Below are 144,179 nucleotides of genomic sequence, written 5' to 3'. Positions count from 1 at the left end.
ACCATAACAGTATGAAAGATAGAAAGATGTCTCTATTGGATTTCATATCGAACTAGAATCGATTGATTCTAACATATGACAGTGATGAGGTTTGACGAGTTAATCTTGACCTCGATTCTATCGAGACTCATGATAGAAGAATTGAATCATACGATAACTGCACCTAGAGGTTCATCTTCAATTCTAATGGTTTACCACTACATACTGCTAGGTGTCACTAGTGGATTATGAGATCAATTAGAATTATTTCGATGAATAATAATTCTAACTGACTGAATTAAAAAGAGTTTCGATCCATCAAAAAAAATTTCGATGATATTGATGATAGAGATCATAACATATCCCATTATCATATAGAATTAAACCTATAGGATCACACAACAAAGGACATTGGTATAGGATTGCTTAATTAAACTCAATTGGTCCAATTGGATCTAAGACAATCATGCTAGCACATGATTAGACTCAGGTTTCTTTTGGATTAGATTTTCTATCAGAGAGGGTTCAGCCTAATCTAGTTGGACTCTTACTTAAGCACCAATTGTTGGTTGTAATTGACTTCCTTCAATTGAATTTGAATTTGATTCAAATTCAAAATATAGTTTACAAGAGGTTGGATGGGATGAAAAAGAAGGGGCGCCAAGTGTTGGCGTGCCTCTTAATTCTCTGTGGTGCATCTCTTAATTCTCCGTGTGTTATCGACATGCATGCCCCTTCTAGATGAGATCCAGGGGCGTGCACCCCATGTGGATAAAGATAAAGGTTGGTTCCCTTTTGAGTTTGAATTTGTTCAAATTCAAATAAGCTGGTTGCCTATTTAAATCCAAGTTTGAATTTGAAATGTTCAAATTTAAACTAGGTTGTTATGATAAGATCTACTTAAAATTTGAATGTGCTTAATCTCTCAACACCTATCTTAAATTTCTCGTGCAATTGTTACACAAAGAAATGAGAAGAGGGGATTCGGTCCTCTTCTTTTGCATGGAGAAAGTAAGGGCCGACGCCCTTATGGATAAGAGGGGAAAGGGGATGGCCCCATTTGAATTGAGAATTCAAATGGGAGCCATTTCATGGTAGTTGGATTAGGGTTTGGGTCAATAAAAGACCCCTTGCAAAAAGGGTTCAGCACTTTTTATGAAAAGCCATTAAGCCTTGAAACCGTGGTGCTCCTCCATCTCGAATTCTCTCCAATCCCATATGCTTAAAGTGTTAAGTTGCTTCTCTCCATCAATTCTCTCCTCTCCTCACATGCCTAAGAGTAGGCTGCTGCCATATGTCACACCCAAAGGAGTTGGGCTGATTTTGAGTGTGCTTGAAGGAGTTCAGGCATCATCCAATTGAAGAAAGAAGAGAGGCTATAGCGAGTGTCGATCAGACAGCCTCGGAGATCAATCCATTGCTGATCAAGAGCCCTCATATCTACCTTGGAGAAGCAGATTAGATCTAGAGAATGAGTCTTAAATGAAGGTCTGAGTGGAAACCAATAGAGGCCTGGCATGTGCGCGGCTCAACTGTGGACCTCAACTTTATCACGATCATCGAACTACGAAGATCGCCTACCCGTGCAATGTGATGTGATCACCCTTTCATTATTTGCATGCTGATTAATGTTATGTTTATAATGCTAATTTTTTATTTAGATCTATGCTTGGCATGCCAAATTAGTGAAAAAAATTTTGAATTCCACTGCCTCTGATCCGAACCAATCCAGTGCGCCTATCCGATCCTTCACCTTTCTCCTTCCAAAGCTGATTATGCCCTTGGAGAAGTTCACGAAGAAATATGTGGCAATCACTTAGGGGGTAAATTTTTATCTTACAAAATTCTTCGACAAGACTATTTTGACTGACTATGCAGAAAGACGCTGCTGACTTGGTGTAAAAATACGACTAGTGTCAAAGATTTGCCAACATACAATGACTACCATGAAGTCATCTTACGTCTATTTTGGTTCCATGGTATTTTGATTAGTGGGGAGTCGACATACTTTGTTCATTTCCTCCCATAAGTAGACAAAGAAGATTCATCATAGTCGCTATAGACTACTTTACGAAGTCGATGGAGGTAGAACTTTTAGCATAGATAACCGAACAAAAGATGACAGACTTCTTATGGAAATCGATAATCTGTCACTTTGGACTTTTTCAAATAATCATCATAGATAACGGTCAACAATTTAACAATGCTAAATTTGAAGAATTCTACTCCAAGTTTTATATCACTTACTGACTAACTTCAGTCGGACATCCACAATCAAATAAAGAAGTTGAGGTAACCAACAGGACTATACTCCAAGGCCTAAAAACAAGATTGAATCAAGCTAAAGGATTATGAGTTGATGAACTGTACAGTGTTTTATGATCCTACCAAACTACCTCTCGAATTTCGATTGGAGAAACTATATTTAATTTAGCCTTCGAAACTGAAGCAGTGATCTCTATTGAAATCGGTCTACCATCCATGAGGATAGAATACTATGATGAAGCAATGAATGCTGATCAACGATGAACCAACTTAGACTTGCTCGAAGAAACGAGAATGCAAGCTCAACGAAGGATGGCGGCATACCAATAACGAGTCGCTCAATACTACAACTCTTGTGTCAAGCCAAAAATTTTTCGACTAAAAGATTTAGTCCTCTGAAAAGCTAAAGTATCTAAGCCTACTGAGTAAGAAAATTTATCCCCCAACTGGGAGGGACCCTATAGAATTTTGGAGGTTCTCCGACCAGAGGCTTATAGAATTACAACCTTGGATGACACAAAAAATCCTCGAACTTGAAATGCCGAGAATCTACGAATGTACTATTAGTGAGTCATAACAAATTTTGATTCCTCTCTTCTATTCAATATCTACTTTTTTGTGCCAAAATATTTATTTGGTAAATAACCAAAATTCACAATCGATTAACCTTCGATCGCACTGACATGATCGATTGATACTCGATCATAGAATGAAGGGTCAGTTTGCATCCAACATTTATGTTAACTGACTAATACTTGGTTAACTAAACGGTCGAATATGCCCCATTACGACATGATGACGATTATTTGTCATCTGCAAAGGAAACTTAGAGAAATTTTCTTCATGTTCCATCATGGTCAGAAGTTTTTAGAGAATGTGACTTAACGAAATACTCCATCAAGAATGGACGACTTCTCAATGAATATTTCAACTATTACATATTATCTTCCGAGGAAGATACATAGAATATTTTCATCACTCAATAGATCCTTTTTTCTCTAGATGATAATCGGCTGTTTATCGAGAAAATTCTATCCCCAATGACTATTACGTCAATTGTCCTAATTTATTAAAGGAAGACAACTATCTATTAACGACAATATTATTTAGAGATTTCAAAAGCAAATACAGAAAGTCAGGATATGAAGTGAAAGAGGAAGTTCATTTCATTATTAAAAAAATATTTACATTTTCGATTGTAAATTGAATACAAAAGTTAGCAGGAAATAAAAACCTAAGGGTCTACATCAGGAGCTACAGTAGCCTCTCCTTCAGTGATTGTTGGAAATAGTGTCCCAAAGTCAATCGTCAGCCTATTGACGGTTGTGCTCTTTCTTATATTAGTATATGAATTATAAATTAAATAAAAGTTATTTTAGTATTTTTCATCCCAAATTGTTTCATCTTCTAATGAACTCATGTGTTGTGGTGAAGTCCTTAGGATTATTTAGACTCGACAAAGGAAGATTTGTCGTTTAGTCCTTAAACCTATTCGCGATCAAATGATACGTTGTTATCAAGGACAACAACATTTATCAAGCATAGGTCGTTGTCTGCTATATGGATTGGTTATCCTCTTAACCAAGGAGTGTGGAGACACTGGTATGGCATACAGATGAGATGTAAGGATACATCTACACTGAACGTGACCGACTCTGGAGCTTTTTCTGCTGTCAAGATTTGCTCCGATGGGATATGGGTATAACTTCTTTAGGAGGCTATACCCCACTCAAATCTATGTTGGGGGTATTTAAGAAATGATATCCTTGTAGTCCCCGAAGCCGACTTCGTATGCCATGGTCGACCCGTTTGCAAGGTCTTCTTCATAAGCTTGAAAAGTCTTATACTTAGCCAGTGCTTGAGTAGCTGCTTCTCGGGCCTGAGTCTCTGTCACTGTAGCTTTCTCTTCTGCCTCCCAAGCAACCTGCTCAGCCTCCTTTTGTTTCTCCCTGGCCTTAGTCATGGTTATTTTGGCCAGGTCTATGTCTTTCTTTAGATCAGCAATCAACCCCATGAGGTTGCTGATCTCGTCATTAGATTTTACTTTCTTGGCCTTCAATCGAGAAAGGTCTTCTTGGTACTTCTTCCCCTACTCTTCGACGGCCTGAAGAAGTTCCTCAGTGACCTCTATCCGAGCATTGGCAGTCTGGGCCACGTCTTATAAAGATCAACTAAGCTGGCCAAAGTTGGACAGCCCGTTGTAAAAAATTGAGGTGTCATGAATCAGCTACAAAAGAAGATGAAAATTTTGCTAAGTACAAAAGTCGTGTTGGTGCAAGATATCGGCCGACATCAAAAGAGGTGGAGATGGCTGAGATCGATCCATCCGGAGGAAAACCTACAAGAAAAATCCTGACTGGAGGCAGTTCCGGCATGAATCCTCTGACGCTCAAGTCAGTATATCTTCAACAGAAGGAGGAGCATGAGAGACAGAGTGATGGCTTACCTTAGGATCCTTTTTTTTACCTTCTCATATAGCTAAAGCCTGGAAGTTGTTAGGTTTCGGTCTGTAGGCTACCAAGCTAGGCCTCCTGCCACCTGTCCATCATTCAGATTGTTAGTCGTGGGTGTCTGCCATGATGCATGGCCACATCTTAACAGCCTGTCAAGGTATCCTGTTCGTCACATTTCGAAAGTTTGTTGGGATTCCGTCAAGGGATTCTACCCGTCACATTTCAGAAGTTTGTTAGGATCTCATTAGGTCGTGTGCAAGTGATTCAAATGATCTGCACACTTGGGTCATCGAGATGAGTCTGAGGTTATGTCGGTGCTGTCAGGTGGGCCATCAGGAGCGATTTGTAAGTAGTCTTTCGGAAGAGAGGACACAAGGTGTGGGATCTGGTTGCCATTGAGGACTGCTCGATAAGAGACTTCAGCTCAAGAAGGGATGTTTTGTCAGTTTGCCCTTTGGAAGACATCCCTAGAAGTCAGATTACGGTAGATCGGGTGCCTCAAGGCCTACTATGACTCTGAAAAGAATCCATCAAGTTCTGTCGATGGGTCCTCGATGTTCGCCTCCTCTCAGACCTGGCCATCTGGGAGTCAGGCATGGGAATAGGGATCAATTATGGTCAGGCCTGGTTCTACGCTCTCCAAAATTGGGCCTGACCATTATGGGCCTTGGGCCTCTTCACATCCGTGGGCTGCGCAGATTTTCTACCAACACATGCCTCCTACTCTTAAGTTTGAGCTCTAATCGGACGATAGGAGTATTATCTATTCCTAGCACTGAGGATGTGGAGAATCCAAGGTAGGGTTGCATATAGTTTCAGAGATAGATATGTGGGACCTCGGTAGGCAGCTATGGTTAAACTATGGAGCTTCAATTTTAAATTTTGGAGGGTGTATTTCTAGGTTGGGTGCATTAATTTTATGCAACTGGCAGTGGGAAGCCAATTGATGGGGACAAGCCATGTGTAGGTTGTCTGTTCGAAGACCATGATTCATGATCTTCTGGATCTGTCTTTTCTCAGCTATAATGGGGTGTCAACTTTCCTTCCTTTTTACACTATCTAGCGATGTTCCTTTTTCTTTCGGCTCCTTTCAATTCATCATTACATTGAGTTCGCTCCACTGACGATTTTTTTTTCTTTTGGTGGTGTTCTTAAAAGTTGCATAGGAGTCACTCTCGTTGTTTCCTCCTTCCCTTCAGGTGGGTTTTATTTGACTACCCTCGTTCGCCTCTCTGGTCGAGGTATATTTAGACCTTTTTTGCTCCCCTAGATTTTATCTTTTCTTCTTGATTTCTTTGATGGCAGGGTCTGCTGGTTCGATCGAAGAGTGGTCCACCTCTTTAGGAGCAGCTCCTATGAATCCTGCCAAAAAATGCAAGGGTTTCGAAGTCGATTCGACTTCTGGACCTGGCAATTTTGGTTTTGTACTAGGGCTGGAAGATTTGAATCGAATTCAGACCCCATATAGAGTTCCATCGAAGTTCAATCTGGAGCTTCCTAGAACTACGGATAGGGCAAACAATCCGCCATCTGATCGAATGGCTATGTACGAGGAGGTGTTTAATGCCGGCTTTTGGCTTCCTATCTCTCCCTTCATCCTTGACTTCTTTCACTTTTACCGTATCTCCCTCTGCATCCTTGTTCCAAATTCTTTTTGCTTTATCATCGGGTTCTTGGTTGCTTGTGCCATAGCGAATGTGTGGTCTTCCGTCTCCCTTTTTTGAGGTTGTTTCACCATCAAGAGGCACCTACATGTCAGGGACTAATGGTTCCTTTCGACTTAGAGGGATATTTCTCCTTTGATTAAAGTCACCCCCACCTCTGTTCACACATGAAAGAAGCATTTTTTTATTTCTTGATCATCGCTCGATAGTTGGGACTTACCGAATTGGGGTTGATCGGGGGACTCGACAGGCAACATCCCAAGGCTAAAGGCCAAGGAAGAAGGCTACTTTAAAATACTCAGGGACTTCAAGATTCTCCCTTTAGGGAAACTACTGTCCGAGGAGGCCCTAGTTAATGCAGGACTTAGCCGATCGTCTCTGAAAGTGAGTAGGAAATAGTGGCCTTTTCTTCATTCTCCCCTCGCACTTATAATTCTTGCCATATTATTGCAGACATGGAGTCTGATGTCTTAGTAAGGCTAAAGAAGAATGTTTCCAAGAGAAGGACAGCTTCGGCTGCTGAGGGTCCCTCAAAGAAAGTGAGGGCCATTAAATCTAGTCGATGAGGGGCACCTGCAGGGCAATTTCTTCTAGCTAAGGATGCCATCGAGGGTGCGACTCTTGATCGACCAAATGGGCTCTATTCAGATAAGATTCCTATGACTTTCCCTTCAAGTTCTCCTCACGTGGCACCTTCCTCTCTTGCACAGGAGGAGGAGAGACCTCCATCCCCGATGACCAGGCCCGTCACGCTGGCCTCCATGGAAGGGCTGACCGATGGTGGGGGCCAACCACCCAGTAATTCTGAGGGCACTGCTTTTGATGACTAGAAGCTTGTTCGGCGTCTGATGGAAGGGATACTTATTCCTTCGAATGAAGGGAGGTTTAGGAGGCAAAGCTTTGTCAGCCTGCGGAAGTGCATCATGACCTCCCTCCATGAGGTACTGTGATGATACTTTAGTTTTCTAATTCTTCTCTCCTCCTCTTTCTTACATAATTTCTAGGCAGATATTTCACCTTCTTATCGAGCTATCGAATCGTATGGACGAAACAGAACAAATCCACACCTTGGCAGAGGCCACGGAGGTGGAAGTTGGGTGCCTCAAGGAGTCGTTAGGTAGATCAGACTCTGCTCTCACTCGTAAAGAAAAGGAGCTACAGAAGGCCGAATCTCAGGCTATCGAGGTAGAGAAAAAGGCGAAAGGAGGCCCTGAGAAAGACGGAGACCATCGTGCAAGAGTTACGATGGGAGATGGCCTCGAGGGTAACTGAGGTTGAGAAGAAGGCTGACAAGTGCATCACGGAAGCCGGATATTTGGCTGTAGCAGCATTTAAAACCTTCGACGAATTCAAGGACATGAAGGTTGCCTTCAGGCAAGCATCTTTTAATGCTGGTTGGGAGGTGGGATTGGAGGAATATTGACGTTTGGTCACTGCTCAACTGCCTATGGTAGATCTCTCCTTTTTGGATGGGAATGAGGAAGGGGCTGCACAAGAGCTCGTTCCTCCTAAACTCAAGGTCATACAGAGACGGTCGGGAGGGGAACAAACAGTTATTGAGGTTTCTTCATCCCCAAATATTGACGTCACTACCCCAATGTTGACTTCTCTAGTGACAGCACCTGTAGGCCTGTCGGAAGCCGCTCCGAGTCAGTAGCCCCTTCCAGTGAGGTCCACAGCTAGAATCTCTTGTAAATTTGTTTTGCCTTTTGCCATTTTCTATGTAAAAAAAAAATTATTAATGAAATGAGCTCCTGCTCCTTTTTAAAATCATGCTGCTCTTTGTATATTCATCTAGTCTCAACAAGTCATCAAAAGGAGCAGCTTTTCCATCCTTAACGTCGAGCCCTTGTCGACACCTATTGTGGTGCCATTCAGGACCCGCATTGGCGAACTGGAGAAGAAGGTGAGAGCATAGAGAAAAAGGGCTTTGAGTCGGAAGACGGAGCTTATCGAAGTCAGGGAGGCACTAAGGGAGGCTTCAGCAGAGGTCGAGCATCGTCAGGTGGCTATTTGGCCAAGGGATAAGACTCACATCGAGAAAAAGAATAAATTGGCCATCAAGTGCTGGGGATTATCGAAGATCATTGAGGAGGCAAGATGGGATGTGGCAGCTAGGGTCCTCTGATATAGTCGTTAGCTCCAATGGGCCCCAGAAGAGGATTTTGACATGAGAGTTATCGAAAGTGGCCAAAGAGGATAAGTGGAAATCAACAGTATGCATCGTGCAGCTCAAACACGAGCTACGTGACATCAGAGAGAAGATCTCGAGCCTTGAGCGAGCTTCGGAGAGAGTTGAGTTTAATACTCAGGTGGGGCCCAGTGATATGGTGGCTCTGGTATTCATGCCATAGGGGAATCATCCTGTGATGACAGGATCTTTGACTGTAATTGGACCTAAGCTGAAGGCTGGTCATCAGCAAATTTTAGTCAAGCCCTCATCGAGGGAAAATTTGCTTATTCCGATGAGACCTTGGGCTGGCAAGGAACTCGACGATTCTTCTTCTGAACATTCTGATAATGGAATTTGGTGCATATTCGATTATGGCTTTAAGACTGGCTTTGCGAGGTACCAAAATCGAATCAGGATGTTGTTCCTTAAGCTCAACCTCTCCAATCTTTCAAGAGATAGGCCTTAGCTTGTAGTGTCCTATAGTCTATCGAGCAAGGTGGTGACCTGAGAGGTCATCTCAGAAGAATTTTGACAAATAATCCGAGCAGAGCCGGTCCTCTCATAGTTGTTTGCATACTTTTTTTCTTCTTGTATGGTGACTGTGTCAATACCAAGCTTCTGCACTTGAGCAACTTTGAGGAAATAGTCCTCGACAAATGAGCAATTTTCAGAGTTTCTTTGGATTCTTGATCCCATGCAATCATTATGGATAACCTAGTGCTTTGGAAAATGGTGCTTCAAAAATCTTTACAAAGCGACGAGCCCATTAATTGGTGCTTTGAGTATTAGATATGGCGGCTGTTGCTCCCCTAAATGGAATCAGACTGAAGGAATGCCCCATGCCAACGGATAGCCTCCATGTGGCAATGGGTGGGTTTGTGAAGAGTCACTCTGAATTAATTTTTTGGGACTGTAAAGGATGTGCTTCCCGCCATCTGGCTCAGGTGGATCGTTGAGGCCTTTTCGGTGATTGGGTTCTTAAGAACTGAAGTCTATATAAGAAAAATTTAATGATTTTTAAGCATTGTCAACCATGCCTTTTTGAAGCGTCTGTGATTCTCCACTGCCTCAATCATGATGAAGCCCTCCAAGAGAGAAGTGAAGCTAGCCATTAAGGAGAAGCAGCTTACAGTGAAGAAAGGGCCCTGTTACGTCATCTTCCGCTCCTGCCCCCCAATCCTGTCGGATGCAACCCGAATAAGCTCCAGTCGAGAGGGGGCGACTGCAGCCTGTAGGAGGGGTTTGCACCTCAGGCGACCCTTGCGGATTCTGACGGCCGTTCGAGATCGATGTGTTGAGAAATTTCGGACCTCAATTGTATTTGAGGAGGAGGTCATCAATGTCGCTGCCGCTATCTTTATCCAGAGCTTTGAGGATTGTAAAGTCTGACTTTGGAAGATGATGCCGCAGCTGGACCTTCATTATCTCCTGTTGGACAACAGCGATAAAATGTTGTTTGACTCTTCTTCTTCTAATGAGGTGTAAATCCTCGATTTTGTACTTACCTTCTCCCCCCTCTTTTTTTCCACTATAAAAGCCATCATCTTTAATGAGAAAGACAAGTTTATTTTGAATGCATATTCCTTGTATGTGTGTCCATGTCTGAATTTATGCTCTTGATCGATTGAACGCCATCCAACATAGGGTTATGCCTAACCATGCGAGGCTGATTAGAAGTCAGGGCATCGATGGTTGTCCTTAATAATTGGGACTCATCCATGGTCGCACCGAACAGAGGTCGTCTAGCATAGAACCGATCAAAAGCCGTCAGGCTGACATTGCTCGCTACCTTTATGCTGACTATTTGAGGTCCCACCGATCATTCACAATACGGCCCTCAGCATGCAGTTCCACATAGTCAAATGAGAATAGGTAGAAAGTCTCTTAAACGGTTTCACTCTAGGTGACTAACTCACTATTGGCCTGCAAAAGGGTTCTTGCCTAGTCAAACAAGTGAGCTCATGGGTCAACTAAGGAAGTCTCTAAAACTCGACTAACAATATTTCAACTGTTCAATGAGTCATATTCTTGTTATGTGACAGTTGTATAATCATCAGTCGAGAGTGATCGATGATAAATCGGGAGTAACGTGAAGCCATAGCATGCGGTGCCTTAGACTCAACACATCATGACTCCAGGTGGGACTTCCTCGATATATGCCCCCTGCTCCAAGGTTTGAGGTTAGGTCAGGCGGAGTGAGTAGTCCCACCTATATGGACAAGAAATATGAAAGGGCGGTGTACTCATGGTGCGTGCGTGCGATTTTCAGAAAGCATTTGTGCTTCTGTGCCCATATTAAATGTGATCTACCATTACAGTCTAGTGGAGGAAAATGATGCGATGCAGCTTTTCCACTGGTGCCCGAATTAAATGCACACCAGGCAAGAGCGGTGCCCGTGGCCAATCTCTGTTGACATTTATTGAACGTAACTAGGACTTGTTCCTTTTATAGAGGAAACTTCTTCCCACTCTACCTTCCAACTCGCTGTACCCCATCCCAGATCTACCCTCTCTGATTCTGGGCAAAAGTTCGCCTTCCAGTGGCCATGGCATGGTAGAACAGCTTCTTTAGAGAAAGTAGAAGCTGTTTTTTTTTATCAGGACTGTCGGGGCTCAATGCGTAGGCTTCAGCTTGGCTTGGGAGGTTTTAGAAATAGCTATCCTACTTCACGATGGTAAGGATCCACTGCCTCAAAGGTCCCCTCAACTACAACACCTAGAACTGGTGTGACTTCGACCATATCCTTTGGCGAGGGCTCCGTGGAGGCTGTGCTTCCAAGAGAGATGGACACTGCACCACGCATCCGATTGTGATGGAAGCCGTGGCCTTCACCATCGGGAGGCAGCCTCTATGTGGCTCTCAGTGGCTTGTTGATGTGATTCAGATGCATCCTCCATCCATCGGCACTGACTTTCCATCAAATTTTCGATAGAATTGGAATTTCATATCAGGATGGTGGAGGATAGCAGTTGTCTTAAATCGTTGGGTGTGAGAGAGCCTCTCTCTTTCATGCCTCTGCTGAATGATCGATCTGTCCCTCATGCTCCTACCATGGTAGAGGCAGTAGGCAGCCAGCATCCTCCAACAGGAGAGTGCAGGGATCTCATCTGGGGAGCGATGAGGGACTCCCCTCGGAATCCAGGGTCGTAATTTTTTTCAACATAAAAGCTCAGGATGTCGAGGTCAAATTAGGGAAAGAGCCCTCTAGCCCAACTCTGACAGTTAATGGGTTTTGAATTCAAAGAAATGCTCCCATGGTCTCCAAATCATCCGTATCTGAGTGTGGGAGACTTTCCTTGGGCAAAGCATTATATTCATTCTGTCATGTATCATTGTTTCATTATCATCTATGTAATGCTTGACATGTTGTCTTTATGAAAACTTCATCTTTGATTGAAAAAATAATTTTTTTCTTATGCGTGCTTTGGTGTGCTCGATCGACTAAAGATCGTTAGTTCAATTAGGGCCCATAAGTTAGACATCCGTAGCCTATGTTAAGGGCCGATCATAGGGTGCATCGGACAATAGCCATCCCGCATCGAGATCGACGATTGGTCACACCAAATGGAAGCCAAGCAAAGGCTCCTTCGATGTTGGGCCGATCAAAAGCTAGGCCGATCAAAGATCGCTGATTATTGAAGCCGATCAAAGGCTTCTTCAAACGTTGGGCTGATCAAAGGCCAGATCGATCAAAGACCGTCAATTATTAAAATTGTTCAAAGGCTCCTTCAAATATTGGGCTGATCAAAGGTTAAGCTGATCAAAGGCTATTGATTGTTAAAGCCAATCAAAGGCTCCTTCAAATGTTGGGCTGATCAAAGATCATTGATTGTTAAAGCTGATTTAAGTTTTCTTCAAATGTTGGGCCGATCAAAGGCCATTGATTGTTAAAGCCAATCAAAGGCTCCTTTAAACTTTGGGCCGATCAAAGACCAAGCTGATCAAAGGCCGTTGGTGACAAGCAGATAAGAAAATAAAAGGCAAGGCAAATAGTAAGAAGAGTTTTATTAAAAATAGTAGAAGTAGCACTATACATTACTGGTAGTATATTCGAAGATTTTCTGAATTCCATGATCAGAAAGTAGAGCTCCGTCCAGCTACTTCAGATGGTAGGTTCCCGGCTTGACAATTTCATCCATCTGATAGGGATCTTTCCAATTCGATGCTAGCTTGCCCCACTCGCCTAGCTGGAAAACTTTCGCTCTGCATAGGATTAGATCACCAACCCTGAAAAACTTGCTCTTAATCTGGGAGTTATAAAACTGAGCTATCCAATGTTGATAAGCAGCCATTCTGGCATGAGCCCTTTCTCAGACTTCCTCCAATAAATCCAAATCTACATGGAGTATTTTTATATTTGTCTGCTCGTCATAATTCTTGACTCACATTGATGAGACTCTGACCTCAACGGAGACCACTGCTTCAACCCCAAAGGCAAGGCAAAAAGGGGTTTCCCTGATTGGGATCCTGGGTGCCGTCCAATATATCCAAAGAACATGATAGAATTCATCGGCCCACACTCTTTGAGCTCCATCTAGCCTTTATTTCAAACCCTGCAGTATAGTTCGATGGGTTACTTCCGCCTCTTCATTTGCCTAAGGGTATGCCACTGAGGTAAAATGATGCAAGATCCCATATTCTTCACAGAGTTGATCCAATTTGGATCCTGTGAACTAGCATCTATTGTCGATTATTAATATCTGAGGAAGTCTAAAATGGCATATTATGCTCTTCCAGATAAAATTCATAATTTTCACCTCAGTGATATAGGCCAATGATTCCACCTCCATCCACTTGGTGAAGTAGTCTACTACAATAAGTAAAAAAATTTTCTGAGCTGATGCTGGGGAAAAAGGGCCGAGGATGTCTATTTTTCACTATGCAAATGGCCAAGGTGCACATATGGAGGTGATCGAGAGAGCCAATAAATGCTATTTGTTGGAACACTGTTGGCATCGATTACATCGCGCAACTAGGCTCTGAGCATCCCACTACGTGGTCGGCCAGTAATAATCTTGTTGGAGGAGCTTGTAAGCCAATATCTTCTTTCCGACATGACTTCCACACGTGCCTTCGTACACCTCCTTCAGAGTGTACTCGGCCTCCACCAGCCATAGATATTTTAAGAGTGGCAGGGAGAATGATCTCTTGTAGAGTTTTTTCTCATGAAGCAGGTAACGGGGCAATTGGTACCTTATTTTTTGAGTTTCCTTTTGATCGGCTGGCAAAGTCCCATCTTTGAGATAGCTGATCAGAAGGTCCATCTAACAGGACTCTTCTTCCACCTACATCACCATCGTAGGCTCCTCTATGCATGGCTTGCTCACTACCTCAAAAAAGGCATATCGTGGCAACTCCGATGGTGCTGATGTCGTTAATTTAGGCAACAGGTCCGCACAAGAGTTTTTTGATCTAAAAATCTGTTGAATCTCGAAGTTTGCAAATTGAGAGATAAAATCTCTAATCTTCTAGAGGTACTTCACCATATTCTCTTTGCAGACTTCAAATTGGCCTTGGATGTGGCTGACAACTAATTGAGAATCACTGCAGGCTTTTAGACCTCAAATCCCCAGCTCCTTGGCAACCCTGAGGCCAGTAGCTAGAGCTTCATATTCTGCCTCATTGTTGGTTGCTAGAAACTTGAAGTGGAGGGCATATTCGATGACCGTCCCGTCCAGACTTAAGAGAATTAACCCCGCTCTCGATCCCGCAAAACTGGATGATCCATCGACATATAGCTCCCAGGCCCCCAAGCTGAACTCGAGTTGGCCCTTGCGGGTCTGTTCCTGGGATTCAGCTTCTTCAATCACTTTGGACTCATCTGAGATGGTGCACTTTACTACAAAATTGGCTAAAAGGTAAGCCTTGATCGATGGTCAAGGTTGAAATTGAATATCAAACTCGGAGAACTCTATTAGCCATTTTACGAGTCGTCCTAATGTGTCAGGGCGGTAAAAGATGCTCCTCAAAGGTTTGTCTGTCAAGAGTATGATTGAATGGGCTTGGAAATATGGGTGGAGCTTTCGGACAATGATAAGGAGAGCGTAGGCTAGCTTCTCGAGCCTCGAATATTGGATCTCTGCATCCCTCAAAGTCTGGCTGACATAATATATCGGCCTTTGGACTTTATCCCACTCTTGGACCAGCATTACGCTCATTGCTATAGAAGAGACGAATAAATACAAAAATAATTCTTCATTTGAAATAGGCTTACTGAGCAATGGAGTGAAATTGAGGTAACTCTTTAAGTCAACAAAGGCGCTATGACACTCATCCATCCATTGTAAGTCCTTTGGCCATCTCAGGATCTGGTAGAAGGGCAGACAGCATTCAACGGACCTTGAAATGAAACAGTTCAAGGCAGCAATCCTTCCCATTAGACTTTATACCTCCTTTACCATTCTTGGAGAAGCCATCTCTTGGACAGCTCTAATTTTTTCTGGATTGGCTCCAATTTCTCAATTGAAAACCATAAATCTCATAAACTTACCAGCAGCTACCTTAAAAGCACACTTTGTAGGATTGAGTTTCATCTGGTACTTCCAAAGGCTGGTAAAGGTCTCTCTGAGATCTTCAATGTGGGCTCTTGGGGACTTGCTCTTGACAAGCATGTCGTCCACATACACTTCTATATTCTACCTAATTTGGTTCTTGAATATTTTATTCATGAGGTGCTGATAAGTCGCACTTGTATTCTTTAGACCAAAGGGCATAACTCTATAACAGAAAAGTCCCTTGTCAGTAATGAAAGCTATTTTTTTCTCATCCTCTGATGCCATCCAGATTTGATTGTAATCGAAGAAGGCATCCATGAAGGTGAGGAGCTCATGCCTCGACATGGCATCGACCAACTGACCAATTTTCAACAAGGGATAGCTATTCTTCGGGCAGACCTTGTTTAGATTGATAAAGTCAATACAAATGCACCACTTTTCACTTGCCTTCTTTGCTAAGACTACATTTTCAATCCACTTAGGATAAATTGTTTCTTTGATAAAACCTGCTTGCAACAGTTTATCCACTTCCTTGATGATCGTCCTTGGCCTCTTAGGGGCAAAATTATGCTTTTTCTGCTTAAATGGATAATGCCATGGGTTGACATTAAGTTGGTGCACCATCACTGAGGGATCAATGTCTGGCATATCCACTGGTGCCTAGGCGAAAACATCTGCATTCTCCTACAAAAAGAAAATTAATAGAGATCTCAATACTTGGTTGAGGCTGGATTTGATCTAAACAGTGTGCTCTAGATTTCTGTCTGCCAAGGGGACGGATATGAGGTCCTCAATCAATGTCTTGCGCTCCTCAGTTAATTCATCATGAGTGTCCAGTCCTTCAATGGGATAGGACTCGATAGGTTTGCCTCCTCGAAGGGCAATATTGTAGTAGCGACATGCTAGGTCTTGGTCCCGACAAACTTCTCCAACTCCCTCCGTCGTTGGAAACTTTTTTCCAAATAATACGTGGATACAACAACTCAAAGCGCATTAAGGCTTGATCACCCGAGAATCGCATTATATGTTGAAGGCGCTCAAATGATCAGAAAATCAATCGAGATGATGGATTGGTGTGGGTATCGACCAGCCTTTACTATCAAGGTGATGACCCCTTCCATCAGGATAGTGGCCTTGATAAATCTAACAAGTGGAGAGTTTGTTCTCCCCAGTCGAGCAGCAGACAATCCCAAGTTTACAAAAGCAACATAAAATAAGATGTCGAGGAACTTCTATTATTGATCAAGATGCGGTGCACATCATAATTTTTGAGATTAAGCATTACAACCACCGCATCATTGTGTGGGTACTGGATCCCTCAAGCATCCTTCTTGATAAAGATTATGAGGTACTTAGTCTGCTGTCTCTTCCCCATCTCTCTTTCTCCACCGTCGCCACCACTGCTCTATCCCCCCGTGATGGTACTTATAACATCGAGCGGGTGTCGATCCTCCTGTTGTTCTGCCCGTGGAGGTCACCCCACTGGCCAAGGCGATCTCGATCGTTCATCACGTCGCTCCCCCTGGTGTCGGATAAATCAGTTAAGGTAGCCATGCCTGATGAGATTCTCAATTTTATCACAGAGTTGGATACAGTCCTTTATATCATGGCCGTGATTCTGATGGTATCAACAGTACTTGTTTTGATCTCTCTGGGCCAGGTTCGTTCGTAGCTTCTTCACCTCCGATAGTTGCCTCCTAATTTCTATGAGCACTTGAGTTCTTGGTGCATTCAGTGGGGTATAGTTGTTGTATCTCCTCAGTGGTGATAAGGCTCGTCGATTCCTCCTTTGGGGGCTTTTGGGCTGATGGTTCCTCGGGTCCCCGTTCTTCTGGCAGTGAAAAGGTGATCTTGAACGTCGATGTACTCCTACCTCCTTTGCGGGCGATGATTCTTTGCTCTGCATCCTATCTCTGCCTCCATCCATGAGATTGGTGGGAGTCTCGTCCTCTGTGAAGGCCTCTTCCAAGTGGGTGTATTTCTCTGTCCTTGCCGCTAGATCGAAAAAATCCCAAGGGTAAGTTTTAGTTAATGATTTTTTTAAATCATTCTTCTATAGTTCGCTCATCATCACGAACATAGCGACCAAATGATCCAAATCGTGCACCTTAAGCATAGCCACATTAAAGCAATCGATAAATGATCGGAGGGTCTCCCCAACCTTTTGCTTGATGGTGTGGAGATAGTCCGACCATTTCTATTACTGATGACTGCTAACAAAATATCCGACCAAAAATCGGCTCAACTGCTCTAAGGAGTGGATCGAGTTTGGCTTCAAACTTGAATACCAGTGCCTAGCCGTCCCCTTTAGAGTTGAGGGAAACGTCGAGCATAAAATCTCATCGGTCGCTTGTTGAAGAAGCATCACCGCTTTGAAACTTTCCAAGTGGTCGATAGGGTCTACCGCTCCGTCATAGCTCTCAAGTTAAGGAACCTTGAAATGGCGAGGCAAAGGTTCCTACATGATTCAAGGGTCGAAAGGGACTACCACCAAATCCATCATACGGCACCAGCTCCTAAGGATAGATCGCATCGATCTATTGATACAAATCCTGAAAATGCCAATCATCATCAGGAACCCAGCTTGTGTAGGCTCCCGACTGATGAGGAGATTGTCGATCGGGGGTTGAGTCATGCCCCGATCGGGGACTATGAGATCATCGCCGTCCAGATTTTAGGTGCCGGGGATGGCTTTGGTGGGTCTATCATCCCCCAGGGCCCTGAGGAACATCTTCTGGTTTATCCGATAATGGAGCTGCTATCTGTGGTGCTGGGCTCGATGGTGGTGCCACTGGTGGCGAGGCTGAAGCGGCTTGATGAGTTGGTGGTGCCGTCGATACGGGTGCCGAGGCAGTCTGAATCAACTGGACAATGACCGTCAGAGTCTGGACCTATCAAAAAAGTAGGTCGAACTGCTCCACCATCACCACCATCGGTTGTGGGGGTGGAGGGTTTTTCATAGCTATCGATGGAGCAGTATGGTTAACTTGACTTTCAACCGACTATGCAGTAGCATTGGTGTGGCGGGATGATGTTCTTCTTGGTGCCATAGTGACCCTGCTTCAATCTGCACTCTTCCAAATTAAGGCAAAAAATCAGCCCTTCCTCTAGCGCCAAATCTATTGGTACGAGATATCGACCGACGTCAAAAGAGGTGGAGATGGCGGAGATCGATCTGTCCAAAGAAAAATCTGCAAGAAAAGCCTCGATCAGAGGTGGCTCCGATGGAGACCCTCCGATGCTCAAGTTAGTATCTTGTTCAATAGAAAAAAGAGCGTGAGAGGCAGAGAGATGGCTTACCTTAGGATCCCCTTTTTCATCTTTTCTTATAGCTAGAGCCTGGAGGTTATTAGGTTCCGATCCATAGACTGCCGGACTAGGCCTCCTGCCGCCTATCCATCATTCAGGTTGTTAGTCATGGGTGTCTATAATGATGCATGGCCACATCCTAAAGGTATGTCAAGGTATCCTATCTGCTATGTTTTGGGAGTTTGTTGAGATTCCGTTAGGAGATCCTGTTCGTCACGTTTTGAGAGTTTATTGGGATCCCATCAGGTCATGTATGGGTGATTCAAATGATCTACATGCTTGGATCGTCGAGATGAGTGGTGTCAAGTAGGCCATCAGGAGCGATCTGTAGGTAGTCTTTCGGAAAGGAGGACACAAGGTGTGGGATCTGGTTGCCATCGAGGATTGCTCGGTAAGAGACTTCAGCTCAGAAAGAGATGCTTCGTCAGCCTGCACTTCGGCAGACATCTATGGAAGTCAAATTACTGCAAATCAGGTGTCTGTGGGCCTGTTATGACTCCGAAGAGAATCCATCAAGTTCTACCGATGGATCCTCGATGTCTGCCTCCCCTCAAACCTGTCCATCTGCGAGTCAGGCATGGGCACAAGGACCGATTATGAGCTGGGCCTGATTCTACGGTCTCCAAAATTGGGTCTAGCCATTATGGGTTTTGGGCCTCTTCATATCCGTGGGCTGTTGATAAGTACAATAAATATCCCATAAAAAGTATCAAAACACATATCAATTGATCTTCATTCTTTAAGAATTGACACTTTTGCTTATGTTTTATAGGAAAAAAGATTGTTAATGCAAAGAGCCTAATTTGTTGGATAAAAAGAAAAAAATTGGAAATAAATCGGACTCAAAATGGATTCTGAGAGAAGCTCAAAAGCCAAAAAGAAAAAGAAAAAAAAAGCCGCATGATCCACACGCGGTGCATGAAAACCGACCGCGCAGTCCATGCGTAGCTTACCAGAACAGAAGGTGTGGCTCACGCGCGGTCCATAGACCAGTGTATGCCAGGTCTACACACAATCCATCGACACAGTACCAGTGGTCTTTATTGCGGCGCATGGGGGAGCGGGTGCATTTTTGCACCATCGAATGGTGGACGGCAGTTTTCTCATGAGATCGGATGGTGGAACTCGTTGTCGGCTTGGAGGATTGAACCAGAACTCTAATTTTCACGATTCGACGATCTAGAAGGAAGATCCAACTTGATCCGATGGTTGATAAGGTTTTTTGGTTGATTTAAGGTTGTTTTTGGTGAGATTTGGACTGTTTGATTTCAATCCAATGGCCAGAAACTGTCTTGTTTGCCTAGAATGCTTGGGACTCAGTTTAAATGCACCTGAGATACGAATTTGAGATGGATCAGGAGTCTGTAGCTTGCCAGGATAAGAGATGCTGAGGCTCTATAAAAAGAAACCTACAGGAATAAAGAAAAGGGCATCCATTAAAGGAGCGAGTAGCCACCTAAAAAAAAATAGATTTCTTTTATTTTAGAATTTGAGAGGCAGAGAAAGCAGATGTATGGCTAAGGCTTCTCCATCTCTGGGAGGAGATGAAGTTCTTCATGTTACAGATTTATTTTTTTTTCTCCATCTTATATATTTATTTTATGCAATGATAATAATTTTTCCCTTAATTATGTCTGTATTGTATTTCCTTGAATAAATTAAATTTTTAACAATTTATTCTTATAAGAAGACGCACCGTGATCCTAACAAGATACGGTTCGTACTTGAATAGGGGATAGATTGTCTTAAAGTTAATTTATTTTCTTTTATATGGATTTGGAATAGTCTATTCTCATAAAGGGACGGATCGTGATCTTGATAAGATATGTTTCGTACTCAGATAGAGATAGGTTATACTTTAAAACCAATTAATCACAAGCCTTTGCATAAATAAATACCAAAATCTGTTAACCAGAAGAATAGATTCTTAAACCCTGAGATGTGTTAAGTTTAATTATTTTTTTAATTAAATTATCCTATTGATTAGTTTTTAGAAGTCTTCAATCAAAATATTTCTAAATTCTTTTATTTTTTTCATAAAACAATCACCCTAGATCCTTGAGGATTCGACCCGACTCACCCTGATCTACGGAATAGTCGGTTAATTTTTATCTTTGATCGTTCTCACAATAAGAGTGCATCAGCCATGCAGATTTTTCATCAACAAGTCGGATATCAAAATTCAAATAGAGATAGCCGGGAAAGTACTTACTAAAAGAAGTGATCGATAGTATCCTGAGACGATCTCATCCAAGGGGCACGATTTCCTCTCCTTCTAGTCGGCTGGGAGCATTACTATCTTCATCAACTCCCGAACGAGCTAACGATCTTCCAACACCTTCGCATTACTGAGGATGTGTATCCCCAATGCGATGAATCCCTCGAGCACAGGAGGGGCTTGATCTTCGGCCCAATATTTCTAGAGTTTTTCCTCGGTCAGCCGCCACCGACAAAATTCTTGATGACCTAGCTTTGACGGACACCGACTAACCAAGCAGAGTATGAACAGTAATAGGAATGGCCCTAGTCGGTGCATTCTTGATGATGATGAGATTGTCATCACCCTCTGATAGACCATCCAGGGGTTCCCTGACTGTGGAAGTAGGTGGAGGTGAAGAAGATGCTGGTAGTGGAGTTAGCCTTGGTGGAGGACGAACGTCTCGATGCTCTGTCGATGACAATGGATCACGCTTCTTTTTTTAGGGTTCCTGAGAAGGCTGGCCTTGAGCATCTAGTCGATCAGGTTTCTTTCGAATAGTGATTCAGATAGATTCGGCCATAAGCTGCATTTCTGCAAAACCAAATAAGTACATGGTTAGTCTTAATAGGAATAAACATAAAAAAGATATTCAGTATATTGATAAAGAAAGAAATCCAACCGAAGGTGTTCACCGGACTCAATTCGATGCTGTACAGGTACTGCTCCGAAAGTAGGTGCTGTTGCTTCAGGACTTTGACATCGAGCAACATTTGATAATGTTCTTTGTCGCTCTCAAGCACAACGTCATTTTTATTCGAAGAGATATTGGGAGAACCCCAGATGATGTGAAACCCCCACAAATGATCGATAGAGACAAAGAAAAATCGACTCTTCCATCCGTGGATAGAAGAGGAAAGTCCGATGATAAACTGATGTTTATATCGAGGATCGAAGAACCACCATCTTCATTCTCGAGGATGTTTTTTCAAACAAAACAAGGCCCAAAAAAGAGAAGGCCTTGGGGAAATTTGGAGGAGATTACAAGGATGACAAATGAGCAAAAAATCCGAATAGAATTCGGTGCCAATTGCATCGAAACTATTTGGTATAAGTCGAATATGTTCATGATAAAAGGGTGGAGAGGAAATCGAAGGCTAGATTTTAGAAATTCTTTGTAAATGGCAATGTGACCATCTAGAGGAAGGGTCACACGACCATTTTGGCCAATGGCCAAAAATTTGTATTGCATCGAAACTCGGTAACATTCCGACAAACGATGGATTTCTATTTTAGTTAATTCAGATCGCTCATGAAGAGGACCTGACAGAGGTTGACTATCGGATTGCTCGAAAATAGACCGAGCTCTACGGGATGTAGAACCCTCTTTAGGATTATCCCGAGAGAAACTACTCTATCTACTGGTTGTGGATCCCGAGAATCTTAGTCTCTGACCAAGTTCTCACCACCTGATTCTATCCCAGACATCCTATGGTTAAGATCGACAACAACAAGGATAGAAAGAGGGTCCTAAAGCCTATCGGAAGAACCAAACACTAAGAAAAACAAAGGCAAAACTAGCTATGAGGGAAAATGTCTACTAGCTACAAGAAGAAAGAAAGGAACGAAATCTCTTGGCTATTGTAGAACTCCCTCCAACCAACGATAGAGAGTGACGAAGCAACAGGACCAGAGCGCTAGAGAGATGAAAAAAAAAACAGAAGTCCTATCAATGAAGGCCTTCTTATTTATAGGGATGAGTAATGACCCAAATCAACGCTCAATAACTCGAGAAACGTAGAGATGTTAACAAGTGTCCACTATCTCAACCAACTATTTTTTTGGCTGTTCGATGCACCACGAGTGAGATTCTACCACGTAAGCTCAATCCGCGAATGTGTTGCTCCTTAGATTGATTTTGATGATTACAAAGTAGTTGAAGGGGTACCAATGATTTTCACTTGAGAAAGACTTATTGCTCGTCAGGGGCAAAATTATAATTTTACCAAAATTCTGATTTGATAGTATCAAATGATAGAACAAAAGATTTATGATCCAATGATAAAAATTTTATTAATTTTAGACTTGTATTTTGAAAGATATGCATGATTGAAAATCATAAGTCGACCCATGAGTCGACTCATGGCACATGAGATGACTGGCACGCTGATTTTTCTGACTGGCACAGACTTGGTAAAACCTGTGAGTCGACCCATGAGTCGACCCCCAAGACATGAGTCGACCCATGAGTCGACCCCTGCTGTTTTTAGGTCAAAAATTACAGAACCTTATTTTCTGGTGTTCTTCCACAGAGGTCGACCCATGAGTCGACCCCCAGGCATGAGTCGACCCATGAGTCGACCCCTGTGACAGGATTTTTCTGCAACGGCTAGTTTTTAACCTGTTTTAAATACTTTTAATGCTCATTTAATGTGGTCTAACGGCTCTTTTTCAGCCTAGAATATTTTTCACTATTTCTTAAAGCTATAAAAGGGACAAAAAGGTGGAAATCAATAAGAAAAAAATAAGAAGAAAAAGAGAGAAGATTCAAGAAGAGAGATTTTGAAAAAGAGATTTCAAGCCAATTTTTCAGCCCTAAGTAAGAGCTCATTCAAAGCTTTCAAGAAGCCTTTAATCCAAGCTCACCAACTCCTCAAGTGCACATTCAAGTCTCCATCCATCTTGAGAAAATCCAAAAAGGATCTTCTTCTCTTGAGTAAAGTGTATTTAAAGTTATATTCGCTCATTGAAGGAGCTTTCTTTGTACTTATTTGTGCTATAAATTGTTATACTCAGTTTGAGTGATTGATTTTGTTTTGGAGGGGTTCCAAAATAAGGGAAGGATGATCCGAACCTAGAATCGGAGTGTATTGGGTTGGTTTGTACCCGAGAAATAAGTGGACTAACTTGGAATAGCTAGAGTCGGAGTTTCCGACGTTTGTATTCGGGTTGAATACCAGATTAGTGGATTGAAATTTCCAAGTAGGAGCTTGGAGAGTGGATGTAGGTGCAAGGTTGGCACCGAACCACTATAAATCCTTTTGTTTGGTGTGTGTCTAATTGCTCTTCTTTATCTCTTCATTATTCTCTTGCATTCTTGCTCTTGCTATTAGCCTTGAATTAATTCTACTCACTCTATCTATTTAGCTTTGTCAAATATTTCTCATAAGTCATAAGTTAAGCTTAAAATTTTTAGAAACTCAATTCACCCCCCCTCTTGGGTTGCATAGCTGGGCAACAAGTGGTATTAGAACCCGGTGCTCTAGCCCTTCTTTGATCTAAACAATCAAAGAGCCAAAGATCTATGGCAACTCATGTCGGCACTTCTCTAGCCGAGGGGCAATCCACCAACCGACCTCCACTTTTTAATGGGTCTAATTACACCTATTGGAAAGCTCGGATGAAAATATTCATTCAAGCACTCGACTATGATATGTAGAGTATCATAGTGAACGGTCCTCACACACCCACTAAAATTATAGATGGTGAGGAATCAGCCAAACTCGAGAAAGAATGGGATGAGGTTGATAAGAAGATGGCCCAATTAAATGCTAAAGCAATGAATGTTCTTTATTGTGCTCTTGATGCTAACGAATTTAATCGTATTTCTACTTGCTCATCTGCTAAAGAAATATGGGATAGGTTAGAAGTAACCCATGAGGGAACCAATCAAGTAAAGGAGTCTAAAATCAACATGCTTGTGCATAAATATGAATTATTTAAAATGAAGCATGATGAGTCCATAACTGGAATGTTTACTCGCTTTACTGATATTATTAATGGTTTAAAGAGTCTTGGTAAGTCCTATACTAACAGTGAGCTTGTAAAAAAGATTCTCAGGTCCTTACCAAGAACTTGAGAAGCCAAAGTGACTGCCATCCAAGAAGCTAAGGACTTGAACGTTCTACCCTTGGAAGAGCTTCTTGGATCATTGATGACTCATGAGCTAAGCATGAAGCAACATCAAGAGGAAGAAGTCAAAAAGAAAAGAACAATTGCCCTCAAATCCACAGCTCCACCAGATGAAGAAACTGATGACACTGAAGATGAAGAATAGGATGAAGAGATGGCACTCATTACTCGAAGATTCAAGAAATTTTTGAGAAAAAGAAAACAAAGGATGAGGAAGAGGCCATTCACAAAAGGGGAATAGAGCAAAGAAAAAGAGAAAGACCAACCCCTTATCTGCTACGAATGCAAGAAGTCGGGACACTTCAAATCCGAATGTCCACAACTGAAGAGAGATCTCAAGAAGTACAAGAAGAAGGCCATGATGGCCACTTGGAGTGCGAGTGATGACTCAAGCTCCGACGAGAAAAACTCAACCGAACAAGCCAACCTGTGCCTTATGACACACGAAAATGAGGTAATTTTCGAAACTCCTAGTGACTTTACATTTGAAGAATTACATGAAGCTTTCTATGATTTAGTTAATGAATTAAAGAAACTAGGAATGAAGAACAAAGAGCTAAAATTGAAAAATCAATCTTTATTGAAACAAACTGAAAATATTTCAATTGAGAAATCCATCCTGCTTCAAGAAAATCAAAGCTTAAAGAATGAAATTGCCAAGCTAAAATCAATAGTAGAAAAGTTTACCTTGAGTTCAAATAAACTCAATATGATTTTTGATAATCAAAAAGCCATGTATGATAAGGCTAGACTTGGCTATAACCCCTTGAAGAAATAAAAATATTTGAAAAATATTTATGTAAACTCTTTAAGTAACAAGTCTTCTAATATTACTTGCTTCAAATATGGTAGAGTAGGACATAAGTCATACACTTGCTTCTCTAACAAGTCTGCAAACTCAACTATAAAGAAAATATGGGTTCCAAAAGGAACCATTATGACTAACCAAAAAGGATCCAAGAAAGCTTGGGTATCTAAAATAAAAACTTGACTTTTGCTTGCAGGTGTGTCTAGCATCCCAAGGAGAAAACAAGAAATGGTATCTTGACAGTGGATGCTCGAGACACATGACTGATGATGAATCTCAATTCATCACTCTTGATGCTAAGGATGGAGGGATGGTCACCTTTGGAGACAATGACAAAGGAAAGATCATCGGTATAGGTAACATTGGTATCACTCCCTCCAAATACATTGAAAATATTTTGTTAGTAGATGGTTTAAAGCATAATTTACTAAGCATTAGTCAATTTTGTGATAAAGGATATAAAGTTATTTTTGAATCGTCTGTTTGCATTGTAACTAGTCCTATTAATGATGGCATTAAATTTATTGGACATAGACATGGTAATGTTTATATGGTAGATTTAAATGATTTAGCCAAAATAAACATGCAATGCCTAATATCCTTGAATGCTAAAATTAATGAGACTAGTTGGCTTTGGCATCGTAGACTTGCACACATTAGCATGCATTCTCTTTTAAAATTAATTAAGAAAGAATTAGTTCTTGGTTTGCCAAAACTGAATTTTGAAAAGGATAGAATTTGTGATGCATGCCAACTAGAGAAACAAACAAGAGTTTCATTTAAATCCAAAAATATTGTTTCAACCTCTAGACCTTTAGAGCTTTTGCATATGGACTTATTTGGACCTACTAGAACCACTAGTCTAGGAGAAAAATGATATGGTTTTGTAATTATAGATGATTACTCTCGTTTTACTTGGGTTTACTTTTTAACACACAAAGACGAAACTTTTCATGTTTTCACTAAATTTTACCGAAAAGTCACTAATGAGAAAGGATTTTCAATTCAAAATATTCGAAGCGATCATGGAACTGAATTTGAAAATCAAGATTTTGAAAACTTTTGTGATGAAAAGAGAATTGGCCATAACTTCTCTGCTCCTAGGACACTCCAACAAAATGGGGTAGTAGAAAGAAAAAACAGAACCTTAGAAGAAATGTCCTGTATCATGCTTTGTGAAAGCAACCTTCCAAGATATTTTTGGGCAGAAGCAATCAACACAGCATGTTACATTTTAAATCGTGCTTTGATTAGACAAATTTTAAAGAAAACCCCCTATGAGCTTTGGAAAGAAAGAAAACCTAATATTGCTTATTTTCATATTTTTGGTTGTCGATGTTTTGTGTTAAATAATGGTAAAGAAAGACTTGGAAAATTTGATGCAAAATCAGATGAAGCAATCTTTCTTGGTTACTCCTCCACTAGTAAAGCTTTTAGAGTTTTTAACAAAAGAACTTTAGTAGTAGAGGAGTCCATACATGTTGTCTTTGATGAATCTAACGATCTTCCTTCAAGGAAGAATGAAGGTGTTGATGATGCAGATCCTCTTATAGAAGGAATGAAGGAGATCACTCTGAAAGATTCAACAATTCAAGAGGATAAGGAACATGAAGACAAACAGGATGAGAAAGGTGAAGAACATCAAGAACAACCTCAAGGTACAAATGATCTACCCAAAGAATGGAGGTATGTTCACAATCACCCTAAGGAGCTAATTATTGGTGATCCTATGCATGGGGTAAAAACTCGTTCTTCACTTAGAGATGTATTTAATCATTGTGCTTTTGTATCTCATCTTAAAACCAAAAACTATTGAAGAAGCTGAAAATAATTATAATTGGATTAATGCAATGCAAGAGGAACTTAATCAATTTGAAAGAAATAATGTATGGACTTTAGTATCAAGACCTAAAAATTATTCAATAATTGGCACAAAATGGGTCTTTAGGAACAAATTAGATGAACATAAAAATGTAATAAGAAATAAAGCAAGATTGGTTGCTAAAGGTTATAATCAAGAAGAAGGAATTGATTTTGATGAAACCTTTGCACCTGTTGCTAGATTAGAGGCCATTAGACTTCTACTTGCATATGCTTGCTTTATGAAATTCAAATTATTTTAAATGGATGTCAAAAGTGCATTTTTGAATGGATATATTACTGAAGAAGTCTATGTAGAACAACCCCCAAGATTTGAAAATCATGCTTTTCCTAATCATATTTTTAAATTAAATAAAGCTCTATATGGATTAAAACAAACACCTAAGGCTTGGTATGATAGGCTAAGCAAATTCTTACTAAATAATGGTTTTTCAAGGGGCAATGTAGACACAACCCTCTTTATTAAAAGAAATCAAAATGATATGTTAATTATACAAATTTATGTTGATGACATAATTTTTGGGTCTACTAATGAATCTCTTTGTCAAGACTTTGCTAAGCTCATGCAGGGAGAGTTCGAGATGAGCATGATGGGAGAACTGACATTCTTCCTCGGACTCCAAATCAAACAAACAAAGGAAGAAATCTCCATCATCCAAAGCAAGCACACCAAGGAATTACTCAAAAGATTTGGAATGGAGAACTCCAAAGCAATTGGCACACCCATGAGCCCTTCATGTAAGCTTGACAAGGATGAAGAAGATAAATGTGTAGACTTAAAATATTATAGAGGTATGATTGGCTCTCTATTATATTTAACTGCAAGTAGGTCTGATATCATGTTTAGTGTTTGTTTATGTGCTAGATTTCAATCTAATCTTAAAGAATCTCACTTGAATGCTGTTAAAAGAATCCTTAGATATTTAAATGGTACTCAAACTCTAAGATTATGGTACTCTAAGGACTCACTAATTGATTTATTAGGATATTCAGATGCTGATTTTACTGGATGTAGATTAGACAGAAAGAGCACTAGTGAAACTTGCCAATTTCTTGGAGTTAACCTAATCTCCTGGTTTAGCAAGAAACAAAATTCGGTAGCACTGTCTACGGCTGAGGCCGAATACATTGCAGCCGGAAGTTGTTGTACTCAAATCTTGTAGATTAAGCAACAACTCAAAGACTTTGGTATCAAACTTAATGAAACACCCATAAGATGTGACAACACTAGTGCCATAAATCTAACTAAAAATCCAATTCAACATTCAAGGTCTAAACATATTGAAATAAGACATCATTTTATAAGAGAACATGTTCAAAATAAAAATATAATTCTTGAATATATTTGCACTAAAAATCAATTAGCTGATATCTTTACAAAGGCCCTTAGTGAGGATAGATTCTGTGAAATTAAGAGAAATCTAGGAATTCTTGATCCTTTTGCCTAAATGTTTTTTCAATTCTAAGAAATCGATGTCAAAATTTCTTTGAGCTCAATTTTTATCATCTCTCTTGGACCTAAAAGCTCAAGATTATCATTCTCACAACTTGTCATTGAGCAAAATTTCTTCTCCCAAAACTTTAAATTTTTTTGGAATTTATTCATATTTTTTTTGAATTTTTGTGATTCATGAGTCGACCCCCTGGGGTCGACCCAATGGCATACTTGAAATTCTTGGCAAACTTCCCGCGGGCTCTTTTCTTTTTAACTTAAAGCCCGTTCATGAGCCGACCCCTTCTTCTTCTTCATCTTCCTCCCTCCAAGACTCGTCGTCCTTATCTTCGTTCTCTCCAAAACCAAGGATTTAGCCTAAAGATCATTCTCCCTTCACATCTCCACCTCAAATCACCCCTTGGGAAAGAAGCTTCTCGCATCTTTCTCCCTTGACTGAAGCGGTTGGAGCGTGCCCTAGCTTCCATCGTTCTTCTCAAAATCATGATTTCTCTCTGCCAAAATCCCTTTCCATCTTCTAATAACCCTCCTTCTCCTCACCCATTTGATCTTCCGAGTCTCCTTGCTTGCTCTTGTGGTGAGAATGGCCCCAAAGATGAAACTCCCTCAAAGAAGGAAATCAGTCCGTGAGCTGGAAGAAGGCGTCCGCAGGAAAAGGCAAGCTTCTCAGACCTCCTCTGCTCCCATTCCCGCTTCAGCGTCTGCACCAGGTCCCTCTCAGTCTTCTCTTAGCCCTAGCAAAATCCCTCTCTCTGACAGAAAGGTAGAAACCGACAAGAATGTGGACTTCAGGTTTTTTGAAAAAGAGGGTTTCTTCTTTGGTTCAAAGATAAAAAATCAGGGTTGGAGATTTTACTGTTCTCTCAAGGAAGTTACATATGTAGACTTGGTTAGAGAGTTTTATCTAAATCTGCACTATGGCAATGGAACAGTAACTTCTACTGTTAAGAGAATTGATATCTGCTTAGATCCTATTATTTTGGGAGAGATTCTGTATTTGCCCTGTGAGGGATATTCTAACATGGAGCTCCCAGTGAAGGAAGAAGGGATCAATATAATTTTAGGAGGAACCTACTCGGAAAGTCTAAATAAATTAGAAGCCAAGATCTTGTCAATTGAAATAAAAATTCTACATCAATTAGTGACAAAGCTTTTCTTCCCAAGAAGTGGTAGACATGACCTCCTTTCTGGTCGAGACATATGTATAATGTTTCATGTGATCACCCAAACCCCCTTAAACCTCTCTGCTTTAATGATTGAGACCATGAGAGAAACACTGAATAGATCCAAGGCACATCTGCCTTTTGGTATGGCCCTCACACTGGTTTTCAGGAGGTTTGGAGTCAGTTTTGAGGGGGAGACATCTGCTAGGCTTTCTCACGCTGACACCATCAACCAACACTCTCTGCACCGCATGGGATTCACTAGGATTGATGGTGGTTGGATCAAGGGTACAGAAGAAAGAGCTGAGAAGAGAGCTGAGGACAGAATTGAGGACAGAGCTGAGGAAGAAGGTCCCTCATCACCTCTCCATGACTTCAGGGGAGCATCTCCAGACATCCAGTTTGTTTCAGATCCAGAGGCTGGCCCTTCAGAGTCCACCAGGAGGCACACACCAGTTCAGCAGCCAGACAGTAGAGCACCTCCCTCAGAGTTCAGATTGGCTGATGATTAGATTGAGCAGATTTCTCAGCGTGTGGCTTCCTTGCTTTCTCGTCAGTGGAGCACTTCTGCATTTGCACCGGGATCCACATCATTAGATGTATCTGATCAGACCTTGATCCCCCACATCTCCACTGTATTTCAGATGATCTTAGATCAGTCAGTTCGGATTCAGCTGCTCGAGGATTGCATTTTGAGACTGACTGGGAGAGTACTTGACTTACAGGTGCAAGTCTTAGCTTTGGCCCATCCTCAGCCACAGGAGTGCACTATTGAGGTCACAGACCTTACTACGAAGGCTGGCAGGCTCAGAGGTGTTTTGGAGGGTGGTTTTGATTTCTTGAGGAGAGAGATCAGAGGCTCAAGTGAGCATGCTTCTACACAGTTCACTGCACTGCTTCAGTCTGTTTCGAGAGCTCTGAACGTTCTTGATTCCATCAGGCTCTCTCTTGCAGTCCAGTCTTTAACCTCTGAACGTTCTCAGCCTTCAGGATCATCTCGCCCACCTACTCGTGCCAGCACCTCCACTCGTGGTAGAGACAGACGGGGTAGAGGATGAGCTCTTAGTCGTGATCCATCATCTCTCCACCCCATCTCTGATACATCTGATTCTGATCCATAGAGTCATGTGTTCTACTAGATCCTTGTTGATTAGTCATGTCTGTTGTTCTTTCTAGGATCTGTCTTTTGGGCCATGTAATGATGTTAACTAGTTGACTTTTATATTATGGAATATGTATTGAAACAACTATGGTATCAATCATCTTTTAATTATATATCTACTCTTTGTAATGGTATCAATCATCTTTGTAATGTTGCTAATTCATATCTATGGTACTCAATGGTATATTTTGTTTAATGATTGCTGTATTCAGGGGGAGTAAACATTAATGTCAGTAAAATTAATGATTAGCACAAGAAGTTTGAAGAAATAAAAAGAGAGAGAGAAAATGTATTCAAAAAAAGAGGAGGAGTTAAAAAAGATCAAAAGCAAGATTATTAAATGACTTAAAAATACAATGAGTGAATTGCTAAGTAAAAGTATCAAAAGAAAGATAAATAAAAGACTTAAAAATAAAATGAGTGAATTGAGAGAAATTAAAATATCAAAAACAAGATTGCTAACAAAATGAATGAATTGCTAAGCACAAAGCAAATGAGCAACTTTTAAAATTACTTCTTAGACATACTCTGATATGCTTTAAAATTAGACATGCTCTGATACATCTTAAAATTTGACATGCTCTGATATACTTTACAATTAATTCTTAGACATGCATTGATACACTTAATTATTAAACTTGCTCTAATACTAAAACTAAATAATCAAATGAGAATGAGCAAATTTTCAAGATGCAACTTACTCTGATACTAAAACTAAATAATCAAATGAGAATGAGCAAATTTTCAAGATGCTAAGAAATTTGAAAAACAAGCAAATGAGATATTTTCAAACACGCAATTCTCAAATCATAAGGTAAATTCTGCTTTGCTCTGATAACAAAAATAAATTTTTTACTCTGATACCAAAATCACATAATCAAATGAGCAAATTTTCAAATCATTAAGCAATAGGCAAATTATTTATGCAAATGGGCACATGTATTACATGCCAAAAGAATCAATCTTCTTTTCAAGCAAATGCACTTATAAGTTGGTTGTAAATTTCCTATTTATCTTCAAACTACCTATAATGCATTTCATTCCTTTGAAATTCATGATCATTGATTCACATAGATGCTTTTGTTCAAGTATTTTGTCATCATCAAAAAAGAGGAGATTGTTGTTTCTTAGATTGATTTTGATGATTACAAAGCAGTTGAAGGGGTACCAATGATTTTCACTTGAGAAAGACTTATTGTTCGTCAGGGGCAAAATTGTAATTTTACCAAAATTCTGATTTGATAGTATCAAATGATAGAACAAAAGATTTGTGATCCAATGATGAAAATTTTATTAATTTTGGACTTGTATTTTGAAAGATATGCATGATTGAAAATCATGAGTCGACCCATGAGTCGACTCATGGCACATGAGATGACTGGCACGCTGATTTTCCTGGCCGGCACAGACTTGGTAAAACCTGTGAGTCGACCCATGAGTCGACCCCCAAGGCATGAGTCGACCCATGAGTCGACCCCTGCTGTTTTTAGGCCAAAAATTATAGAACCTTATTTTCTGGTGTTCTTCCACAGAGGTTGACCCATGAGTCGACCCCCAGGCATGAGTCGACCCATGAGTCGACCCCTATGACGGAATTTTTCCGCAACGGCTAGTTTTTAACCAGTTTTAAATGCTTTTAATGCTCATTTAATGTGGTCTAACGGCTCTTTTTCAGCCTAGAATATTTTTCACTATTTCTTAAAGCTATAAAAGGGACAAAAAGGTAGAAATCAATAAGAAGAAAATAAGAAGAAAAAGAGAGAAGATTCAAGAAGAGAGATTTTGAAAAAGAGATTTCAAGCCAACTTTTCAGCCCTAAGTAAGAGCTCATTTAAAGCTTTCAAGAAGCCTTTAATCCAAGCTCACCAACTCCTCAAGTGCACATTCAAATCTCCATCCACCTTGAGAAAATCCAAAAAGAGTCTTCTTCTCTTGAGTAAAGTGTATTTAAAGTTATATTCGCTCATTGAAGGAGCTTTCTTTGTACTTATTTGTGCTATAAATTGTTATACTCAGTTTGAGTGATTGGTTTTGTTTTGGAGGGATTCCAAAACAAGGGAAGGTTGATTCGAACCTAGAATCGGAGTGTATTGGGTTGGCTTGTACCCGAGAAACAAGTGGACTAGCTTGGAATAGCTAGAGTCGGAGTTTCCGACGTTTGTATTCGGGTTGAATACAAGATTAGTGGATTGAAATTCCCAAGTAGGAGCTTGGGGAGTGGATGTAGGTGCAAGGTTGGCACCGAACCACTATAAATCCTTTTGTTTGGTGTGTGTCTAATTGCTCTTCTTTATCTCTTCATTATTCTCTTGCATTCTTGCTCTTGCTATTAGCCTTGAATTAATTCTACTCACTCTATCTATTTAGCTTTGTCAAACATTTTTCATAAATCATAAGTTAAGTTTAAAATTTTTAGAAACCCAATTCACCCCCTCTCTTGGGTTGCATAGCTGGGCAACAGAACGGTAGCCTGAAGCCAATCTGTTCCTGACACATGACTGGTGATTTGTTCAAGAATTGACAGCCGAATCGTTCGATCTCCTGTAATAAATACAGAAGATCTTCTTGCAGCTTGCACCATAACCACCGCACGTCCTCCGAAATGATAAATCGATGGCACAATCTGCAAAGCAATAATGAGAATGCATGTTTCATAAAAGGACAAAATGCCAGCTGCATCTTCTCAAGGTGACAATAAATGTGAACGAAGTGACGGCTGAAATAGTATTAAGTTCAAAAAACTCCTGCGGCCCGACCAATTATATCATTCAGGCATGAGAGTTGAAGGGCAAGTGTTGGGACAAATACTCAAATTTTCTAAATACCGACTAAAACGTCGAACGACTAAAGGCCTACTCTACTTCTTCCCAACTAAAGTCTACTATTGACTAAGGTCATCTGATTATCTACTTTACTGCATAACTGATTTGGCAATATTATTGGACCTCCAACTGAATAAGATTGTACGACAACCCATTCGGTTTCCAACCGAGTAAAGGCGGTTATAACCTATCCTCCAAAGACTAAGGAGGGAAAAACAGTTATTTGCCCATGTCATGAACATGCTCAACTGTCTGCAACCGATTCAATAACTTCCACGATTCATGTTGCGCATAACTGAATCGGTTACTCCCACGTTCTCTAAATTCACGAAATGGGAGTTACAACTACACCTCTATCTCTATATAAAAGGAGGTAAGTAGGGGAACCCGGTAAGCTAATTCTGATAAAGAAGAGGCTCTCATCTTGGCTTTTATTTATTTTTAAAATTCTAGCTGACTTAATCATCAAAGAGTCTTCCGTCGGACAATCACTGATCAGTGAACTTATTTTGCAGGTTCCTCCACCACATAACCAAGGCACAACTTTCTTAGTTCCAAGCCGAGCATTTCATCAGAGCTTTGCGGCAATAAGTAGGATATCCAGATGATGCTCGTCATGATTCACTTCTACTCATCAGCTGGTGGCTGGTGAAGATATCCAATGAGAAATTTGAGAATAAAGATTGAGATGGTATAACCCCATAATAGAATCAATAGCCTATTCCGACTTTAGAGTTGCCTAGCTCGATAAACAATTATAGAAATATAGAGCCCTTTCTAATCATAGTGCAAGAGCCGTATCTTATCTTAGGATACGTGTGGGCTTTCCTCTATTCGCTATTTTTTATTTCTTAGAATTGAAGCGAGAAAGAAAAGTTTTAACCGAGTGGAATGGTTTCGAGTGGTTTCCTAATTGTTCAAAACTGTCCTTTTCTTCTCTTTTAGAATCAGATCAGGTTGAGTCGGGACCTGATTCCTAGAAACGCACTCAACCAGGGCCTAATCGAAGAGAAACGTTGCACAAAGTTGATTGACGCGATCAAACAGGTCAAGGAGAGGATCCAAGCTTTTTGTGAATCCAGGGCTGATAATGGGTCGGGCCTCCTCTGAGCCCTGACGTGACTGGATGGTGAAACGCTGCGTCAAGTTTCGCGCGCATGATTAGTAGCACGATCCCAAGTTGGCGTGTACGGTGACTGACCCAACATTTTCCGAAATTCACCGCGCAGCGGATCTAAACCGCATCCGCACGCCTACCAGCCCCGACGAGCGAACGAAAGGAGGCCCTGCCGGTCGGAGGAGGAAAGGCGGCGGAGAAATGGGGGAAGAGAGAGTGAAGGAGGAAGCTCTCGAGATCATCGGTGTGTTGCAAGCCCTTCCCCGATTGGTCGTCTTCGATCTAGACTACACCCTTTGGCCTTTCTACTGGTGAGTCTCTCAGGAGGTGAGGAGCGATCTTCCCACCTCACATCCATCCTATATTCATTCCCCAAATCCTTTTTTGTGTGTGTGTGTGTGCTTTATTCGAAGAACTGGCATGCTATGGTCGGTTAAGACTGGATTTTTGTTTCCTTCAATCAAAAAATATTGAGATGGAAAGCCGTCGGGGATGGCTCGGCACCTGTTGGGCTGATGGGCCTCCGGATGGTTTGACATAGTGGAATTAGTGAAGCATTAGGGTATATCCTCTGGACCATCATGAACTCATGAGCAGATGCTGTTCGGATTTATTCATGAGATGATCGCAGTAGCAGGAGATGGGAGAGATTACGAAGATGAAAGATGATCTGGGGATAGGAACGAAGATCTGATGAAATTAGTGTTAGGGATCTCGATGGATAGGTTCTTAAAAGTCTCTTATCAATTCCAGGGAGTCGATAAGAATGATTGAAAGAATACGGAATTAGGAATTGGAGATTATCAAGTTAATGCTCGATCTTAGTTCTAGATGAGGATAGAGCTACGGAGACTTTGGGTATATCTTGTTTATCAATTCACTAGATATTAGCAAGCACAAGAGGAAAGTTAGAGCATCAGGGAATTTCTGTATTTTTTTTGTTTCTTGAGGAAGAATTATTTTCGATCATTGTGATTGTTAAGCAACCAGCTTGTTTGATCATAAGTTACAGAGGAGGTCAACTTACATGTTGTGCTGCCTTCAACTCAAATAACCCATCTTGGGTATGTATTATTTGAGATAGATACATTTTAGATATTTTAAATTTTTAATGCTTATCAAATTCTTTGCTTCCAACTTCTAATGACTGCTGGAGAGTTGGACTCTTCTAACATTGAGTTTGTTACAAGATAGCTTCTATTTGTTTCTAGAACCTGACTAAGGAATATTCTGGTCAATGGTGTGAATTCTCAACTTATACAACTATTTTACATTTAACACATTATCACTACCATTATATCCAAAAAATAAGCAATATCACTATTAGCACCATCTATTTTTTGTCCACTTGATGCATGAGCAATAAACCTTCAAATCATATAATTCTTTATTTCTAGGCATTTATAATGTTGATTACTTGAACCTGAAAGTTGTTTTAAGAACTAGTGGCAAATGATTTCTCAAATGTCTGCTATATAGACCAATGCTTTCTTGCCATATTGAAAACTATAATCATAATTATCAAACCTTGCCCCAACTACTTTGGGATTTTATGATTTCTTAGTCACCTAGCCTTTCTATTTTGAATTACCTTTGATTTTATCACAAACATTTCCAAATACTTTATTATGTGGAATGCTGTACCAGGCTGAACAGTCCATTACACCCCACGATATCTCGTATCGTACCATTCTGGTCTCATATCGATACGATTTTTCGTATCATGTTGGCACTCGATAGCCATCTCGAACCATATTGAATTGTGTACCGACACTATAATAGGATGGCACTGGTACAGGTCCGGTACCGTGACAGTGAATCTTGCTTTATTATATATATCCATGTTATATCAGGTTCATCCATTTTTTTAAAATCCTGTTAACCTCCAGCATCTCTCCTTATAGGAGCTTCCTTAAATTTTCATGCAGTTGCTTGTGCCTCCTTATTTATTGTTTTTATCACTGCTTGAAATAGATACTTAAATAGATAGTACATTTTCCAACAACTGTTAGGTCAGTTGGTTGGCACCTCTCGTCCAAGGGCTCAACGTTGGAGGAGGTCTAGCGTTCAAATCCTAGGTATTACTGAAGTAACAAAAAAGATAGTACACTTTGTGCCTCTCCATGTCTTATTCATCTTTCTATCCTTCGTAATCTTTCTTGATCCATCTTAATAATTCTTTATTTCAGCCATATTTGTCTTTATTGCTTGAATCCATTCTACTGTCCAACACTTGGATCCGTTTAACATTCTTACGGTTGTTCTATAAAAGTTCATTCATGTGGCTGAAGAATATGCCATTTTTCTCAAAGCACATCTTTGTGTTATCAACTGAGCTTTAGTTCTATTACATATGTCTGTAACCTTTATCCCTTGATATTTTTAGTTTATAACTGTGCACGCTATGATATTTCTTGCCTATTTATTTTTCTTGGAGTCAGTGTTTTAAAAATGGCTACTTCTATTTGGAGGCAGAAGGCAGCAGGGGATTTTATAGTGCTTAGGTGAAAGGTAGGTGGCCGATGAATGTCTTGGTTGATGGTCAAAAATATCATAAAAGTTCATCAATATTCATAGATAATAAAAGAAATCTAGACATAAAGGATAAAAAAGAAATAATGGTTAAATTAGGAAAAATTTTTTACATCTATTTAAGGATTTGTTTTTGTAGATGGTGTTATAAAGCAAACTAACAGAATTTTTCCTACAGGTTATATAATGAATATTGATTATCCCAAAATTATCCCTAATAACTCTAGTGTGTGAAATAGACAATTTTACCACATGATGCATGAACAATGTAAACCGGAAAAATTGTCATTTGAAAATAGTGGAATTTATAGCTAATTAGGGACTTGGGGTGTTTCGATACAAGAAAGAGATAACGAGTTTATACCATTCTTTTATACTAAACGTCTTAACCTTCCCACATAGTCCATTAGCTGCCCTAAAGATGGTCAAAGCCAAATTGTACCACTTGGACAGCCTCTACAAGGTTGGCCTGCATATGTGAGCTAGTTAGATGGTTCAACCCCAAAGGGAAGTCACCTAAGCCAGTCACCTAGCTGTCACTGCCCCCAATGTAAGCACATGCCGAGGAATGTGATAACTTGTCACACACATGTAAGGCTAGGCCTGATAAGCATGCAAAGTGATGACCTGTAAAACAAAATAGTTATAACCAAACTAACAATAGTCGACTAATGTAGAGGATAACAATCAAAGTTGTCCAAACTCACATGATTCCAAACAAACTAAGCTAATTCTCAAAACATTCTCAGCTTACATATTCAGGTAAAACTACAACTCAACCAACAAAACCACTTATAAAGTTTTAAGAGGTTCACTTATTTCTACAAACAACAGTATCAAGGAGGGCTCCAAACAAAATTGTAAAGGCTGGTCGCATACAACTAAATCTAAAGCCCCAGTCAAATCTTATAGTCCAACCTTTAACCATTCCTTCTTATGCCTTAGGCTCGATAAGAAAATGAAGAAATTAAAGGTGTGAGCTAATAGTCTAGTAAGTAACAAAAACCACAATCAAAGGGATTAAGCAAGTATAACAAATAAGACCATGATGAATACATGACAGAAAACAACTTATTTAACGATACAATACTTCCATAATCATATATGTATACATATACATACACACACACACACACACACACACACAAACATACATACATACATATACATATACATATGTATGTATGTATGTATGCATGCATGCATGCATGCATGCATAATACATTGTGTGTAGTTCCAAAATGTTTGAAATATATTATTTTCCAAATCAATAATTCAAATATGATTCCAAGGAGCATACATATAAAAAATTCATATAATTGATATTGAGGCATGATTTTCAAAAGAAATATTTCAAAAACTACAAAAGTACATGATCTAGAGGTTCATGCAGAGATTTCCAACAATTTAACTATTTCCCTGACAATATCTCATGATTATGGAAGTACATGGATATGAAGGATGTTTAAGAGTAGAAAACATAATAATTTCTTGCTCGATCCAATTTACAAGTATACAAGATAGACCATACAGTTTGCAAAGCATTTAAAACTAATTATTACAAAAATATATTTTGAAGATATATATTATCTATATTATAATAGTAAAATGATCAACAGGTTATAAGGCGGCATTTCGTATTGACACGTAGGATTAGGGTTTGCCATACCGGGCCGAACCGCCCAGTACGGGGCGTACCGAGCCGGACCGGTGCTTGAACGGTTCGGTTCGGACCTTTTTTAAGAGAAACACCCTGAACCGCACCGAACCGGGCTGTTCGGTCCGGTTCGTTTCCATACCGTCCAAAACCGAACGGTATGGTTCGTTTCGGTCCGGTTCGGCGTGAACGGAACCGTACCGACCGTCTCATGTGAATAAAGTGAGGAGGGGGGTGGGGTCGGAGACCACATGCATAAAAGGAACATGTTTGGAGTTCTCTGAGATGTCTCAGAGAACTCCTGAGGGTCTGAAAGTTGCGAAGGTCTCAACGAAACCGTTGAGATCTCCGAAAAATTAGAAAAAAAAGAAAAAAACTCCGTCAAATTGTAGGAGTGGTTCGAGGAGAGGCTGATCTTTGGCCGGAGGTAAGATAATGTCTTATTTTCTTAGTAAATATTTTTTTTATTTTGTTGTTAAAAATAAGATAAGAATGAGAAAGAATGAAAATAAGAGAAAATCATGCCACAATTGTGATTTTGGGATGATTTAATTATATGTGATAGATCTTTGGAAGATCTACACGATGACACCAAAATTGTTAATTTTTGTTAATTATATATTTTTTAAATATTTTTAAATATTTATTTATTTAAAAATTAAAAAAAAATTAAATTTTAGAAAAAAAATCAGAGTTTGGGAATCATGTTTAGAATGATTCAAGCTACTTAAATCTAATTTCTAAATTTTTTTCAAATATTTGAAATTAAAAAATTATTTTTTTAATTATTTAAATTTAAAAATTTAATTATAAAATAAAAAATATATAAAAATAGTGTTATATTTTAGTTAATTTAAAAATATTATTTGAAGCATATAACATATTTATTTTGAATTTATAAGTTTTAAAATAATTATTAAAATTATTTTAAAATTATATATAATTATTTTAATTATCGTTAAACTATCGTATTTTGTTATACTTGCATATATTTATAAGAAAAAATTTAGAGCATGACGTTCGTTCACTTTAATTAATCAGCTATTTTATAGTATATATTTATTTATATAAAAATTATTAAAAAAATAAAAAAATAAAAAATCAGTGTTAGTTTTGAAATTGAGAATAATGTTTAGAATGATTCAAAATAATTGAAATATTTGAATCTAACTTGAAATTTTTTTGAGATTTTTTTTGTAAATATTTAAATAGTAAAAAATATTATTAAATAAAAAATATATGTAATTGGTGTTATATTACAGATAATTCGAAATAATTAGTATTTTATTATATCTACAGAAATGAGTAAGAAGAAAGATCAAGACCATGACATCGGTTGGGATCATGGCGAGATGCTTTCGGCTCGGCATCATTGGAGATGCAAATAGTGCAACACAGAGTTCAAGGGAGGATGAGTGACTAGATTGAAGTAGCATCTAGCTGGTGGTTATCTTGATGTGTCGATGTGTCGGAAATGTCCGCAAAAAGTCCGACAATTGATGAAAAAGCACTTTGCTGATTCGAAAGCAGCGAAGGAAAGAACAAAGCAGAAAAAGACCGAAGTAGACCGTCGAGCTGCAGAGCCACCTTCTTATCACTCTAGAGAGTCAAAGGAGGCTTCTGCTCCAGATGATAAGGAGGCATAGATTGAGGCTGCCATTCAGGCGAGCTTGGTGGATCAGTACCAGCAGGAGGAGATGGCCCGGTACAGAGACCGATTCGGACCATCATGCTATGAATCAGGATCTGGATCAGCGACTGGTAGGGGAGAATTCGAGTTCAAGAGGACTACCTCAGTCAGAGAGCCTGATGGTAGAGGGAGCAGACGCAGCATGTCTTCTTTGTTGGGAGCTTTTGGCAGTAGGAGGAGGTCCTCCAGAGATATTCCAACAGGAGCCAGCATTCAGGATTTGGATCTACATGCTTTGCCCAGCAAGGATTCAAAGCAGCAGAGAATTGACAGTATGCTGAAAAAGATAAGAAGAAGGATATGTGGCGAGCTATTGGATCATGATTTCATTTCAGTCATATTCCAGCAAATGCAGCAGCCAATTTTTACTACCGATCTGCTATTTCAGCCATAGAGGCTGCCGGCCAGGGTGTAGATCCTCTAAGACCTGAGGACATCTATGGTCAGCTTCTTGACAGCAATAAGGAGGATCTGGAGAGATGGATTGCTTCTTACAAAAATAAATGGCCTACATACGGTCTGACAGTGATGTGTGATGGTTGGACAGGTCTTACTAGGCGGAGCATCATTAATTTTTTGACATACTGTGATGGAAAAATATTTTTTTACAAATCAATCGATGCTTCAGATAAGATGCACAATGCCACATATATCCTTGGTCTGATGGAGGAGGTGATTGATTCAGTGGGTGAGCAGCATGTCGTGCAGGTCATCACAGATAATGGACCACAATATAAGGCTGCCGGAGAGTTGCTGATGGAGCAGCGATTGTAGATATACTGGACCTCATGTGCTGCACATTGCATTGATCTTATATTGATGGATATCAAAAAGATTCGCAGGGTGCAGCAGATAGTGGAGATTGCCCAGACCATTATTAGATTCATCTACAACCACACATGGGTTCTTTCTTTGATGCGGACGTATACTGGGGGGAGATCTTACGATCGGGTATCACACGGTTTGCTACCAACTATATAGCACTTGATAGTCTTCTTCAGAAGAAAATAGCTCTACGTCAGATGTTTGTCAGTGTCGAGTGACAGGAGAGCAGATATGCGAGGGCCGGCACTGATGGAAGTCATGTGGAGAACTTGGTGACGAGTCAGTCATTTTGGCAGCGGGCTGAGAAGATAGTGAAGGCTATCAAGCCTTTATATGAGGTGCTTCGCGTGGTGGACAGCGAGAGATACCCCCAGATGGGCTTTCTATATTATATGATGGAGAGGGCAAAGAAACAGATCAGTGAGAATGATCCCAAGCATGCTCAAGAATTCATTAACATTATTGAGCGCCGTTGGGACTATCAGATGGGCAGAGATTTGTATCTAGCTGGTAAGTTTGGATTCAAGAATGTTTTAAAATATTTTTTCGAAGTATGAAAATAAAATTGTGCTTAATCAGTCTTGAAATTTATATGCAGCTTATTACTTGAATCCGAGATTTCAGTATACTATTCTGGAGATAGATATGGATAGTGAGCTTCTTGTTGCTCTTCGCAATGTCATATATAAGATGATGTCCGATCCAGAAATCGCGTCGTTGTGTCTGCAAGAGGTATACTAGTTTAAAACAGATGTAATTATTCAATTGAATTCGATTTGATATATTTATAAATAATAAATATATTTTATTTAAGACGAAATAGTTTAGAGATGGATCAGACAGTTTTGGAGTCCCATCAGCTATCGTAAGTAAAAAGCAGATGAATCCAGATAAATTACATGTAGATTGATATGTAATTTTGCTTAATAATATCATCAAATTTGATATATAATTTTGCTTTTGTAGCTGAATGGTGGATTCATTTTGGAACATCAGCAGAAAATTTGAGACATATGGCTGTCCGTATTCTTTCTCAGATGGTCTCTGCTAGTGGCTGTGAGCGTAATTGATCCACTTTCGCCCTTATCCACAGCAAACATAGAAATCATCTGACACAAAAATGCCTCGATGATCTTGTATATGTTCACTACAATCTGAGGTTGAGGCTAAAATATATTCAGGAGGAAGTTCAGTTGAAGTACACTGATCCGATGCTAGATGATTATGCCGACGAGGATGACGATCCGATTATCAGATGGCTTGCAGGTTAGCAGCAGGAGCCAGAGCTTGATAAGCCAAGATCCCCTCCACGACCAGCCAGTGTGGTGGCAAGGGAGATCAGGGTGGATCCAGGGCAATGGGTAGAAAAAAATATTCTACATAGGGTTCCAGCTGATCAGCCACAGTCTGAGGGGACACAAGGGACTCATTCATCATATGACTCGCTATCCGATACATCGTCCCAGAGATTCGAGCGAGAGATGTAGAGACGTTCCTCCCGACAGCCAGCAAGAAGGCATCCATCCTCCCAATCACAGGAAACTCAGTCACAGAGGGGCACAAGGGGGGAAAGGAAAAGACAGTTGCACTTGCACCACTCTCGAGAGTACAGGAGCTATCTGGTTCAGATACGGACACTAGGGAGAGTGATGATGATACTGGTAGTAATAGCCATGGATCTGATGATCAGAGATGAACTGGAGGACAGGAGACCACCGTTTATGAGACACAGCCACAGAGTGATATTCGATTCACTGGTGAGTCTCAGTTTACGCATGTCACACAGAATAGGGATCATGGTGGACGAGTCGGTAGAGATCGTGGGGAGCCGATTTCATATAGACGATGGGCTCCTAGAGGTCGTCCAGCACATGATGCAGCTGCGGATGATCTTGCACATGGAGTAGGGTCCATGGATGTATCTGGATCATCCTCGCATTATGGATCCTATTATCCACAGCCACTTTATAATCCATATGCATATGGTGCATCCGAGGCATCATCTTCTAGTGGTTACTATCTTATGCAGCCTGGAGCATCTTACGGATCAGATTTTGTTACTGGCATATTTGGATAGGCTCTTCCACAACCATACCATCATCTCGAGGATACTTCTCAGAGTCAGAATTTTAGCGAGAGGTCTGAGATGTCTTACAATCCAGAGAGGATGTCTTATGGGATGATGAATATTCGAGAGTACGGTGCAGGTTGGCTAGAGGGTTGGACTGATGTCCCTTCAGACTATGTTGATGATCCAGATATCTACGAGCGTCACAGACACTCGACAAGAAATTAAATGCAGAGCACATCTTAAGGTTCGTATATCAGTTATTGCGCTTTGTACTTAAATATTTAGATACATTTTAATGCGTATTTTATATATATTTTTTTTAGTTTTAAGATGACATAGTTGAAATATAATGTAAATAAATATATGTTTGAAATTTTGGATCAAGAGTCTTTGTACCGCAACCTAACTCCAAATTGAACCCAAATATATCAATAATATGCAATATAATGCCATATTGAGATTGTATTTATCAATTATTAACTATAAAAATCTAAAAAAAAAATTAAAAATCGAAAAAAATTGTGTACCAGTACCGGACTGGTACGCCCGGGAGTACCGTGTGTCGGTACGGTACCGGTATCGTACCATACTAGTCCGGCACCGGCACGCCGTCCGGTACCGGTACAGCAAACCTTGCGTAGGATTATATGTTAACGCTTTATAATACCACATGTCGGAGTCTTAATCGGATGGAGGCCGAAAGCGATGCTGGGACGATGGTTGGGGTTTTGTGTTGGGGTTTTCTTTTTCTCCTTTTGAAAGTCTCGATCAGGTGTGAGGCCACGAGGAGAAAGGGGTGAAGTTGGGAGTTAGCACAGTGAGATCCCTCGTCGAACGGAAAGAGGGGAGAAGCCGTTGGAGATAGAGAGGACGTGAAAGATGTCTCGATCGGGTGGGAGGCCACGAGGAGAAAGGGGTGAAGTTGGGAGTCAGCACGACGAGATCCCTCATCGGACGGAAAGAGGGGAGAAGTCGTCAGAGACGGAGAGGACGCGAAGGCTCTGGAGGCAAGCATTTCCTTTCTTTATGTTAGGGTTAGGTTTTGTGTGGATTTTTTTCTTCTTCATCTTTGGAGGAGGATTTGAGGAAGGAGCGAGAGAGGATGAGCTTTGAGGCTTCATGGTGGAGCGGTGATGGAGCGGCACACCATGTTCTCGGACATCCAGATCATCATGAAGCCCATGGATATGGTGCTGGGTGGTGGGGCTCTTGTGGGGTCGGACCCAGAGAAGGTTACTTGCCTCGGGGTGCTCCATCAGTGCTGGGGGTGGGTACCACGGGCACGCGCAAGGCTACAGAAGCTGCTAGCATCAGGAGGTGGGGGAACCGTGCATGTCGGAGATGGAGGTTTGGGGGGGTGGCGGTGGGAATCGCGGGTGTGCATGGGGCCGGGGGGGAGGCTGAGGACGGAGGATCGTGGGTGCCCTAGGGGTGGTAGTGGGAACAGCGGGTGTGCACGGGGTCGGGGGGAGGCCGAGGGTGGAGGATTGTGGGTGCCCCGGGAGGTGGGGGGGTGCAGAAGCCTCGGGCATCGGAAAGGGGGGTCGGGGGTGGCGTAGAAGCCCCAAGCACTGGAAAGAAGTGGCCGGGGGGGGTTGGGGGAGGGAAATGGGAATCGCAAGGGGGTGGGGGTGGGTGCAGAACCCACTGACGGAGGGGGTTGGGGCGGGGGGGTGTGGGGGTGCACAACCTATCGATGCTGGGGGTGGGTAGTGCGGGCACACAGGGCGGCGTCGAGGTCAGCGAAAGGAAGAAGAAAGGAAAAAATAAAATAATAATAATAAATATTATTTTTTTTAAAAAATAATATATAAAAATAATAATATGGAATATCTTAAACATCCTTTATACTAAAATACTATAAAGAAGCACCATATCAAAATCTATTTTTTTTTATTATTATGTTGTACATGTAATATCCCTCCATATTGTGCATATCACTCATAACAATTTGGTTCCTAAATCTCTTTTCATCAATATCTTCGTTTGGGCAGCTGAGGAATCTCATAAATATAATGGATAATTTGCATTTGAAACGTCTTAATGATAAACCTTCTATTTTGCGAAGAGAAGAAGAGGAGATATGCTTCTTCTCTCTCTTTTCTATGTTATAATTACTTAAATATTTAGGGTCCATTTGGTTGGGGTATATTAGATTACAGGATAATCTGACAATTCTTGAAAATTATTTATCTAAAAAAATGATTGCAGAGAAAAATAATTTTTACTATGTTTGGTTGGTAGAAAAATTACTTTGAAAAGTGACATGGAAAAAAGATTACTACATTTGGTTGGAGGTAAATCTACATAGAAATATGGTCAAATTTATAAATATACCCTTCAACATAAAATAATTTTTTAATATTAAGATAGCATTATCATCTCTAATTAATTTTTATGTAATGACTATAATCACATAGCCCTTTACATAATATCATCTCCATCTTAGGGGGCGTTTGGTAGCATGTAATCCTAACAGGATTATATATACTTTTGCAATAGGTAATCAGATTACATTGTTTGTTTCGTCACTTTCATAGGTAATGCTGTATTACATGTAATGCAGCATTACCTCAAAAAAAGGTAATTTAATTACCTAAGGGGAGGTGGCTATGTGATTACATATAATTTTGCAACCCCGCAATCTTGCAATAAGATAACTTTAAGACCAAAATACCTCCACTAAAATAAATTAAAATATACATTAAATAAATTTTGGGTAGTCCCAGTTGGTGAAAATAAAAAAGAAAACATAATGGGTGGTTTCGGTCGATGATGTCACCGAAAATGGTTGGATCCCGAAATTAAATTGTCCCTTTAGAAAATAGACAATAATTAATAAGCAAGGATGGGGATACTTTAGAAAAAATAGCTTATATTTCATGTAATCTGAATCAAGATCGACGGAATCGGTATCGATGATCGGATCGGTCGGCCGGCGGTACGGTACGGCATGCCTCCATTCCGTTCCGAACCGATAAAGAAAAACACGGATGAATCGGGGAAGAAAAAGAGAGAAAGAGAGAGAAATAGAGAGAGAGGGAGGGAAGAAGAAAAAGAGGGAGGAGAATCCGTTGGAGGGGCCGTCGGGCGGCGGAAAGGGCTCCCGCGGCTCTGCACGGAGAACAGGGTTCCCCATCAGGACGGTTCGGCACGCCCTGTACCGGGCGGTTCGGCCCGATACGGCATTCCATGATCTGAATTGTATACTAAACACTACAATATAGGATTCTCCGTTATTTAACAACAACATTACTGCACATACTAAACACTGCAATGTAGGATTTCTTATTATTTTATCAGATAATCACATTCTCTTTGCAATCAATCACATTACCATAGCAACATTACCTATATAATGCACCAAATGCCCCCTTAATTTTTTGACAAAAGCTCTTTACTGAATGAATTTGAAAAGACATCAGAACAAATTCAATATTACATATGTAGCCTTCTTGGGGTATTTTTGTCAAGTATGGATTATCGCCACTTGGGAATTTATCAAATACCAAACCCTCTATAGTATTTGTTTTACTTTCTCTCTCCAAAAATAAGGATGAGGTCCACCAACTTTTTTACCATCTCTTTCTTCTCTTTTTCATACCAAATATGGTAGATATGAAAATCATTTTTCCATGCCAGATTACCCCCAACCAAACGGCCCAATGATTTGATTTTCACAACGTCATCCATCTCCAAATATGGTTGTGAAAGAGTGATCTGATGAACTGTTATTGTATGTTTATGCCTTTTATGTTATATTTAATTGGATGTGTGGCCTTTATCTGTGCTTTGAATAAAATTAAGAATTTTATGGAAATTATAGTGGACCGCTTGCCAGTTATCATTCGTTTAAAGGCGGTGGCAAAATCTTGTGAGGAACATCATCGTTCTGTCATGGTGTGAGTGGCTATCTTCGATTTTTGTGATTTTATTTATTTATTTTTTTCGACACAGCTATTGTGTGTTCCAATTCCTATTTTGATAAGTCTTTCTATCAATTTTGGTAATAAATCCTAACCTTAGCTTTCCTAACCTAAGCTTTTTTATTTTTTTGGGTAAACTAATCCTAACCTAAGCTTTGATGCATTAAGTAGACACCTAGCAAGTCCGCTCCCTGGAACTTGCCTTTCTCTACAATGCAACATAAGCTGGGTTAGCCCAAACACAAACCCAACCGAATGTACTTTTTGATTGGGTTAAGCCATTATATATCTAATCTGGATTAGGCTGTGATTGAAAATTGCTAACTTAATTTGAGGTCAACTCATTTTCAGGTTGATCCAAGCTGGACCTAACCCTAACTCTTAGGTCACCTAACTAGTCCCAATTGCATAGAGAAATCTGAGGTAGCTCATAACTTTGCCACTGTGAAACTTAATCTATACTCTCATAATTAAACTTCCAATCAAATTTAGCTTACCCCTTTATTGAATCAACCCAACTTGGCCAAACAAAATTGTTCATGAACTGATTCAGGAGTTAGATCAAGCTTTTGTTTCCAGGGGTCACATTTGACATTTTCCATGGTTATGTCAAGCCAGAATGGACATGCCATCCGGAAGGCTGATGCTAACGACGCCATAATTAAATTGCAAACTAAGTTATCTATTATTATGATGGCTATTCTTTTGCACTTGCAAAATTAATATACCGGGCATCGTTCGGCCACTATGCTAGTTTAAAATTATCCTAATTAGGTTGAGTTTACTTACCTAGCTAGTGCTAGCTACAATCAAGTCCATTCCAAAATTCCCCATGACCTATTAACCCATTGTATAATATATTAAGATAATCATAATTTGCGAAATCCTCCAAAGGATGAACAATAGGTCATTATATAGTTATAAATAAATTCTTAATTTATTTTTAAAGACCTAGATATATTAACAATAGGTCATTCTTGATCTTAATAAAGCTTACATCAGTTTATTGCTAAAAACCCTATAGGCTAAACACCAAAATTGTCATAATTAATCTAAATATTTAATCATAATTCCTCCACTCGTTCCTGAAAAACGATAACGCAAAATCATAAATGCAAGAATTAAATTGGTTATTACCTCAATAATCCAACAGGAGAAGCTGGCTCCCACTCACTTGCTTCCTCTATAGATGGTGTTGGCACAGAAATCCATCTCGAGGTCAGGATGGCCGGAGTTGGGTGGCGACGGCAGGCCGATGACTGCGTGGTGGTGGTGATAGTACCTGCAAAGGAAGTCCCCATCGGAGGTGGCTCCGACGGGGACCCTTCGATGTTCGAATCAGTTTTTCAATAACAGAGGAGAAGGAGTGAGCGTGTTGGGAGAGAAGAGTCTCATATCTGGAGGGTCCGTCTTGGTCTTTGTTATATACGAAAATCAGAGAATTGTTCGGGTAGGCTTTCCGCCCATTACCAGTTTGTTAGTCGTGGCCACCTGCTTTTTGTTAGGTTGTTAGTCATGGCCACTTGCTTTCTGCCAGGTTATTAGTCATGGGAGAGCCAAGATTGTTAGAGATATTTACCCTCCTTTAAATGCCCTCCAGAATCATGCTTGGCAACGTTGGTTAGAGCATGTGGGGGGCCCTACCTATTAATGGTGTGAGTTGACAGCTAGAGACTGAGAGCATGGGGGCCTGCCTTATGACTATTCCCATTTTTTAATGGGTGGCGTGGCTTGTGAGAGGCCTCTAGAGGGATCAACTACCAGAGTTAAGGGTGGAGGCCAATGCTGGGACGTGGTTGATGCTGGGCGTGGAGGCCGAAGTTGGCCATAGGGCCGAAGGAGGGTTGGTAGCCGATGCAAGAGCCAAGGCCATCAAAGGGGCTCGTAATCTGAGGTGGGAGTCGGAAGAGCGTGGAGGGTGCGGGCATCCACGGTCGTCTTTTCTCTCTCCTCAACCTTTTTCTCTTTTCCTTTTTGTCTTATTGTGTGCTAATGGGAGGATGGGATAAGAGGCATAGAGGCAATATTTAAAGCCTCTCTTAGGTCCAACTGACCAAGGAGAGCTTCTAAAGCCTATGCATGGTGAGAAGAACGATCACGTCTTCGGCCAGAGCAAAAATATTATCAACACTTGTCCCCCCCACTCTCGAGTCTGAGTCAAAATTGTGTTGGACGAAGAGAGTACTTCAGGATTGTCGAAGACGTGTCGATTGACCGAAGAGCACAATAAAATATCCGAAGAGCGTGGTAGAATGGCAAGGCCGGTCGAAGATAATAATCGAAAGATGGCTGCAACAAGGGCCTTACGCAGTAGAAAATTATGCGATATCGAATATAAAATAATAGAACTGAAGTATGCGATGGCGCTGAATAAAGCTGCGGTGCTTATTCTCCAGAGTCACTATTTTTTTGTTGACCGAAGTTGATGGATTATGGGTCCTGGTAGGTTGTCCCCAGTCGCAGACGCTTCGAAGGTCCTTGTAGGTTGTCTCCAGTCATAGTTGCCTTGGGAGTCCTTGTAGATTATCCCCGCTTCTCGATCAGTTAGGATCTTCAAGGGTGATGGTTCGTTGAAGAACGAACTCGGCCTTTGGGGGTCCATATAGGTTAGCCCTCGCTTCCTAATCTGACGAGGTCTTCAATTCTCAGACGACTAAGGTCTTTAGGGCATTGGTTCACTGAAGAGTGAACTCGGCCTTCAGGGGTCTCTTTGGTTAGCCCTCGTTTCTTAGTTGCTGAGAGCTTCACTTCTCATACGACTAGGGTGTTCAGGGCATTGGTTCATTGAAGAGTGAACTCGGCCTTTAAGGGTCCGCTTGGATTAGCCCTCGCTGCCTAGTTGTAGAGGTCTTGAGCGGTGGATCTGCACAAAAAATGAGGAAACTTGTCGAGTTGGCTTTGGCTAAGCCTCCCATTTTGTAAGTCAAGTTGAAATAAAATGAAATGTGATTAGATTTGGGTTATCCTGTTTCATCCAGTTTACTTTTCCTTGGCCTTTTCAAATCAGCTTTGGGCTTCATTGGGTTTTACTTCGGCTTCGATCCTTCCTCCCAGCTATTGGCCTTTTGCTTGATAGCTTGATCTTGGTCTGCTCAGGTTGGTCCTCTGATTTCCCTAGCCTTCCGGTATTGTTGGCCTTTTATGACTGACTGTCTTGATGGCCTATGCCTTGAGTTATCTCATTTAACTCGATCTTCATTTTATTTTGGAGTTTGATATTCACTGTAGCTTTGTTCAATTTTTTAGCTCGGTTCATATGCTTCAATGACCTGTTGTCCTACAAGAACGGGAGGAATTAGAATAATGGAAGGGGCTTGAGAGCCTATTAGCATGAAAGTTTTGAGTTTTGTTAGGAAGGCTTTTGAGTTCTGCTTGGTTCTTTCTTGTTATTTGCCTCAGCTTGGGCTTGAGATCTGCCTCAGTTTGGGCTTCAGATCAGCTCAATTTTGACTTCGGATTGGCCTACACTTTAGCTTCAGATCAGCTGTGATTTTAACTTCAGCTCGTCCTTGATTTTGACCTCAGCTTGGTCTTCATTTCAATTTCAGCTTGGTCTTGATTTTGGTGTCTTATGTTCCTGCAAGAAGGAAGAGGAAGAATAGTGGATGAAAGCTCAAGAGCCTTTTTACCATGTGTTTTTTGCCTGAGGGCCCAAGAGTTCTGCTCGGTTCCCTGTTATTCGGCTTGGGCCTGGTCTGTGCCTTGGATCATGTCAATTTTGACTTTAGATAGGCCTGAACTGGGCCTTGGGTCAGCCTGATTTGAGCTTCGGGTTTGTTTGATCTTAGCTTCAGATCTGCTTTAATTTGGGTCTCAGACCAGACTTGAATCTGACTTTGGATTTGTTTGGGTCTGATTTTGGATCAGCCTTGATTTGGGCTTTAGATCAAACTTGGATCTGACTTCAAATCAAACTTCGAATCAGCTAAGAAGCTATCGCTGAAGCAAGTGATGCCAACTAATTTTGTAAATCCCTGCACACTGATCCTCAATTTTGTGTCGGAGCTTCGGAGTATACTCCGCACTCGCATCCATATTATTCAAAGCAGTGGCAATCTTTGTCCCGATCTTCTGCACTCCAACATCCCCCAAGAACAGCTTCCGCCCCCAGGCTTGGCTTCATTTATGCTTCGGTTTGGTCTTGGTTTTGCTCTTGAGGGGTCTCATGGAGATCATCATCCATTCCACTTTTGAAAGCTAGCTATCCCCAAAGCAAACACGTGGTTGGCCATGTTGACATCCTTGGCATCACCCGTCTTCCAGTTCGTGATATATTAAGGATCCCGTTAATAAAGCAGTCAAAGGATCTTCGGACCACTCCAAGCCTTCTATCGATGCCCTGCATGTCCATTCGATTGAACCATGGGATGAGAGCTCCTGGAGAACTGTGATGAGCTTTCCTCGATCCTTATGGCCGTGCGTTCCAAAAGCTGCCCGGAATATGCCCTCAGTGAGGTCGAAGAACCTGTCCAGGTTTACGGTGGGATCGCTTCGATCGGAGGAGAGCTTGGATAAGCAGATCTAGGAGGAGTGGCATCGCGAGTGGAGAAACTTCAAACATCCAGAGCTGTGATGGATCAACGTTATAGAGGTAGAGCGCTTGCGGGGCGACCTCGGAGGCTCAAATGTGGGCGAGATCGACGATGATGGAGGTTGTAGAGGCTTCAGTGGGCGATTTCAAAGCTGTCGGAGGCTGTACGTGTGGGAGAGCTTCGAGGCCGTGAACGGGAGGCTCGATCGGACTTGCTGCAGCTGGAGTTGCTTCGATCGGGAGGGATGCGACTACTCCAGCATTGTCTGAAGTTGTAGGTGGGTGTGCCGAAGGGTTCTGAGCCTGTGGTGGCCAGCCTTGGTGTTGTCACAAACTCGATGGGAGCTCAGACCGAAGGGGTCAGGTGTCGTTGGAAGTAAGGATCAGCCTTCTTAGCTTCACGATTGGTTGAAGTCAGCTCTGGGAGTCCTTGTAACAGGATGGGATCTGTTGGGGGGCGCATCGGGAGCTCGGATCTGGGCAAGGTCGGTGAGGCAAGGGGTTCGTCCTGTTTCGATCGGTCCCTTTCCCAGAGACCGGCTTGCTCGCGGATGGAATCGGTGCCATCGACAATCGGTTGGGTGTACAGGAGGAGCCTCAGTGGTGACGGACGAGCAAGGAGGCTTCGGGCCACCGGAGGCATGCGCGTAGGAAAGGAATTTGGGACTTGAATTGCCCATGGGTGGACATGACGGCGAAACAAAGCGGCGGGGCTAAGGTCCCGATGCTGATAGGAGAGTGACGCATGCCCTAACATGTCGCTAATCCTTTTTTGCCTTTCCATCTCTGGTCGGAGACGTGAAATCTTTGGATGCTGCCGTCGCAATGATAGAGAAGATGGACTTAGAAGAGGGGGATACGACTTTGTTTTAGGATCGGATACAATACCATTCAGCGATCGGATGATGCAGGACCTGCTCCCCTTGAACTTCAAAGTGCCGCAGTTCGAAAGCTACCATGGGGTCACTGATCCTATGAATCACTTGGAGAGTTTCAGTCTTTGATGCTCATTCATGGTGCAACCGATGCCACCCTTTGTCGGGCCTTTCTGTCTACTCTGAAGGGCATAGCTAGGCATTGGCACACCAGCTTGAAGCCCCAGACCATCCATTCTTTCGATCAGATGAGCCAACTATTCATCAGCCACTTCGTGAGTAGTCGGAGGCGGCAGAAAGGATCCGACTCCCTGATGAATATGAAGCAAAAGGAAGGGGAGTCCATCAGGTTTTACCTCGGCCGTTTCAACGTAACTGTACTGGAAGTGCGCAACCTGTATCAGTCGGTTGCGATGGTTGCCTTGAAAGGCGGATTGCTGAAAAATAGTCTTCATTATTCTTTTAAGATTTCCTACCCTCGAGATTTTGCTGATATGTTAGTTCGAGCAGAGAAGTATGCTAGGGCGGATGAGGTGTTTGAAGGCAAACCTCTGGTGAACCCCACTGGAGATGAGAAGGAAGATCGGAGTCACCCCCAAGGGGCCAGCAGCACCCCCGTTCTCCTCCTAGATGCCGAAGGTCCTGAACTCCTTGATGAAATTCTCGATAAAGGGACAACCCACAAAAGGATTGGCCCATGCTCCCACCTGGGAGATTTACTAATTATACTCCTTTAAACGCCGCCCGAGCCCAGGTGGTTATGGAGGTTAAGGATCGGATTCTGAGAGCATCAAGGCTGAAGTCTCATCCTGATAAGCAGAATCCAAAAAGGTACTGCCTATACCATTGCAATCATGGCTACGACACCGAAGACTGCATCTAGCTTCGAGATGAAATTGAGAAACTTATTCGGCATGGTCGCTTGGATCGGTTCATTCGGCCCCGACAGAATCGGTAGGAGGAGCGATGAAGATTGCCAGCCCCGCCAAAGCCGCCACAAAGAGAGCCTTTTGTGGATCGACCCCCTGCAGGAGCGATCAACGCCATTATTGGAGGCCCCCGTGAGAGGATGAAGCAGTTGAACCATCCAAGAGGCAGAAGATTGAAGAACCCTTGATCTTTATTGAAGAGGATGCACAAGGAGTTTTGTTTCCTTATAATGATGCGATGGTTGTAACACTTAACATAGCAAACTATGATGTATGTCGTGTCCTAGTTGATAATGGAAGTTTTAGCTGATGTTTTGTTTTACGATGTTTTCTCTCAAATGCATATATCCCTGGAGCGAATGAGCCGAATGGATACCCCTCTCGTGGGGTTTACTAAGGATGCTGTGTCGGTTGAGGGAGTAATAACTCTCCCTGTGAGAGCTGGGCAATCCCCTCGGTGGTCTAAGATACAGGTGAATTTCCTGGTGGTTCGTGCGTCTTCGGCTCACAATGCAATCTTCAGATGCTCAAGGCTCAACGCGCTTCAAGCTATTGTGTCTACTTATCTCTTGAATATGAAGTTTCCAACGCGCTCTAGAGTTGGCGAAGTGTGTGGGATCAAACCTTGGCGCGGCAGTGTTACAACATCTCGCTTCGAGGATCAAGGCCATCCAAAGCTTATCCGATTGACGGGTTGGACACCCAGGATAATCTATTCGAGGAAAGGGGAGAACCAGTAGAGGATTTGGAGACAATCCCGCTTGGAGATGGCAATAAGGAGCACACCGTCCAAATTGGGTCAAATCTCAATCCGGTAACCAAAAAAAAGCTTATTTCTTTTTTGCAGGCCCACGCAGATGTATTCACCTGGACACCAGCCAATGTGCTTGGTCTTGACCCGAAGGTGATAATGCATCGACCGAACGTCAATCCGAAGCATAGACCCATCAAGCAAAAGAAAAGGAGCTTCATACCTGAGCGGCGAAAGGTAATAGCTGAAGAGGTAGATAAGCTGCTGGAGGTGGGCTTCATTCGGAAAGTCAACTACTCCAGTTGGATCGCCAATGTGGTCCTAATAAAAAAGGCGAATGGCAAGTGGAGAGTCTGCATCGACTTCCAAAATCTTAATGAAGCATGCCCTAAAGATAGTTACCCCCTACCCCCATTCGATCAATTGATAGATGCAACCTCAGGCCATGAACTCTTCACCTTCATGGATGTCTTTTCTGGATACAACCAGAGCCGAATGGCTCCTAAAGATGAGAAGAAAATGGCCTTTATTACTGATCGGGATCTCTTTTGTTATAAGGTGATGTCTTTTGGCTTAAAAAATGTAGGTGCAACTTATCAGCATCTGGTTAACAAGATCTTTAAAGATCAAATTGGTCGGAATATGGAGGTTTATGTGGACGACATGCTTGTCAAAAGTAAGGTCTTTCGGACTCACATTGGAGAACTTGAAGAGATCTTTGCAACATTGAGGAAGTATAAGATGAACCTAAATCCTCTCAAGTGTGCCTTTGGAGTGACTTTAGGCAAATTCTTGGGTTTCATGGTGTCATGTCGGGGAACAGAGTCTAACCTAGCGAAGATCCAGGCCATAATGGAGATAAGTCCCCCAAGAAACATAAAAGAGGTTTAGTGCCTTATCGACCAAGTGGCGGCTTTAAATAGATTTGTCTCGAGATTCGCCGAATGCTATCTTCCATTCTTTTGAACTTTGAGGCAGTTGAAGGACTTCAAATGGATTGATGAATGCCAGCAAGCTTATGAGGAATTGAAGCGATACCTGAGTTCGGCACCACTTCTGAGCAAGCCAAGCATTGGCGAGCAGCTTGATTTGTATCTGGCGGCATCTTCGATGGCAATAAGTGCTGTGTTAATCTGCGATCGGGATGGTGTTCAAAAGCCAATCTATTACACCAGCCGAGTCTTGCACAATGCGGAGACCAGATATGCAAAATTGGAGAAGCTGATCTTTGCACTTATCATCACAGCCAGGAGGCTCTGTCCGTATTTTTTGGCCCATCCAATTGTGGTGCTGACAGACCAGCCGTTCAGAGCCGTCTTGCATCGTTCTGACACATTTGGCCGACTGGCAAAGTGGGCCCTTGAATTTGTGGAGTTTGAGATCCAGTACCGACCTCGGCCTTCCATCAAAGAGCAGATCTTAGCGGACTTCATTGTCGATTGCATCATCCCAGACGATGTGGAGATGCTTGAATCATTATATTTTATAGTAGGTCCTAAATAATGAAATATATTATTTTTTGGTAACCCTTGATCATTAATCATAATTGAAGCCTTTCATCTCTACTTCACTAAAATTGCATTCCATATGCTCTATCTTTGTTATGCTGGTTTTTAAACCTTTATCATTTAAAGCTATCTGCCATATATTACTTCTTCTCTCATCAAGCAACACTGTATCATCTGAAAATAGCATTGATCATGGCACATCTTCCTAAGGTTACCCACAGATCATCCATAATTAGCGTAAAAAACATGGACTGAGCACCAATTTTTGGTTCCATCCTATTATTATTGGAAATATGTTTCTTATACCACAGCAACATTTGGTACTTGTCAAAACTCCAACATACATATCTCTAAGGATTTTAATGTATTGTTTGTCAGCATCCTTTTTAAAGCGTCAGAAATTACCTTTCTTGGTGCCTTGTTATAAGCTGGTTTCCAATGTACAAAGACTATATGCAGTCTTTTTTTCTTTTCTATTTGTTTTTCTATCAATTATTTGAGTAAGAAGATAACCTTGGTTGTCGGCCTTTTAGGCATAAATCCAAATTGTTATCAATGATTGATGTAATTTTTCTTAATTTTTGTTCAATTACCCTTTCTCATACCTTCATAGGGCGACTCATAAGTTCAATTCTCTTGTAACTAAAACAATTACTATGGTGCTTTTATTCTTATAGATGAGCACCATGGTGCTTCTTTAGTTATCTGCCATTTTCTTGGTTTTCAAAATCTCATTGAATTAATTATTATGATCTGTTACCCTAATATATCCCATGATTTTCCAGACCTCATTTAAGTATTTTGTGTGGCCCTAATGCCTTCCCTTTTGCATTCTTTTCAAGGCATCCTCCATCTCGATTTTATGAATTGTACTAATAGAACTTTCACAACTCCCTAATTGTGTTTTTCAATAAAAAAAATCTTTAATAGAATCTTGATTAGATAATTTTTCAAAATAACATCCCCATTTTCTTTTGTTTTGTCTTACCTTTTCTCAATATCCTTTCATCCCCACTCTTGATGCATTTAACTTGATCAATATCCTTAGATTTTCACTCACTTGTTTTAGCTATTTTATAAATTTCATTCTTTTCTTTTCTTGAACCTCAACCATCATACAAATCAACATATGGTACATATTTACCCTTATTGGCCCATTTTTTTAATCACTCTTCGTCTTCTTAGATCTTTCAAGATGCTTGCTAGCTGTTGGTTTTTGACATCATTTTAAAGGTAACTGTTACCTTAGTTGTCCTTATATCTTATTATTCCATCATCAAATTCTTTTGGACTTGTTTGGTTCGCGGAAAGAATTTTACCTCGCTAAAATGTTTTTCTTGAGAAACTGATGCTTGAGTATACGATATTTGGGAAAGTGGTTTTTGCATGTTTGGTTGACCTTGGAAAAATGACATAGGTAACACACTTTGCAGAGTGATTTATGTTTGGTTAAGCATTTAGTTTTCTAGAAAAATTATATAAAATATATTTTATGCCTTTAATAAAGTTGTACAAAATATTTGTAAAACATTACATGCATATTTTTTTTAATATCTATTTTTAAACATTTTTAATCTAAAAAAATTTAAAAATATTTTTAAATATTTACAAAAGGTGTTAAAAATATCTATTGGGTTACTTTTTAGAGTTTTAACAATTTTTAGTAGTTAGACAACTTCTTTATATTGTTGTAATTTTTAATAGTGTTTAATATATTTTTATATTAAAATTATCACAACTTCTTTATATTGTGGTAATTTTTAATAGTTTAAGATTAACTATCAAAAATAGCTATTAAGAAGATCACGATGGCTTCAGGGCATTTTTGGTAAAAAAGTTATCATAATTTTCAATCCATGGGAAAATGGCTTTCCCATGTCCCACATGAGTGTTTCTTTCCTGTGCAATGTGGGAAACTTATTCCTATAGAAAAACTACTTTTCCATCTATATCCTTTGAAACTTCCAACCAAATATAAGGCACCTTTCGATTTTTCCGTTGATCATACTTCTCCCTTCCTCTTCTGGTGAACCAAACGAGTCCTTCATGTATGTACTTTGACTCTCTTGTAAAATATTGATATCCGCTCACTTGATACAATTAGCCATTTGGTCCTATATTTTATTTGGTTCGGTTCTTAGGTTCCAATTCCCTTCGTTAATAGTTTATTACTAAAAGATGTAACATTTTTCATGTTTAAATTCTACCATCTTATCATTGTCATGTATTACTTTTGCCTTCTTTTTTTTTTTTTTTGGGTGCACTTAGTATATGCATTAAAACTACTAACCTATGTTGGATGGTCATGCTTTCCCTTGGTATCACTCTTTATAATTCTTAACCTTACAATTCTTGCGTGTTAACCTCTCTTTTCACTGAATTAAAATAATGTATTTGTGATAATTTTGATCATTTTAAATGTTATGAAGTATTCATTTCACTTTTTAAATATGCATTATAATTGCTAAATTATAGGATATTGCAAACTCAAGGATAAAATGTCTCATCAGAATCTCATCACCAAAATTTCATATCCTGTATCACTCTTCCCCATGTCCATTATAACCACTGATATAAGTATCCTTTCTCCTTGTAGATTAGCTTGCACTAATCCATCAACGTCCATTCAAAAATTGTTTTTGCTGCTCTATGCTTATTTGTTAGGCAGAAGCACTAACTACATTAATAATCTACTAATCCATAACTAAATAGTTATTAGCTTATTCTTTTTAATATCTATAATTTTATCTTTATCTCTTTGTTTGCTATTATTCCAACTCTACTATTAACCTTTGCTATATATAAAAGCTCATAACCCTCACAAGTATCACTAGACCCATGTTACTTAGTTCATTGGTTGGCATGGTATAGGTTCAAGTTCATAATTCAAAATTCGTAGCCAACCAGTAACCGAATTCAATGGGGATACAATTTTTTTTGAGAAAACAACAAGGGTAGAATTAGAAAATTTATTAAATAATTAAAATCAAGGGTCATTGCTTGGTGCAATTGTAAAAAACTTAGGCTAACGATTAGGCTTTCCCCCCAGAGTTTTGGGACCATGATTGGGTTACCTACCATTTTTATGTTTTTAAATATTTAGGATATATTTAGTTTTGATTAAGATTATTGCTTTTTTGAATGCAACGTGATTTCAAACTTTTGAGTGAGAAAAAAAACTAAAACACTTTGGTTAACCAAAGAAAACAAAAATCATGCATGTGGGGGAATTAAAGTTTATAGAGTCATTGAGTTTTAAATGCGATTTACATGTTTTGTTTTTTAAAATAAGTTTTTAGCTGAGAGATTTTATGAAATATTCTCTCCTACTTTCCCGCATTTCCCAGTCCAACTAACCCTCAGTTCTTATCTTTGAGTTCCAAAAAAATCTTTCACTCTAGAGTCCCACTATCAACAGCCTACTCACAACTTAGTTACCCCTCAAATGAGTCTTTATAAGCAAGTTTCATGAAATCTGATAACAAAGTATACCCCAAATCTTACTCCCTGGAAGGAGGTAAGGTTTCATTTTTGTCTTCCCATCATTCATCTTTTTCGTCCTTTAATATCTTGTTTTGGCGTTATGGAGTACTTTGTAGGTGTAGTAGATAGGTTGTTGGATTCGGTTTTCATCCTCCCGGACAAGAACCGAATTAACTGCTTCAGTTGATGTTGCTAGGTAAAGATATAATGCCTCTCCCATCTTTGGTTTTGTAAGTAGTGGAGGGGACGTCAAATACTTCTTCAGGTCTTCGAAAGACCGTTAAATCTTAAGGAAAGACAGACATCTTTCAGCCGATTTCGAGATGAATCGATTAAATGCAGCAATCCTTTCGTTAAGTTGTTGTATCTCTCTTTTGGAGCTGGGATGTTTCATGTTGACGATGGCCTTTATCTTCTCCGAATTAGCCTCGATTCTTCGTTGCGACATGAGAAACCCAGAGAATTTTTCGGTAGTCACTCCGAATGCACACTTGATCGGATTTAGCTTCATCCGATGTCATCGAAGTGTGTCGAAGGCTTCTTCTAAGTTCCAAACATGATCACAAGTTTCAGCACTTTTCACCAGTATGTCGTCGACGTAAATCTCCATGTTACGCCTGATTTGTATCTTGAGCACCTTGTTGGCCAACCGTTGATAAGTCACTCCGGCATTTTTTAAACTGAACGGTATCACTTTATAGCAGTAGATGTTTTTGTCAGTTGTGAAGGCAGTGTGCTCCTCGTTTTCGGATGCCATTCAAATTTGATTGTAGCCTGCGAAGGCGTCCATAAAGCTCAAGAGTCGGTGCCTCGATGTCGTATCGACTAGTTGGTTAATTTTTGGCAAAGAGAAGCTGTCCTTTGGATATGCCTCGTTTAAATTGGTGTAGTCGATGTAGATTCGCCATTTTTCGTTGGCTTTTCTCATTATTACGACATTGGCGAGCCAATTGGGATAGTTGGCTTCTCTAATGAAGCCGGCTACGAGGAGCTTGTTGACTTCTTCATCAATGATCTTCTGTCTTTCGAAGGCAAAAGGTCTTTTCTTCTGTCTCACCGGTCTAACTTTGGGGTCGATGTTTAACCGGTGAGTTATCACTTTCGAAGGAATCTTTGGCATGTCGGTCGCCGACCAAGCAAAAACGTCGGCATTTCCTTTTAGCAAGTCTATTAGTTGTTTTCATTCCGAATCAGATAATTGCGATCCAATTTGAATTATCTTTCTAGGGTCATCTCTTAGTGGGATTGAAATCAGTTGCTCAGTTGGCTCACCTCACCCCTTCTTCATTCTCCCTTTGGTCCAGTTTGTTGACTGACAGAGGGTCTTCAGGCTTACTACTTTTGGCAGAAATCATGAAGCAGCTTCGGGCTAGTTGTTGATTCCCACATATTTTTCTGACTCCATTTTTTGTCGAGAATCGAATAAGTAGATATGTCGACACCATTGCTCTCAACGCATTAGGTCTCGATCGTCCGAGTATAGCATTATAAGCCAAAGGGACTCGGACAACCGTGAACATCAAGAGGATGGTGCTTCACTGTGGATCGGTTCCTGCAGTTAGTGGGAGAGTAATTTCTCCTTCCACATTGACTACATCTCTAGCAAAGCCGACTAAGGGTGTAGAGATCAGGGTTTTCCGTACCGTGCCGAACTGATTGTTACACTCGTATTGTATCGAACCGACAGAGAACTGGCACGATTCGGTCGGCAAATTCGGTACACCGGCGGTATCGAGAGAGAAAGAGGGAAAGTGAGAAAGAGAGAGAGAGGAGAGGGAGGGAGGCAGAAGCTGTCAGAGGTTGGCAGTGGTTCGCTGCAGCCATCGGAGGGCTTCTGAGCCCTATATTGCCCGATAGGGCTTTCAAGAGAGCGAGAAAAAGAGAGCACTCAGGGGGGCAACCTATCGGACGGACGTCGCCTCCATCACGAGGCCCTCAGTGGCTGATGACCCATGTCAACGGGCCTGAGGGCGGTCGAGCGGGAGGAGGGCCTCCACGGCTCTGTCGGTCCACGTCCTTTGAAACAAAATAGGGCCTGTGTTTTTTTTTTTTGATTTAAAGATGTGAAGTCTGTAACCCGGTTGTTGATTTCACAATTTTTTTAAAAAATTTATGAAGTCGGAAGTGGTTGCTGACTTCACTTGTTCACGGGTTTTTAAAAAAATCCGTGAAATAGGGGCCGATGTCCTTGTTTCACGCCCGCGGTGCCGTCCGCACGGACTGCACCATCGGGTGGCCACGACGGCCAGCTAGACACCGTCCGGTGGCCCCGCCCCTCCCCCTTTTTTTTCTTCCTCCTCTCTAATTCTCTCTTTCTTCTCCCAATTCGGCTCCCATTTCCTTCATCAGTTCGCATCGGTTCGACACGGTATGAAATCGTACCATTGGCCGGCAGATACGGCCGATGATACCGATTCAACAAATCTTGGTAGAGACTCTTCTGAGTTGGTCAGTCGGTAGTCGCATTCGATAAAAAATCGAGTAGAATAAACATCAGTTGAACTTTCATTATCTATTCAGATTTTTTTTACATCAAAATTTGCTATCGTCATCGAGACAATGACAGCATCATTTTGGAAAGTCTGTATTCTCCGAACATCATCCGAAAAAGAGATTACATTATCATCAAGTCATTGCTTGCAAACTCTTCTTCGAAAGTTGCCCCCAGTCTCTTGGTCGCTCGGATATCATATTGATTATTCCATTGTTGGTCGATTGTCGATCGCTTCCTCAGATTGTGGCTGAGGTTGTTGGTTGGTAGGAGGTTGAGTCGGGCACTCGTCGAAATTTTTTGAGATAGCCTCATCGAATCAGGACTTCTATCTCATCCAAGAGTTGAATGCAGTATTCGGTATCATGATCATGATGGAATCAACAGTATTTCTTGTCGCAGCTCCTCGGTGATGCCTTCATCGATGGGGGGTGACGGAGGTATTTCTCACCTTCGATCTCCATTAAAATTTGCGCACGAGGAGCAGAGAGAGGAGTGTAGAAGTCATACATGTTGTCATAATTGTTTGGCCTTGGACTTCGTCGGTGGAGTGAAGCTCCCTTATTAGTTGCTGGCCGACTTGATTCGGTCGGAGCCCATTTTTCTTTTGTTTTTGCTTTTGATCTTTTCCTTCTGTTTGGCGTCAGTTAGTTGCGTCTTCATCCGTGTGAATGTATTTGTACGCGCGCCTCAGAAGTTCTGCATAAGTCCGAGGGAGTCTTATCCAGGGAGTGAGTCTGGATCCCTTCAGACCTCTCTTCATGGTCGAGATGGTCATATCTTCGTTAAGGTCTCGGACCTCAAGTGTGGTAGCGTTGAAATGCGCCACGAAGTCTCTCAGTGTCTCTCTTTCATCCTGCTTGATGGAGAAGAGACTATCAGATGTTTGCGGCATCTTTCGGCTGGTGCTGAAGTGGGCCACGAACGATTGTTCCAGTTGCTGGAAAGAGTGGATGCTTTCTGACTGGTGCCTAGAGTTCCAAGCTCGAATAGCTTTTCGAATACTAGCGTAGAAGTCAATGCATAAGAGGGCGTCGGTTGCCCCTTGGATCATCATGAGAGTCTTGTTGATCTTCAGATGATCAATCGGGTCGGTGGAGCCATCATATGGCTCCATCTGCAGCATCTTGAACCTTGGCAAAATTGGCTTATCCAAGATGCACTTGGAGAAAGGCGGAGCTATGTGGATGCTAAGGTCGTTGGAGGACCCTCGGCCATCCACTCGAAGTCGGGCCAGTTGGCGGTCAATTTCTTTAAATTTGCGGTTGTAGTCTTCAAGCCGCTGTTGCTGTGAGAATCTAAGGATAGAGTTCCTTGAAGAACTAGAAGATCGAGAAGTCGAAGGTATGGCCTTTTCTCTTTTTTCATGCTATGATGTCAAGAATGAGAAGATCGTTGCGAGTGGAGGGCGGCACGGTGAGAGTGCCGGGAAGGTGGTGGCTTGACACGGTGAGAATGTCGAGACGATCGTCATTTTGGGGATGGAGAAAGAGATCGTTGTAGAGCATGGCGACTATGCCTGGATGGCACTATATGTGCCGTCGGCTCCGCCATCGGTTGCTGCTGCTGCTATGTCTGTTGCTGTTGGAGGCTGTGCACTGCTTGTATCAGCACTTTCATTTGCTGCATTAAAGCAGCGAGTTAGGCGTCCGTAGTGATAATGGGATACGAAGAACTGGGCTCTGCTATTGGAGGTGGAGGGAGGTCTTCCTGGTGGGAAGATTGCTTGGCAGAGACGGTGGAGTTGTTTTGAGCTCTTATTTTGCCATAATCAGATTCTCTCGCTTCCCCCTATCTGGCATGCCAATCTGTTGCAGCCAATCCCTTGGAGCGCTTGATACCGGTGAAGAGCACCTGTAAAAGAAGTCCACACTGATCGAAATTGTATCCGGCGGGGCCCTTCGATGCTTAAATCAGTGGGGAGTGGTCGAATAGAAAGTTGAATATCAAAATTGATAGAGTTTCAGCCCAAAAGTGTCCTACCCACACTGTTTATTTACCTCCCTTTTATAAACAAATTGTTGGTAACCGTTTGTAACGGTTAGGCACGTGGATCCCGCTTATTCCGGCACTATGCAATCGTGGGGTGGGCAGTTAATGCCCACTAACGATCGTGGTATGTAGTCGTTATGTGCTTTATGCGCTGATGGTTTCTGACATGCCGACTTTATGTCGGTAAGCATGACGCACCGACCGTATGTCGGTGCTATTGATATTCTGACGGACCATCGGTCGGTAACTCCAATATACCGACTGTCAGTGGTTATGCAGTTGATCAAGTCGTTATATTGTATTTGTCAGGGAAGTTGGTCAAATGTTACTGACAGTCGGTCAGCTTGCCGGTTAATAGTCGACTATTTGTCCCCTGGCATCGATAGAAAGTTGGGTGTTGAGACCTGTAGAAGCTGTTGTCGAATCGGACCTCTTTTGGTGACTTGGCTTTGATGGTTCGTCGTCTGTCACTGACCCATAATTAGGATGACTGGCAATAAGTTGAGAAGCTGATATTAAATCGGGGGGAGCAAATTTGATTGCCCTAACAGATTTATTATCATATTATGTTGACATTTAAACAATCAAAATGTAAAATATAAGGTAATGTATGAACATGTATGTTATAATGGAGCATATTATTACAATAAAATACTATTTGGAATATATTAATAATAATTTCACATATATAACAAGATCATAGTATAATATATTTATTATTTTATCTAATATTTTATCATGTAATGATGTTATGTTTAATATTTCATAAAGTATAATAATTCTTTAATATTAACATCATAATACAATATCATTGTATAAAATATTAATAGTATATTATACTATCCATGTGTGCCACATTATATAATAAAAACAACAAATTATTATAACATAAAATTATTATATTATTATCAAGGTTTTAAATACCATCGAAACAAGACGGTACAATCGGTACTATGCTGTTCTAGTAGAATTCTGGTATTGAGACATCTTGAGATCATTGAAACCTCAAAAAAAGAGCATCTTGGTTGGATTGGGTCGATTACAATCGGTATAACGCTCGGTTCAGTTCATTGGTACAATGCATAGAATATGCATCCTAATCAACATGGGTCAGTTTCAATCATTATGAAACTTGACACGGGCAATTCAAAGGTGTTCCAACTAAGGTGGTTTGAAAGCATTCTTAGCCTGCTGGTAGGAGCTTCTAGGAATTGACAACAAAGGAGGGGGCCATGTGGATCTTATTGGAGCGCAGGGTGGTGGATGGTTGCTTGAGACTGGAGAGGAGGTTGACGAGATGGAGGTGAGGATCTGTCTCTCTCTCTCTCTCTCTCTCTCTCTCTTTCTCTCTTGCTTCCCTCTTGGCTGACGAGGAAGAAGAAACTCAGAGAGAGTGAGAGAACAATCTCAAGAGGTGATTGGGAGAAAGAGGTGACCAAACAATGATCAGGGAGAGAAAGCTTTTTAATTTTCAATAGATATTTCATTTTACTAATTTCAGTATTTATTTATTTATTTAACTTTAAACATAATTGTTGGTTGACAACATGGATTGCTATAGCATCCTGAAACGTCTAGTTTAGGGTGTATCCATCTTGAAACATCTGGTTCAGGGTGTATCGAACTGCATTGCCCCGGTTGGTTCCCACTCGAACTATGCAGTTCCAACTCGAACGGGGCAAAATCTGTCATTCGTTGGTTTAGGGTGGTTCAAACCTTGTTCCACTTTAAATATCAAGAGGGAGGTAGAGAAGAACTCTTGTGCCTTTTCTATTTCTTTCTTTATTTTTTTTCTCCACTCAAAAATAGTTAAAAAGAGGTAATTTTCCCACCAAATTAGCTAAAAGAGGAAAAATTGAGGGGAGATCATGCCAAAATTTTATATTTTGGCATGATTTTGGGATATGTTGTAGATCAACAAATGATTTGCTTAAGCAAAATCATAATATTTTAGGTATATGAATTTTAGAATAAAAATATTATTTTGGGTTAAAACATAATAATAAATGGAATAATCATAAAAAATTTCAGAATAATTGGTAGCTTGTTTGGGAGTATGCATCCTACTTGTTGTCTCAATTTGATAGCAATTAGTTTTAATTTGGGCATGATCATGCATGTAGCAACTTACACCCAAATTTAAATAAATTAAAAAATAATTGGTCATTAGTGCATATCCATGGGCTAAGAAAAATATGTAGCATCTTTGGCAGGGTTCTACACTAACCCGAATTAAATCTAGTTTTCCAGATATGAAGAGAGTGGATGGGGAGTCTGTTCACTTTGATTTGAATACCGATGAGCCTTCGGATGACCTATTGCCTAGATCATCTCGTGATATCAGCGATGATGACAATGATAGTTCAAGCAATAATGCACCTGGTACTCAGGCAGGTAGCAATGGACATGACAAGGCTGCATATGACTTAATCTTAGGGTGGTCTTTGATTTACTAGTGAGTTCTAGTTTTGTCATGCCACACAGTATAGAGATTACGGTGCATGGTCTAATAAAATCCATAAGGATATGATTACATATAGGAGACATGCCTCTGAGGTCATTGGGGATATGGTTCTGCTGATGCAGATGATCTTGCATGTGAAGTCGGTTCCCTGGACATATTTGAATCCGAGTCATATATCAGATCTTATTTTATATAGCCAGACTAAGGCATCATATTCAGTGGGTACTATCCTCTGTAGCATCAGCCAGCTTATGAGTTATATTTCATTGCAGTGATCTTCGGATGGCAAGTCCAATACCAGAAATAGCATTAGTATTAATGAGCGGGCATAGGTTATAGGAATCAGGAATGTGGGATAGGTTGTCTTGAAAGTTGGTCTAATATCTCAGGCTTGGACTATGACTGTGATGCCCATATCTACAAGGGATATAGACTCTCCGCAGAATTTTAGATGCAACACATTTTGTATTTTAATTCAATTTGATATATTATATGCATATTCAATTATATGTATTTTAATTGTACTTCAAGTCCATTTGATGAGAAAAAAGATATTAAACAGCATTAAAATCCTAAATTAAATAACCGTAATGATTAAAATAATATTTGAAAATAAACAAAGATTGACAAACAAAAAAAATTTAAAGAAAATGGCATATCATCAAATGACCATTACACGAAGTCCATATTGTCTGTCAATATGGTATTGAACCAATATCGACCAGCATCTTATTGTATCGGTCAATGGACATTGATTGACAGGGTTTTTAAGAAGGAAAACATGAGAACCAATGTGCATGAGTTCAAATTCCATTTCTAGCATGTTGTTTCCTTTAAAAGGAATATGTGTCAATATCCTTAAAATACATATATGTTCCAACAAAATAATATCTATTATATATTTTAACGTACATGTTGTGGGGGGCAATTTGTTGCATATGAGGTTGCATGTGGGATTCAAACCTGTGCACCTGTGTGCATTTTTAACCACTAGAGTAGGGAGTAGATAAGAAAGACAAATAATTTACGTGAGGTATGTAAAAGAAGTAATAGTTCTAAGAAAGGGTCTTTTGGGCATCCCGATACAAGATCGGGATGCTACCCTATATCATGTATTGTCATAGGACGAACTGGTTTAGTACTGGTCTAACCAAAAACCGCTACCTCCCCCAATATTAGTTTTTAAACCTTGATTATTATAATATTTAAAATGTTAATAAAATATTACAAAATATTGCTATGTCATATTTTATTTATAATGTATTGCAAGGCTGTAATATTATAATGTGTAACATTACTCTTTAACGTTGATATTATATTTAAAATATTAACATTATCATATAAAATATATTATAATATTGCAAGGGTACTTTTTCTATTTTATAAAAAATTTGATAGCTTATTCTAATTTTTACGTTATTCCAAAAATTTTGAAAACTAGACAGAATTTGGCATTAGTACATAGCTTAGGTTTCCTCGATCTCATTTTTCTTATGCTCCTACCAGACACCACCATAAACATAATGTACTAACTAAAACCATGATTAGCAATATGAACAAAGCAATAAGTCACTGAGAGCTGGAGAATGAACAAAGCAAATAAGTACTTGTATCTTGGATAAGCTGAAAATCTTTCAATATTGCAAAGTAACATATGATACTAGATATCATGAAGAGGTGTTGAGCATGTCCATATAGATGACATTTAAATGAAGTTTCATGATCGGTGGATTGCAATTAATCAAAGTATTGTTTGAAGATCTTTTGTTAAGAACAATCACAACATATGGTTAAACTATCATTTTGTTTGATCCACAATTTGGTGACACCCTATTTGCTACAGTTTCGGGTTACCTCCTTATAAATTCTACTTGTTCAATCTTGTCAAATCTACCATCCACTGATGTAAATAAATATTTAATATATAATCACGTCAAAACAAAAAAAATATACGGATGATATGGCATAAATATGATATTTGTATTATAATGTTACTAAGGCAAAAAATAGTCCAATGACTCGAGAAAATACATCTGAATTATCTCTACATAATACTATTTTTATTTTTTTCTAATTTATTAATATTTTATCAGTTTTTTCATTAAACATATATTTAATTAAAATTTAAAATGTATTTTTACTTACTAGGGGTACTGATATTTTTTGCAGTCCTTAGTTATGCTTTTTTGATCCCTTAGTTTTTGAAATTTGTTTAAATTTGGGCTTAGGTTTAGGGTTGTGCAAATGGTTCGGTTAACCAAAAACTGAATCAAATAATTATTTTGGTGTTTGTTTTGGTTTTTCTTCTGAAAATTTCGATTTTGGTTTAAAATTGAACCGAAGTTTTTTAATCGGTCCGGTCTTTGATATTTAATTTGATAACTTTGGTTAATCGAAAACTGAAATTATCCAATCCCCTTCGATTTAATATTTAGATTTGGTCTAAGTATTACTTGGACCAGGTCTAGTTGGACCGCGCCAAATCCCACGGTAGATAACATGCCATGTTACCCCTTGTATTTCACCAATTCCCGATTGCATGCTATCCACCATGCGTATGCTTTGAGATTTGCCCAAACCAAAACCAAAAGCCCAGCATAGAAAAGCCCAAAACCGAATTACCAAACCGAAAATATTTCGGTTTGGTTTGTTCAGTTTAGGCTACTTCGGTTCGGCCTTTTGTTCTATAAGATGCAAATTTTGAAGTTCGGTTTTTCAGAACTTCGGTTCGGTTCGAACCAAAAAAACCGAATGCACACCCCTACTTAGGTTTGGGTAGTCACAAACATATCAAAATTTGAGCAAATTGCTGCTAGAGAAACATAGTACGTAGCATACACTCCAAGCATGCTAACATATTTTTTAAATTATGTTTTTTATTTCATAATTATTTTATGCATAAATATTTTTAATTACAAAAATATTTTGTAATTATTTTTTATCCTGTGGGATAGGGGTGTCCTGATTTCTGCATGGAATAGGACACCTCCACTGTGTCATTAAGTCCCGATGGTAGTCCCCATCAAAAGTTTCATAGGTACCCTCCTCTCTTCCTTTCTTTGTCTTTTCTTTTTCCTTTTTTTTGTTCTTTGTTTCCTTTCTTCCTTCTTTCCTCTTCTTTTCCTTATCTTTCCTTTTTTATCTTTCTTTTTCTTATCCTTTTGCTTCTTTCTTTCTTTACTTCTTTCTCTTTCCTTCCTTTTGTTCTTTCTCTTCTTCCTTCCCTTTTTCTTTCCTTTTTATTCTTCTTTCCTTTCACTTTTCCTTTTCTTCGTCTTTTCTCTCTTTTTTTCCTCTATCGAGACTTAAAACCTTGGTTGCATTAACTTGGTTGTATGATGTCATATCCAAGGTATGCTTTCTAGTACCGGGATCCATACTGATGCCACCCTATCACTGTGTCGACACACCCGGTAGGGGGGCTAGTTCGATATATTGAATGTTGGTATGCCCCCATACCATGTACCAATTTTGAACCGGTATGGTATAGTACACCCTATGCTGTCCAGATTGGTATGGGGTGATGTACCTTGATCATATCCATATCCTGGATCTATGCCCATGCTTCATAGTTTGCATGTCTTGCTACAATTATATCTAATGTTTGTCACTGCTCCATAGTCTGTCTGCAGCTTGCTTTGTTAATACCTACCCTTTTTTAAGAGGATGAACCTTGGTACAATAGTAATGTTGCTCTATTATGACCTTGGTGTCACTGTTCTATAACACCAAAATGGCCTCTCCACACCGAGGGTAAGGTTGCACACATCCAACCCTCCCCGGACCCTGTAGTGGTGGAAGCATCATGCACTAGGCTACCCTTTTTGCGCTTTATTAATGCTGAACAATTTTGTCCCTTGGTATCATTAATACCATCAATTGCCTATAGAAGGTTACATCAATTAAATGTCATTGTTGGTATAGATCCAAATTATTTATGTGAGACTATCATCTTTTTCTTTTTTGTGGCATATCTTTGTGGTGGGGTTCGTAAGTTTAACTCTATTGCTGTTATTGTAATTACATTAGGAAAAGATAAACAATGGCTTGTGACAATTTAAATTGATTAAATGATCTGTTTTATTCTTTCAAATTCGAATATTTGTTCCATCACCACTTCCTAAATATTTTAGTGTGTTTGACCCTATTATTCTGGGTGCAATTAAATTATAACAAAGCAAATGATGATACAACAGCTCAAGTTGATTACAAGAGATGATTCTATAAGCCATGGCCCTCCTTCCAGCACCTTGTAACAATCTTCTTCTGTGTTGAAGTGGAATAGGAAGAAGCTGTGCATTGTTTCAAGAATCAGATCGCTTTGTCCAAAGCATGCCCTGCTCGTTTGCTCACAAAAAGGCGATTAATTCTCATCTAATGAATATCTGTTCCATCTGAATTTCCCGGATTTTTAGTGTGGCTCAAGGTTTTAGTTCTATGATTCTTGTTGCAATTAATCTAGGATGAAGCACAAAAATGACATGATAATTCTACTGTCGATTAGCTTCAAGATTGAGATAAGGGGGTGAAGACAGATGAGGATTTTGAAAAATCCATTAAAATTTTTATAACTTTTGTCGGTGAAAAGCATAAAGAATGTTTGGATTTTTTATCACGTTTTTTAGTTAACATTCTAGAAAATGTTACATAAAACTATGGAAGTCTTCAGCGATTATGCTAATTGTGATACATCAAGCCAGTTTACAGGTTTCTAAAGATGTTGTTGGTGCATTTCATTTTATCACTTGACAGTCTCAGCAGTCTACTAAAGTTTGACAGTCATACTAATGAGATGATACTTTCTGACTGAAGGACAAGATTTTTTAATCAAGTAGCAGTCTTTATTCCTTTATTTTTTGTTGTATGTTGGGATGGATCTATATCCAATAATCAAGTTTTTGGTTTCCTCTTCCAGTGAATGCTGCTCGAAAAGGGAAATGCCGTTTCTTTATCCACATGCTATGGGCATACTGAATGCCCTTAAGGATAAAGGAATAGACGTAGCAATTGCTTCTCGATCACCAACACCTGACATAGCAAAAACATTTCTTGATAAATTGGGTATGCGAACTATGTTTGTGGCCCAGGTGAGCCCATGAGAAATTCTGTTGTTTATATGTCTACTATGCTCTCTGCACTTTTCATTCAAAATTCTGTGTGCTTATGGAATTTATGAAATTCTAGCAAAAAATCAGTTTAAATTTTTGAGCCCAAAATTATTATGGTGATGAAAATAATTAATTTTATCTAGTTGGCTTTGGGTCATCTTTGGCTTTTGTGATTTCCTGTTGGCATTATTGTTTTTTAGTTGTTAGGTTGCTCATCTCAAAGTTTCTTCTCAAAGTATGGCAATCATATCATGCCTTGTTGTAGATCACATTTAAGCTGATGTTAGGAATTGGGCAGCATGCACAAGGCTCCTGCCATAATATATAAGCTGATATTTGCTGAATATTTTGTGGTTTCTTTGGTATTTGTGCTAAAAAGTTGGATGAGATGCCCTCCGTTTGAATTCTAGCACACATTTGGTAATGCTTTATGAAGTTAGAGAAGAAACTATTAGTAGAGTATGGCCTACTCATAATGGGCAGAACATCACATTGTAATTGTGTATATATTATAAACCTATATGTTAAAGATACATCCACAATCAATATATACACTATACATGACATTGCAAACATGTTGACATACTCCAAGGTAAGATCACGCTAGATGTTGCATTCTTTTTAAGATGTCAAATTTTGTGATTTTTCCTTTTCTTTTGGAGAAAAAGATGTCGATGCCCATAAATTCATTTCATTAATGTTGTGAAATGAACTAATAATATGATAATATAATAATAATGATGATGATGATGATAATCCCAATGCAAGCAGACTAAGGATAACAAATCCTTATTGAATCTTTGAGAAGCAATAAGACTATATTCAAAACATAATTCCTAATCTCTCGGACAATATCGTCGGTATCTTTAGAAGAAGCTATGAAGTCTAAACACGGTACTCCCCTCATCTCATATTTTTTACCAAACAACTTTGGATATTCCAACCAGGCTCTCGACTTCTTCACTCTTTGCCTGTGATTTTGCTGATTTCTCTTTTTTCTATTTTCTTATTAAATTTTAGGGAATCCTTTGTATTAGTTTCTGTTCTATGGAGTTATTTGCTAGATTTTACTTTTGTCATGTTTCATCACTTGAGATTAGATTATTACAATGGATGTAGCATATAAATGGTAGGTTGTAATATTATGAGGCCTACCTGACTTTTTGATGAAACAGGCTGTACAGAATCCTAACTCTTTTAATGTAGTGACAAGTTTGACTCCTCTTTTTGTGCTTCTAAAAGATCGGAAAGATTGGCAAGAGAGCAAGGAAGGGTAAAAGAAAAGGGAATATGGAAGCAAAGAGAAAGAAAAGAGAAAAAATGAAGAAAAAATTAAGATTTTGATGTAATGTGTACAATGATGAGGGCTATAATATGCACAATGGGTGGTACCCATTGATCGTGGCCTTGAAGGCTACCCCTTAGGTGAGTGAGTCACCACTTAGGCCTTGTTGGTATTGCTTTTAGATGGCCAAAAGTCGCTTCATCAAGGGCCAAGAATTGCTTTTTGAGAGCTAGAAGCTCTTTTGGATGATTTTGAGATGATTAGTAAAAATTTTGCAACAGCTTTTTGCAAGATTTCTGGAACCGAAATCGAGATCTATGCCGGCCGGCCGACCGGCGATACGAATCGGTATGGGTCCGTACCATACCGGACTGACGTGAACGGACACGGCAAAGAACGGCCCAGAGGGAGAAAAAAGAAAAGAATGAGAGGAAGAGGGGGGAGGAGAGGAGGAAAGGGAGAGGAAGAGGTCGTCCGGCAGCCGTCGGAGGCCATTGGAGCTTTTTTCAAGCTCAGTACGAGTGGAGGGAAGGAGAGAAAGGGACAGACTCATCGGAGCCTGTTGGATAGAGCCGTCAAAATGGGGTGTGGCCCGCAAGCCAGCCCATTTAGGCCCTTAAAATAGTAGGGCCGGGTTAGTATTTTGACAGCCCATTTAACAAAAAGGCTTTTTGGCCCGACCCATGAAGTGTCGGCCTGTCTAGCCCGTGTGCAGGCCCGTTTATTTTTTTTTTAAGAGGCACAATTTTGGTGTAGATTTAGTTTTGTTTGTTCTTGATGTCTTTTGTTCTTCTTGTTCCTCTTTCTCATATTACTAATACTAACCATCTCCCTCTAATTTACGGAATAGAAGTAATTAGGCCCCAAGTCTAATTATCTCTCTAGAAAAAGAAAATCCACATGCCCTTCCTAGTTCCCATCATGTTAGGATTGGTTCTTCATGCAAGCTCTCATTTGCACCCGCAATTGGTTACATGGCTTTGTTCATGATGGTAATATCTTTTTTTATAATTTAAGATAAGAATTTGAATTTAGTTGGATGCAAAATAGCTTTTTTCTAACTATTTATTGATCTTTGTTATTTGTTACTTGTGGATTGTAGATGAAGATGATCATTCAAGTACAAAAGTTGATGCAAATTTGCCAAAACAAGATTGTCAAGATTCTAATGTTATAATTGAGGAAGATGAGGATGATTATTGATTAATGAAATGTTGGTGGCAAACATCTTGTGGCAAAAATCTTGAGAATAGAGACTGAATTTCAATAGCTGGACTCAATGTTATTTGAACAATATTTATTACTTGTTGGTTTGTTTGATTTTGTGGAGTTTAATTAGTTTGTGGTGTTTTTTTTCTCGTGGAGAATGGAGATTATGATATTATTACAATTTTTTAGAAGTTATTTCATATTTACTTTTGGTGTTTTAAAATTTGATGTAAGAATTGGTTTTATTTATTTATTTGATGAAATATTATGTTTGAGAGTTGTTTAATTTATTATAATTTTTTAATTTTTTAAATTATTTTAATTTTTTGGTAAGTTATAAGGGCCGGTTCGTTTGGGCCCTTCACTTATAAGGGCTAGGGTTGGGCTGCTTATTTGATGGCCCATTTATTAAAAGGGCTTTTTTGGCCTGGTCCTAATGGGCTCGGCCCTCCACGGGCCGGGTCGGCCCGTTTTGACGGCTCTACCGTCGGAGGTCTCCAGACGGACGTCGACGCCGATGCGACTTCTCTAACGGCCGGCGAGTGAGTGTCGAGGGTGGTCGATGCCGGATGCATGGAGGACGGCCTCCACCCTCCTCCCGTGTGGAACAGGGGTTCGCCTCTGTTTTGTGTTTTTTTGTTTTAAATAGGCGAAGTCTGCAAATGATCTGCCGACTCCACCTAATTTTTTTTAAAAAAAATTTCATGAAGTCGGCAACTGGATTGCAGACTTCATGTGTTAAAATTAAAAAAAAATCCGAAACAGGGGCGAACCTCTGTTAAGAAAAAGAAGGGGGCGGAGCCGCGGAGGCCCTCTTGCTTGACCGCCCTTAGGCCCATCAGTGTGGGCTCATCGACCACCGGAGACCTCGCGATGGAGGCATCATCCGTCCGGTATGTCGCCCTCCCTCTGAGATCTTTCTCTTTCTCATTTTTGTAAAAGCCCTATCAGGCGATAATTGGGCCGTGGAAGCCCTCTGGTGGCTGCAGCGGGCCACCGTTGGCCTCCAATGGCTAGGGTTTTCCTCTCTCTCCTCTCTCTCTCTCTCTTACTTTCCCTCTCTTTCCCTCTCCCTCCTCCGGTATACCGGTTTAGCCGGCTAAATTGTGTTGGTTCTCTATCGGTCCGATATGGTACGGAGTGTACTGGTCAGTTCGGCACAGTATGGAAAACTATGGCTTTTTGGCTCCTTTAAAAGTTTAAAAAAGTTGACTGGGGAATGCTCCATTTGGAGCTTTTGCGCAAAAGCTCTACTTGAGATTGGTCGGAAGCTATTTTGCTTGGGTTCATCCAAGAGACATAGGTTCGAGTCCTTGCAATGCAAGATTAAATTTAAAACATTTTTATAGCCATAATCACTTAAGTTGGTGTCTTTTGTTGTCATAATCATGCAATCAAGAATTATTTAGAGATTGATGAACCACAAGAAGAAAGGAGTACAGAACAAATTCAAACATTTATATTAATATTAGAATCAAGAATTATCCAGTTATGATATCCTTTCTTACTTGGTAATCACCCATAACAATAATTATATTATTTGTTATATTGTTTGGATTAAAATAAAGGAATTTATAAGTTAAGAATACTATATGACAGTTTTTGATAGCGCAATATAATAACAATATAATATGATGTAATATGATAATATTATTATATTATAATATTATCAATATTATCATATAATAATTTTATATAATATTATTATTGTAATAATAATATTGTAAAATAATAATGTTATAAATATAATCATATATTATATTTTTAAAATTGTTTAGATTAAATAGTAAATAAATAATTTATAAATGAAGAATATTTTATTGGTAGTATAAACAACTAGACAATTGAAAGTGCCATATACTATGCTTTCTTATCATTCCTGATACTAAAAGCATTCTTGTAGTTTGGTTGCCAAATGGATGTTAAAGTTCCACAATACTTTAGAAATGTAGTTATAAAACAACAAACAACTTATTATTACAAGCTCTACCATTGAAAGCTTTACTATCCAAATCTCTAGAGATGAAAGCTTCACGACCTATAACAATGTCAAATGGGGCCTTAGCCTTCTAGGTAAGCTAAGAAACCTATGGTGGACAAGGTAATGAGTATAGATCTAGGTTAATGGTGGGGAATGTCCCAAATTCACAACCCCACCACCCCTCCTTTAAGGAGGTCCTAGAGTTCGAGAGGGTCTCGTATAGGGTTTCATGCAAACTTAAAATAATGAAGAAAATATGAGAGAAGAGGAGGAGAAAAGGGAGAGAAAAGAATGTGGTGCTTGATGCTCTTGTAGTGCTCCCCTTGGTTGTAAGAGGATATGTAGGACCAAGGACCAGGGTTCCATGTGACTAGATGGAGGTACAAGAAGGCATAGAAAAAGGATAAGGTCTAGAGTTCTCTTAGCATTGAAAGAAAGGAATATTTATTGAGGCTAGGATTTAATATGGAATATGATTGCCTTAGATCTAAGGGTTTTCATGAAGTGCTAAATAGCTTAATCCTAGTAGCTAGGACATGAGAAAATGGATTAGTGAGATGTGTAGGTTCTAGGGTTAGGATTTAATATTGTGTGCTTCTTGTGTTTCTTGAGGTTTCAAGGGCTAGGATAGAGGTCTTAGTATAAGGTCTAGGATTAGAGCTATTAGGATCTAGTGGTTAAGGTTGATATGAGATGGCGTGTTCTTATTTGCTAGAGAGGGGAAGAGAGGGTTATGGTGGTGTAAGACTTGGGTTAGAGGAGAATGTTTTTCTTTGGTTGTGTTTCTTTGGATAGGATGAGAGGGATTTAGATCTAATGATGGTGAGGGATGCTAAGTGCAAGATGGAGATAGATCAATTCCCTTTCCTATTGGATCAATGATGTGGAGGGGGATGGATGGTTGAGATTTTGTAGGAGGTAGACCAGAGGATCTAATGGAGAAAAATAGAATGTCATATGTATGATTTGGGCTAGATCCAAGGAGACTTTTAAGCATGATTTTTAGAACCATCCCGAACCGGATGGTTCTGGACGTATCGAACCAGACCGACGGAGAATCGGGATGGTTCTGGCTTGAAAAGCGACATACGCCAGTGCCGAGGGAGAGAGGAAAAGAGGAGAAGAGAGAGAGGAGGGGAAGGAAATGCCAGGCGGTGGTGCTGGCCCGCCAAGGCCGTTGGAGGGCCGTGAAGGCATCCGCGCTCAACGTTGCTCAATACGGGCTTTAACTCCGAGAGAGAGAGGCAAGGGATGCTATCGGACGGTAGGGATGGTGGCGGAGAGGGATCTTTGACACCGCTGGGTGGCCGTCGTGGCCACCAGGCAGCGAAAAATACACAGGTGGAGCTGTGGTTGTGGAGTAGGGGCGACCGCTTTGTTCCTCATATTGCATTTTTTAAAAATGATGATGAATAATGAAGCCGGCTTTAGCCTTCTGGCGGCGTCTCCGTCGCCTCAACCTGCTTCTCTCCCCTCTCTCTCTTCCTCGCTTTTCCTCTCTCTCTTTTCCTCTCCAATTCATCCCTTTTTCTCTTTGTTGGTTCGCGTTGGTTCGGTCCAATATAAGGCTGTATTGATTTATGCCACTGGCTGATCGGAAAAATGTCTGGTACCGATTTTGAAAATCTTGCTTTTAAGTGTTAAATGGGTCATTAGGGAGAGGTAAAATAGCCAAACAGAATACACTAAAATCTAATCCAATGCATGTTGTGAAAATGGTGTCAACAGGGGATAAGTTTGTTATGGATAATATCTTGTCTTTGTCCTCTTGTGTGGTTAGGGTTTGGTGCAAGGGTGGTAACATGAGAGATTGGTGTTTGTGATGCACATGGCATGAGGTGAGAGGGTGAGGATTGAGTTAGTTATAAGGAATCATGATGAAAATGAGGTGAAGGCTTATTAGGGTGCCACTTGTCACACTAAGAGACGGTCCTGAGGGGATGGGGAAGGCTTAAACAAGATGGTGATTTAGTTAGGTACACACCTTCATTAGATAGAACCTTTTCATGTGCACTTATGCTGCAGGAGGGGGTGAGGATATCGTGGGTGTGGTCATAACAATTAGGCCTAGCCTAAGATAGGGTCATTAGGGTAAATTTGGATATAAGTGTACTTTTAGGCAAGGTTTTAAATCTCATGGGATGGGCTGTCTGGACACATGGGATGATACCTCATCCCGATGTCCCGCGGGGCATCCTACTGGGACCTGAATCCTTGCTTTTAGGCTCTTTAGGTGCATATTTTATGTTGGACCCTCGGTGTGGGTCAATTGAGCCTGGACTGGCCTACACTAAATAGGGTTAAAGTAGGCTTGGATATGAATGGGTGTGATCTAGTAAGATTGGGTAGGATCATGTATGATCGGGTATAAATGGGTGTATTACAATAACAAAATGTGCGCTCAATTAAATGCATGCTGGTTTTTGTTACCTAGAACAGCCATTGCTATTGCTGCACTTTATAGTCCAAAGAATGCACATTTAGATTTTCAGAGGATGGCACCTTATAAAAGATCTGACAAGTTGTAGTATTAGGTAATCCTTATGCAAATAATGTTAGTGAAATATGTTTATGAAAATTTTGTATCATAATGTTTTTGATCTTTATCTTTATCGAAACTGGTTTTGTGGATCTTGTGCTATCTATCATGAAAAAGGAGAAGAAATTTCCCATAGAGGTGAGCTTCAACCTTCAGATGTTACTTGCAGATGGCAATCATTAAGTTTCTTGCCATGTCCTCATGTGGACATGACAAGAAATGCATGCTATAAATGGGACACACAGGGGACAGTATTTGGTCATGGTTTTTATAAAATGCCCCAGCCAACGAAAGAAAAGAAAAATCAAGGAAAAATTTAACCATCAAAGTGAAGGAAAAAAGGCTATCCCAATCCCATATCTTTCCCTAGCCAAGAAAGAACAAAAAGAAAAAAAAGGGAAAGGGAAGGATTTGCCTTGTCTTAGTTGAGGGAGGAAAAGGAAAAGGGGAGGGATAAAAGGAAATGCCAGGATTGCCATGGTTCCAAGCAAGGTTCACTGTCTCGATACTGGATCCTATACTGATACCATCCTATAATAGTGTCAGTATGTGGTATGGTATGGGACGGCAAGGCATATCGAGTATCAGCTGGTATGAAACTGTGTAGTAGTTCAGTATTGATACGATATAGTGCATCTGGTATGATAAGGTACCAATTGGTACTGTAAATCTTGGTTCCAAGTCTTGTATCCTGTCCAAGACCAAGAGAAAAAATGGAAAAAATAAAACAAAAAAAAAAGATAGGGGCTTAACTATGTCCTTCATTATGCCTCCAAGATACTCCTCTTTACCTCTTCTTTTCTCCTCTCCTGCTGTCTAGAAGGTAGCAACCCAAGAGGGGAGGGTGAATTGGGTTTTTTTTAAAATTTTAACCAAGTTAAGCTTTAAACAATTATGTGCTTCAATTAACTTAACAATGCTTAGTATGATTGTGTAGTGTATGCAGCGGAATCAAATATGTATTAAGCTAAGCAAGAATTAAGCAATTTCAGCAGGCAATGCAACAAATAAAAGCATGCAAGATATGTAAAGGAAGTATTGAATGCAAGAAAGATAAGCTAGAGAGAGCATAACACAAACACAAGGATTTTATAGTGGTTTGATGCAACCCGCACCTACGTCCACTCTCCAAGCTCTTGAAAATTTCACTATAATCAGTCTGATTACAGTGCGTTTGTTTTCCGGGTTCACAAATAAATTTAATTGATTTTTCGGGATCACCAACCAAAATCTTACACCGATTGTTTTTCGGACTCACAATCAATCCAGTTGGTTTTTCAGGCTCACCAACCAAAGCCTATAATATCCAATTTTGGACTTGGACGGGTCTAATCTCCAAATTTTTTTCTCCAAAAGAAACTTGTAAAGAAAACAAAATACAAGATATAAAATTTCAGAATAAAATAAAACAAAAAGAATAAACTCTTGAAAGCTTGGAAGAAGATGATGAGTTGCTTTTTTGATGCTTTTACTTTTCTTAATTCTTGAGGGGATGTAGCTGATGGTGGTGAAGATTTCTCTTTAAAGGATCTTAATTTTGTGCACTCAATCCCTCTCTTTTTTTCTTTCTCAAGGATATTCAATATTCTCTTCAAGAAATAATGATTTCTCTTTCAAATCCTTTTGGCTTACTTTCCAATTGATTCTCCACCTTTTAATAGGCTTGACAATGGTTGGAGGAGTTTGGACCGTTGGAGGGCTTGAACTAGCCATTGGGGTGGAAAAATGACTGTTCGATAAGTGTAGAAAAACTAGCCATTATAACCTGTCCCGTGCTTGGGGTCTTATCCAGAAAAACTAGCCATTATAACCCGTCCCGTGCTTGGGGTCGACTCCATTTCCATTGGAGTCGACTCCAATCGCCCACGAGTCGACTCAGCCACAGGGTTTGAAAAATGGCTCTCTATCTTTTGAGATCGAGTCAACTTGTCTAATTCAGGAGTCGACTCGCCTCCGTGCCAGTGCAGTCTCAACGTACCAGAGTCGACTCTTTTGTCCTTCGGATTGACTCCTTACATTCCGAACTTCAGAAAATTTACTTTTTCAGCCTGTTTCAGTGCAGGAGTCGGCTCCTTTCTTCCTGGGGTCGACTCCACCAAGTCCAAAGCTTGAAATTTTTTTTTTGAGACTTTTGACTTAGTGACTCTTGAGGAGATCTTTTCTATGTATTATTTCTTCAATTTAAACATCTGAAAAGACCTATATTCCTTCTTGAAATATATGGTTAGATTCATAATTACTCGAAGTTTGGCAATCATCAAAATTAATCATGGAGCCTGTTGGGAATTTAGACCCTCTGACGGATCAGCGTGGGATCTGGTGATCAGCCAGCAACAAAGGACGAATGCCTGAATTGAATGCAAAAGCACACACAAGTGGATTCGAGAAAGAAAGAGGAAGAAAGTGTGTTTGGGAGAAAAGAGCTTTATTGCAATGAATTGAGCATTACATAATCTTGACCTATTTTTTAGTATATGTACTATACAATAGGGTCAAGCCCCAAGCTCGAAGAAAAACTCCCAAACAGTTCCACATACAGTTTTGAACCCGTGAAAATGAGTCGACTCAGCTGGGACTGAGTCGGCTCACTTCGGTCACTGAGTCGCCCCAAACCCAAACTAGATCAACTGTAGTTTTATTCACAGACATTTGAAAACTGTACTCTCTGTTCTTTTCTGTAGTTAGTCGACTCATCCAGAACTGAGTCGACTCATCTGCCACTAAGATGATCTACTTCTGGATTGAGTCGACCCAGTTGTGTGCCGGCCAGATACTCCTGAAACTCAGCTCTCTGTCCTGCAGTCTCCCTGATACCTAGTCGACCCACTTTTGAACTGGGTCGACCTACCTGAAACTTAGTCGACTCAATATCAAGGTGAGTTGGCTAAGTTGCTGAAACTTTGCTATCCAGGCTGATTTCTCTGCTGGCTTGCTCCCTTCTTCCTTTAGCCTTTCTTCTCATATTTTCAAGGCTTGGGAACGCCACACCTGAGCTCACATTCTCCACCTTGGTGCTCTCAAGTGAACTCAGTTTTTCTCTGCAAACCCATCCGTGCCACACACATCTGAAAGCTATCTCTAAGGAGGACCTTCATGAGTGCATCCGACTGATTCTCCTTAGTATGGATCTTTATCAGCTCCACTTCACCCTCTTCCATAGGCTCTCTGATCCTGTGGTATCGCACATCTATATGCTTTGTCCTAGTATGACAGATTGGGTTCAGTGCCAGTTGCAGAGCACTCTAACTGTCACTATACGGTATCACTTTGCTCTGCTTTATCCCCATCTCAACAATCAGCCTTCTAAGCGAAAGAGCTTTCTACGTAGCAAGGTATGCTGAACCGATACCATCGGCCATATCCATATGGTTCGATATGGTTTCGTACTGTACCGAACCGATGAAGGCAAGTGAACCCAAATCGGAAGAAGAAAAAGAGAGAAAGAGAGAGAAATAGAGAGAGAGGAAGAAAGAAAAAGAGGGAGGGGAAGGAGCTGGCGGGGTCATCGGACGGCCTCTGTGGCCGTCGGAGGGTGCAGTCCACGCGTGCGGCGCCGCAGGCGTGAAACAGGGGCGTCACTCCTGTTTTGCAAGTTTTTTTAAAAAACATAGTTTTAAGTGAAGCCGACATTATTTGTCGGCTTCATGATTTGTCTTTTTTTAAAAAAAATCTCTTAAGTCGGCAACTGGGTTGCCGACTTCGTGAGTTTAAAACCAAAAAAAAAGAAAAACTGAAACAGTGATCACAGTGATGCAGTTGCACCAGAACATGCAACCATTCTATTGGTAAGGAGTTGCTTTAGAGTAAAGATGGGCTGAGCCCAATAACTGTCAGGTGAGGGACTCAATGACGATTTTGCATCTGTTTGTGAACGGTAGATTGGGTTTAACTAAGGAGTATGGTCAATAACTGTCTGGTGAGCTCACATGACTTAGAGATCAAGTTGCTGTAACATGCTTAGAGAAGCATCTGGACAAGAAGTTGTCCACGCAACAGTGTACGTGTTGTCAATAACTGTCAGGTGAGGTGCATGGTATTGGTGGGATTGCAGCACCCACTAGAAATTCAGTTATCGCATTAGGATTTTCGCTTCTTCACCCGGGGAGTGTAGGGATCTGAAAAAATAGTACGAGTCTATTTGCTTTTTAAAGTTTCTAGAGCAAATATAAATTTAAGTACAAATGTCTAACTTGAATCTCTACTCTCGCAGTTAAACTATATTAGCTTTGAATCTTCTAGCCCGCATCCTTGAGTCCAATCATTTGATCGGAACTAATTTTAAAGATTGGCTCAGAAATCTTAAGATTGTCTTGATATTGGAGAAATTAGGTCATGTACTTGACGAGACCCTCCAGTTTTACCAAGCCGTCCTAGTGCTGAGCAGAGAGCAGCATTTAATAAGTGGACGGATGATGACAGTTGAGTTAAGTGCTATGTATTGGCTTCCATGTCAAACGAGTTGTAGAGCCAGTATGAGCATATGCCTACTGTCAGGGTTATGATAACTCACTTACAAGAGTTGTATGGTGAGCAAAGCTACATTGCGCATTTTGAAGTGTCCAAGAGGCTCTTCAACATGAAGATGCATGAAGGATAGTCTATCCATGAACATTGTATGACAATGATCAAGGACCTAGAGGAGCTCGGTCTCAATATGCAAAAGAAATTGCAAGTGGATTTGATCCTACAATCCCTTACGAGTTTATATAGTCAATTTATCGTAAATTTTTATGTGAACAAATTGGACTACACTATATCCGAACTGGTCAACATGTTGGTCACTGCGGAGGGTACCTTGAAAAGTTCAAAGGATACTGTTCTTGCTGTGGAGCAGGTATCTTCCAAGAGAAAGTCTACTTGGAAGAAAAAGAATAAGCCTGTGAAAAAGCAGAAGGAAAACAGGCCAAAGAAGGACACTCCAAAGAAGGCTGTAGACAAAGAAAAATATTTTCACTGCAGTGTTGACGGCCATTGGAGGAGGAACTGTCCATTATACCTGGAAAGCCTGAGGATCAAGAAGGATGACACACCTTTGGAAGATGTCTAGTTTGCTCATAATTGAATCTAATCTAACGATTTCTTTTACTTCTAGTTGGATATTGGACTCTGATTCTAGTACTCATATGTACCTCAATGCAGGATCTAATAGAAAGTAAGAGGTTGAGACAAGGTGATACGATCCTTCAGATCAGTAATGGAGCAAAGATTGCTGCAGAAGCTGTTGGCACCTACTCTCTTTGATTACCATCAAGATTTAGATTAGATTTAAAGGACTGTTATTTTGTATCTGTAGCTAGTCAAAATTTGATTTTCGTATCTGTACTAGCACAGGATGGATTTGATTTTTATTTTAATAAAGACTTTTGTTCTATTTATTTGTGAAATAAATTAGTTGCACGTGGTCTTTTAATTGACAATCTTTATCACTTGCATGTTGATGCGAATGTGAATATAAACAAGCAAGTAGTGAGTATCGTAGGATAAAAGAGACTTAGAGATAAAATTAACCAGAAATATATGTGGCACTTAAGGCTTGGCCATATTGGAGAGGACAGGATAAACAAATTGAAAAGGGATGAGATTCTAGACTCTTTTGATCCTGAGTCATATCCAGCTTGTGAATCTTATCTTCGAGAAAAAATAATCAAGCTGTGCTTTATGGGATATGAGGAAAGGGCCACGGATATACTTGCCCTAGTACTGTGTGGGCTATTTGATGTGTAGGTCGAAGATGGTTATAACTACTATATTACCTTTATCGATGATTTGTCATGGTACGGATATGTGTTTTTAATGAGATACAAGTTTGAAGCCTTTAAAAAATTTAAAGAATTAAAAAATGAAGTGGAGAAACAAACAGACAAACCCATTAAGATTCTTCGATCTGATCGAGGAGGAAAATACTTTAGTCGAAAATTTTTAGATTATCTCAAGGACAACGGTATAGTCTCTCAATGGACTCTTTTTGGTATACCTCAACTCAATGGAATATCCGAAAGGAGGAATAGAATCTTATTAGATATGGTCAGGTCCATGATGAGCTTCACTAATTTATCCTTACATCTTTGGGGACATGTCCTATTAACTGTAATCTATCAGGGTTCCTTCTAAATCTGTTCCTACCACACCATATAAGATGTGGCACGGTAAGAAGCCAGTCTAGATCATCTAAAGATTTGAAAATGTCCGGCCTATATCAAAGGACAGATGGCTGACAAACTAAAGGATAGATCTATCATAGCTTATTTTATTGGATATCTGAAAGAATCCATAGGATATTATTTTTATTTTTCACATTATCACAATGTGATTGTGAGTCGTCATGCCATATTCTTAAAAAATAGTTTATTCAGGATGGTGGTAGTGGGAGGTTAATTGAGCTCGAAGAAAAAATGAGGAGTCCTGTGTATACAAAAGGGTCAGTGAGAGCGTAATAACATTTCTCATACTATACGTAGATGATATCCTCCTTATTGAGAATGATATTCCAATGCTGACTCCGATCAAAAGATGATTGTCCAAAAAATTCTCCATGAAAGATCTGGGGGAAGCATGCTATATTCTTGAAATTAAGGTCTATAATGATAGATCTAAAAGGATGCTAGGCCTATCACAAAAGTTGTACATTGAGAAAGTGCTGAAGAGATTCAGCATGAAAAATTCAAAAAGAGGATCTCTATCTCTTAAGCATGGTATTCGTCTTTTCAAGATGATGTGTTTGACCACATCTGAGGAAATTCAGTGCATGAGCAGGATTCCTTATGCTTCGGCAACAGGGAGCCTCATGTATGCCATACAGTGTACTCGACTTGATATTATCCTTGCTGTGAGTGTCACGAGCAGGTATTAGTCGAATTCAGATGAGCACTGGATAGTTGTGAAGAACACCTTTAGATATTTGAGAAGAATTAAGGATTTGTTCTTGATCTTTGGAGGAGGGTCTGAGTTGCGAGTCGAGGGTTATACTGATTTAGACTTCATGTTTGATTCTGATGATAGAAAATCTATGTCAGGGTATGTGTTCATATGCAATAGTGGCACAGTCAGCTGAAAGCAAGGTTTGCTGTACCGGTATCGGATGGCGTGCCGGTGCCGAATCGGTACGGTATGGTACCGGTACGGTATCGTACCGACATACGGTATGCCTAGGCATACCGGTCCGGTACCGATAAATATTTTTTTCGATTTTTAAATTTTTTTTTTGATTTTTTAAAGTTAATAATTGATAAATACAACCTCAATATGGCATTATATTGCATATTATTGATATATTTGGGTTCAATTTGGAGTTAGATTGCGGTACAAAGACTATTGATCCAAAATTTCAAACATATATTTATTTACATTATATTTCAACTATGTCATCTTAAAACTAAAGAAAAAATATGTAAAATACGCATTAAAATATATCTAAATATTTAAGTACAAAGCGCAATAACTGATATACGAATCTTAAGATGTACTCTGCATTTAATTTTTTGTCGAGTGTCTGTGATGCTCATAGATGTCTGGATCATCAACATAGTCTGAATGGACATCAGTCTAACCCTCTAGCCAAGCTGCACCGTACTCTCGAATATTCATCATCTCATAAGACATCCTCTCTGGATTGTAAGACATCTCAGACCTCTCGCTAAAATTCTGACTCTGAGAAGTATCCTCGAGATGATGGTACGATTGTGGAGGAGCCTATCCAAATATGTCAGTAGCAAAATCTGATCCGTAAGATGCTCCAGGCTGCATAGGATAGTAACCACTAGAAGATGATGCCTCGGATGCACCATATGCATATGGATCATAAGGTGGCTGTGGATAATAGGATCCATAATGCGAGGATGATCCAGATACATCCATGGACCCTACTCCACGTGCAAGATCGTCCGCAGCTGTATCATGTGCTGGACGACCTCTAGGAGCCCGTCGTCTATATGAAATCGGCTCCCCACGATCTCTACCGACTCGTCCATCATGATCCCTATCCTGTGTGACATGCGTAAACTGAGACTCACCGGTGAATCGAATATCACCCTGTGGCTATGTCTCATAAACGGTGGTCTCCTGTCTTCCAGTTCCTCCCTAATCATCAGATCCATGGCTACTACTACAAGTATCATCATCACTCTCCCTGGTGTCCGTATCTGAACCAGATAGCTTCTGTACTCTCGAGAGTAGTGCACGTACAACTGTCTTTTTCTTTCTCCCCTTGTGCCCCTCTGTGACTGAGTTTCCTGTGATTGGGAGGATGGATGTCTTTTTGCTGGCTGTCGGGAGGATCGTCTATACATCTGTCGCTCGAATCTCTGGGAAGATGTATCGGATAGCGAGTCATATGATGAATGAGTCCCTTGTGTCCCTTCAGACTGTGGCTGATCAGCTGGAATCCTATGTGGAATATTTTTTTCTGCCCATTGCCCTGGATCCACCCTGATCTCCCTCGCCACCACACTGGCTGGTTGTGGAGGGGATCTTGGCTCATCAAGCTCTGGCTCCTGCTGTTGACCTGCAAGCTATCTGATGATCGGATCGTCATCCTCGTCGGCATAATCATCCAGCGTCGGATCAGTATACTTCAACTGAACTTTCTCCTGAATATATTTTAGCCTCAATCTCAGATTGTAGTGAACATATACAAGATCGTCGAGGTATTTTTGTGTCAGACGATTTCTCTGTTTGCTGTGAATAAGGACGAAAGTAGATCAATTACGCTCACAGCCACTAGCAGAGACCATCTGAGAAAGAATACAAACAGCTATATGTCTCAAATTTTTTGCTGACGTTTCAAAATGAATCCACCATTCAGCTACAAAAGCAAAATTAAATATCAATCTACATTGCTCATTATTGATATGTAATTTACCTGGATTCATCTGCTTTTTGCTTACGACAGCTGATGGGACTCCAAAACTATCTGATCCCTCTCTAAACTGTTTCTTCTGAAATAAAATATATTTATTATTTATAAATATATCAGATCGAATTCAGTTGAATAATTACATCTATTTTAAATTAGCATACCTCTTGTAGACACAACGACGCGATTTCTAGATCGGGCACCATCTTATATATGACATTGCGAAGAGCAGCAAGAAGCTCGCTATCCATATCTATCCCCGGAATAGTATACTGAAATTTCGGATTCAAGTAATAAGCTGCAGATAAATATCAAGATTGATTAAGCACAATTTTATTTTCATGCTTCGAAAAAATATTTTAAAACATTTTTGAATCCAAACTTACCAGCTAGATGCAAATCTCTGCCCATCTGATAGTCCCAATGGCGCTCAATAATGTTAATGAATTCTTGAGCATGCTTGGGATCATTCTCACTGATCTGTTTCTTTGCCCTCTCCATCATGTAATATAGGAAGCCCATCTGGGGTATCTCTCGCTGTCCGCGGCGCGAAGCACCTCATATAAAGGCTTGATAGCCTTCACTATCTTCTCAGCCCGCTGCCAAAATGACTGACTCGTCACCAAGTTCTCCACATGACTTCCATCAGTGCCGGCCCTCGCATATCTGCTCTCCTGCCACTCGGCACTGACAAACATCTGACGTAGGGCTGTTTTTTTCTGAAGAAGACTATCAAATGCTATGTAGTTGGTAGCAAACCGTGTGATATCCGGTCGTAAGATCTCCCCCCCAGTATACATCCGCATCAATGAAAGAACCCATGTGTGGTTGTAGATGAATCTAGTAATGATCTGGGCAATCTTCACTACCTGCTGCACCCTGCAAATCTTTCCGATATCCATCAATATAAGATCAATGCAATGTGCAGCACATGCGGTCCAGTATATCTGCGGTCGCTGCTCCATCAGCAACTCTCCGGCAGCCTTATGTTGTGGTCCGTTATCTGTGATGACCTGCACGACATGCTGCTCACCCACTGAATCAATCACCTCCTCCATCAGACCAAGGATATATGTGGCATCGTGCATCTTATCTGAAGCATCGATTGATTTGTGAAAAAATATTTTTCCATCACAGTATGTCAAAAAATTAATGATGCTCCGCCTAGTAGGACCTGTCCAACCATCACACATCACTGTCAGACCGTATGTAGGCCATTTATTTTTGTAAGAAGCAATCCATCTCTGCAGATCCTCCTTATTGCTGTCAAGAAGCTGACCATAGATGTCCTTAGGTCCTGGAGGATCTACACCCTGGCCGGCAGCCTTTATGGCTGAAATAGCAGATCGATAGTAAGGATTGGCTGCTGCATTTGCTGGAATATGGCTGAAATAAAACCATGATCCAATAGCTCGCCACATATCCTTCTTCTTATATTTTTTCAGCATACTGTCAATTCTCTGCTGCTTTGAATCCTTGCTGGGCAAAGCATGTGGATCCAAATCCTGAATGCTGGGTCCTGCTGGAATATCTCTGGAGGACCTCCTCCTACTGCCAAAAGCTCTCAACAAAGAAGACATGTTGCGTCTGCTCCATCTACCACCAGGCTCTCTGACTGAGGTAGTCCTCTTTAACTCGAATTCTCCCCTACCAGTCGCTGATCCAGATCCTGATTCGTAGTATGATGGTCCGAATCGCTCTCTGTATCGGGCTATCTCCTCTTGCTGGTACTGATCCGCCAAGCTCGCCTGAATGACAGTCTCAATCTGTGCCTCATCATCTGGAGCAGAAGTCTCCTTTGACTCTCTAGAGTGATAAGAAGGTGGCTCTGCAGCTCGATGGTCTACTTCGGTCTTTTTTTGCTTTGCCCTTTCCTTCGCTGCTTTCGAATCAGCAAAGTACTTTTTTATCAATTGTCGGACCTTTTGCGGACATTTCCGACACATGGACACATCAGGATAACCACCAGCCAGATGCTGCTTCAACCTAGTCACCCCTCCTCCCTTGAACTTTGTGTTGCACCATTTGCATCTCCAATGATGCCGAGCCGAGAGCATCTCGTCATGATTTCAATCGATGTCACGCTCTGGATCTTTCTTCTTACTCATTTCTGTAGATATAACAAAATACTAATTATTTCGAATTACCTGTAATATAACACTAATTACATATATTTTTTATTTGATAACATTTTTCACTATTTAAATATTTACAAAAAGAATTTCAAAAAAATCTCAAGTTAGATTCAAATATTTCAATTGTTTTGAATCATTTTTTAATTTTTTAATAATTTTTATATAAATAAATATATACTATAAAATAACTGATTAATTAAAGTGAATGAACGTCATGTTCTAAATTTTTTTTTTTATAAATATATGCAAGTACAACAAAACATGATAGTTTAACGATAATTAAAATAATTATATATAATTTTAAAATAATTTTAATAATTATTTTAAAACTTATAAATTTAAAATAAATATGTTATATGCTTCAAATAATATTTTTAAATTAACTAAAATATAACACTATTTTTATATATTTTTTATTTTATAATTAAATTTTTTAATTTAAATAATTAAAAAAATAATTTTTTTATTTCAAATATTTGAAAAAAAATTTGAAATTAGATTTAAGTAGCTTGAATCATTCTAAACATGATTCTCAAACTCTGATTTTTTTTCCTAAAATTTATTTTTTTTTAATTTTTAAATAAATAAATATTTAAAAATATTTAAAAAATATATAATTAACAAAAATTAATAATTTTGGTGTCATCGTGTAGATCTTCCAAAGATCTATCACATATAATTAAATCATACCAAAATCACAAGATTTTGGCATGATTTTCTTTTATTTTCATTCTTTCTCATTTTTATCCTATTTTTAACAACAAAAATAAAAAAAAAATTTACTAAGAAAATAACATATTTTTTTACCTCCGGTCAAAGATCAGTCTCTCCTCGAACCACTCCTACAATTTGATGGAGTTTTTTTTTTTTTTTAATTTTTCAGAGGTCTCAACGGTTTCGTTGAGACCTTCATAAGCTTCGGGTCCTCGGGAGTTCTCTGAGACTTCTTAGAGAACTCTTAACAGGCTCAATGGTTTAAAAGGTCTCCGACCCCACCCCCCTCTTTCCCCTCCCCCCTCCCCACTTTATGCATGTGGGCATGTCGGTACGGTTCGGTTCACGCCGAACCGGACCGAACCGATCCATATCGTCCGGTTTTGGACGGTATGGATACGAACCAAACCGAACCGAGCGGTTCGGGGCGGTTCGGAGAGTATTTCGAAAAAAAGGTCCGAACCGGATCGGTAAACTATCGATCCGGCTCGGTACGCCTCATACCGGGTGGTTCGGCCCGATACGGCGAACCCTGGCTGAAAGAGTTTCAAGTAACCCATTATAGCAGATTCGACTATAGAAGCTGAATATGTCGCTGCTTTAGATACTGCAAAAGAATGCTTCTGGCTTAAAAGTTCATGACGGAGCTTAGTGTAATGACATCGGATACCATACCATTGTACTACAACAACAATGGAGTCATAGCACTTGTTAAGGAGTCCAAGTCATCAGAAATCCAAGCATATCGAGCGGCGGTTTCACATCATACGTGATTATTTCGAGAAGAAATATATCGAGGTGCGAAGAATAGACTCCGCGAAAAATGTGGCAGATCCACTGACAAAGCAATTGAGCCAGCCAAAGATTGAAGTCTACCTTAAGAAGATGGGACTGAGATTAGCGGCCGATTGGCTTGAGTCTAAGTGGAAGATTGTTGGATGTATGTCCTAAAAGCCAATCTGGTAGACACATTGTATTATTTAGGACACAAATTTGTACTTAAAATATTGATTTGATAAATAAATGGGTAGTTTTTATTTTTCATTCAAGTGTGATGTATCCTTGAATCGTCCAAAAAATTAATGCTTGAGATACGTATTCTCAAAGAGTTGAGAATTAGATGTATGTATAATTAATTCTTAAATTACTTCCGATCATAGTATCATCATGAGGATGATGATCGATTCGGATAGATCGGTGTACAGATCACTTCCTTCGAGGTAGATGAGTCTCTATTCTATAGTATAGACACTGAGCGGCAAGTACAGATAGTTGTTAAAGAACAATTAATACTGACATGGATTTCTATTCAATTATTAGTGATCATCTCGATGCTATAGTTGTGTGAATGGTCTTTTGATTTGTGGTGCCACGACTACTCAGTGAGATTATTGGAGTTTGACTGTACAGAAACATGGCCTCTTAGCCACTTGAGTCCTTGTTGTGTATGTTGGCCATAGTTGGTCCACTATAGGTGTAGAATGTACATCTAGAAGGAATCTATTGATCTTGAGAGAAAGGAATAGTCTTATGGGATTTAAGAAGCTCAATTTTTAAGTCTGTGGCCACAATAGTGTGATTGATGGAAAGGAGTTTCCATAAGAATCACTATTGGACTTGAGTTGATTGAATTTATCATATGATTGATGTTGAGGTTTGATGACTTATCCATGATCTATCATCAAGTCGGCACTCACGATAGAGGGACTGAATCACACGCAAACTACACTTAGAGGTTCTTTTTCAATTCTGCTGGATTGCTACTACATACGGGTAGGTGTCACGGGTAGGTGTCACTGGTGGATTGTGAGAGCTTCCTAGGATTATTCTGGATTGATGATTCTTAATGAGTAAGAGTGAAATTATTCTGATCCATTGAAAAGAGTTTCAATGATATTATGATTGAGATTATGGTATATCTCATTATCAGACAGAATTGAACGTATGGGATCACACAACAAAGGGATTTGATCTGGATTAAACAATTAGGCTTATGAAGTCACAATTGGATTAGAAGAAATCTTGTTGGGTTTAGGATGACCTTGCTAGCACATGGTTAAATCCAATTTCTCATTTGACTTGGATTGCTTATTTGATAAGAATTAATTCGAGTCAATTATCTGCTATGAACCTAATTGAATTAGATTCATTAGGCTCCAAATAATAGGCGCCCAAGAGGTTTGGATCAAGTGTACAAGGGGTCCAATCCCCTAATTTATTCCTTGATTGTTTGGATTTAATCAAGGGCGCACCACTTGATTTGATCAAGTTGGGGCGCGCCCACATGATGGTCGACGTGAAGGACAAGGGAGGGGCGCACATCCTCCTCCCTTTGGCATGTGAGAGAGAGCCCTAGAGGGTGCTAAGTGTTGGTGCCCCCTTGATTCCCTTAGGCGTGGTCAAAAGGCTGATTTAAAGAGGAGTCCTAATGCGATTAGGACTAGTGTTTTACACCAAAATTGATTTTGGTTGGGACTTTAAATACTCCTCTATTTAAGAGATCCTTCTCTAGGTCTCTAGTACAGAATTTACAGATTTCTCCTAGCCTCCCAACGAGCCTTCACGCCCCCTCTCTTCCTCCCTTTGGTTCACACATCCAAGACCCCTTGGACGTCCCATCATCCCACACCCAAGAGAGCTTTGGGCAGCCTCTCTTCCAATCTGATTTCTGATCTTAGTTGCTTCATAATCACGAGAAAGAGATCAAGAAGAAGAGGAAAAAAAGATTAAGCAAAGAATCAAAGAGTTGATCAAAGATTCAAACTTAGTTCAGATTCGCGGGAAGATCCTTGTTAGAGAAGAAAGATTTACATCAAGAGGACCAATCTAGGTTGATCCTGAGTGGATACCTATAGAGGCCAGATATTTGTGTAGCTAAGATAGAACCTAATCTTCTTCCAGATCCAGATTTGAAGAAAGAAAAATCGAAACAGTTTGGTGATCCGATCATATGTTTTATTTTCGGCATAAAATTAGCATGTATTAATTTCTGCATACGAACTAGATCCTTAGGTGCTTTGATTTTATTTATGCATGTCCTAGATTAAAAGGTGTTTTAATTTATTGTTCCACTGCATTATTCTTCAAAAGGGTTTTGAAATTTACATGCATGAGCACCTACAAAAATCCAACAGCAAGATATGCAAAGGAAGTATTGAATGCAAGAAAGATAAGCTAGAGAGAGCACAACACAACCATACAAGGATTTTATAGTAGTTCGATGCAATCCGCACCTACGTCTCCTCAAGCTCTCCTTGAAAATTTTGCTATAATCAGCCCGATTCCAGTGCGTTTGGTTTCCGGGCTCACAAACAAATCCAGTTGGTTTTTCGGGATCACCAACCAAAATCTTGCACCGATTGTTTTTCAGGCTCACAATCAATCCAGATGGTTTTTCGGGCTCATCAACCAAAACCTACAATGTCTAATTTCGGACTTGGACGGGCCTAATCTTCAAGTTTCTTTCTTTCAAAGAAACTTTGTAAAGAAAACAAAATACAAGGTATAAAATTTCAGAACAAAATAAAATAAAAAGAATAAATTCTTGGAAGCACGGAAGAAGTTGATGATGAGTTGCTCTTTTGATGCTTCAATTTTTCTTCTTGATGCTTCCGATGATGTGGTTGATGGTGGTGAAGATTTCTCTTTGAAGGCTCTCAATTCTATGCACTCAATCCCTCTCTTTTTTCTTTCTCAAGGGTATTCAATATTCCCTCCAAAAAATAATGATTTCTCTTTCAAATCTTTTTGGTTTTCTTCTCAATTGATTCTCCATCTTTTAATAGGCTTGACAATGGCTGGAGAAGAAGTTTGGACCGTTGGAGGGTTTGAACTAGCCGTTGGGGTGGGAAAATAGCCATTGGAGAAGTGCAAAAAAACTAGCCGTTATAGCCTATCCCGTGCTTGGGGTCGACTCCATTTCCATTGGGATCGACTTCAATCACCCACGAGTCGACTCAAAGTCCTGATGAGTCGGCTCGGCCATAGGGTTTGAAAAATGGCTCTCTATCTTCTGAGATCGAGTCGACTCGTCCAATCCAGGAGTCGACTTGCTTCTGTGTCAGCGCAGTCCCAATGTGTCAGAGTCGACTCCTTTGTCAATCGTCCATGAGTCGACTCGAAGTCTTGATGAGTCGGCTCGGCCACAGGGTTTGAAAAATGGCTCTCTATCTTCTGAGATCAAGTCGACTCGTCCAATCCAGGAGTCGACTCGCCTTTGTGCCAGCACAGTCCCAACGTGTCAGAGTCGACACCTTTGTCAATCGCCGATGAGTCAACTCGAAGTTCGACGAGTCGGCCAGCCACAGGGTTTGAAAAATGGCTCTCTATCTTCTGAGATCGAGTCGACTCGTCCAATTCAAGAGTCGACTCGCCTCTGTGCTAGCACAGTCCCAACGTGTCAGAGTTGACTCCTTTGTCCCTGGCGTCGACTCATTGCGTCCTGAACTTCAAAAATTTTACTTTTTCAGTCCGTTTCAGTGTAGGAGTCGGCTCCTTTATGGGATGACTCCACCAAGTCTAAAGCTTGAAATTTTTTTTTTGAGGCCCTTGACTTAGTGACTTTTGAGGAGATCTTTTTCATATATTATTTTTTTAATTTAAATATCTGAAATGACCTACATTCATTCTTGAAATATATGGTTAACTTCATAATTACTCAAAATTTTGTAGTCATCAAAATCGTTCATGAGCTCAACATCTCTCATTTTTTTTCTTTTCCTTTTTATGCTTTTCATGAGACTAACAAGTGCTATTTTGCTGTCCCTCTCAACTTTCTCAGAGGAGGTCGACTCTTCATTGTCTCCCTTTTGTCCCCTTGTTTATATGGTATTGCCCTTTTCAAGAAAGTGGTGTATCTATAAATAGAATGTCGCTGTAGTATGAGTACTGGGTCCCACATCAGTACCTTACCATTATGATATAGTATGTCTCCATACTGACATATTGGGAATTATTGGAGTAAATACTTCAAATTGTATCCAGTGTTACTATAGATGGGTGCCAAGCCCCATGCCTACATTTGTACCTTATTAAGTTGGTATGATATGCTCTCCACCACCCAATATATTATATATTTGAAAAACTGTACAATGTTATATATAACAGACATGTTTGATATCTACATACAACATTCGTCATTTTGGTGCTGGATCCCGTACCGATACTGTTAAATTACAATATTGGTACACGGTATTATACGGTAAGATTCAGCATGTCGAGTGTTAGTATGGTACAGTATTATATATAGATTCGGTACTGTACTGGTATAATACGGTATGCCTGGTATGGCAAACCTTACCTACATACCTATATAGAGAGATGGACCACCCTCATAAGAGGAGAAAGTATGTGGTCCTCACACTCTTTTTAACCTTTGAATCTATATTAATATTTTGGTTAGTAACTTGTACACTCCCTTAAAAAATGGGGTAGATGGATTTAAATGGCATCACCCTTCTGCCCATGTGAAGGATAGGACATCAGGCCTTAACCCTCCATTCTTCCTTGGCCTTTTTCTTCAACCTGCCCTTTGATATGTGACATCACCACACTATGCTAGCCTAAGCACCTGCCATTCGACAGCACACCAAGCACCCCACCTATGCATCAATAACACTCATCACCAGAGCCACCATTAACCTTGGAGACCATTCCCAACAATAGTTGCTTGATGCCTCCTACTTCAAGGCTGTGCCACATCTCAACATCTACTTGAGACACTCAAACACCCACTTGTCTCCCTCCACTAATTCTGCAACCAAACCATACTTGGCTCCACCAATGATCAGTCTCTTGCCCCATCTTTTTCGGCTATTTGGCTTTTTGCTTTTGTGCTTTCTTTTCCCATCCAAGACAGCAGCCTACAAGTAGGCGTTAACAAGCACATGCAAACTATTTCCCTCTAGTTTTGATGTTTGTTTTCTAACAACTACTCCTAGTTCCAGATGAATTGGGTATTTAAAATTTAAGCTTTAATTGTACTGAATTTACTATAAGTTATTTAGTGGAATAAATTAAAACACAAGTAATGAATGAGAACAATGAAGAAAAGATCACACAATCACAAACACGATGCTTTTATAGTGGTTCGACGTCAACCTCGGCACCTACATCCACTCCCTAAATAAACCACTTGGGAATTCAACTATAATCACTCAATTGATAACAGTTCGATTATTTTCTTTGGATTGACAATCCAATCTGGTTGGTTTTGACCTAGGCTTACCAACTACAATCTTACAATGATTGTTTTTCGGGTTAACAATCAACCCCGATTGGTTTTATCCTTGGCTCACCAATCAAACCAATACACCATCCAACTTTAGGCTTGGACTAACCCAAGTTTCTCACCTCAAGAAACTTGAAAGAAAACAAAATACAATCACAATGAATACAAGATTAAAAGAGTTTAGCAATGAAAACTCTATGAAGCCCAAGAGAAGAATTTTGAGTTGAATGCTTGTTGGCTTGATTCTTTTTCTTGAATGCTGGAGAGAAGTTGGTGGAGCTCTTCAATGTTTGTGCCTTGACTTCTCTCACTTTTAGGATGATTGGAAGACAGAATATTCTTTGAAAAATTCTTCTTTCACTTCACAAATTGGCTCATATAATGAATGAACTGAAGTAGACTTGAATGCTCTTCAATAAGTGTTCCAAAAGTTCTATTCAAAGCTCATAAGTGTTCTATTTATATTCCAAGGCTTTCCCACCATTCTAAGGCATCTGGAGAGGCTTCATTTAATATCCTAGCCATGGAAAACACAAAACTAGCCATTGTAAATAAGATGGGATCGAAAAAGTACAGAACTGAAAAAACTAGCCGTTACAGTAACTTAGTCGACTAACTTTTTTCTGAGTTGACTAAGTGCTTCACTTAGTCAACTCAATTTCTTTTAATCAGCTAAGTCTCAAATAACGGAAAAATGGGCTCTCTGTCTTTTGCTGCGTCACTACAATTTGGTCAACTAGTTTTTCACTGAGTTGACTAACTCTTTTGCCTTGGTCGGCTCAATTTTGACTTGATTGGCTAAGTGGATAATGCTTGAAAATCAGTCTTTCTGTCTTGCTGCTATCTTCTGAGACTGAATCGACTAACTTCTTGACTTAGTCGACCAAGATCTTGTTTAGGGTCTTGGTCGACTAAGCTGAATCTGGGTCAACTATGTCTTCTGCAACCAAAAACTTATCTTTATGTCACTAATATTGAGTCGGCTCAAACATCCTCTTAGTCGACTCAAATTACGTGCCAAACATGCTATAAAGTTTTTGACAGTCTTTCTTCTTCAAATTCATTTCTAAGCTAGATTTGTTTCATTTACTTGATTTTAATCCTCATTAACCTTCTTTTTAAGGTGTGTCTAGTCTAGAATTTCTTCATAAAACTTTTGAGTGGTGGTGTTTCATTTAATCGATGAAAATCACTTGGAACAAGATGAGCACTTGAAATTTAAACTACACATCCTCAAAAATAATATTAGTAACATAACCAATTATACTCAAATACTTTTGTTATCGTCAAAATCAATCCAAGGGTCAACAATCTCCTCTTTTTTGATGATGACAAAATTTTTTGAGTATACCTTTCTTTTAATTTTCAAATGCTTCTCTTTAAATCAAAGCATGTGTATCAAATTCTTTCAAATTTTATTAAATTTCATAATCTCCCCTTGAATATGATAATTATGTTCAAATTTATTTTACATTATGTATTTACTCCCCCTTAATGTGTGCCAATTGATCTTTGGGGTTTCAAGGTATTTAAATAAATGAATCAATTAAATGCTTCAAATTATCCTCATTATGCTACTCATTATTCTCTCCCTTTTTGTCATTATCAAAAAGGTAAATATTAGCAATGAAGAGCATTACACATTAAAAAAAAATACATCACACATTACACGACACATTACACATCACCCAATACATGGCACAAGGGAGACAATACATTATTGAAAAAAAATAGAGAACTTCATTCATATATATGAAAGAGTTTAAACATAATTATATGGCCAAAATAGGTATTCATCAAGGATCCAAAAAGGAGCTTAAACAAGTCATCATCCCAAAAAGCTACAAGTCATGCAAAAGGAGTTTAAGCTCAAAAGATGCATCCTAATAGGCACTACATGCAGCCTAATCTAGAGTGGGGTCAGGATGGGCAGAGGAGGATGGATCCACAGTCACTGAAGAATGCTGCCTGGCAAGAACTCGCTCCACAGCATGCTCCACCCATGATGGAATGCGATCAGACACCTCATCAACAACATGGCGCACGATCTCCTCAATCTGATCCCCCTCGAGGCGGATAGGTGCTGGAGCCACTGGTCGAACTAATGGACCTGTAGACCGTGACATAGACTCTGGCACTGGCACGGGCTCTTCTTCATTATCAAGTTTAATCCATTGTCCGTCAATCTTCTTATAGCACATTCTCTCTAAAGATTTCTCATTATAATTATCATAATGCTTTAATTCCTTAAAAGACTCACCCTTCATGTCTACACCAAAATTTTCAAAAACTAGGGTGAGGAACTTTCGATAAGGCAATGCACGCTTGGTTCTCGATCTCGCTTCTTGCATTATCCTCATCATCAAGGCTAGAAAATTAAACTACTCTCTCTTCAGAATATGATATAGAATCCCCACATCATTTTTAGTAAGATGGTCAAATCTATCAATCTGGAGAATGAAAATTTTGCGGACCATATGATGCAGCAGGAGATGCTCAGTAGATAGGCGCTTGCCCAAAATTTCTTCAAACTCAAGTGCATCATCTCTACTGAACAGCAGACGCAACCCTTTGGCACGATCATCAAGCTTTTCTGTCCCTATTGTGGGTGCTGTCAGCAATTGACTCAATTTCTCAATAGTTAGGTTAATCCTCACATCCTTAACCTCAGTTTCAAAAAGATTGGTCTTGATTTTGGCACTACCATAGAACTCCCTCACCAAATTAGGGTATATACGCAGATCTAGGGTGCACAAAAACTCCCAACCTCGAAATTTAATGCACTCACCAATTTCAAACCTTTCTTCAAAAATTCAAAATCTATTTTTTTCTAAATAGTCAAAGCCCTTGAAGAAAAAGGGATTAACTTTAAAGGTGATGGCGTCGGCTGTGCTGAGGGCTGAACTGGGGTGGAAGTGAACCGCACAGGAGCTGGTGAGGATGGCGGAGCTAGAGCCATCGGATGAGGAGTGGGAGCTGCTGGAGGTAGAGGAACAGCCGAAGAAGAGGGAGAAGATGAAGCAGAGGCGGTCGGAGGAGGTGGCAGAACAGACTGAGAAGACTTAGGCCGATCATGACGGTGCTTCATCTGACGTCCTTGACGTTCGAACCTTCTCGGAGCAACCCGCTTGGCACCATGGATCCAAGATCCTCTTGAAAATGCAGTGGATTAGGGTTCTAGGAGAGGGATTCTAGGGTTTCTATGGTTTAGAGGTTAGGCGGTTCAAGAATGGCTCGAAAGAAATAACAAAGGAATAGTGACGGTCCGACGAGAAATCCCGTTTAAAAAAATAGGATCCCCGACAACTTAGTTGATTAAGATTAGGTTTGAGTCGACTAAGTACTAAGTTGACTAAGTTTTTCATAAAGGAAAAACTTAGCCGGCTCAGTCCAGCACAAAACTGAGCATTCAAAGTTTCAGGGCTAAACATGATGCAATGAGATATGCTTTTTCTAATGGAATTTAAACATAGATAATTTAAGAATATTTATCACATTGTAGTAATCATTTCAACACATAAGCACATTCAATAATTTAACAATATGGATCAAATAAATCTAATTGCTTTCTTATGGCACAAAAATTTTCTTCATTTAGGGGTTTAGTAAAAATATCTGCAATTTGATTTTCAGTTAGCACAAATTCAAGAGTTATATCATTGTTTTGCACATGATTTCTAATTAAATGATGTCTAATTTCTATATGTTTAGTTCTTGAGTGCAATATAGGATTTTTGATCAAATTTATGGCACTAGTCTTGTCACATCGAATAGGAATATTGTTACAAGTAATGCCATAGTCTTCTAGTTGTTGTTTGATCCACAATAGTTGAGCACAACAACTCCTAGCAGCAATGTATTCGGCTTTCGCTGTAGATAAGGCTATTGAGTTTTGTTTCTTACTAAACTATGAGATTAAATTAACTCCTACAAATTGACAAGTACCATTTGTACTCTTTCTATCTAAGCAACAACCAACAAAATCAAAATCACTATAGCCAATTAAGTTTAATAAAGATTGCAAAGAGTACCATAAACCTACATCTTGAGATTTATTAAGTATTTAAATATTTTTTTAACTGCAACTACATGTGATTCTTTTGGATTAGATTGATATTATGCACACATACATACACTGAACATTATATCCGGCCTACTTATAGTTAAGTAAAGTAAGGATCCAATCGTACCTTGATATAGCTTAGGATCCATTGCTTTTTCTTTTGGATCTTGATCGAGCTTGCAGTTTGTGCTTATGGGGGTGCCACTTGTTTTGACATTCTTTATCTCAAATTTTCTTAATGTCTCCTTGATGTACTTATTTTGGTTGATGAAGATCTCATTAGTTTGCTTGATCTGGAGTTCGAGGAAGAAGTTTAGCTCTTCCATCATGCTCATCTCGAACTCTCCCTGCATAAGACTAGCAAATTCTCTACACAGATCTTCGTTAGTAGCATCGAATGCAATGTCATCAACATATAATTGCACAATCAACAAATCATTTGATTTTCTCCTAATAAATAATATTTTATCTATATTGCCTCTTTTAAAATTATTATCTAATAAAAATTTGATTAATCTATCATACCAAGCCCTAGAGGCTTGTTTTAATCCATATAGTGCTTTTTTAAGTTTATAGACATGATTAGGCAATTCTTAATTTTCAAACCCTGGAGGTTGTTTCACATAAACTTCTTCAATTAATCCATTCAAAAATGCACATTTTACATCCATTTGAAAAAGTTTGAAATTCATGAAACAAGTAAATGCTAAGAGCAATCTAATAGTCTCAAGTCTAGCAACCGGTGCAAAATCTAATAGTCTCAAGTCTAGCAATCGGTGCAAAAGATTCATTAAAATTAATTTTTTCTTGATTGTATCCTTGTGCAATCAATCTAGCCTTGTTTTTAATTATATTGTCTTTCTCATCTAGCTTATTCCTAAAGATCCATTTTATTCCAATTACTAAAAAATTTTCAGGTCTTTCAACTAATTTTCAAATTTTATTTCTTTCAAATTGATTTAATTCTTCTTGCATTGCTAAAATCCAATTAGATCTTTTTCAGCTTCTATTATGTTCTTAGTGTTGGAAATTGTGTTCCAAAGTTAATCGTCAGCCTGTTGACGGTTGTGCTAAAAAATGTAAATATATATGAATTGATAAATTAATAAAATTATTATTTGATCTTTTTTATCACAAAATAGTATACATTTTCTTAATAAACTTCAATTATTGTGATGAAGTCCTTGGGACTATTCTAATCAATATAGGAGGATATATAGTTTAGTTCTTAAAATAAGTTCACGATCAAATGATACGCTATTACTAGGACGATAACGTTTATTGAGCGTAGGTCGTTGTGTGCCATATGCATTGGTTGTCCTCATAACCAAGTAGACCTGTCAACAGGTCGGGTTTGGGTCAGAATCTGGATATCTAGATCCGAACCTGATATTAGTTATTGATACCGGACCCGGATCCGAATACCCAACGGGTCTGGCCTTGAAGTACCGGATCCGGACCCTAATGGATCTCGGATATCCGGATCTGATTTTGGGATCCGAAACTCATATTCAAAGTCTCACAAAAAATACCTAAAAATTATACAATAATCGAAAAAAAACATCTAAAAATTATACAATCATATGATCATACAAATAAAACTATAAAAGTTGTTCGAATTCAACAAGTAAAACTCCAATTAAAGTATCCAAAAATATAACAACATACAATTATAATAACAGCATACAATTATAATAGCAACATACAATTATAAAGTACTCAATATATTGTCCAAATTTTAATAACAACATCACACTGTTCCATCCCAATTTGTTCCAACATTCCTCACAAGTCAACTCCAAATCAACTTCCTCCATGCCCTGGGATAATAATGAAGGCCTAATCAAAAGAAACATAAAACATTACTTATTGAACATAAAAAAAAACTAACAAATAAATTTTCGACGAGCGGCGGATCAACTGCCTTGATGTCGGGGTCCAGCGAGCGGCGGAGAGGGAGAGGAAGTCGAGACGACGAAGGACAGCAGCGGAGAGATCGGATCCCGATAGTGGGTAATGGTGGAGAGGGAGGGGTGGCCCGGATGGTGGCAGAGGCGATGTGAGGCAAAGGGAGGGGGTGCGGAGCGGCGGAGCTGCGGAAGGCAGCGCTAGAAGGGGAGAGGCGGAAAGGAGAGGGAGGGTTCGGTGCCGTCGAAAAGTGGATCTCGACGAAGGGATCTCGATGGAGAAGGAGAGTGGGAGATGAGAGAGAGAGAGGGAGAGAGGGAGATTGAGAGACAGAGAAAGGGAGAGGATCTCCTTTGTCCATGGCTTTGGTGTTGGGGTCCGGCCACTGGTGAGCAAATCTCACGATGGAGAGGGAGAGGCAGGGCACCCAGAGCCACAGAGCAGGAGAGGAACCAGGAGCAGAAGAGGAGGGAGGGCTTGATGCCGTCGAAGAGATCGGATCTCGATGGAGGGATCTCGGTGGAGGAGAGCGGGAGATTAAGAGACAGAGAGGGAGAGAGGGAGATTGAGAGAGAGAGCGGGAAAGGATCTCCTTCGTCCATGGCATTGGTGTCGGGGTCCAGCCATCGGCAAGCGTATCACGCGATGGAGAGGGAGAAGCAGGGCGTCCGAAGGAGAGGGAGAGGTCGAAGGCACCGTCGGGAGATCGAGAGACTCAGAGAGAGGGATAGAGAGACAGAGAGGGATGAGAGTTTTAGGGCTTCAAAACCTTTTGGAAATTTTAGGCTGTTGGATCTCTGATCTAATGGCACAAAATAATTTTAATATATATATAATATTATATATATATTATTCGGATCTCGGGTCTATCGGGTCTGGATATTTAATATCCAGACCCTATCCGTTTACATGATGGTTTATCAGATCCGGGTATGGATAAACGGGTCCAATACTAATACCAGACCCAGATCCATCAGGTAAATACCCGCATATCTTGGGTCTGGATCTGGTTCGTTGACAGCTCTATAATCAAGTGGTGTGGAGACATTGGTATGACATACAAGTGAGATGTAGGAGTATATCTCATTAAACGTGACCAATTGCTGGGCATTTTGCTGTCAAGAGTAGCTCGTGAATGATATGGGTATAAGTGTCTCTGATCTAAGATCACTACAGTGACTTGCAAGCAACTCACTGTGCTTTGGTGCCGAACTATCTGAATTTCTAATTCAGTGACGGAAGATTTTTAGGTGCAGTCAAGTACTTGCGAAGTCGGCGTGTGAGTTAAGATGGAATTGATCCCTCTGAAGTAGGAGTTAATGCATCAGTGTGTTTTAATTTAGTAAAATTTTGATCAGGATAATCTATGTGATGGATTTGAAAGGTTGAGACAATGTAGTTGACAAATCAGGGTTGACAGTTAAACTCCAGATCATCTTGAATATTAGGGTCAAAAGGATGAATTATACGGTAACCATATGTCAATAGATTCATGAATGATGTTTTACAATCTTTCGATCTATCCGGATATCGGGTTCCATTGTTAGATGGTTACATCGATTAGTACAAGTTGTTCCTGTGCTACCGGCTTAGGTTCGAACCTATGGGGTCACTCAAAAAAAATTTCGATCGATCATGTGGCTGATCGATGATTGAGAATCGTTCTAGGCAAGGAATGTCGTATCAGACCGAACCGTCCGGTACGGGGCATGCTGAACCGTCCCAGCAGAGAATTGAGATAGTTCCGACATGAAAAACGGCACATGCCAGTGCTTGGGGAAGAAAAGAGAGAACAAGAAAAAGAGAGGAAGAGAAAGAGAGAGGAAGAAAAAAAGGGAGGGAGGTCTGTCGGAGGGGCCGTCGGAGGGCCTCTGACGGGCCGTCGTGGCCATCGGACGGCGTAAATACCTCCCTCTGCTCCGCAGCATGAAACAAGGGCGATCCATCCCTGTTTTTCATTTTTTTAAAAAAAATATTTTTTTAAATGAAGCCGGCATGGAAATCCAGTGTCGGCTTCATTTTAAAAAATATTTTTTTAAAAAAATATGAAAATAAGGGCGAATTGCCCCTGTTTCACACCGCGGAGCCGTAGGGCCCGTTAACGCCATCTGCGGGCCACGACGGTCCGCTGGAGGCCCTCCGACGGCCCCTCCGACGGACCCGCCTCCCTCTTTTTCTTTCTTCCTCTCTCTCTATTTCTTTCTTTTTCTTTTCCGGTTTGGTTTCATTTTTCTTCGTCGGTTCGTGTCGGTTCGGAACGGAACGGAGGCGTGCCGAACCGTACCATCGGCCGGTCGATCCGACCATCGGTACTGGTTCTGCAGATCTTGGTTCTAAGGTTTAATCGTCAATTTGATTGATGGTTAATTTTGTACAAAAGTTGCAATAAATTAATTCACTAATTGTTGGTGAATTAAAGAAGGATTGATTAGCGATTAGATTACTAATTAATTCAATTTGATTGAGCATTGAAGTTGGATTAAATTTAATTGAATGGGATTCAATTTGGTTTGACCCAATTAGGTTATGGGATGATCTAATCGTTAAGGGTGTTCGATTCCTGATTCGAGCTCGATTAATTTCTAATTTGATTAGGATTTAATTGAGATCATTTGCTACCTAATTGGATTAGATAATCTAATTGGGTCTAACCTAATTTGGTTGGGTCAAGAACCTAATTAGAAATGAATACAAACTCGAATTTGAATGGAATAAGAACACCCCATGCGCCACCTTTCACTGTGCCCTGCCTCTCCACACGTGAAATTGGTTTTCACGTGGAATTTTTTGTGCCCAGAAGCTGTGTGACACCTTCTTTTGATCCTCTCACACACCTTCTTTTGATCCTCTTTGGATCAGGATTTGGTTGGTTCAAGTATGACTTCGAATTGGTTTGAAATCAAGCTTAAACCAAGAGTCCAAGTTTTTTGGGACTTCATTGCCACCAACCAGCTTTCTTTCTCACGCGCAAACAAATTTTTGCGTGATGTGTTTTGCGCCAATTTGAGTTGTGTCGCCCTCCTTTCTGAGTCTCTTATGTGTGGATTAAATCTGATTTAAAAAGGAATTCAAATTTGATTTGAATTCGTGATAAGATCAAAGACTGTTTGAAGCTGAAACAGATTATCCAAACTCTACATGGGATGCCACCTTTAAGAAAGGCTGGTTTTTGTGTGCCAAACCACTTCAGATTTGGCGTAAGAAAATCTCAGAGAGTGCGTGAGAGATCTAATAAAGAGGGGTGGGCGTCCGTACATGAGAAAAAGAGTAAGAAGATCCTTTTTGGTGCGTGAGATCTAGGGTGGGGGTTCTAGGGTTTCCTAGTTCCAATTTTGTGAGAGAAAAATAAAAAGAGTTTTGTTTTTCTTCTTCCACATCATCTCCTCCTTGAGATCTTTTGATTTGGAGGTGTCCGTTTGATCTGAAGAAAGGGGTCTCCTTCAACTATCCAGAGTCTTCGTCGCGAGCTAGCACTCCCGGGAAGGACGATTTGTTCAGAGCTTCGAGTGGATCACCTGTAGAGGTCGGGCATGCTGTGCGGCTGCTTGGCATCAGGAAGAACCTCTTACCATGTGCATTAGCAGCGGTGATCGTCAATCCGCGATCAGGTAATGGGTTCTGAACTCATCGGACAGATCTAAGCGTTAGATCTGATTCAGGGCATCGATACGATCGATGCAGTGTTTTCTTTCAGATCAGATTTTTTTATGCAATATTTTCATGTCATAGATCCTTAGGAAGGTAGTTTAGATCTGATCTAAAGCATGTGTAGGAGATTAAATAGTTTAATCTACTGCTTCTACTATAAAAGTTTTAAAAATATACATGCTTGAACTGCCTGTTTTCCAACACTTAGGTTTTAAGTGTGATACAAATGCAAAATGAGTCATGGCTTTCCTAAGTGATGCTCTGGTCTTAACTCCATGAGATGGATCACCTAAAATTAACTCCTTAGGGTGATTATAGTCATACCTCCATTCCTTTAGTAGACTAGATGTATGTTGCTCATTTTGGGGTTGTGGTTTCTCTCCTTCAACCTCTTGTTCTTCATCTTCTTTTTCTTGCGAGGGATTATCTTCAATGGTCATTTCCTTCAATTTTTCTTCAAGAGTTCCTGCATCCACATCAAGCTCCTCTTTTGCTTTAAGGGAGTTAGTCTCATCAAAAATAACATGCACCAACTCCTCTACTATTAATGTTCTCTTGTAAACACTCTATATGCTCTATTATGAGATGAATAACCTAAGAAAATGCTTTCATTAGATTTTGCATCAAATTTTTCTAGTTTATCTTTACAATTTATTAGGATAAAATATCTACAACCAAAAATTTTGAAGTATGAAATGTTAGGTTTCTTTTTTTTGTGAAGCTCATATGGAGTTTTTTTTAAAATTGGCCTTATTAGTGCTCTATTTAGCATATAGCATGTGGTATTAATAGCTTCCGTCCAAAAATAGTTTGGTAGATTGTTTTCACAAAGCATGGTCCGTGCCATTTTAATTAAAGTCCTATTCTTTCTTTCTATCACCTCATTTTGTTGAAGTATCTTAGGTACAGAAAAATTATGATTAATTTTATTTTTGGAACAAAACTTTTCAAACTTATGATTTTCAAATTCGGTGCCATAGCCACTTCTTAGTTTCAAAACCTTACATTCATTTTCACTTGTTATCTTGTTAAATAAGTCAACAAACATTTCCAAGGCTTCATCTTTATAAGCTAAGAAACGTATCCATATAAATCTTAAAAAATCATCTATAATTACAAAATCAAATCTTTTTCCACTAAGACTAGTAGTTGAAATCGGTCCAAATAAATCCATATGAAGTAGTTCAAATGGCTTAGTAGTTGAAACAATGTTCTTAGATTTAAAAGATGATTTTGTTTGTTTATCAAGTTGATATGCTTTGCAAACTCTATCATTTTCAAAATTTAACTTGGGTAAATTTTTTACTTAGTTCAGTTTGATTAAGCTAGCCAATGAATTCATGCTTGCATAACCTAGTCTATTATGTCAAATCCAACTAAATCGAACTAAGATTCATTTACTTTAGCATTCATAGCAACTAGACATTCAATGTTTTTATTTTTAAGTTCATCAAGATCAACTATATAAATATTGTCATGTCTCTTTCTTATAAATTTAATGCTATCATCAAATGAACTAGTTACAATGTAATGTGATGATTTAAATGAAATATTAAAATCTCTATCATATAATTGACTAATACTAAACAAGTTATGCATGAAACCTTCTACTAGCAAAATATTTTCAATACAAATGGAGGAAGTTATCATGATATTATCGAGATCAATTATCTAGCCTTTATTATTGTCTCCAAATGTCACCACACCTCCATTCTTTGCGTCAAGAGAGATAAATAGAGATCTATCTTCCGTCATGTGCCTCCAGCATCCGCTATCCAGAAACCATCTCCTCTTATCTCTCACGGATGCCAAGCACACCTCCACAAGTAATCAAATAAATTTAGGTACCCAAGCTAACTTGGGTCATGGGGGGTTAGCATAAATGGTTCCTTTTGGAACCAAATTTGTTTTATCTTTTGCTTATTTGTATTAAAGATTTTGGTTATATTAACATTCTTGCATTCAATGAACTTATGTCCAACTTTGTTTTATCTATAGCAAGTTATGTTTCTACTATGAATGTGAGATTTTGTAAAAATATTTTTTAATAAATTTTGTTTCTTTAATGGGTTATATCCTATACAGGCTTTATCAAATACCATCTTTAGATTTTCAATTAGCATTTGTAAGTTTTGAGAACTTAATATAAATTTATCTACTATGAGTTTTAATTTGTTTACTTCCTCTTGTAGGGATTTATTCTCTTTTATTGATTCTTCTAATTTACTTTGTAATTCCTTCATATCTTCTTACGGCTTACCTTTATCCTTAAGAATTGATTTTCTTTCTTTAGTTCTTTATTTCTATGAGATAACTTTTTATAGTCACTAATTAGATCATTGAAAGCATCATATAATTCTTCAAAAGTAAAATCTGAAATTGAATTATCATCACTTACCTCATCATCATCAAGTGCCATAAGGCAAAGATTTGTCTTCTCTTCTATTTGACATTCTTCCTCACTTGAAAAAGAATCCTCATCATTGCTCCGTGTAGCTTTGTATGCCTTCTTCTTTGCCTTTTTGAAGCTTTTCTTCAAAAGGGGGTAGTCCATCCGGAAATGTCCGGACTTCTTACATTCATAGCAAAGAGGTTGCTCTCTCTTTTTCCTTTTCTCTCTTTGCTACCTTCTCCCTTATTATATCTTCTCTTGGGCTTAAACTTCTTTCTTCTCCTCATAAACTTCTTGAACCTTCTTGCTAACATAGCCATCTCCTCATCATCTTCCGAATCTTCTTCGGAGTCACTTTCTTCTTCATAGATGGCAGCGGCTTTGAGTGCTATACTTTTCTTCTTCTTTACCTCTTCTTCCTTGCCTTGGTTCATGTTGAGCTCATGCGTCATGAGCGATCTGATAAGCTCCTCCAAGGCTAACTTGTTTAGGTTCTTTGCCTCGTAAATGGCGGTCACTTTTGGCTCTCAATTCTTTGGCAAAGACCTAAGAATTTTATGCACAACATCACTATTAGAATAATCTTTTTCAAGACTCTTTAAATCAAGATATTGGTTAATCTAGTGAACATTTCGATGATAGTTTCATGTGGTTCCATTTTGAATAGCTCATACTTGTGTACCAATATGTTTATCTTAGATTCTTTGACTTGATTAGTATCCTCATGGGGGACTTTAAGTTTATCCCAAATTTCTTTGGCCGATGAACATGTTGATATCCTATTGAACTCATTTGCATCCAAAGCATAATATAACACATTCATTGCTTTGGCATTGAGTTGAGCTTGCTTTTTGTCATGTTCATCCTAATCCTTTTCAGGCTTGAAGATGGACACGCCATCAATGGTGATTGTGGGTGTGTGGACCATTCATTATGACATTCTACATGTCATAATCTTGTGCTTGGATAAATATTCTCATTCTTGCTTTCTAATAGATGTAATTTATCCTATTGAAAAGTGAAGATTTATTGGTTGATTGTCCCTCAACCAATGAAGTCCTAATTGGATTTGCCATTAAATCTTTAGTTCAAAGAATTGAGTAACAAGTGAGCACCTGCTCTGATATCACTTGTTGCCCAAGGATGGCTACTCAAGAGGAGGGAGTGAATTGGGTATTTAAAATCTAAACTTTAATTGTGCTGAATTTACTACAAGGGGCTTAGTGGAATAAATTAAAATATAAGAAATGAATGAGAACAATGAAGAAAAGATCACACAATCACAAATATGATGCTTTTATAGTGGTTCGGCGTCAAACTTGTCACCTATGTCCACTCCCTAAATAAACCACTTGAAAATTCAACTATAATCACTCAATTGATTACAGTTCGATTGTTTTCTTTGGGTTGACAATCCAATCCGATTGGTTTTGACTAAGGCTCACCAACTACAACCTTACAATGATTGTTTTTCGGACTAACAATCAACCCCGATTGGTTTTATTTTTGGCTCACCAATCAAACCAATATACCGTCCAACTCTAGGCTTGGACCCTAAGTTTTTCATCCCAAGAAACTTGAAAGAAAATAAAATACAATCATAATGAATACAAGATTAAAAGAGTTTAGAAATGAAAACTCTATGAAGCCCAAAAGAAGAATTTTGAGTTGAATGCTTGTTGGCTTGATTCTTCTCCTTGAATGCTTGAGAGAAGTTGGTGGAGCTCTTCAATGCTTGTGCCTTGACTTCTCTTACTTTTAGGATGATTGGAAGGATAGAATATTCTCTGAAAAACTCTTCTTTCACTTCACAAATTGGCTCACACAATAAATGAACTGAAGTAGATTTGAATGCTCTTCAATGAGCGTTCCAAAAGTCTATTCAAAGTTCATAAGTGTTCTATTTATATTTCAAGACTTTTCCATAATTCTAAAGCATTTGGAGAGGCTTCATTTAATATCCTTGCCGTTGAAAACACAAAACTAGCCGTTGGAAACAAGATGGGGTTGAAAAAGTGCAGAACTGAAAAAACTAATCGTTACAGTAACTTAGTCGACTAACTTTTCTTTGAGTCGACTAAGTGCTTCACTTAGTCGACTCAAAATTTTTCTTAGTCAGCTAAGTCTCAGACAACTGAAAAATGGGTTCTGTCTTTTGCTGCTTCACTGCAACTTGGTCGACTAATTTTTCACTGAGTTGACTAACTCCTCTATCTTGGTCGGCTCAATTCTGACTTGATCGGCTAAGTGGGCAATGCTTGAAAATCAGCCTTTTTGTTTTGTTGTTGTCCTCTGAGACTGAGTCAACTAATTTCTTGACTTAATCGACCAAGACCCTATCTTGATCAACTAAGTTGAATCTAGATCGACTAAGTCTCCTAAAACCAAAAACTTGGCTTTCTGTCACTGATACTGAGTCGGCTCAAATATTTTCTTAGTCGACTCAAATTGCGTGCTAAGCATGCCATGAAGTTTTTGACAACCTTTCTTCTTCAAATTCATTTGTAGGACTTGTCTCATTTACTTGATTTTAATCATCATTAACCTTCTTTTTAAGGTGTGTCTAGTCTAGAATTTCTTCATAAAACTCTTTGAGTGGTGGTGCTTCATTTAATCGATAAAAATCACTTAGAACAAGGTAAGCACTTGGAATTTAAACTATACATCCTCAAAAACAATATTAGTAACATAACCAATTATACTCAAATGCTTTTGTTATCATCAAAATCAATTCAAGGGTCAACATAAGTGATAATCTAGAAGGCCAAGCCAATTGGTTCATGACTTAAACAAGTTGGTGTTCAGTTTGACTGTACTATTCTGGAGCTGAAACCTTCTGTTGAATTCTGCTCACTCTTGTAGAGGGTAGCTGTTAGGTAACCAGCATATTAAGTTTGAGAAGGCAACTTCTACACTTAAAAGTTGTTATGCTGCTTTCTAAACCGTGAAATCCTCATTGGCTATTTCTACTCTCAAACATATATGTACTGCAAAGTGGTTGAGAAATTTTAAATAAAAATGAGATTGGCAAGAATCTTTTTCCACACCTTATGTGCTTGATTTGCAGTCTTAATTGCTTGCATTACTTTTCCCTTCAAGAAGAAATTTCAGTGAACTTAAATTGATATAATTTTTGTCCTTTAGAGAACTAAATGAAGGCCACACAAGATCAGAACTAATATCTAACCTAAAAACTATGCCTCCATCTGCTGGTCTTTTCTTATATTTGTTGCATCAGCAAATGTTGGCTACAGATTCAACACAGCTGATCAAACAATTCCATATCTCTTTTACTTTTAGTACATTATGAGTATATTTCAGTAAGAGTAGCAGTCAAAAGACTCAAAACTGTATCAGCGGGAAAGAATTAGAGAACCACATATGGGATAGGGATGGGTTGGGACAAAGGGAAGAAAGAAAGGAAGGGAGAAGAAAAAGGAAGGAAAGAAAGAAGGAAGAAAGGAAAGAGAAAGAAGAAAAAGGAAAAAAGAAATGTATGAAGGGATAAGAAAAAGAAGGAAAAAGGAAAAGAAAGAAAGGAAAAAAAAAAAATAAAAGAAAGAAAAGAATCTAGGGAGAGAGACGGAGGATATCTACTAAGATGCATGACTGAGGCAGCTGGATGGGGGCAGGACAGCAAGGCATCCCATTGCATGGAGAAACCAGGATACCCCCATCCCATGAGATTTAAAAGCTTGATGTTGGATCTTTTTGTATTCCACCTGTGCTTGCTTTGATATGGTAATAGAACTAATATGGTGATAGCAAGGGTAGGTTTGCTGCTTGCTTCAATTCAAAATTCAGGAACACATTTTATTATCACAAGAAAAAGTAAAACAAGTAAAGGAAGGAAAAAAAACAGAGAATGATCCAAACTATCTGCACATAAAAAAGGAACAAATTCTTTTTTTTTTGATACATTCTTGCTGAAGCATAGGCCCGTAGATCTATATTGTGATTGGAAAAGCATTGAGCATTGCTCAGCTTGGAGGAGAGAGGGGGGAGCAGTTAGAAGATAAGTTGAAGGACTCCAGTGGTGATTGGCTAATAGAATTCTTAGATGGTAGTTCATGGGTGTAAGAAACTGGAGTGAGCAAAGCATCAATGGGAGGTGACATTTAGCTTTGTAGGTGTAAAACTGGTGGAGGGTCCCGAATGGGTAGTTAAGTGCGCTTGGTGGGTGGGTTGACAGAACCATGTAGTGGGAGGATGTTTGATCACAAGGTGGGTGGCACTGAGGGGTAGCTGGGCTGGTCGAGGCAGCAAGGGGGTGTCACTGGCATAGAAATGGAGGTGGTGTCAAGTGGGTGGTGGGTGCTCATGCTAGCATCATACAGTACTATTGAAGAAAGGAAAAGAGAGGAGGAGGGTTAAAGCTTGATTTCCTATGGCTTTTGATAATGTTTTTATTAATATCTGGCATGCATAAAATTTTGTAAGTCCATTTATCCTCTTTTTGAGTGGGTGTAGAAGTTGGTGATATGGACCATTCGTGTACAACTAGAAGGGTTAGAAAAATAAGATTGGATACCCTTCCTATGTGTTCCATAGGAAAGAGAAGGCAAGATACAATGGATTCATAGTGTCTCTTATAAGAAAAGTCTTGGAGAAATATGCTATATTAAGATAGTGTTTGGACTTTGGAGGATCAATAGCACAAACTAGAGATCAGTTCCAAAATAGAAAGGTGATCACTCACACGCGAAGTGTTCTTACATTGGGTGTAGGTATCAAGTTAGGAGAAAATCCAATTAAACTATTTTCTAATGAGAGGAAATAAATAACCATGAAAGCATTGTCCTTATAAAGACAATAATGCTAAAATATTTCTTTCCCATCTACATGATTTGCCATCTTCCCTTCTCAACATCTCTTCACAACCTTTCACACTAGGATCTGCACTAAGCAGTTCCCCAAATGACAAAAATTGGAATTTTTGAAACATAAGTAACGAGATCAGATGTCAGCTTATTTATATAAAATGTCAAATCTATACATGTATCCATCAGACTGCTTGATGTAATTTTAGTTATTGCTTATTATAGGTGACAAAAGCTCCACCCAAGGTTGGCTATCTTGGTATCGGACCTCGTATCGATACCATCCTATTATAGTATTGGTATGTGGTACAGTACGTGATGGTGAGACGTACCGATTGTCAGAACAATATGAGACTACATATCAATTCGGTTTCAGTATGACACTGTATCAATCGGTATGGTAGACCTCGATTCCACCCATTCAGCATCCACTTTGGTCATTATAGTTATAGAAGGGTTCATGCTTAGAGATGGTTATAGTCTAGAAAAAGGTTGATGTGTCCACCCCACTTTGCATCACCACAGTCCTTCGCATGGTAGGCATGGAAGTTGCATGTGCTAATGATGTCGGATGAATTTTAGATCTCAATGATGTAATGGATCCCATACAGAACTTCATTGATGTGTATTCAGCTAATATTTTATTTATTAACCTAAATGAAGTTAAAATAGTGACCATAGAAGTGGCATGTGATATTGGTGAAGGATAAATTTTAGATTGTAGGATAGTCCTAGGGGAAACTAATATGGCATGCGAATCCAATGAAGATCCTCTATCTGTATGTATTTTTTCGTTAATATTTTTATTTCTCAAAGCTTACTTAATGTATCCATGTGTGGGTGGATGGATAGATGGATTAAGGGATGGATGGATGCATGCATGCATATGACAATGAAATGGAAGGTGTTAAAATGTCATGAATACTTTTATGAGTTTTTCTAAAGACAACAAAAATATTTACATTTTAAACAAACTTATTTAAAATATCGTTAGTTCTGTAAGTTAACTTTGCATATTGTTTTGTGCATTTTCTTTTTATTAATTGTTACAAACAAGATTTATTGTCCTTATTGATTTTACATATGCATTTGTAGGGTTATTGACTCATATACTATGGTTGGTGGTTGATTTTAATCTTTTTAACCAACATTATTGATAATGATTGAGTTGATTGGGTGGGTTTCAAACACAAATAGGTTTTAGGTAGAGCCTTAATCCTTCAAACTTCTCCTTTTCTTGCATTATTGAGATAACAAGACACCATATGTAAGCACAGACTTCATATGTTTTCAGAGCTTTGTTATTTCTATCTGTGGGGTCTATTTGTTATGTAATTTCTAATCAAAATCAAATCTGCCTACTTTCTCTCTAAAAGTTATGTCCTCTTATTTTTTCTCTTTCTAATTCGTTTCAAAGATAAATTGGCCTAGAAATTTGATTTTGATGATTGTTGCAGCTGGAGTTTGGATATTTGAAATAGAAGGCGCTATCTTTTGTGCCACTTTCAATGTTGTTCTTGATTATCTCTACCCATCCTTGCCCCTCTCTTCACCAGGACCATGGGCAACACTGTTCATTAATCAATGAAGTGTGAGGCGGGCCTCACCTCCCTCCTGATATGTATGTATGTATAGAGCTAAACTTGGCTATACTTAAGTGGATCTCTACTCTGATCTAGTGAGGTCTACATTGAACAATGGGTTCTAATATCGATGATCTGAGCTATTGGATATGATCTACTATTTTTAGACTGTTTATACACCAAAAATTATGTGATTTGGAGACCTCTGGCTTATGCATCTTTTTCCATAAAATTGATAGTCTTAATAATATGGAAGAATATATGATTCTTTAATGGGAGTCTTAATAATATGAAATAGTATATGGTTCTTTAATTACTTGATGCATAGGCTAAGGGTATAATACCCAAAATTTTCAAAACAGCCCAAGCAAAAAAAAAAAAAAAAAGCCAGCATGTGCTATACACGTGCTGGGCTATGGACAATTAACCAGTCTTGAAGGAAATATTTCTTTCCTTCTCCAATTGAGACTCCTATTTTAGATAGGAGTCGAATTTTTCTCGGCTTCTACCTCCTTCGATCAGCCCTTTAAATAAAGGATTGGCCTCTCCCTCAAAGCAGCCATCAAAAAACACTACCGATCAAACCTTCTTTTCTTTTTTCTCCTCTCGAAAAGCCATTGTTCTTGTTCCTTTTGCTATCGGAAGCTAGGGTCACCGATCGCCATAATTAAGGTAAGGTCCTTTAGTTATCTAATTGATCCTTTTTCCTATCTTTTTAAGGCCTCGAATCATGAATTAAGGCTGGATAATCGTTGGGTTTGATCGAAAATTTGGATGCCTTGGTTAATTCCCCTATTTTCAGATTTAGAACTTTATTGTCTCCTTTCTTCGGCTATCCTCACCGCTGGCACATGTCGCCGGTCCTCTACTTCCGACCATTGGTCGTCGGCTACCTACCATCAGCCATAATTTCTCCCTATCTTCTTCCTTTATTTTGAGGAAGAAGAAAAATCCTTTGTTTCGCCAAACAAAGAAGCAGAGAGAAAGAAAAAGGTGAAAAGAAAATGAGAAGGAAAAAAGAAAAAAATAAGGAGATAGAGATTCTCTCTCTTCCTCTCTCCCTTATCTCTCTTTACATGCTTCCACTATTTTCTCTCTAGAAAGTTTAACTCTCTCTAGAAAATCTCATTCTCTAAAAATGTATCAAAATTGTTTCTCTCATAGAGTTATTTGGATTTTTGTGAAGACCGTCAATGAATTCGAATGACTGTAGGGAAGCGGTCCTAAATCATAGTTGTTGGGCAATGTGCTGGCATCTCTCTTGGTCGGATCCAGATACTATTAGATTTGATCACCCATGATTTTTATTAAACCATCTATACACTAGTTGAATCATGATTTGATAAAATCATCTTGCTCGGACCGATTAGGATGTCGGACAGTGTTGCTTGATTGGTCATGTTCCATTTTGTTACTCTTTACTTGATCTATGAACCGAATGAAGGATCTCAAGTCCTATTGCTTGGAATTTGAGTTGATTCTGATAGGGGGTTTTGAACCGCTTTGTTAGTTCGACAATATGCCCACACCATCCAAGCCTTTGTCGAGCATTATAAGATCCAGTCTTTGTTGATCTCTATTGAGTTCTTATAATTTAGCTGTTTTGATTGGATGAAGTTACTTAATCGAGTTGACCACTAATCGTCGAAGGGCATAATGATCTCTACTTTGGTTCTTATTGGATATTTCTAATTTTGTCATCCTTGATCTATGTTGAACACCTATCTCCTAACCTAATTTTGATCGATGAAGTTATAATAATTAGACCGATCTAGATCGTTGGATGTGACTAACCATCTCCTATCTTTTCATAGTTATTCATATTCTTCCTAATTATTGGACTTGATTTTGTATAGGGGTGTGATCGTCTTGATAAGATGTCCAATAGTGGATTCTACAATATGATCTCTTTATTAAAGATTTGAAATAAAACTTCTAAAATTATTTAAATCTTGTTAGAGTATGTATAAGGTAAGTATGAATCATCTTTTTGAGATATTTCATCATTTATTTTGAAAGCAAATAATTAGTTTTTGATTTATGTGTTTGATTTATGAAACTGTATTTTGAATAAAAAGTGATTTGAAAATTTAAGATTTCTAGAATATTATGGTTTATTGATTTGTTATGAAACATACATCTGTTGACTTGAATTATGATATATTTGTTAACTTGCAAAAAGTATTTTTGTATGGAACGGATTCGAGCTCTCAACCTATTTTATTATGGATTTTGCTAATGGGGATTATGCATTAGTACCTTGGACCATGTCAATGGGACTTATGCATTGGCACTCTGATTGAGCATACTATTTTTGTTCTGGCCCTATCACAGGATATAAGTACAGTCATAGTTAAAGCTATCGAGTTATATGTGGTTTGATCTGAATCGGATTTTGATTATGTTTGCATATGGACATTTGAAAATATTTGATATATGTTCTTATGTTTATTTGTGATAATTATTTTTGAATATTATATCCTATGATAATATTTGAAATGTTTAGTTGAGATATTCATTACTGGATTGTTGAGCTCATCATCTGTTTTTTATTTTTCACATTCAAAAGCTTAAATTATGAACATAGAGATTATTTAGGAGAGTTTTAAAGGCTAGATTTGGCACTATTAACTTCGTTGAATTTATATTTGTTTTTGTTATTTTAATTTTTAATGGAAATTTATTTGACTTAATATATTTGAATTGGATATCTTTTGGATTGGTTAATAAATTTAAATTTTATTTTTTTATTATTTTTTATTAATTCCACTATGTTGCATTGATATTGTTTGAAATGTCTTGGAGGCTTGTGGAGAGAGCTCCATAAGTATGCGGTAATTGTTGAGACCTTTGGCTTGTGTCTTGTGTCGGGGGTGTGACAATTTATATGGTCTCAGAGCATAAGTAGATAAATTATGACACATGGAATCATATATAGAATGAGTGTAGATAGATAGATGCTAGGGACAGGGTATAGATCAAGGTTTGCTGTACCGGTACCGGACGGCATGCTAGTGCCGGATTGGTACGGTACGGTATCGGTACCATATCGTACCGACACACAGTACGCCCGGGCATATCGGTCCGGTACCGGTACATAATTTTTTTTGATTTTTAATTTTTTTTTTTAGATTTTTAAAGTTAATAATTGATAAATACAACCTCAATATGGCATTATATTGCATATTATTGACATATTTGGGTTCAATTTGGAGTTAGATTGCGGTACAAAGACTCTTGATCCAAAATTTCAAACATATATTTATTTATATTATATTTCAATTATGTCATTTTAAAATTAAAGAAAAAATATATAAAATATGCATTAAAATGTATCTAGATATTTAAGTACAAAGCGCAATAACTGATATACGAACCTTAAGATGTGCTCTGCATTTAATTTCTTGTCGAGTGTCTGTGACGCTCGTAGATATCTGGATCATCAATATAGTCTGAAGGGACATCAGTCCAACCCTCTAGCCAACCTGCACCGTACTCTCGAATATTCATCATCCCATAAGGCATCCTCTCTGGATTGTAAGACATCTCAGGCCTCTCGCTAAAATTCTGACTCTGAGAAGTATCCTCGAGATGATGGTACGGTTGTGGAGGAGCCTATCCAAATATGTCAGTAGCAAAATCTGATCCGTAAGATGCTCTGCATAGGGTAGTAACCACTAGAAGATGATGCCTCAGATGCACCATATGCATATGGACATAAGGTGGCTGTGGATAATAGGATCCATAATGCGAGGATGATCCAGATACATCCATGGATCCTACTCCACGTGCAAGATTGTCCGCAGCTGTATCATGTGCTGGACGACCTCTAAGAGCCCATCGTCTATATGAAATCGGCTCTCCACGATCTCTACCGACTCGTCCATCATGATCCCTATCCTGTGTGACATGCGTAAACTGAGACTCACCGGTGAATCGAATATCACCCTGTGGCTGTCTCATAAACGGTGGTCTCCTGTCTTCCAGTTCCTCCCTGATCATCAGATCCATGGCTACTACTACCAGTATCATCATCACTCTCCCTGGTGTCCGTATCTGAACCAGATAGCTCCTGTACTCTCGAGAGTGGTGCATGTACAACTGTCTTTTCCTTTCTTCCCTTGTGCCCCTCTGTGACCGAGTTTCCTGTGATTGGGAGGATGGATGCCTTCTTGCTGGCTGTCGGGAGGAACGTCTATACATCTCTCGCTCGAATCTCTGGGAAGATGTATCGGATAGCGAGTCGTGTGATGAATGAGTCCCTTGTGTCCCCTCAGATTGTGGCTGATCAGCTGGAACCCTATGTGGAATATTTTTTTTTGCCCATTGCCCTGGATCCATCCTGATCTCCCTTGCCACCACACTGGCTGGTCGTGGAGGGGATCCTGGCTCATCAAGCTCTGGCTCCTGTTGCTGACCTGCAAGCTATCCGATGATCGGATCGTCATCCTCGTCGGCATAATCATCCAGCGTCGGATCAGTGTACTTTAACTGAACTTCCTCCTGAATACATTTTAGCCTCAATCTCAGATTGTAGTGAACATATACAAGATCGTCGAGGCATTTTTGTGTCAGACGATTTATCTATTTGCTGTGGATAAGGGCGAAAGTGGACCAATTACGCTCACAGCCACTAGCAGAGACTGTCTTAGAAAGAATACGGACAGCCATATGTCTCAAATCTTCTGCTGACGTTTCAAAATGAATCCACCATTCAGCTACAAAAGCAAAATTATATATCAAATTTGATGATATTATTAAGCAAAATTACATATCAATCTACATTGCTCATTATTGATATGTAATTTATCTGGATTCATCTACTTTTTGCTTACGACAGCTGATGGGACTCCAAAACTGTCTGATCCCTCTCTAAACTATTTCGTCTGAAATAAAATATATTTATTATTTATAAATATATCAGATCGAATTCAGTTGAATAATTATATCTATTTTAAACTAGCATACCTCTTGCAGACACAACGACGCGATTTCTGGATCGGGCACCATCTTATATATGACATTGCGAAGAGCGGCAAGAAGCTTGCTATCCATATCTATCCTCGGAATAGTATACTGAAATCTCAGTTTAAGTAATAAGCTGCAGATAAATTTCAAGACTGATTAAGCACAATTTTATTTTCATGCTTCGAAAAAATATTTTAAAATATTTTTGAATCCAAACTTACCAGCTAGATGCAAATCTCTGCCCATCTGATAGTCCCAATGGCGCTCAATAATGTTAATGAATTCTTGAGCATGCTTGGGATCATTCTCACTGATCTGTTTCTTTGCCCTCTCTATCATGTAATATAGGAAGCCCATCTGGGGGTATCTCTCGCTGTCCACGACGCGAAGCACCTCATATAAAGGCTTGATAGCCTTCATTATCTTCTCAGCCCGCTGCCAAAATGGCTGACTCGTCACCAAGTTCTCCACATGACTTCCATCAGTGCCGGCCCTCGCATATCTGCTTTCCTGCCACTCAGCACTGACAAACATCTGATGTAGGATTGTTTTCTTCTAAAGAAGACTATCAAGTGCTATGTAGTTGGTAGCAAACCGTGTGATACCCGGTCGTATGATCTCCTCCCAATATACATCCGCATCAATGAAAGAATCCATGTGTGGTTGTAGATGAATCTAGTAATAGTTTGGGCAATCTCCACTACCTGCTGCACCCTACGAATCTTTCTGATATCCATCAATATATGATCAATGCAATGTGCAACACATGGGGTCCAGTATATCTGTGGTCGCTGCTCCATCAGCAACTCTCCGGCAGTCTTATATTGTGGTCCGTTATCTGTGATGACCTGCACGATATGCTGCTCACCCACTGAATCAATCACCTCCTCCATCAGACCAAGGATATATGTGGCATCGTGCATCTTTTCAGAAGCATCGATTGATTTGTAAAAAAATATTTTTTCATCACAGTATGTCAAAAAATTAATGATGCTCTGCCTAGTAGGACCTGTCCAACCATCACACATCACTGTCAGACCGTATGTAGGCTATTTATTTTTGTAAGAAGCAATCCATCTCTGTAAATCCTCCTTATTGCTGTCAAGAAGCTGACCGTAGATGTCCTTAGGTCCTGGAGGATCTACACCCTGGCCGGCAGCCTCTATGGCTGAAATAGCAGATCGATAGTAAGGATTGGCTGCTGCATTTACTGGAATATGGCTGAAATGAAACCATGATCCAATAGCTCGCCACATATCCTTCTTCTTATCTTTTTTCAGCATACTGTCAATTCTCTGCTGCTTTGAATCCTTGCTGGGCAAAGCATGTGGATCCAAATTCTGAATGCTGGTTCCTGTTGGAATATCTCTGGAGGATCTCCTACTGCCAAAAGCTCCCAACAAAGAAGACATGCTACGTTTGCTCCCTCTACCACCAGGCTCTCTGACTGAGGTAGTCCTCCTGAACTCGAATTCTCCCCTACCAGTCGTTGATCCAGATCCTGATTCATAGCATGATGGTCTGAATCGGTCTCTGTACCGGGCCATCTCCTCCTGCTGGTACTGATCCGCCAAGCTCGCATGAATGGCAGCCTCAATCTGTGCCTCCTCATCATCTGGAGCAGAAACCTCCTCTGACTCTCTAGAGTGATAAGAAGGTGGCTCTGCAGCTCGACGGTCCACTTCGATCTTTTTCTGCTTTGCCCTTTCCTTCGCTGCTTTCGAATCAGCAAAGTACTTTTTCATCAATTATCGGACCTCTTGCGGATATTTTCGATACATCGACACATCAGGATAACCACCAGCTAGATGCTGCTTCAACCTAGTCACTCTTTGAACTCTGTGTTGCACCATTTGCCTCTCCAATGATGCCGAGCCGAGAGCATCTCGCCATGATCCCAACCGATGTCACGCTCTTAATCTTTTTTCTTACTCATTTCTGCAGATATAACAAAATACTAATTATTTCGAATTACTTGTAATATAACACTAATTACATATATTTTTTATTTGATAATATTTTTTACTATTTAAATATTTATAAAAAATTTCAAAAAAATCTCAAGTTAGATTCAAATATTTCAATTGTTTTAAATCACTCTAAACATTATTCTCAATTTCAAAACTAATACTGATTTTTTATTTTTTTATTTTTTTAATAATTTTTATATAAATAAATATATACTATAAACTAGCTGATTAATTAAAGTGAACGAACGTCATGCTCTAAATTTTTTTCTTATAAATATATGCAAGTATAACAAAACACGATAGTTTTACGATAATTAAAATAATTATATATAATTTTAAAATAATTTTAATAATTATTTTAAAACTTATAAATTTAAAATAAATATGTTATATGCTTCAAATAATATTTTTAAATTAATAAAATATAACACTATTTTTATATATTTTTTATTTTATAATTATATTTTTAAATTTAAATAATTAAAAAAATAATTTTTTAATTTTAAATATTTGAAAAAAATTTAGAAATTAGATTTAAGTAGCTTGAATCATTCTAAACATGATTCCCAAACTCTAATTTTTTTTCCTAAAATTTAATTTTTTTTTTAAATTTTTAAATAAATAAATATTTAAAAAATATATAATTAATAAAAATTAACAATTTTGATGTCATCGTGTAGATCTTCTAAAGATCTATCACATGTAATTAAATCATCTCAAAATCATAAGATTTTGGCATGATTTTCTCTTATTTTCATTCTTTCTCATTCTTATCTTATTTTTAACAACAAAAATAAAAAAAAATATTTACTAAGAAAATAACACATTATCTTACCTCCGATCAAAGATCAGCCTCTCTTTGAACCACTCCTACAATTTGACGGAGTTTTTTCTTTTTTTTCTAATTTTTCAGAGGTCTCAACGATTCGGACCCTCGAGAGTTCTCTCAGACATCTCAGAGAATTCCAAACATGCTCCTTTTATGCATGTGGTCTCCGACCCCCCTCCCCCTCACTTTATTCATATGGGACGGTCGTATGGTTCGGTTCACGCCGAACCGGATCGAAACGAACCATACCGTCCGATTTTGGATGGTATGGAAACGAACCGGACCGAACCGCCCGGTTCGGTGCGGTTCGGGGTGTTTCTCGAAAAAAAGGTCCAAACCGGACCGTTTAAGCATCGTTCCGGCTTGGTACGCCCCGTACCGGGTGGTTCGGCCCGATACGGCGAACCCTGGACTATAGATTTATGATGATTACGGTATAAATTGACTTCATGATTTTTGACTAAACCTTATGATTTTATATGAAAAGGTCACTAAGGAATTATAATTCATATGGTTTGATATATAATGGGCAATTTATGGATTATGTTATGATTAGATGGATTTTGATCTTAGTAATTGCAAGAGGATTGATCATGAAATTATATTGTGCATTGTTATTATTAATTTGATCATTAGTTATTTAAGTGAATTGCAAGCTCAAATTTGATATAGGAGAATGTTGTGATATTATTCTTGATTTTGAGGTTAATTATTTAGTGGCAAGATAAAATTTCATTCATAAAATATTGTTTAAGGTTGGATTAAGAAAATTATTTATGATATCTGATTGGAATATTCTTCGAGATTGAATCTAGTATATAGATCATATATAAACCAGCATGTAGAAGGAAAGTATATTTGAAAATATTATGAATAAGTTTGTTTCTCATGGAAGAAATTAATATTGATTATGAGATTATAGAATATTTATTTTCGTAGAATCTTTAATTGGCAATTTTGGGTCCAAGTAATAGATCTTATTTATGTCTATGGAGGACTATATGGTATATATAAAACTTCAATTCAAAGATTACTTTGATCAAGATAAAAGATCCTATTTATATCTATCTGAGATTTTGAGATGTACGTGAAATCGCAATTCAGAATTTTGGGTTTAGGAACTGACCTGAAGTTTCTTTGCCATTGTTATTGAGGTCAGTTTTAAAATCTAGTATGGAGTGACTAATTTGATTTTGAAAGATTTGCATGATTATTGTAGAAAATATTTGATAGATGTTTAAGTCAATTTTACTTTTGGGTGATGATATTAGACCTTTTAATTTGTGGATCATTGAGAAAATTCTTACATTTTTTTTATTTGTCTAATTGAATTGATAAGAGAATCAAAATCTGATTCATGTTTGAATTATAATAACTAGCTTATATGATGGTTTTGAATATGTTAATTGATTAAAGGTTAATTTTGATGGATGTGTTCGATGTATATTATAAACAAGAATTAGAAGTTTCTCTAGAATTTATTTAGAATTTAAATTTCGAATATTTTCAATACATAGTAATGTATTTTGATCGAAAGTCATTTAGTGCATCTAAAAGATTTTGATTGTTTAAATCAGAGTACACAGCAGAAGTATGGTAGTCAAAATTATTTTAAGCTGATCAGTAATGTTAGCTCTTTGTATTAGAAAGTTTATGATAGATGATTTGATTTGATTTTTCTTGTAGGAAAAATTTATTGATAATGGAAAGAATAATATTTTTGATTTTGGATTATTTTGGATATTGCTGTGATTTTCAGAAGTAGGTCTCCTATCTACCATGGTAAGAAAATTCTTAGCATCCTTTGTTTTGGATGAGTGGACCATTAATTCTTGATCTTGGATTTAGAATATTTAGTGATAGGTTTCTTTTATTTTAGATTTGAAGCATATGCTTCTGTGTCTATTATAAAGAATGTTAGCTTTGTTAATCGACCCTATATTCGAATGTTTATCTACTGAGAGCAGATTAGAGTTTGTTTATGATCTTGTAATAGATCAATTAAATCATGAGTAGTTGATATTTTGGCAAGAAATCTGATATTCTTGTTTGAAATTAAGATATTGATTTTGATTTTCAGAAATAAAGATTTTGATTCTCATTAACTTCTTCCAGAAGCGAATGCTTTGGAATATTCCATTCTTGTAGCAGCCACCGCTTCGGATCTTTTATGGTATTGATCTTTTCTTTATGAGATGATTTAATGATTAAATTACATTGAGAATTAGAAAATCAACAAGTTTGAGCATGAGATTGGAACTGTGAATTCCCAACCTTTTGAAAGCACGAATGAAAGAAATTTCGAGGACATTTCTTTTTAGGGAGGATAATGTAATACCCCAAAATTTCAAACCAGCCCAAGTTAAAAAAAAACATTAACTAGCACGTGTTGGGTTGCAGGCGATTAACTAGTCTCGAAGGAAATATTTCTTTCCTTCTCGATTGAGACTCCTATTTCAGAGAGGAGTCGAATTTTTTCCGGCTTCTACCTCCTTCGATCAGCCCTCTATTTAAAGGATTGGCCTCTCCCTCAAAGCAGCCACCAGAAAACACCATCGATCGACCCTTTTTTCTTCTTTCTCCTCTCGAAAAGCCATTGTTTCCATTCCTTTTGCTATTAGAAATCGGGGTCACTGACCGCTGGAATTAAGGTAAGGACCACTAGTAATCTAATTGATCCTTTTTCCTATCTTTCTAAGTCTTGAGATCATGAATTAAGGTTGGATAATCACCAGATTTGATCGAAAACTTGGATACCTAGCTTAATTCCCCTATTTTCAGATCTAGAACTCTGTTATCTCCTTTTTTCGGTCAACCTTACCGTCGGCACTTGTCGTCGGTCTATTTTTGACCGTTGGTCATTGGCTGCCTGCCATCATCCATAATTTCTTCTCATCTTCTTCCTTTATTTTGAGGAAGAAGAAAATTCCTCTATTTCGCCAAACGAAGAAGAGAGAAAAAGGAAAAGAAGAAAAGAAAAAAAGAAGAGAAGAAAAGGAAAAAGGAAAAAAAGAAGGGGGACATTCTCTTTCTTCCCTCTCTCCCTTTTCTCTCTTCATGTGCTTTAACTATTTTCTCTTTATAAAACTCTATTTTCTCTAAATTATTTCTCTCTAATAGGGTTATCTATATTTTTGAGAAGATGGTCAATGAGTTTGAACGACCTTAGTGAAGGAGTCTTGAATCATGGTCACCGGTCAGTGTGTTGGTACCCATCTGGGCCAAACTTGGATGCCATTAGATTTGATCACCCATGATTTTTATTAAATCATCTATACACTAATTCAATCATGATTTGAAAAATCGTCTTGCTCAGACTGATTGGGATGTCGGACAGTGTTGCTAGATTCATCATGTTCCACCTTGTTAATTTTTCTTCTCCGGCATTCTCCTCTACTTGATCTCTAAACCCAATTAAGGATCCTAAGTCCTGTTGCTTTGAATATGAGTTGATTCTGATAGGGAGTTTTGAATCGCTCTGTTAGCCTTGACAATATGTCGACACCATCTGAGCCTTTATCTGAGTATTGTAAGATCTGATTTTTATTGATCTCTATTGAGTTTTATATCTTATCTTTGATTAGATGAAGTTACTTGATCGAGTTGACCCCTAATCATCGAACGACATATTGACCTCTACTTTAGCTCTTCTTGGACACTTGATTTGATCATCCTTGATTTATGTTGAACCACCTATCTTCTAGCCTAATCTTGGTCGATGAAGTTATGATAATCAAACCAACCTAGATCATTGGATGCGACTAACCGTTTATCTTTCCATGGTCATTCATACCCTTCCTAATTATTAGACTTGATTCTGTATAGGGGTGTGGTTGTCTTGACAAAAAGATGTCCCACAATGGATTTTGCAATATGACCTGTTTATTGAAGATTTGAAATAAAACTTCTAAAATTATATGGATATTGTTAGAGCATGTATGAGGTAAGTAATAAATCATCTTTCAAGATATTTTATAATTTATCTTGAAAGCAAATAATTAGTTTTCAATTTATGATTGATTTATAAAACTATATTTTGAATAAAAAGTGATTTCAAAATTCGAGATTTTTGGAATATTATGGTTTATTGATTTGTTATGGAACATATATATGTTGACTTGAATTATGATATATTTGTTATCCTATAAAAAGTATTTTTGTATGGATCGGATTTAAGCTCTCAACCTGACTATGTTTTAGACCCTTCCAGTGGGGATTGTACCTTGATATTCTGAACCCTATCAATGGCGGTTATGTATTGGTATTCTGGACTGTGTCAATGGGGGTTATGCATGGCACTTTAATTGAGCTCATTGTTTTTGTTTCAGCTCTGTCACGGGGTATAAGTGTGGTCATAATTAAGACCGTTATGTGGTTTGATCCGAATTGGATTTTGATTATGTTTGCATGTGGATATTTGAAAATATTTGATATATCTTTTTATGTTTATTCATGATAATTATTTTTAAACATTATATCTTATGATTATATTTGAAATATCTAGTTGAGATATTTATTACTTATTAGACTATCGAGCTTATCTCTCTCTTTTATTTTTCAGATTCAGGTGCTTAAATTACGAATATGGGCATTATTTGGGAGAGTTTTAGAGGCGAGATTTGGCGCTATCAATTTCATGAAACTTAGATCTATTTTTGTTATTTTAACTTTTAGTGAAAATTTATTTAATGTAAGATATTTGAATTTGGATATCCTTTGGATTGGTTAATAAATTTAAATTTTGATTGTTAGAATTTTTAATTAATTTGACTGTGTTGCATTGATATTTGTTTGAATGCCTTGTATGCTTGTGGAGAGAGTTCTCCATAAGTATGCAGCAATTGTTATGGCCCTTGGCTTGTGTCTCGAGTTAGAGGCGTGACAAAGGGTCTCCAAATTATATACTTTTGATATATAAGCAATTTAGAGGTAGTAGGTCACATCTAACAATTTGGATCATTGATGTAGGGCTCCTGATGGGACCTATTTGGATCTAAATGGAAATCCATTTGACTGTAGTCAATTCCAGTTCATAAGTATGTGTATATGTATAAGCATATATATACATATGTATATACATATATACACACATATCCATATCCATACATATGTATGGGGCCCGGAAGAGGGGGGGGGGTGGGGGAGGAGGGGGAGAGAAGGAGAGAAGATATTGGTCCAATCCACTGACAAACTCTGGTCGACCGTGCTTGATGGATTTCAGCTAGAAGTGCATTGCATGCTAAGTTCTTTGAAGGTACCATGCCCTTAGCAGATACTACACAAATTAGGATGGTACAATGTATCCTTGTGCCCTTCTCAAGTTAGTGAGTTATACATGGGTTGATATGATATGCCTCATCGTTCAGGGTATATGAAGCACTGGGACAGTTGTTGAGTGCATCTTAGATCATACTCATTATTGGAGGATGATGGATCAATGAGGAAACCATGTGTGCGGCAATGTAGCAAAGCAAGAGCTACAACAAAGAGAAGGGACAAGCTCATTTTATCAGTGGTACTTCTACATCACAAGGATGACCTAGCAAGTAAGATGAAGATGCCTAGAATGGACTTAGAACTTTCTTGTTCTAATTGTTCAGGATCTGTGCATGGCAGTAGAGGCTCCAGAATACTAGAATTTCTAGCTATGCTGTGCAACATTGTGGACCTTGAATCTACTGAAATCCCATCATCAGATAACAATTGTGTAGTTAAAATATTGTATGGATGATTAGCATTGTAGCAATTGCAATCTATGGCTGCTTTATGGATTTCTGATGTTGAAATCTAATTTTTTTCTGTATATACAGACTTTTACATATAATAAATTTGTCAACAATGGTCCACATGTTTATGCTAAAGCATGCATTCTTTGTACGGAAGGCACTTTCTGTATTGGAGTGCTGTCAGATATTTATTGGTGTTTTTCCTAATAGACCATGTCATCGTTGTTATGTTGATTCAGGAAATATTTCCCAGTTGGACTCACAAGACAGAGCATTTCCAGAGGATCCATAGGAGGACCGGTGTTCCTTTTAAGTCCATGCTCTTCTTTGATGATGAGGGCAGGAATACTGAAGCGGTAATTGAGCTATGCCTTTTGTGATTTTTATTTTTTTACATGTGAAGAATTATAAGCCTGGAGTGTAAGAATCCTCATGGCAATCAGTTCCTCTTGGACATTCCATGGGGAATTGGCTGGAGTATATATAATCTTTTTCAATGCAAAATTGATGACAGTAAACACAGGAAATGTATAGGAATGACTAGACCAAATATGTTATAATACGACTTCAATTATTGAAGATTATCATATAATCAAAGAGTAAGATCATGTTTGTTTGAGGTAATATGTGGAAATCAGACAAAAGCATGAGAGAAAAAAAATTACTCTAATGTTAACATGTTATTTTATCATTCTACCTTGTCTAATATGTTTCTTGGGTGGTTTATGATATACTTTCGTGCTCTTATGCAAGTTTCCGTGCATTTCTGGAACATATCTGTTTCTCACCATATTTCTCCTGACTGAGTTTTGATTCTAGCATCTGCATATCAAACTAAGCAAAATTTTCATGGTTTTAGTCATTGAAGACTAGCTAAATTAGATTTATGAGCATCCCAAGATCAGATCCATTTTCCAGACTTGATGCATTTTCTTGTAGTGGTGGGATTCCCTTCTTATTCCATTGTTCGGTATCTTTTCAGGTATCAAAGATGGGAGTGACAAGTATTTTGGTGGATAATGGCATAAACATTGAGAAATTGAGGTTGGGACTGAGAAAATTTGCACGTGCTTCTGTATCATTCAACAGGAACCAAGTGGAGTAATCTGTTTTGGTCAAAGATATTTCAGGTGCAGACTTATCATTTGCTACATGAACTTTAATGCTACAATCCATGATGTCAGCCTGCTTTATCAGCAAGTACTGAAGTTCTATTTCATTGTTTCTCAAGAATATATTAAATTTCAAATCATACATCTGCATGAACTGATTCAAGTTATGTAATGATGGCCCTGCAAATCTCATGTACATGGATTGATTCTTGTGCTAGATATACTGGTTATATGTTAAATTTCAAAGCATACATGTACATGGATCGAAAATGGTCAATGAAGTCCGTGTAAATGGAGATCCCAGTTAGCTAGAACTCAAGCACATGTGGTGCTTGAGACTGATTTAATCAAGAAGTGTATTGGATAGAATGGGCCTAATGTGCATGTATGCTTGTATATGGTGGATCTTGTATATCGTAGTTACTGATTTGAGAGAAGAGAGTATTTGGTGGATGGAAGTCTTATCAAGTTGATTGATTTGATAGTGCTTGGTAGATGGACTGTAGATGAACTAGTATTTGAGCTTAATAGATGAATTGTGGAGCTCCCCTGCCCGTTATGAGTTGGCTACGGTCTCTTTAGCTTCACCTGAGTATTCCACAGAATTGGTTCCAATGGCTCGGTAAGAGTGTGCTGGGCTGAAAATGGATTGGACATCAGTGTATTCTTGCTGCTGTTTTTGTTTGATCATAGATACAAAACATGTGGCTGTCAATTAGTCACTAAAATCGGAATTTATATTTATTTAAATGGATACGCATGTGAATCAGATATTGATAAATACAGATGTTGATATGGATATAGATCTTATGATTTAATTTTTATGATAAATAATTATTCTATTTTATAAACTCATTCTAACTATGGAAGCTTTCAAACATTTTGTTTGTCTGTCTAAGACAAGCATAGAATCTTTAGAAACACAACAAATACATAATTTGAATCCTTTTTCTAAATATACGTATAACATCTTTCTGTGGTTATCAGGACAACATGATCGTCATAAAACAACAATTATTATTCATTTAACAATGATTACGGCCTCTAATTTTATTATAAATAGATAAATTCTTTAAAGAATCAGTCACCCTAAGTATTTTGTGATGCAATAATATAAAAGGTAAAGCGTGATCACTGTTAAATTGATGGCGGTAGACCAAATAAATAATTAGTTGAAAAAAGTGATTTTTTTGTTATAATAATCAAAAAATAGGTGCTACATGTATTTTTAGGAAGAAGGGATCATTTTGGGATGGAGTTAGAGAAAGGGGAATGATATGTCAAAATCCCTTTCCAAAATTCCAGTAGAAATTTCTCCCTACATCTTGCCTAGAAAGGTTGTCTTGTGCTTCATTTTTTGCTTGGGCTCTTTAGCCTTGTGAGGTTAAAGAACTGCTGCCTTCTACCCTTCTTTTCCCTTCTTCTACCTCCCCATTCTATCCATTCAAAGATGATAACAGGACATATGTGGGTTGGATTGGCCACCCACAATTGGGAACCATGTACCCATGGCCGCCCTATCCCTATAGGGGTAGGGTGGATTCAGTAGAGTTAGAGCAGGTTAAGATTGGAATGGGGTGGGTGAGCTGTAATTTTTAATTAAACAAAATAAGAGTTAAAGATATTGAACATAACAAATTAAATTTTAATAATAATAAAAATAATAAATAAAAATATTATTATTTAAGAAGTCAAATATCTTTTATATCAAAAGAAGTAATTAGTTGAAAAAAAGAACAACTAAGTATATATCTTGTAGCTAAAAAATTATACCTTAATCTTTCTTATTATTGATTGTAATATTTCTTCTCCATTATCATTACGATCATCATACTTATCAAGGTTTTTATATGATTGGGTTGGATTCGGAGTGGGCATTACTATTATTTGTATCTGTCCTAAATTCACTATAAGTTTTAAAATATAGATTTAACCCCACCATTGATTTTAAACGAGGTAGATAAAACCCACTCGATTAGGATTGAGATGAATAGGTCGGTTTGGGTATCCAATGGGGTGGAGTAAATTGCCACCATTATTTCCTTCCCCCTTAGCATCTCTCTTTTTTTCTTTTCCACTCTCTCTCTCTCTCTCTTGAAGTTTTGAGCATTAATATATCTCATGTCATTTTAAGCCCTGATCCTTCTTCCTTACAAATGGATGATTTGCACTCAGTGCCCCTCTATATTTGCCCCCTTTCACTCCCCCACCCCTATGTCACTCCCACCCTATAGTGTATGTTGCTCGTGATGATAGTGGTGTTCTCTTTTCAAATATTAGTGATGTCTTGTACTCTCCCTCCCTCGCTAGCGTAATTCTCTTACTATATCAGTGTTGGCTCTCATTTTTCATCTCTCATAATACATGATTATAGTGGCCATGGTTTTCCTCCATCATAGTGTTGGTTTTTGCCCCTTTCACTACCTATCTCCCTTTCCTCTTCTTTTGATGTTGCCTTCCAGATGATCGTGGGCCTTTAATAAATATCCTAGCAAGTGCCACCTTCTTTCCAACATTTTGGCAAGTTCCTCTGTATCTTGTGGGAATTTTTTGACAAGGTTTTTGATAAGGACTAATCTTTGTGCACCATGTACAGTGCAGCAAAAATGATGTGGAGTGCATTGCGGCAGCTGGTTGGTCCATGTAGCATAGAGAAAATACTCCTGATCGTCAACTCAGCATCTGACATTGTAATTAATAATGGGAGCTGTATCGTTTTCTAATGTTGTAGAAATTTAATGCAGTTAGATTTAATTTTGAAAATGTGAAACTGAAAAAAATATTTCCTCTCTAGAACACCTTCAGATGCTCTATTTTACTCTTGCTTAGCTATTTTGAATACTATTTTCTCTTTCTTCTTCCTCATTTTGTTCTACTTCTGTCTAAGCATTAGGCATGCAAGTTTTTTTTTTTTGTGGTAAGCCGAGTGCATTCAAGGTTATACTAACATTTTATCTATTCCAATTATTTCAAGATAACACATCGTACCCATAATATTTGTCCTTTCCTCTGTAGATCTATTTTTTTTGTAAATCTTTTATTATAGCAACTTCTTTGGTAGTTAAATAGAATTAATGTATTGATAGCTTTAAATGATCTTTTTTTTCTGTTAGTACAATAGAAAATAATAATACTATTATAAAAAATCATAAAAAATAAATAAGATGTTATAATAACTATCGGAAAGTCATATAAGCCATCAAGAAATAATATAGAAATTTTTTTTTGCATTCTCTGATATTTGAATCAAGAAATACGACCTTCTATCTCTAGGTATGATATCATATAGCCTTGTATGATTTTTTATTTTATCAAATGAGTATTTTAAATGTGTAAATCATTTCATACGAACTTGTATTTCTTGATCAAGATGTCATATGATGCAAAAAGAAGGCTTCTATATTACTTCTTGATGGATTATATGATTTTTAGATAGTCATTATAACATCTTATTTGTTTGTTATGACTTTTCATGATAGTAATATTATTTTTTATTATACTAATAAAAAAAAAATTCTATTTTATATCTTTTTTGATGGCCATCCAATGTATTATATCTTTTAATGGGTTTTGGGAGAGATTTTGGTTTGATTTGATTTATCTCTTGTATTGGATATCAGTTTTGAGATGATATTTTATTATTTTTGAGGTGTTTTAAGGGATGCTTCTTTTTTTTTTTTTTTTCTTTTCGAGATACTTTATGCATCTTGACACTTGCTCCTCTTATATTTTTGGTAAGGCAAATGAAACATATGTCCTCCATCTAATAGGAAAATCAAAAGGGCAGAGTCTACTGATGGTGACTATTGAGGGAGAAAAACTAGACGGTGTTGACTCTGTCCGTTGACCCTTTCATGGTCCCTAGAAGCCGAAGGAGAATGTGACTTCCCAGCCCTTTGACGGGTGGATCCTCATGCAAGTTGATATGTTATAGCCCAAATCCTTACAGCCCACAAAGCCCAAAACGAAAAAAAAAAAAAAAAAAAAAAAGGAAACAGGGGAATTCAAAATCGGGAAGAAGACTCCCGATGGGAGTCTCCTTCTCCGGCGAAATCCGAGCAAAGATCGAATTCCTAAGACCCCTCGGAGTCCTAGGAATTCCTATAAGAAGACCCCCTCTCTTTAGAATCGATTCATCGGTCTTTTCTTCCCCTCTTTCTCTCCGATTTTCTCGAAGAAGAGCCGCGGGCGCAGTTGGTTCCTCGCCGTGTTTTCTCTCCGACGAGGTCCCTGGAGGTTGTGGTAAGTCCTTCACTTTTTCCTCCCTTCCTTCCTCTTTCCCCCGTGCGTTTGTGCGCGGTGGCCGGCGACGAGCGTTGCCGATTTTTGGTCGGGAACAGACTCTGTTTTTTTGATTTATTTTCCTTGAAATCTCCGGCGCCGGCGATCGGAATTGACCGCCGGCCCTGTTTCCTCCGTGATCGGGGGAGATGGCCCGTCGGCCGCCGGCCTCCGCCGTGGCAGCCACGGCCCGAACGGCCGATTGAGGCCTGAGGACAAGAGTCCTCTGTTCCGGCGCGGGAAGAAGAAAAGAAGAAGAAGAAGAAAAAGAAGAAAAGAAGAAAAAGAAGAAAAGAAGAAAAAGAAAAGAAGAAAAAAAAAAGAAAAGAAAAAAAAAAAGGGCTGAGAGAGAGAAACTCTCTTTGCTCTCTCTCTCTCTCTCTCTTTCTCTCTCTAGATCATAGGATTTATGGAATTAATTTATTATTAAAAAAAAAAATAGCAATAAAAATAAAAATAAAATTAGGGTGTCCATGGGTTAATTCGAAAAACGGGATGCTGTCGACGAATTGATCCTAGTGGAGACATTAGATTTTTAATAAATTAGTTATTTTTAATTCGATGAAATTTTGATTTAAAATATGATATTTGACATATCAGGTTCTGAGAAGGATTTTCGAGATCCCTAGAATTTTTAGTTTGGACTTTCTTTTGAGGTAAGTAGTGTTTACTTTTACTGAATTTATCTGGTAAATTATGAATTAAATAAATTTATGCATGCTTGCGATTGTAATTATTTATTGAAATAATTGTTGAAAATTATTTATGATGAAAGTTAATTGTAGAAAATTATTTATGATTGAAGTTATTTATGGAATAATTATTTTGATGATATATGATCTCAAAGAATGTTATAATTGATTTGATTCGAATATCAATTAATTTTATTATTCTTGAAAATAATATATGAATTGGAAGACAATATGAAATTGACAACCTGACTGTGTTGAGGACCCCGCCAATGGGGGCATATACGTTGGCAATTGATTGTCCTGAGGGTTTACGTCGTCAGTAAGACCAGCGACATGTCGCCAGATAGACCAGCGACAAAATTGCCAGTTAGACCAGCGGTTCTAAAGGACTTGGCTGCCAGATGATTCGCAGCCTACCGCAAGCAGATACGCGGTATTATGACCCTGCCACAGGGATAATGTGGTCATAGTCATGGTTGGTAAGAAGAATTTAAGAAATTGATGAAATTAAGAAGAAAAGTATAATTGGAAATTATGATGAATTGACTTCTAAATATGATTGACAGTATGAATATGATTTCATGAAATTACATATTGAATTGTTATGCATAGTATTATTTGCTTGATTATTCAGTTAAAGGTATACACTGCTTACTGGGCTATTTAGCTCATGATAAGTTTTATGTTTTTCTTACAGATCCAGAAAATTAGCATGATGCGGGATTTCGGTTGGGAGAGCGATTAGAGATGGAGTTAACTCATTGATTTAGGATTTTCTCAGAATTGATTCAAGACCTTTAGTTTTGCTTTTAGTATTGACATTGTCAGACAGTTACTTTCTTTTGAACACTTAATTTTGATTTGTTATTTGAACCAAGGTTTGATTATTGAATGAAGAAAAATTTATTTAACTGTTTGTGAAGATATCATGATGAGATGCCTTGCATGCTTATGGAAAAAGTATTCTATAAGTATGCGGCGGTTGATATGACCCTCGATTCAAATCTCGGGTCGGGGGCGTGACAATTAATATGGTATCAGAGCATAAGTAGATAGATAGAGACATGTAGAATAAAGTGAGTGATGGGTAGACATTAGGAAATTGAAAGGTTAAGTTATGATAATTATGATTTGACTTGTCACAAGTTATAACTTTATTAAGGATAAGTTATTATCTCAAATCTAACATAGGTCAATATGCCTCCGCGACGAGCGAGGAATACTCAAGGAACGGTAGGAGGGACATCAAATCCACTTGGCGATAATACTCCCCAATTAAACAGCGGTACAACCCAGCAGGAGGAAATCCATGATCCTACCAGAAATACTCCGACAGCATAGGAGCCGAACATGACTCAATTAATGCAAACTCTGATCGGAGTAGTTCAAACACAACAACAGTTACTTCAACAACAACATGCACAGCCACATCAGCATTTTCCACCGGCACCTGGACATGGAGAACATCCGATACAGAGAAACAATATCGTCGAATTTAAGAAGCTAGCTCCTCCAGCCTTCAAAGGGACCATCGAGCCACAAGAAGCAGATAACTGGATTATGGAAATGGAGAAGGCCTTCGCCGTGCAAGAATGCCAAGATGAAGAGAAGATCCGCTATACAGCATATCTGTTACAAGGCGAGGCATACAACTGGTGGCGTATACTGGAACAAAAATATGAGCACGATGGGATACCACTCACTTGGGAGAGATTTCGAGATGAATTCTTTGACAAGTATTTCCCCCGAAGTGTCAGAATACAGAAAGAACAGGAGTTCATTCACCTGAGACAGGGTAACAGATCCGTTGCAGAATATGAAGCCAAATTCATGGAGTTAGCCAAATTTGTTCCGAGACTAGTTGAGATTGAGCAAAACAGAGTACACAAATTTGAAATGGGACTAAAGACAGAAATCAGGAGACAGGTTGTACCCTATGAGCTAACTACCTATGCCTCAATTGTGAACAAAGCTCTAATAATTGAGAGAGAAGCTAATGAAGCTCATGCGGAGCGTGAACGGAATCAGAAGAAGAGAAATAGATTTAGTGGAACTCAAGGACGAAACCAGAACAATAAGGTTCCAGCAAAGAAGCCAGCAACTGATAAGAATCGTGAGAATGAGACAGCTAAATGTTCGAGATGTGGCCGAAGAGAGCATGAGACTTCTAATTGCCCATGGAATACTGGTTTGTGTTTTAGATGCGGCCAGAAAGGACACAAGATTGCAGATTGCCCGCAGATGGACGAAAATAGATCAACACCGGCAAAGGACGGAGGTCAAAGGCCGAAAACTCAAGGAAGAATCTATGCTCTCACACAACAGGATGCTCAGGCCTCCAATGCTGTGGTGACAGGTACCATTCCTGTATCTGGTATTCATGCTTCAGTTTTGTTTGATTCTGGTGCTACACACTCCTTTATATCCACTACTTTTATTAGACAGCATGATATAGGTTGTGAACCCATGAAAACCAAATTATATGTTGAGACACCAGTTGGTGGTATTTTGAGTACCGAAAATGTGTGCAAGTCATGTAGTATTAAGATAGGAGAAAGAGAATTACCAGTAGATTTGGTGGTCATGGATATGCATGATTTCGATGTCATTTTAGGAATGGATTGGCTGGCTACCTATCATGCCTCTGTGGATTGTCATGGAAAGAGAGTGAATTTTCACATACCGAGAGAATTAACTTTTAGTTTTGATGGAAGTACAGGAACCACCCCTCCACGTATTATTTCACCTGAACAAGCTAGACAGATGATAAGAAAGGGATGTAGAGGTTACCTAGTATCAATAAAGAATAAAGAACATGATGAATTGAAGTTACAGGATATTTCTATCGTAAATGAATTTTTGGATGTATTCATTGATGATTTAGTCGGACTACCCCCAGATAGAGAACTAGAATTTACTATTGAGTTGGCACCTAATACCAATCCGATTTCTAAAGCTCCTTACAGAATGGCCCCTATGGAATTAAAGGAGTTAAAAGATCAATTACAAGATTTATTGGATAAAGGTTTTATAAGGCCTAGTGTATCTCCTTGGGGAGCTCCAGTCTTATTTGTGAAGAAGAAAGATGGTAGTATGAGACTCTGTATCGACTATAGAGAATTGAATAAAAATACTATCAGAAATAAGTATCCTTTACCTCGAATTGATGATTTGTTTGATCAGCTGCAAGGTGCACAAGTCTTTTCTAAAATTGATCTTCGTTCAGGGTATCATCAGTTAAAAATTAAAATAGAGGACATACCAAAGACGACATTTAGAACTCGTTATGGACATTATGAATTTTTAGTGATGCCTTTTGGGTTAACCAATGCTCCAGCAGCCTTTATGGATTTAATGAACAGAATATTCAGATCTTATCTTGATAAATTTGTTGTCGTATTTATTGACGATATCCTGATATATTCAAGAAGTAAATTGGAGCATGAAGAATATTTACGGTGTGTACTTCAAATATTGAGGAAAGAAAAACTTTATGCCAAATTTAAGAAGTGTGAATTTTGGTTGGACAAAACAGCCTTTTTAGGACACATCGTATCTAAAGATGGAATTTCTGTGGATCCAGCAAAAGTGGAAGCTGTGATGCAGTAGAACAGACCTACAAATATTTCTGAGATTCGAAGTTTTCTGAGAATGGCAGGGTATTATAGACGATTTGTAGAAGGATTTTCCCGCATAGCTGCACCTTTGACTCGTCTTACTCAAAAAGGGATTAAATTCGAGTGGTCTGAAGTTTGTGAACAGAGTTTTCAAGAATTAAAACAACGATTAGTGTCAGCCCCTATCCTTACTATACCAACAGGAGATGAAGGTTTCACAATTTATAGTGATGCATCTAAAAAGGGACTCGGATGTGTATTGATGCAACATGGTAAGGTAGTAGCCTATGCCTCAAGACAACTGAAACCATATGAACAAAATTATCCGACACATGATTTGGAATTAGCTGCAGTGATTTTTTCCCTAAAAATTTGGAGACATCATTTATACGGTGTGCAGTGTGAAGTGTTTACTGATCATAAGAGTTTGAAGTATATTTTTACACAGAAAGAATTAAACATGAGACAGAGAAGGTGGTTAGAACTATTAAAGGATTATGATTTAACAATCAATTATCATCCGGGAAAAGCTAATGTTGTTGCTGATGCCCTTAGTAGAAAATCTGTGGGAAATATGGCAGTTTTAATCACCCACCAAAGTCAATTGTTAAAGGATATAAGAAAACTAGAATTAGACATCCGAATATATGACTCAACAGTACGGTTAGCCAACTTGAGGGTTCAGCCAACACTCATAGAAAGAATTACAGTTGCCCAGAATAATGATCCACAACTAATGAAAATAAGAAATTCAGTGGAAGCTGGTGTTCAATCTGAATTCAAGATACATGAAGACGGTTCGTTAAGGTTCGAAAACAGGATTTGCGTACCCAATGATTCAGCACTCAAGCATGAAATACTTCAGGAAGCACATCAGACCGGTTATACAGTTCATCCGGGAGGTACCAAGATGTATAGAGACTTAAAAGAAATATACTGGTGGAATAATATGAAGAGAGAGATCGCTCAATTCGTGGCTCAATGTTTGGTGTGTCAACAAGTTAAAGCTGAACATCAGAGACCTGCGGGACTACTTCAACCTCTTGATATTCCAGTTTGGAAGTGGGAACATATCACTATGGATTTTGTAACTGGACTACCAAAGACTCCCAGTAAAAATGATGCAGCCTGGGTGATTGTGGACCGATTGACAAAGTCTGCACACTTTCTTCCAATTAGAGTTGGATTTACTTTGGAACGACTAGCAAAGTTATATATGAAAGAAATTGTAAGGTTACATGGAATTTTAGTGACCATCGTATCAGATCGAGACACCAGATTTGTATCACAATTTTGGAAGAGCTTACACAAGGCATTAGGAACAAAATTGAACTTCAGTACAGCTTTTCATCCACAGACTGATGGTCAGTCAGAGAGAACTATTCAGATCTTAGAAGATATGTTGAGAACCTGTATTTTGGATATGAAGAGTTCATGGGATGAGCATCTACCTTTGATTGAGTTCGCTTACAATAACAGTTATCAGGCTAGCATTGGTATGGCACCTTACGAAGCTTTATATGGTAGAAGATGTCGATCACCGATTCACTGGGATGATGTCGGTGAGCGAAGAATTTGGGTCCTGAACTTGTTCAACAAGCAGTCGAGAAGATTCAATTAATTAAAGAATGACTTCGGACAGCACAAAGCAGACAGAAAAGTTATGCAGACAACAGGAGACGAAAATTAGAATTTCAAGTCGGTGACCATGTGTTTCTCAAGTATCTCTTTCAAAAGGAATCTCAAGATTTGGCATTCGTGGCAAATTGAATCCCAGATATGTGGGTCCGTTTGAGATTTTGGAAAGAATTGGTGAGGTGGCTTATCGACTTGCCTTACCCCCTTCACTTGCAGGAGTACATAATGTTTTTCATGTTTCTATGTTAAAGAAATATTTACCAGATCCAAGTCACATCGTGGAACTTGAACCAGTACCAGCCAGGAAGGATCTAACATATGAAGAATACCCGATACGGATCGTAGACCGTAAAGAACAGGTGCTAAGACGTCGCAACATTCCTTATGTCAAGGTACAGTGGAGTCGACATTCAGAAAGAGAAGCTACTTGGGAGCTAGAGGAAGAAATGAAGCAAAAATATCCCCAGCTCTTCGAGACTACAGGTATGAAAAATTTCGAGGACGAAATTTTTTTTAGGGGTGAAGAATGTTATAGCCCAAATCCTTACAGCCCACAAAGCCCAAAACGAAAAAAAAAAAAATAGAAAACAGGGGAATTCAAAATCGGGAAGAAGACTCCCGATGGGAGTCTCCTTCTCCGGCGAAATCTGAGCAAAGATCGAATTCCTAAGACCCCTCGGAGTCCTAGAAATTTCTATAAGAAGACCCCCTCTCTTTAGAATCGATTCATCGGTCTTTTCTTCCCCTTTCTCTCCGATTTTCCCGAAGAAGAGCCGCGGGCGCAGTTGGTTCCTCGCCGTGTTTTCTCTCCGACGAGGTCCCTGGAGGTCGTGGTAAGTCCTTCACTTTTTCCTCCCTTCCTTCCTCTTTCCCCGTGCGTTTGTGCGCGGTGGCCGGCGACGAGCGTCGCCAATTTTTGGTCGGGAACAGACTCTGTTTTTTGATTATTTTCCTTGAAATCTCCGCGCCGGCGATCGGAATTGACCGCCGGCCCTGTTTCCTCCGTGATCGGGGGAGATGGCCCGTCGGCCGCCGGCCTCCGCCGTGGCAGCCACGGCCCGAACGGCCGATTGAGGCCTGAGGACAAGAGTCCTCTATTCCGGCGTGGGAAGAAGAAAAGAAGAAGAAGAAGAAGAAAAAGAAGAAAAGAAGAAAAGAAGAAAAGAAGAAAAAGAAAAGAAGAAAAAAAAAAGAAAAGAAAAAAAAAAGGGCTGAGAGAGAGAAACTTTCTTTGCTCTCTCTCTCTCTCTTTCTCTCTCTAGATCATAGGATTTATGGAATTAATTTATTATTAAAAAAAAAAATAGCAATAAAAATAAAAATAAAATTAGGGTGTCCATGGGTTAATTCGAAAAATGGGATGCTGTCGACGAATTGATCCTAGTGGAGACATTAGATTTTAATAAATTAGTTATTTTTAATTCGATAAAATTTGATTTAAAATATGATATTTGACGTATCAGGTTCTGAGAAGGATTTTCGAGATCCCTAGAATTTTAGTTTGGACTTTCTTTTGAGGTAAGTAGTGTTTACTTTTACTGAATTTATCTGATAAATTATGAATTAATAAATTTATGCATGCTTGCGATTGTAATTATTTATTGAAATAATTATTGAAAATTATTTATGATGAAAGTTAATTGTAGAAATTATTTATGATTGAAGTTATTTGTGGAATAATTATTTGATGATATATGATCTCAAAGAATATTATAATTGATTTGATTCGAATATCAATTAATTTTATTATTCTTGAAAATAATATATGAATTGGAAGACTATATGAAATTGACAACCTGACTGTGTTGAGGACCCCGCCAATGGGGGCATATACGTTGGCAATTGATTGTCCTGAGGGTTTACGTCGCCAGTAAGACTAGCGACATGTCGCCAGATAGACCAGCGACAAAACCGCCAGTTAGACCAGCGGTTCCAAAGGACTTGGCTGCCAGATGATTCGCAGCCCACCGCAAGCAGATACGCGGTATTATGACCCTGCCACAGGGATAATGTGGTCATAGTCATGGTTGATAAGAAGAATTTAAGAAATGATGAAATTAAGAAGAAAAGCATAATTAGAAATTATGATGAATTGACTTCTAAATATGATTGACAGTATGAATATGATTTCATGAAATTACATATTGAATTGTTATGCATAGTATTATTTGCTTGATTATTCAGTTAAAGGTATACACTGCTTACTGGGCTATTTAGCTCATGATAAGTTTTATGTTTTTCTTACAGATCCAGAAAATTAGCATGATGCGGGATTTCGGTTGGGAGAGCGATTAGAGATGGAGTTAACTCATTGATTTAGGATTTTCTCAGAATTGATTCAAGACCTTTAGTTTTGCTTTTAGTATTGACATTGTCAGACAGTTACTTTCTTTTGAACACTTAGTTTTGATTTGTTATTTGAACCAAGGTTTGATTATTGAATGAAGAAAAATTTATTTAACTGTTTGTGAAGATATCATGATGAGATGCCTTGCATGCTTATGGAAAAAGTATTCTATAAGTATGCGGCGGTTGCCATGACCCTCGATTCAAATCTCGGATCGGGGGCGTGACATGATATGTTTCACACATTTTGACCCTGTACACTTGAGTTCCATGCATCATCATTTTCACATCTTCATTAAATGAGAGATCTACTAAGTTGGTTATCGATGGGGGTAACACCATAAATATGGTCTTTAAGGCTGCTATAGCTAGATTAAACGTTAAGATAGAGCCATACCCCAAGCCTTTTAAGGTAGCTTGGGTTAATTGGACAACCTTACTTGTGGTTGAGAGGTTTTTGGTGCCCAGCTAAATGGAAGATTATGAGGATGAAGTGTACTGTGATGTATTACCTATGTACGCGGCACGTATTTTGTTAAGGTGCCCGTAGCTTTATGACCTGATGTAACCCACCATGGCAGCGAGAACAACTATGCATTCAAGTGGAAGAGCAAGAATATCATTTTGATCCCTACAAGACCCGCCGATAAGGATTTTAAACCTAAGAATAAACCCATTCCTTAAGTTCCTCTTAGAAAGGAAATTCATATTTTGAACTTGTAGGCCTTCCTTTATGCCCTACTTCAGATGCGCTAGAGAACTTGGCTGGCTGATAGAGGATGACAAGTTCTAGCAGCACCGGATGATGTGTGTATCAGTGTGCTACAAAGTGTGGAATCAGCAGAAAAAGATAACGGTCCAACCCGCATCCCCAGACTCTTCCATGGTTTCAATGGTTTACAACGATGATTCCACATATGGTAACTACAAGCCCCATTACTTTATGCCTTTCAGTCTGTGACTCCCATCATCACACAGCATGGCCAAATTTCTTATCCTTTTGGCCTACTGATCCATATTGTGGCCAAAGTTCATTTGTTCGGTATACAGTTCAATCCTTAGCATAATTTGTTATAAATGAACTCCATCCATCACATGCGGCAAAAGTCATGTGGCTCTTATTTGTTTGATTCATCAAATCTGACCCACATGGTGTTTGTGATTAACCACTAGTTGGATTGTAGATATGAGGTATAAATAGAACCACTGAGCCTTCATAAAAGAGAGTCTAAGTAGCAAATGCCGATTCATGGTTATAGCTACAGAGGCTCCTTCTGAGTTCATTGAGCTCAAGTCTGAGTTCCCTCTTGAGATAAGTAAGTTGTTAGCTAAGTTCCTTGATGTTGTATGTGAAAGCTTCCTTGTGAGTTGCCACCTACGAGGGATATCTAGCATGTCATACTTTTGATCCTAGGATATTAGTTACCTAACCTTCCTCATTATAGATTGAACCCTTGGGAACATGCTGAGTTGAATAGGAAAGTGGAAAAGCTTCTAGCTAAGGGTTTTGTTTGGGACAATCTTAGCCCTTGTGCTATGCTAGATCTCTTGACCTCTAAGAAGGATAGATATTGAGGATGTGCATGGATTGCAGAGCCATTCAAAAGATACCATCAAATATAGGTTTTATGATACCGCAACCCAGTCCACAAAAAGAAAAAAGAAAAGAAAAAAAAAGAAAGAAAAGGAAAAAAAAAGAACGACTTTCTCTCTCTTCTCTCCTCCCTAAATTCTCTCTCTTCTTTTCTCTCTCTTTCTCTCTATGGAATTATTTCTCTCTACTTTTTTTCTCTAGAAAGTTTCATATTCCCTCTCTAAAATTATATCTCTCTTTATGAAGTTTACCTCCCTAGGATTGATCTAGTAAAGAGGGTTTACTTTTGATGATTTTAATCGAGCTTAGTGAAGGATCCTGACCCATGTCATCGAACAACATGCCAATACTCATAGTGGCCAA

The 144,179-nt window shown here is 38.9% G+C and overlaps 3 protein-coding genes across 3 annotated transcripts; 1 reads left to right on the top strand and 2 right to left on the bottom strand.

The window, feature by feature from the left end:
- Positions 1-34,933: 34,933 nt before the first annotated feature.
- On the top strand, positions 34,934-130,207 carry LOC105034305 (uncharacterized). Its single transcript, XM_010909404.4, has 4 exons — positions 34,934-35,164; positions 71,494-71,665; positions 128,776-128,892; positions 129,519-130,207. The coding sequence occupies exons 1-4, from the start codon at positions 35,055-35,057 to the stop codon at positions 129,639-129,641; spliced, it is 522 nt and encodes a 173-aa protein (XP_010907706.1). The 5' UTR covers positions 34,934-35,054; the 3' UTR covers positions 129,642-130,207.
- On the bottom strand, positions 88,052-89,723 carry LOC140852908 (uncharacterized). The gene has a single exon (XM_073246818.1). The coding sequence runs from the start codon at positions 89,606-89,608 to the stop codon at positions 88,052-88,054; it is 1,557 nt and encodes a 518-aa protein (XP_073102919.1). The 5' UTR covers positions 89,609-89,723.
- LOC140852919 (uncharacterized) lies at positions 118,434-121,896 on the bottom strand. The gene has a single exon (XM_073246838.1). The coding sequence runs from the start codon at positions 121,754-121,756 to the stop codon at positions 121,061-121,063; it is 696 nt and encodes a 231-aa protein (XP_073102939.1). The 5' UTR covers positions 121,757-121,896; the 3' UTR covers positions 118,434-121,060.
- Positions 130,208-144,179: the final 13,972 nt, after the last annotated feature.

The sequence above is a fragment of the Elaeis guineensis genome, chromosome 12 (genome assembly GCF_000442705.2).
Source record: "Elaeis guineensis isolate ETL-2024a chromosome 12, EG11, whole genome shotgun sequence".
NCBI lineage: Eukaryota > Viridiplantae > Streptophyta > Magnoliopsida > Arecales > Arecaceae > Elaeis > Elaeis guineensis.
The sequence above is the reverse complement of the archived record's forward strand: the minus strand, read 5'-3'. Positions and strand labels throughout refer to the sequence as shown.

Excerpts from the sequence above, each read along its gene's own strand:
- LOC105034305 (XM_010909404.4), top strand. The coding sequence starts at position 35,055 with ATGGGGGAAGAGAGAGTGAAGGAGGAAGCTCTCGAGATCATCGGTGTG. Across the intron at positions 35,165-71,493 it reads ACCCTTTGGCCTTTCTACTG|TGAATGCTGCTCGAAAAGGG; the intron begins GTGAGTCTCTCA and ends TTCCTCTTCCAG. Across the intron at positions 71,666-128,775 it reads GAACTATGTTTGTGGCCCAG|GAAATATTTCCCAGTTGGAC; the intron begins GTGAGCCCATGA and ends ATGTTGATTCAG.
- LOC140852908 (XM_073246818.1), bottom strand. The coding sequence starts at position 89,608 with ATGCTCTCGGCTCGGCATCATTGGAGATGCAAATGGTGCAACACAAAG.
- LOC140852919 (XM_073246838.1), bottom strand. The coding sequence starts at position 121,756 with ATGAAAAAGTACTTTGCTGATTCGAAAGCAGCGAAGGAAAGGGCAAAG.